This window comes from Macaca fascicularis, chromosome 1, assembly GCF_037993035.2.
Source record: "Macaca fascicularis isolate 582-1 chromosome 1, T2T-MFA8v1.1".
NCBI classification, from domain to species: Eukaryota; Metazoa; Chordata; class Mammalia; order Primates; family Cercopithecidae; genus Macaca; species Macaca fascicularis.
In genome coordinates this window covers 208,823,923-208,962,647 of record NC_088375.1, presented here as the reverse complement: position 1 = coordinate 208,962,647, position 138,725 = coordinate 208,823,923, and the positions used below count along the sequence as shown (strand labels likewise).

The 138,725-nt window shown below is 49.5% G+C and overlaps 5 protein-coding genes and 2 pseudogenes across 82 annotated transcripts; 5 read left to right on the top strand and 2 right to left on the bottom strand.

Annotated features, from left to right (window-relative positions):
- Positions 1-1,067: 1,067 nt before the first annotated feature.
- CNKSR1 (connector enhancer of kinase suppressor of Ras 1) lies at positions 1,068-14,082 on the top strand. Of its 25 annotated transcripts, none has more exons than XR_012424055.1 (22): positions 1,068-1,178; positions 4,050-4,207; positions 4,312-4,493; positions 5,448-5,532; positions 5,955-5,996; positions 6,069-6,173; positions 6,598-6,669; positions 6,783-6,842; positions 6,932-7,000; positions 7,312-7,413; positions 7,650-7,720; positions 7,793-7,866; positions 7,980-8,086; positions 8,164-8,191; positions 8,578-8,750; positions 10,961-11,116; positions 11,286-11,357; positions 12,437-12,510; positions 12,645-12,706; positions 12,801-12,900; positions 12,975-13,156; positions 13,473-14,081. XR_012424055.1 is itself a non-coding variant. In XM_045377390.3 (22 exons), exons 1-22 carry the CDS (start codon positions 1,127-1,129, stop codon positions 13,740-13,742), a joined length of 2,163 nt encoding a protein of 720 aa, XP_045233325.1. In that variant the 5' UTR covers positions 1,068-1,126; the 3' UTR covers positions 13,743-14,082. The 25 variants fall into 25 exon arrangements, 12 of the variants coding, with proteins under 12 accessions (XP_045233325.1, XP_045233323.1, XP_045233335.1 ...); XM_045377390.3 differs by having other exon boundaries at positions 6,120-6,173; positions 11,043-11,116; positions 13,473-14,082; XM_045377388.3 differs by having other exon boundaries at positions 11,043-11,116; positions 13,473-14,082.
- A 663-nt stretch (positions 14,083-14,745) lies between these two features.
- Positions 14,746-27,756, top strand: CATSPER4 (cation channel sperm associated 4). Its single transcript, XM_005544360.4, has 10 exons — positions 14,746-14,984; positions 15,433-15,576; positions 17,441-17,542; positions 21,881-21,978; positions 22,152-22,272; positions 22,481-22,614; positions 24,377-24,551; positions 25,636-25,847; positions 26,161-26,326; positions 27,281-27,756. The coding sequence occupies exons 1-10, from the start codon at positions 14,772-14,774 to the stop codon at positions 27,332-27,334; spliced, it is 1,419 nt and encodes a 472-aa protein (XP_005544417.1). The 5' UTR covers positions 14,746-14,771; the 3' UTR covers positions 27,335-27,756.
- Positions 27,757-47,556: 19,800 nt separating this feature from the next.
- CEP85 (centrosomal protein 85) lies at positions 47,557-97,780 on the top strand. 13 transcript variants are annotated; one of them, XM_074015760.1, is made up of 15 exons: positions 53,667-54,176; positions 56,921-57,024; positions 59,210-59,282; positions 63,502-63,654; positions 74,374-75,068; positions 76,786-76,919; positions 77,332-77,449; positions 79,117-79,302; positions 87,623-87,775; positions 88,595-88,749; positions 89,828-89,921; positions 90,739-90,789; positions 93,924-94,031; positions 95,513-95,738; positions 96,111-97,780. In XM_074015760.1, exons 3-15 carry the CDS (start codon positions 59,228-59,230, stop codon positions 96,266-96,268), a joined length of 2,286 nt encoding a protein of 761 aa, XP_073871861.1. In that variant the 5' UTR covers positions 53,667-54,176; positions 56,921-57,024; positions 59,210-59,227; the 3' UTR covers positions 96,269-97,780. The 13 variants fall into 13 exon arrangements, with proteins under 13 accessions (XP_073871856.1, XP_005544409.1, XP_065383182.1 ...); XM_045377261.3 differs by having other exon boundaries at positions 96,108-97,780; XM_074015755.1 differs by lacking the exons at positions 53,667-54,176; positions 56,921-57,024 and adding an exon at positions 47,557-47,696.
- On the top strand, positions 65,959-66,047 carry LOC123570674 (small nucleolar RNA U3; annotated as a pseudogene).
- Positions 82,728-83,231, bottom strand: LOC123569851 (small ribosomal subunit protein bS6m pseudogene; annotated as a pseudogene).
- On the bottom strand, positions 82,923-127,478 carry UBXN11 (UBX domain protein 11). 42 transcript variants are annotated; one of them, XM_045377296.3, is made up of 16 exons: positions 127,434-127,478; positions 122,625-122,749; positions 122,386-122,491; positions 120,967-120,995; positions 120,203-120,328; positions 116,245-116,357; positions 115,728-115,782; positions 115,219-115,295; positions 112,520-112,646; positions 104,682-104,896; positions 104,328-104,405; positions 103,239-103,359; positions 103,017-103,120; positions 101,740-101,813; positions 101,525-101,665; positions 101,236-101,445 (listed from the first exon to the last, which is right to left on the bottom strand). In XM_045377296.3, the coding sequence occupies exons 3-16, from the start codon at positions 122,454-122,456 to the stop codon at positions 101,253-101,255; spliced, it is 1,524 nt and encodes a 507-aa protein (XP_045233231.2). In that variant the 5' UTR covers positions 122,457-122,491; positions 122,625-122,749; positions 127,434-127,478; the 3' UTR covers positions 101,236-101,252. The 42 variants fall into 42 exon arrangements, 40 of the variants coding, with proteins under 40 accessions (XP_073871892.1, XP_073871896.1, XP_073871959.1 ...); XM_005544343.5 differs by having other exon boundaries at positions 116,257-116,357; positions 120,203-120,301; XR_012423986.1 differs by lacking the exons at positions 101,236-101,445; positions 101,525-101,665; positions 122,625-122,749 and adding exons at positions 82,923-83,506; positions 100,641-100,784 and having other exon boundaries at positions 116,257-116,357; positions 120,203-120,301.
- Positions 98,670-100,470, top strand: SH3BGRL3 (SH3 domain binding glutamate rich protein like 3). Its single transcript, XM_005544340.5, is given in 9 exon segments — positions 98,670-98,720; positions 98,723-98,764; positions 98,767-98,840; positions 98,842-98,859; positions 98,861-98,972; positions 98,975-99,073; positions 99,076-99,134; positions 99,715-99,882; positions 100,006-100,470. Coding segments are annotated over 9 exon segments (678 nt in total). The 5' UTR covers positions 98,670-98,680; the 3' UTR covers positions 100,072-100,470.
- Positions 127,479-138,725: the final 11,247 nt, after the last annotated feature.

The window sequence follows — 138,725 nt, the reverse complement described above, 5'->3', positions numbered from 1 at the left end:
CCACCACACCCAGCTAATTGTTGTATTTTTAGTAGAGATGGGGTTTCACCATGTTGGGCAGGCTGGTTTCCATCTCTTGACCTCATGATCCACCCGCCTTGGCCTCCCAAAGTGCTAGGATTACAGGCGTGAGCCACCGCGCCTGGCCAAATTTGTTTTTAAATATAGTTTTGATAATTATTCTCATTGTAATCCTAAGAATTTTGTTTTGTGCATTTGTTTATTCATTTATTTATAATATAGAGTTTTGCTCTGTTGTCCAGGCTGGAGTGCAGTGGCATGATCTTGGCTCACTGGAACCTCCACCTCCTGGGTTCCAGCGATTCTCCTGCCTCAGCCTCCTGAGTAGCTGGGATTATAGGCACCCACTATGCCCAGCTAATTTTTTGTATTTTTAGTAGAGATGGGGTTTCACCATGTTGGCCAGGCTGGTCTTGAACTCCTGACCTCAATTGATCCGTCCGCCTCGGCCTCCCAAGTCCTGGGATTACAGGCGTGAGCCACCACGCCCGGCCTGTTTTATGCCTTTATAAGCAGCTATTCTGAGAAAGCGTTCACAAGCCTCACCAGATGCCGGAGTCCATACTGCAAAATCAAAGGGAGGCTAAACACCCCAGTTCTAAAATGTTTTCAAGCTATTCAGATACTGTGCACACCTGCCCTTTGAAGTAAGGTCTATTATATCTCCTTTACAGACCCAGAAACGGAGGCGCAGAAGTTATGGTCAGCCCCAGGTCACACAGTTAACAAGAGCTGGCCTAGGCACCCAGGGACCTGGCACCCTAGCCTCCGTGCTTTGCTACTGAGCTTAGCACTCCTCTTGTGGCTTTTTCTTGAGGAGCCCAAGGGTCAGCGTCCCACCCAGCCATATGAGGCCAGTGGCACTGCCCCCTAGCTGGGGTGAGATGCCAGAGCCCTAGGATGCCTGAAAGGCTGGGCAGGAGGCGGATGGGCGTCGGCCAATGGCTGTCGCAGCGCCTCACCTGGCCGTCTGTGTGAGCCCAGGTATGCAGTAGGCTCCGCCCAGGACCCAGCCCGGCCCCTCCTCAGGCCTGGGCTCTGGGAGCGGAAATTCCGGCGCCAGCGGGGCAATACAGGAGCTGATGCGAGCCGGCAGCGCTGGGCCATGGAACCGGTAGAGACCTGGACCCCCGGAAAGGTGGCAACTTGGCTGAGAGGTGGGTGGGACCGGGGTAGAGTTGGGCTTGAAGGGGACTAGGTATGGGTCCCACCGGAAGAGGGAGGAGGGGAAAAGGAAAAAGAACCTGTGGACTGGGTGCGGTGGCTCACACCTGTAATCCCAGTACTTTGGGAGGCCAAGGTGGGTGGGTCACGTGAGGTCAGGAGTTCAAGACCAGCCTGGTCAACATGGTGAAACCCTGTCTCTACTAAAAATACAAAAATTATCTGGGGGTGGTGGCAGGTACCTGTGTAATCCCAACTACTTGGGAGTCTGAGGCAGGAAAATCGCTTGAACCCAGGAGGTGGAGGTTACAGTGAGCCGAGATTGCACCGCTGCACTCCAGCCTGGGTGACAGAGTGAGATTCATCCCCAAAAAAACACAAAAAACAAAATAACCTGCGGGCTCTATCAGTCAGTCAGTCAGTCAGTCAACAAGTATTTACAGAGTACCTACCATGTTCCAGGTACTGTGCTCGGCAGAGAGACAAATGAGATGACCCCGGGGGCCCCAAGGACCCAGAAGGGGGCCCCTCATTGTGGCAGCAGCCAAAGAGGCCTCTAGGGTGGTAATGGGGAGGCGGTGTCATGAAAACAGGAGGGAGGCCTGGCAGGCCCAGGCCTACTGTATCTTCTTTATCTTCCCTGGCCCCAGGGCCAGTGGGCTGTTGTTAAATCCATTTCTTAGAGTCAGAAACTGACGCACAGAGCCAGGAAGTGATTTGCTCAGTCTCTGGTGTCATTCTGCCCCCTCCACACCCTGAGCTCCTAGTGACAAAAGCAGAAGGCCTAGACTAGACTGAAGAGGTTGACACAGCCCCACCCTGGGGCTCCTATCCAAGGGGCAAGGTGCTGTCCAGGCTCAGCGAGCCCAGACAGATGGGAAGCAGCACACCCCACAGGCAGACTCAGAGAAGGGCCTCCTGACACGCAGTGCAGTGCAGCCAGGAGCAGGCAGTCAGGACACGCCTCCCAGAGCCGGGAGCTGGAGCGCACTAGACAGGCTCAGGAGGACCAGCCCAGGTAAGGGCAGGAATTCAGGGCTGGGTTCAGACTCCCAGGCTGGATTCCAGGCCCACCCCCACCACTTGCCAGCTCTGTGACCGTAGGTCTCAGTTTTTCTGCCCATCAAATGGGAAAGGCAACTCTGACCTCATAAAGTGGACAAAGTGAGACAATCATGACACAGCTCATTTGTAGCTCAATTCCTGGGGCTATTGTGAGGGCAGCAGCCGAATACAGTCACCATGCAGGAAGGAGGTGGCTCAGGGACCCATAGCCAGGGAGTGACAGGTTCATGAACTCCCAGTCCGGTGCTCTGAATGTGACACAGGGAACACACACACACCCCCCCCCCCCCAGTGAAGGAGCCTGGCTCAGGAGGGGAAGAATTCCTTTGAAGAGTGAGCAAGCTACTTAACCTCTGTGTCAGTTTTCCCATCTGTAAACAGGATAATGATAGTCTTTACCTCCTAGAAATGTAGTGAGAATCAAATGTGTTAATATGTGTAAAGCTCTTATAGCTTTGCATAGCACATAGTAAGCCCTTGATAGACACTTTTCTTATTTTTGAGTGTCTACCTTGTCCAGGCACAGGCTGGGGGTTAGAGACAAATGGTTATCTAAGGCCTGATCTTTGAAGAGCCTGTGATAAAATGGGAAAGACCGATGGTCAAGTGCAGGGGTTTGTGGAGGCTCGGGGGCAGTGGGAACAAGAGGAGAGCCCCCCACCCCACTCAGCCTGGGAAGTTATGGAAGTCTTTCTGGAGGAAGTTAGCTGAAAAAGGAAGTGAAGGAGCTAGAACAGCAACACCAGCAGGAGGAATAGCACTCTAAGGACCCTGAGGTAAAAGGGTATTCCAGGAGCTGCAAGGAATTAGCTCTGTGCATCTGAAGTGTTGAGTCTGGGGGGCTCTTCAGGATATGATGCTGGAAAGGGAGGTGGTAGCCTAATCATACAGGGCCTGTAGATCATGGTAAAGTCTGGCAATAATAATACGATGGCTATTATTGACTTGTCTCCCACGAACCAGACAATGGCCAAGGCCTTGACATATGTCGTGTCATTTAAAACACACATGATTAGAAGGTAGGTACTTTTATTATTCCCATGTTACAGGTGAGAAAACTGAGGCACAGAGCAGTGCTATTACTTGCTCAAGTGTTCACAGTGTCTCAGTGACTCCACGGCCTCTTGTTCTTATCCCCTATATTGTTAGTTCTCAAACTTAAGGGAGCATCATAATCACCTGCAGGATTCATTAAAATACAAACAGCTGGATGGGCGTCGTGGTTCACACCTGTAATTCCAGCACTTTGAGAGACTGAGGCAGTTGAATTGCTTGAGCCCAGGAGTTCGAGACTTGCCTGGGCAACATGGCGAAACCCCGTCTCTGCAAAAAATACAAAAATTAGTTGGGTGTGGTGGTGTGTGCCTGTAGTCCCAGTTACTCGGGAGGCTGAGGTGGGAGGATGGATTGAACCTAGGAGGTCAAGGCTGCAGTGAGCCATGATTGTGTCTCAAGCCCCTGTCTCAAAAAAAAAAAAAAAAAAAGATAAAGAAAAACTGCTGGGCCCCAACCTCAGAGTTTCTGATTCAGCAGGTGTGGTGTGAGGCCTGATAATTTGCATTTCTAACAAGTTGTCCGGTGAGGCTGCTGCTGCTGGTCTGGGGGCCACTTTTGAGAGCCCTATACTTTCCTGCTCCTCAACTCGGTGGCCTCATCTGTGAAATGGGCAGAACAGCCTGGGTGTCAGGGTTATCATTAGGGCTAGGCTAGAGGGAAAAGGGCTTTGCAGGCGTGAAGAACCAGCCCAAAAGGTCCTGACACCTCTGCTTCCCCCGAGCTGAGCCCTGCTCTCCCTCCAGGTCTTGACGACTCCCTGCAGGACTATCCCTTTGAGGACTGGCAGCTGCCTGGCAAGAACCTGCTCCAGCTCTGCCCCCGAAGCCTCGAGGCTCTGGCTGTGCGGTGTCTGGGACACCAGGAGCTCATCCTGGGCGGGGTGGAACAGCTCCAGGCCCTGGTGAGTGAATGCTGGTCACACTGGCTGCAGCTTCCACCAACCTGGGGGGTGCCGATGGGGGCTGGCTGCTGCCAGGGAGGTGACTTGCCCTCTCTTTGGCACAGAGCTCCAGGCTACAGACAGAGAACCTGAAGAGCCTGACAGAGGGGCTGCTGGGGGCAACCCGTGACTTCCAGAGCATAGTCCAAGGCCGCCTGGGGGACTGTGCCAAGACCCCTATTGATGTCCTCTGTGCAACTGTGGAGCTGGTGCATGAAGCCAACACCCTCCTCTTCTGGCTCAGCAGGTACCCAGGTTGGGGTGACGAGTGAGGGACTCTTGTCATCTTTGGCCTCCTCCAGGGTGTGGGAGAGAAAAACAGAGCTTGGCTCTTGTTCAGATATGGTGAGCCAGGTGTGGTGGCTTACGTCTGTAATCCCAGCACTTTGGGAGACCGAAGCAGGCAGATCACTTGAGGTCAGGAGTTTGAGACCAGCCTAGCCAACATGGTGAAACCCCGTCTTTACCAAAAATATTAAAAATTAGCCAGTTGTGGTGGTGCACACCTGTAATCCCAGCTACTCGGGAGGCTGAGGCAGGAGAATCACTTGAACCTGGGAGGTGCAGGTTCCAGTGAGCCAAGATCATGCCACTGTACTCCAGCCTGAGCAACAGAGTGAGACTCCATCTCAGAAAAAAAAAAAGATACAGCGGAGCAGGGCAAAGGGATTAGTCCATCTGTGCAGGGGCACTGGGATGCCTGGGTTCCCACCCCATCCTCCAGCTTGTAACAATCAGTCTCATCAACAACCACTGAATGGAGAGCCTCCCCAACCCTGTTCACTGGCTGCTGCTTGTCCTCAGACGCCACCTGCTTGAGGAAGCTTTCCCTGTTGTACACTCTCAAAGCTATACTATTAATAATAAATAATAACTTATTATTATAAACTCATTATCCAATGTTTCATGATACTCATTACAACTGAAGTTAAATTGATACTAATGTATGATGTCTTTAAAGTCTGTTTCCCCAGTGCCTAGAACAGGGGTTGGCATGTGGTAGGCACATGACAAATAAGTCCTCTGCTAATCCCTTTAGATGTCTCAATCATCTCCTTTACTCTAAACCAAAACCCATCAGAGCAGGTATTATCCCCAAGTCTCTGAGGTGAGTAATTGGTGAGTAATTGGCTCTGAGTGGTTAAGCATAGTCCCTTAACCACTGTGCCATTCTTCCCCTGTGCCATTCTTCCCCTGCCAGGTACCTCTTCTCCCACTTAAATGACTTCTCAGCATGCCAGGAGATCCGGGACTTGTTGGAGGAGCTGAGCCAGGTCTTGCATGAGGTAGGAGAACCAAGGGCCAGGCTTGGCCCATGCCCTAGAGACCAAGCTGGGCTAGAGCTTTTTATAACCTGTGAATCAGCCCAGGATCGGGTATGAGGCTTGAGACGAGCGAGAAAGGAGGAGAGGAGGTCCTGCAACTGGGTATGGGACGATGGGGCCTTTTGGGGTCTCCTAGCTGGTAGGGGAATTTTGACACTCAGGACAGGGTGGGAGGGCAGGGCACGTGTGGTGACTTCTGGGGGCCTGGTATCAGGGAAACGAGCCCTCTGGTTAAAACACTGAGGCCCTGTGGTTCTGGGCAGGGAGCCAGTATAGAGAAGGCAGGGAGGGACTGCAGGGAATCCCACCCTGCCCCCAGGAGAAGGCAGTCCCCCTATGGCCCTTGCTCAGGGGAGGCCCCCGCTCTCTCATTCTGCTTCCAGGATGGTCCAGCAGACGAGAAGGAGGGCACAGTCCTGAGGATCGTGAGTCTGTGGGGTGGGAAGGGAGTGGGGGTGGGGACGATTCAGGCTAGACAGCCCGCTCCCCTCCCCCAGTGCAGCCACGTGGCTGGGATCTGCCACAACATCCTGGTCTGCTGCCCCAAGGAGCTGCTGGAGCAGAGGGCCGTGCTCGAGCAGGTGCAGCTGGACAGTCCATTGGTGAGCCCTGCCCTCCCACCTCTCACTTCTGACCCCTTGGCAGCCTTGTCAGGGCCTGAAATAGGGTCCAGGATCCCTCAGAATCCCGTGCTGCCCTGGCGGGAAAGCCTTTTTTGTACAGATACTAAAATGGAGGCCCAGAGGATTGGCTAGGGTCTCCCATTGCTCCGCACCTCCCCAGTCCCCACACCACGTGGGTGTGGCCTCAGGTAGGGTGTTCCAGCCTTGGGATGGAGACAGGGCAGGGGCTCGGGGGTAGTTAGGAGAAAGGGAGAGGACGTGACCTTTCTTGATTTAATCTTTGACCAGTGGGGAAGACCAGAGCCCTATCCCTGCCCTATCCCTGCTTGTCCCTTTAGGAATGTTGCTAAGAAGCTGGTACCTCAGAAATCAGGGTCTCCAGTTTCCCTATTGTTCTTGGCAGAGGGGAAGTCAGAGGCCCAGAGGAGTAGCAAGTCCAAAGTCACACAGCAAGTCTGGGCAGGACCAGCTTGGGGTCAGCTCTTGCCACAGTTCCACCCACTGTAGAGTCCTGGTGTCTGGCAGGGGTCCTGCCTACTGGCCCTGTTGCCCCCCAGACCCCAGTGACTGCAGCCTCTGCCTCTGCAGGACCTGGAAATTCACACCACCAGCAATTGCCAGCACTTTGTGTCCCAAGTGGACACCCAGGTGAGAGCCCCACACCCTTTCCAGCCACCCACCCCTGAAGCCTCTCACCTGCAAACCAGGCCAACCTCAGGCCCCTTTCCCCACACCAGGTTCCCACTGACTCCCAACTGCAGATCCAACCTGGAGACGAGGTTGTCCAGATCAACGAGCAGGTGGTGGTGCGTGAGGAGAGGGATGTGGTAGGAGGTGAAGGGGTCACCAAGTGGAACCCAAGTCTGGTGGGTGGGGAGGCAACCAAGCGTTCTGACCAGGGTTGTGGGAGCTGCCTTCCAGGAGATGAGCCAGCTAAGTCTGGTGAGAGCATCCTCTGCAGAGCCCAGGTGACGGGACCCATGGAAGCTCCCAGGAGGCTGCATGAGGGGAGGCAGAGTGGGAGGTTGAGAGAGCGCCCCCAGCACGAGGGTGAGAGTTGGTGGTTGCTTCAGAGCCTCCTGCCCAGTTGATGCCAGCCAGTGTCTCTGTCCCCCAGGTTGGATGGCCCCATAAGAACATGGTAAGGGAGCTGCTGCGGGAGCCAGCCGGACTCAGCTTAGTGCTGAAGAAGATCCCGATACCGGAGACCCCCCCGCAGGTACCTTCCCCTGCCGCCCCCAAGCTGCCTTCAGATTCCCCCAACAGATACCTGCCCCCACCACCCCCACACCCGCCTTCAGACCCCCCCAACAGGCACCTTCCCCCACCACGCCCCCCCAGCTGCCTCCAGACCCCCCCACAGGTACCTGCCCCTGCTGCTCCCCTACCCCTGTTGTACCCCTAACCTGCTTTCAGACCCCTGTCTCCATTGCTTTGTTCCTGGTTGTTCCCCAGACGCCCCCTCAGGTCCTGGACTCCCCGCACCGGAGGAGCCCATCACTGTCTCTGGCCCCACTGTCTCCCAGGTAACAGGCTCTGTCCAGGTGTGTCTTGGTGGGGAGACCATGGGCTCATCTCATCCCCTTTGCCCTCCCCAGGGCCCCATCTGAAGACGTCTTTGCCTTCGACCTGTCTTCAAACCCCAGTCCCGGACCCAGCCCTGCCTGGACAGGTAGTCTCAAAGCCCCATGGATGCCCTGGACACGGCATCCAGATGCCCAGTTCTGACCCCAAGCCTGGGACTGGGCTCATAGGCTTTCCCTGTCTCTTCTCCCTCCCTGACAGACTCTGCCTCCCTTGGCCCTGAGCCCCTGCCCATCCCCCTGGAAACCCCAGCCATACTCCCAGCAGGGGTAGCAGGGACTCCAGGGCTCCCTGAATCCCCTGACAAGGTAAACTCAGGGGCTCAGCAAGGAGGTGGGTGGGTCTGGACCTGGATCCTTCTCTCACCCTTCTGATTTCCTTTCAGAGTCCTGTTGGTCGGAAGAAATCAAAAGGTATGATGTGCGCTGGACTAAGTGGGGGTCCCCCTGTCTGAGGAGCTGTTAAAAATCTTTATGTGCTGGGCAAGACCACCCCCATCCTTCCCACACAGCCTCTCCTGGAAACAGCTGTGTTTCTGGGGTCAGACAGAGCTGTGCTCCTAGTCTGGGCCTCTCACCAGCTCTGTGACTTTGAGCAAACAGGTTAGCCTCTAGTCTTCGGTTTGCTCATCTCTAAAACAAGAAGGGTCATCCCACCTCAGAGATGACACACGCAGCCTTCTGAGCAGAGTGTGGATTCAGAGATCTCACTTGGGGATGCTCGTGGAAGGCCAGGGAGCATGTTTAGCGGGGGTACCTTGCCAGCCCCTCACTGCCCAGCTTGTGCTGTGCTGCTACAGGCCTGGCGACCCGGCTGAGCCGCCGGCGGGTGTCATGCCGTCAGCTGGGCCGGCCGGACTGTGACGGCTGGCTCCTGTTGCGAAAGGCACCCGGTGGCTTCATGGGCCCGCGCTGGCGCCGCTGCTGGTTTGTGCTCAAGGGACACACGCTCTACTGGTACCGCCAGCCCCAGGTAAGACCTCCCACACACAAACAGGTAGGCAAGTGAGTCACCTCCAGGCCTCAATTCTCATCTCTGTTCAATCATCCATTCTTATTCCTGATGTTCCCATCTGTTAAATGGGGACTTTCTTCAGAGAGAAATGAGTTAATATATGTATAAAAGCAGTTTGGAAAAGGTATCACAGGAGGTATAGAGAAAAATCTTTTTTTTTTTTTTTTTTTGAGACAGAGTCTCGCTCTGTTGCCCAGGTTGGAGTGCAGTGGTGTGATCTCAGCTCACTGCAAGCTCCGCCTCCCGGGTTCATGCCATTCTCCTGCCTCAGCCTCCCAAGTAGCTGGGACTACAGAAGACCGCCACCACAGCCGGCTAATTTTTTGTATTTTAGTAGAGACAGGGTTTCACCATGTTAGCCAGGATGGTGTCCATCTCCTGACCTCGTGATCTGCTTGCCTCAGCCTCCCAAAGTGCTGGGATTACAGGTGTAAGCCACCACGCCCAGCCCCGAAAAATCTTTTTTTTTTTTTAAGAGATGGGGTCTTGCTATATTGCTCAGGCTTGTCTCAAACTCCTGGGCTCAAGCGTTCTGCCTGCTTCAGCCCCCCAGAGTGCTGGGATTACAGGTGTGAGCCACCACATCTGGCTGAAAAATCACTTCTATTCTGCCTACTTCTTATCCTTCTGATATTCTGTCCATCCCAATGATGGGTCATTCATTTACTCATTTATTCATTCAATATTCAGGTGCCTACTGTGAACCCAGCTCTAGGCTGGGCACTATGGACACACAGAAGAGCGGATGGTTTTTGCTTCTCCAGAACTTAGAGGCTATTAGGGGAGAGGGATGAATACGCATTCAAGGACAATGTAGGAACTGTGTACTAAGATAAAGGGAAAGCCCAAGGGATATGTGGGAGCACAACAGAGGTATCCAGTTCCTCCTGAGGAGTCCAGGTGCCCCCTGACAACGCAATACCTGGCAGTTAGTTGCATGGGAAGGGGAAAGAAAACCAGGAAGAGAAAGCAGCATTCAGAAAACTCAGGGGCATGAAGCAGTTTGTTTGTGTCTACTGAAGGAACAAATGCATGAGCAGGCTCTTCTTGTTTGGGTTTTTGGTTTTTGTGTTTGAAACAGAGTCTTGCGGCCGGGCGCGGTGGCTCAAGCCTGTAATCCCAGCACTTTGGGAGGCCGAGACGGGCGGATCATGAGGTCAGGAGATCGAGACCATCCTGGCTAACACGGTGAAACCCCATCTCTACTAAAAATACAAGAAAATTAGCCGGGCGAGGTGGCGGGCGCCTGTAGTCCCAGCTACTCGGGAGGCTGAGGCAGGAGAATGGCGTGAACCCGGGGGAGCGGAGCTTGCAGTGAGCCGAGATCGCGCCACTGCACTCCAGCCTGGGGCACAGAGCAAGACTCCGTGTCAAAAAAAAAAAAAAAAAAAAGAAACTGAGTCTTGCTTTGTCACCCAGGCTGGAGGGCAGTGGCATGATCTCAGCTCACTGCAGCCTCCGCCTCCCAGGTTCAAGTGATCCTCCTGCCTCAGCCTCCTGAGTAGCTGGGACTGTAAGCACATGCCGCCATGCCTAGCTAAGTTTTGTGTTGTTTTGTTTTGTTTTGTTTTGTTTGAGACGGAGTCTTATTCTGTTGCCCAGGCTGGAGTGCAGTGGTGCAGTCACGGCTCACTGCAACCTCTGCCTCCCAGGTTCAAGCGATTCTCCTGCCTCAGCCTCCCAAGTAGCTGGAATTACAGACACCTGCCACTACACCTGGCTAATTTTTTGTAGTTTTAGTGGAGATGGGGTTTCACCATGTTGGCCAGGCTGGTCTCGAACTCCTGACCTTGTGATCCTCCAGCCTCAGCCTCCCAAAGCAGTGGGATTACAGATGTGAGCCACTGCGCCCGGCCTAAGATTTTAATTTTTTGTAGAAATGGGCTTTTTTCCAAGGCTGGTCTCAAACTCCTAGGCTCAAATGGTCCTCCTGCCTTGGCCTCCCAAAGTGCTAGGATTACGGGCATGAGCCACCATGCCCAGCCTTCAGGCTGCTCTTTTTTTTTTTTTTGACTGTTTCTCTGATATCTTTGGCTCCCCTTTCCTGGCTTAGAGGCATCCTTTGGCCACACCTCCTACCCTGACCCCAGATTCCAGCCCTGAGCTCTAGAAACAGAGAGACTTGTTAGAGAGCCCAGGAGATGCCTTCTCCCCTCCACAACCCTCAGGAGACCGAGGGGTATCTAGGAGCTGACTGGGCCTTGAGAGTATTGGGGTTCCAACTTGACCCTCATGCTGTGATCCCCCCAGGATGAGAAGGCTGAGGGCCTCATCAATGTCTCCAACTATAGTCTGGAAAGTGGACATGATCAGAAGAAGAAATAGTTAAGTCTTGGGATATGATGGGCTGGGGGATGGAGACAGAAAGGGAGAGGAAGAGTGATGGGGTGGCAGTGGGAGGTGTGGCAAGTAGCTGGGGCGCCCAGAATCCAGCCTCTCTGGGCTCTGGGTGGGCACGCCCAGGCTGAGTGATGCTCCTCCACTCCTTGACAGTGTGTTTCAGCTCACCCATGATGTGTACAAACCTTTCATCTTCGCTGCTGATACCCTGACAGATCTGAGCATGTGAGTGCTGCCTCCCTTAGCCCCTACTCTCATATAATTCCCAACCTCTGTGAGCTTGGGAGCCTGGGCTCAGGAGCCTGGAGATGCAAAGTCCAGCTCTCTGAGAGTGGTTGGTCAAGGTACTCACTTCTCTCTCTCTCTCTTTTTTTTTTTTTTTTTTTTGAGACAGAGTCTCACTATGTCAGCCAGGCTGGAGTGTAGTGGCGCCATCTTGGCTCACTGCAACCTCTACCTCCTGGGTTCAAGTGATTCTCCTGCCTCAGCTTCCTAGGCAGCTGAGACTATAGGCGCCTACCACCACACCTGGCTAATTTTTGTATTTTTAGTAGAGACGGGGTTTCACTGTGTTGGCCAGGCTGCTCTTGAACTCCTGAACTTGTGATCCGCCCGCCTCGGCCTCCCAAAGTGCTGAGATTACAGATGTGAGCCACCGCGCCCGGCGTCTCTCTTTTTTTTAATTAAAAAGTTTTGGGGGCAGATGGGATTTGCTCTTTTGCCCTAGCTGGTCTCAAACACTTGGTCTTTTTTTTTTTTTTTTTTTTTTTTGAGACGGAGTCTTGCTCTGTAGCCCGGGCTGGAGTACAGTGGCCGGATCTCAGCTCACTGCAAGCTCCGCCTCCCGGGTTTATGCCATTCTCCTGCCTCAGCCTCCGGAGTAGCTGGGACTACAGGCGCCCGCCACCTCGCCCGGCTAGTTTTTTGTATTTTTAGTAGAGACGGGGTTTCACGGTGTTAGCCAGGATGGTCTCGATCTCCTGACCTCGTGATCCACCCGTCTCGGCCTCCTAAAGTGCTGGGATTACAGGCTTGAGCCACCGCGCCCGGCCAACACTTGGTCTTAAACAATCCTCCTGCCTCAGCTCCCCAAAGTGTTGGGGTGACAGACGTGAGTCACCGCACGCAGTCAGTACTCAGTTCTCTAAGCCCCAGTTTCATCATCTCTAAAATGGGTGACTAAGAGTTCATCCTTCTCAGAGTTGCTCTGAGAATCATCAGAAGATGATGTGAGTAAAAAGCCCCTAGCATACAAGAGGACCCCGGAGAATGGAAACCCCGTGAGACCTGCTTGCTCTCCGTAGGTGGGTGCGTCATCTCATTACCTGCATCTCCAAGTACCAGTCTCCGGGCCGGGTGCCCCCGCCTCGAGAGGAAGGTAGGTGTCTCACAGGGTTGAGTAGGAGGAGCCCTCACCTGAGCCTCTGCCTTTCCTGGGATAGGGGCTGGGAATTCAAATGCCCTAGGCCACTCCCTGGCCTCCCCAAAGCCCACTGCTCCTCCTCACCCCAGACTGCTACAGTGAGACCGAAGCAGAAGACCCAGACGATGAGGCTGGGTCCCACTCAGCCTCGGTGAGTAGGGGGCTGCCGGGTGTAGGAGGTGGGGATAAATAGCAGGGCATGGAGCTCAGACAGAGACCCTCTGTGCTTTCCACCCTGCCTGCAGCCCAGCCCTGCTCAAGCTGGGAGTCCCCTCCATGGAGACACATCACCTGCAGCCACCCCCACACAGCGCAGCCCACGGACCTCCTTTGGCTCTCTGACAGGTGCTGGGCTGGAGTTGGGAGCTGGGCTGGGAGCTGGGGTGGGCACATCCTCATCCTGCTCCTCCCTCCCACAGACAGCAGTGAAGAGGCACTGGAAGGAATGGTACAGGGGCTGAGGCAGGGTGGTGTGTCCCTCCTAGGCCGGCCACAGCCCCTAACCCAGGAACAGTGGCGGAGCTCTTTCATGCGGCGCAACCGAGACCCTCAGCTCAATGAGCGAGTGCACCGTGTACGGGCGCTACAGAGCACACTCAAGGTCAGCTGGGGACTCTGGGCACAGCAAGGGACTAAGCTCTGGGCTTCAGGCTTTGGTTTGCAGCTCTCACCTCCACCCTGGGCACCAGACTCCAGACTCAGCTCTGGACTCTGAGCTTAGCAGCTGACAATGGGCTCAGCTGTGGACTGGGCCAGGCTCTGGGTTCCGAGTGGGGATTTGAGTCTCACCTGGGCTCCTCGTGCCACGCTGGCCAGGTGCTGGCTTCTAGGCACCAGACTCCAGAGTGAAGTCTGGCCTCAGACTCTGCCCACGTCCCTGGGTGATCACGGTCCCTTAGCCCCTCCTCTCCACACAGGCAAAGCTGCAGGAGCTGCAGGTCCTAGAAGAAGTGCTGGGTGACCCTGAACTGACAGGAGAGAAGTTCCGCCAGTGGAAGGAGCAGAACCAGGAGCTGTACTCAGAGGGCCTGGGGGCCTGGGGAGTGGCACAGGCTGAAGGCAGCTCCCACATCTTGGCCTCTGACTCCAGAGAACATACCCCCAACTCCCTGTCCTCTGACCCTGAAGAGCACTCCCATCTCTGCCCTCTGACCTCAGAGAGCAACCTCCAACCTCCTGACCTCTGACCCTGGCCAGCACTCTACCTCCTGACCTTTGACCCGAGGGCCACCTCAACCCCAGCTTCTGACATGTCCAGGACAGAGCATCCCTGGATTCTGTTCAGGGTGGGAAGTAGTACTGCTAATCACGGTCTCACCCCGAGCTGACCCCTCTGCCTGCGCTTTGTGCCACCCTCTCTCTTGCCAAAGAAGAAACTCTCCCACCCCATCCTCCCATCTCTGGGCCACAGCCCTGCCCCTACAGTTCCTTGACAGTTCTCCCCCAAAACCAGGTCTGTACAGGTGTTCTTTGTTTTACATGAGGGCTACTTTCCAACCAAATACAGTCAATTTTTAAAAAAATGAGTCTACATGTATCTTTACTTCCATATTTGAATTGGAAATCTGCCCCCCGGTGGGGACTGGGGTGAGTGCTCTTGGCCAGAGAGGGGGTGGCAGACCCTTGGTACAGCCCGTTGATGTACATGCGAGTACCTGAGCTCCAAGCCTGCCAGGATGGTGGGTCCACCTCTCCCCAGCTCTTTGAAGGCTAATGGTGAGCTCCTACCCCATTCCCCAGGGGCACACAATGAGAAACTTTCACTTCATAGATGGGGAAATGCACTTTGCATGGAAAGATGGTGGGGACAGTCCTGGAGACTGGGCAGGTAGGACAGGGCAGCTGGTACAGAGGGGTGCAGGTTGAGGTCTGCCCTGGGAAGGCCCTGGGGAAAACACTTCTCCACTCCTCATTCCAGCCTCACCTCCACCTCCTGGATCCAAGGCAGGGACACGTCCCTATGACTCCATCCAGGCTGCACAGGAGATCTGACCTGCTCCCATCAGCCTCTGACTTCCAACCCCAGCCCAGCATCCCCAGACATCCTCTGTGGGATGCGGAGGAGGGACAATGGGAGGAGCTTCTCTCCTGGTTGGAATTCCTCAGTAGAATGCAGAAGGCTGGAGGTCACAGAGGCCTCTGTGATATAACCACAAGGGGGAGTGAGACCACTTGGAGTGAGGATTCTTTGAGGAGAAAGAAGAGACTGAGCAACCATGAAGGATAATGAAAAGGCCTGGTGGCAGCAGTGGACCTCCTACACAGGCCTCGTGGTTGGGGGCGGGACTCAGGAGGACCGTATGGGGTTTGGAAGGGGAGTAGCTGCACTGAGGGGCCGCCCCTCTCCCCTGCAGAGTGCCATTCACGAGTCCTACGGTCGGCCAGAGGAGCAGGTGCTCATCAACCGCCGGGACATCATGAACAAAGCGGTAAGGATAGCTCCCGCCCCACAGTGGCCCCTCCTGCAGCTGTGCTCATGGGCAGCAGACCCTCGTGGTAACTCTGCCCCCTCTCCCATCTAAACACCCCCAGAGGACCCTCCCTAGCACTGATGCCTGAGTGACTGCCCTTGATATGTTAGTAACTCTCTGGCAGTGCCCCCCATAGGAACCCTTATATAACGATCGTCTTCACTATCAGAGAGCCCAAAGAGATTCTCTGGCAATGACTTCCACAAAAATCCCCCAATAGTAACCCACTTTTAGTGGCCATTTAGATAGTGACCTCTACACTGATGTCTCCATTCCATGATCCACTCTCAGGTGACTTTCCCCCTCTAGAGTGGGCCCCAGGGACCCCCATTCTCTAAGAGCAAACCTCCAGGCAGAGGCTTCCTGTGGTGACACCTGCCTGAAGGAAGGTCCTGCCCTCTTCCAGGACACCTGGGACATGCAGGAGTACATCACTCGCATGTACATCAAGCAGCTGCTCCGACACCCCGCCTTCCAACTGCTGCTGGCCCTGCTGCTGGTGATCAACGCCATCACCATCGCTCTCCGCACCAACTCCTACCTGGACCAGGTGGGACGCCAGCATGACCTCTGCCCCACTAACCCTAATGGGGGCCCTGGGGCGAGAACTCTCCCAGCCTCAGGCTCCTTATCTGTCTATGATGGTTGGATTGGGTGCTCTTCAAGGGTCTGTCAGCTCTGACCTTCTAGGAATCTGGAGATCAAGGAATACTTCATGGTGGAGAGGGCTCTGCAGCCTGGCTTTGAGGAATGCATTGGATTTGTACAGGAAGGACAGGAGAAGAATGGTGTGAGGAGAGGGAGGCAAATGGGTGCCTTGTGGAGAAGGGGTATCCAATTCTAACCAGCACTTACTAAAGGACAATCACTCAGTGCCAGGTACTGACTGTGCAGACTGCCAGGGTCCCAGGGATAATAAGCACAACTGGGTCCTGTCTCAGACACATAGAAACTGTCATTACAAGTGCCCAAGTAGCACCCAGAGTACATGGAGGCTCAACGAAGGCACTCAAACCTAATCTGGGGGATCCGAGCTGGCTTCCTGGAGAAAGTGACACTGGAGTTGAGAGTAAAAAGTAGGATGTGATCTCAGTCACTACAACAAAGAAACAGAAAAAAAGAGCATGTAGGAGTTGGCCAGGCAAAGAGAGGTGGGGAGACTGTTTTGGGGAAAAACAGCATATGAGAGACTTCTCTGTGTCCAACTTGAAGTTCAGCGTGACTTATCCTTGATGTTTTAATTTCTTTTCTTTTTTTTTTTTTAGAGACAAGATCTCACTCTGTCACCCAGGCTGGTGTGCAGTGGCACCATCCTGGCTCAATGCAGCCTTGAACTCCTGGACTCAAGTGATCCTCCTCCCTCAGCCTTGCAAGTAGCTAGGACTACAGGCACGAGATACCACGCCTGGCTAATTAAAAACTTTTTTTGAGCCAGGAGCAGTGCTTCACACCTGTAATCCCAACACTTTGGCAGGCTGAAGTGGGTGGATCACCTGAGGTCAGGAGTTCAAGACCAGCCAGCCTGGCCAACACGGTGAAACCTCGTCTCTATTAAAAATACAAAACTTAGCTGGGCGTTGCAGTAGGTGCCTATAATCCCAGCTACTTGAGAGGCTGAGGCAGGAGAATCACTTGAACCCAGGAGGCGGAGTTTGCAGTGAGCTGAGATGTCACCAAAAAAAAAAAAAAAAAAAGAAAGAAAAGAAAGAGAGGAGACATGGTGACTTGGGACTGCTAGGTGGAGTCGGGCACTATGGGGGCTGTTAGTGGGGTTGCAGCCATAAGGAAGCTGAAGGAGGAGTTTCGAGATTGAGAGAAAGTGAATTGGGCTCTGGGCAGACCCCAGTCACCCATCTACCCATTCATCCATCCAGGGTGCACATCCTGGACCCATGAGTGGCAGGATACCCAGGAGTTTGGTTAGGCCTAACTTGGAGTATTTGGAGAGCTGGAATAGCAGGAGAGGTTAGGACAGATGGAGCTTGGTGTTCTCTACCCTCAGGGGCCAGGTCTTTTCCTCCCAATCCTGGAGGCTATTCTGCCTCTCCTACTTCCCTCTCCAAAATATCCCTATTCTAGAAGTTAGGGACAAAAGTCCGTAGTCAGACAACCATCTTTATCAACTAGCTGTGCACACACAGGCACCACTCTGATTCCACTTCTGTAAGATGGGAATAAAATCTACTTTGCAGGACAACAGTCATGGTAACATGAAGTGATATGTGATAGTCCCAGCACAGTGCCTGGCATGCACACGCAAAGTATGTTTTAAAGGAAGTGACAAAGATGCTGAGGACCAAGAGCAGTAGTGATACAGGCCTTCCCTCCCCTACATACATCCTCTCCCTGCCGGCTTGCCCAGGCCCTGCTCCACTGACCTCTCTGCCCCTCTTTTTTCTCTGTCTTCCATGTAGAAACACTATGAGTTCTTCTCTACCATAGATGACATTGTGCTGACCATCCTTATGTGTGAGGTTCTCCTCGGCTGGCTCAATGGCTTCTGGATTTTCTGGAAGGTGAGATCTAGAGCCCTTTGCCCATACTATTCCCTGGGGACTATACACCACCCAGTCTGCCCCTGTACTCCTGGCCCTACAAACTGAGGGTGTGAGTATGTGTATAAACAGAGTGTGTTAGTTCTGAGATGTGTATGATGTGGCAGAAAGTAACTGGTACTAGAAGTGCAGCCTGCCTGGGCTCCAATTCCAATCCCTGCTCCAGCTTTCCCCAGCTCTGTAGTCTTGGACAAACCTGACTTCCTTATCTGAGAAATGGGGCTGAGAGGATCTACCTTAATTTACAGAGGTCAGCAGGGATCAGCACATTTTTTCTGTAATGGGCCGGATAAAAAAAGATTTTAAGCTTCACAGCTGTACAGTCTCTGTTACAATGACTCACCTCTCCCATGGCAGCACAAAAGCAACCATGGACCGCACATAAATGAAGTGGGTATGGCTGTGTTCATGGACACCCAAATTGGAATTTCATGTAATTTTCACATGTTACAAAATCTGATTTTCCCTATTCACTTGCTTTACTCCTACTTACAGACTCGTTCAGATGTCTTCTCTTCCAGGATGTCTTCCTGTCTCTCCCAGGATAGGTTAGGCGCTACTTTGTGTCTCCATGATGCTATGCACTTATTATTACTATTTTTTTTTTCATGGAGTTAAAATTTGCTGTTTATCCATCTCCCTCAGAATAGTCTGTGAGCCCAACAGGGCAGGCATCCTATATTCTCAGGAACTGATCTGGGTATGGCACACAACAGGAGCTACATACTGAATGGATCTACGGGTGGATCTGCAGACAGGCAGGCTTGTATCTCCTTGTGCATGTGAAGGTGCAGACTCAGTACGAGAGGCCAGCAGGACTTGTGCTTATTGGGTCCCCAATACATTTAAGAACTTTTTTTTCCCATTAAATATAGTTTTCTTGTTGGCTGCAGTGGCTCATGCCTGTAATCCCAACACTTTGGGAGGCCGAGGTAAGAAGATCACTTGAGGCTAGGAGTTTGAGACAGACTGGCCAACATGGTGAAACCTCGTCTGTACTAAAAATACAAAAACTAGCTGGGCATCGTGGCGGGCGCCTGTAATCCCAGCTACTTAGAGGCCGAGGCAGGAGAACCGCTTGATCCCGGGAGGCGGAGGTTGCAATGAGCTGAGATTGCGCCACTGCACTCCAGTCTGGGCGACAGAGTGAGATTCTCTTTCCAAAAAAAGTTTTCTTTTTGAATATTTAATGCAGATACATGCTGGTAAAAACTATATTGAAAGGTACACATAGAATTATTGCTTCTCTCTTGTCCCCTCATCCCCTTTCTCCCACCACTATCATTTCTAGGTATTGTTTTTATATTTGTAGTCTCTTTTTTATTGTCTTCGTCCATTTAGTGTTGCTATAAAGGAATACCCAAGGTTGAATAACTTATAAAGAAAGGAGTTGTATTTGACTCTCAGTTCTGCAGGCTGTGTGAGAAGCATGGTGCCAACATCTGCTTCTGGTGAGGGCTTCAGGCTGCTTCCACTCATGACAGAAGGTGAAGCATGTGCAGATCACATGGTGAGAGAGGAAACAAAAGAGAGTGAGGGGAGATGCTGGGCTCTTTTTTTTTTTTTTTTTTTTTTTGAGACAGAGTCTTGCTCTGTCACCCAGGCTGGAGTGCAGTGACGCGATCTCGGCTCACTGCAAGCCCCACCTCCCCGGGTTCACACCATTCTCCTGCCTCAGCCTCCCAAGTAGCTGGAACTACAGGCGCCCACCACCATGCCTGGCTAATTTTTTGTATTTTTAGTAGAGATGAGGTTTCACCGTGTTAGTCAGGATGGTCTCAATCTCCTGACCTTGTGATCCGCCCTCCTCGGCCTCCCAAAGTACTGGGATTACAGGCATAAGCCACCACACCTGGCCCATGCCAGCCTCTTTTTAACAAGCAGCTTTTGAGGGAACTCACTCATTACCTTCAGGATGGCACCAAGCCATTCATGACCCAACCACCTCCCATTAGGTCCCACCTCTAACACTGAACATCAGATTTCAACATGAGATTTGGAGGGGATAAGCATTCAAACTATAGCATCCTCCCAGTATTTATTTTTACAATAATCAGCAAGTATGTATATACTCTCAATCTTCCCTTTCCTAACAGTAACATAGCATAAACATTATTCTGCACTTTACTTTTGTCACTGAATGGATCCTGACAATCTTTCTACATCAGTACATAGAGATCTTTCTCATTTTTCTTTCTTTTTTTTTTTTTTTTTTTTTTTCTGTAGAGATGAGGTCTTGCTATGTTTTCCAGGCTGGTCTCAAACTCTTGGCCTCAAGCGATCCTCTTCCACCAGCCTCTCAGAGCACCAGGATTACAGGCAAAGGTCACCATACCTGGCCTCATTTTTCTTTTTTGTAGCTACATAGTATTCTATTGATTTAATGGAATTTAACAGGCCATCATTTACCCAATCAGTCTTTTCTGATCATTGGACACATTGGTTTTCTTTACCTTTTTTTTTTTTTTTTTTGAGACAGAGTCTCACTCTTGTTGCCCAGGCTGGAGTACAATGACACTATTTAGGCTCACTGCAGCCTCAACCTCTTGGGCTTAAGTGATCCTCCCACCTCAGCCCTGCAAGTAGCTGGGACTACATGGGCACATGCCAACACCCCTGGCTAATTTATATATATATATATATATATATATATATTTTTTTTTTTTTTTTTTTTGAGACGGAGTCTCGCTTTGTCTCCCAGGCTGGAGTGCAGTGGAGTGATCTGGGCTCACTGCAAGCTCCGCCTCCTAGGTTCAGGCCATTCTCCTGCCTCAGCCTCTGAGTAGCTGGGACTGCAGGCACGCACCACCACAACTGGCTAATTTTTTTGTATTTTTAGTAGAGACGGGGTTTCACCGTGTTAGCCAGGATGGTCTCGATCTCCTGACCTCGTGATCCGCCCACCTCGGCCTCCCAAAGTGCTGGGATTACAGGCGTGAGCCACCGCGCCCGGCTAATTTTTATATTTTTTTGTAGAGACAGGGTTTCACCATGTTGTCCAGGCTGTCTGGAACTCCTGAGCTCAAGCAATCCTCCTGCCTCAGTCTCCCAAGGTGCTGGATTTACAGACTTGCACCACTGCACCTGGCATGTTGGTTATTCTCAACCTTATACAAATTGTCATTTTGTACCTCAACCAGAGTATCTGCGGATCAGATTTCTAGAAGTGTGATCCTTGTTCAGATTTTTCATACCTGTGAGTTTCCTCCTCCTCCCCACCTCATTCCTGTGTAAGTGCCTTATTGGACAAAGGGCTTGCAAACTGTGCCTCTCCTTCCTTCCTTCCTTCCTTCCTTCCTTCCTTCCTTCCTTCCTTCCTTCCTTCCTTCCTTCCTTCCTTCCTTCCTTTCTCTCTCTCTCTCTCTTTCTTCCTTCCTTCCTTCCTTCCCTTCCTCCCTCCTCTCTCTCTTTCTTTCTTTCTTTCTTTCTCTCTCTCTCTCTCTCTCTCTCTCTTTCTTTCTTTCTTTCTTTCTTTCTTTCCTTCTTTCTTTCTGTCTCTCTTTCTTTCTGTCTCTCTCTCTCTCTCTCTTTCTTTCTCTTTTTTCGATTATCGCCCTGTCACCCAGGCTGGAATGCAGTGGCGCGATCTTGGCTTGCTGCAACCTCTGCCTCCCAGGTTAAAGCAACTCTCCTGCCTCAGCCTCCCGAGTAGCTGGGACTATAGGCACGTGCCACCACGCCCAGATAATTTTTGTATTTTTTAGTAGAGATGGAATTTTACCATGTTGGCCAGGCTGGTCTCCAACTCCTGACATCGTGATCACCTGCCTCAGACTCCCAAAGTGCTGGGATTACAGGGATGAGCCACCGTGCCCGGCCCACCTGTCTTCCTTTCTCGTGCTGTGAGAGTTATCTCACCTCAGAACTGGCTACTGAAGCAGTATTCCTTATGTTTTTACTAGTATCCATTTTCATTTTATTATTAATTGTAGTGTGTGTCACCCAAAGACAGGAACAGCCAAGTGTTTTCAGGTTACCTAACTGTAGGGCAAGGCTGTTTTGCACATGCTTTAGCCAAGGCGGGCACTCAGCTTAGGGACCAGCTGTGTATCTGTAAGGGTCTTTGCTGTGTGTCTCTGAGACTGCATTTGGCTATTGACACATGTATGGGACAGAGAGTACACGTGTGTTTTGTGGCATGTTTGGGGGGCGGCAGGGTAACAGCAGTGGATGGCAGCTGACTGGCCCTGCTCTGAGAGGGACATTGAGCACTCATCCTTGGGATGTGGGGAGGGCAGACCTAGGATGCCCCCACAGGCTGGGCCTGACAGACCCCATTGGGACTGGCCTACTCCCCAGGACGGCTGGAACATCCTCAACTTCATTATCGTCTTTATCTTGCTCTTGCGGTTCTTCATTAATGAAATCAATATCCCCTCCATCAACTATACTCTCAGGTGAGCTGGGAGCTCTGGAGAAATAAGGGGAACCTATCTGGAACCCAGGAATGAGCTGGGGGGATAATGACCAGATGGAGATCAGCTTTGCCTCTCTGGGCAGCTGGTGGGGGTAATGAGGAGGGAGGGGGCTGGGAAGGGCCTAGGGGCACCCCTGAGAGGCTCTGCCACAGGGCGCTTCGTCTGGTGCATGTGTGCATGGCGGTGGAGCCCCTGGCCCGGATCATCCGCGTCATCCTGCAGTCGGTGCCTGACATGGCCAATATCATGGTCCTCATCCTCTTCTTCATGCTGGTCAGTGCCTGCCCCCGCACCCATCTGTTTCCCTTCCCTGAATCGGGCCCTTGGGTCATTGCGAATAGAGGGGTGTCTGGACGAGCAGAGAGGCCCGTGGGCCTGAATCCCTGTGATTTCCTTGGCAGCGTTCATTTGCATGACATTCGCATGTCCTATTTCCAGGTCCTTTGGTGAAGTCGGGGTGGGGCTCTGTTCTCTCTGACAGGTTTTTTCGGTGTTTGGGGTAACACTCTTTGGTGCATTCGTGCCCAAGCATTTCCGGAACATACAGGTTGCGCTGTACACCCTCTTCATCTGCATCACCCAGGATGGCTGGGTGGACATCTACAGTGACTTCCAGTGAGTGCCGGTGGGACTTCCAGTCTCAACCCACCTATGGGGCAGGGAAGCCGGTAGGGTGTAAGGGCTCTCCCTGAGAGTGGGAGCTCCAGGGACTGGGATGAGGATGGCCCAGTGGAAGCAGGAGTTCCCAGGTCTTTAAACAGAGGAAAAGGAAATACCTGGGCTTGTGGTACCTCAAGCCTTGTCGCCCTTGAATCTCCATACATTCAGAGTCCCATTCCGACCCTTTTGTGGGGACCTCAGCTAACCTCAGCTAACCAGCTGGGTCGTTGGCCTTGGATAGGGGAGCAGGTCTGTAGTTATGCCTCAGGTTACAGAGCAACCTCCCAGCCCACCTTGGAGCCCACCAAACTGCCTGAACTCCTGGGAACTTCAGGTCTCATTTTATTCATTCTTAAACCCATTGCCCACATTCATTTTTGTGTTCTGTTCTTTAGCTCTTTTCCATTAAGTCTAAGCCCTATTTGTTTCCAGTTTACTCCAGAAAGTGGGACCCCCCTTAACTGATTTCTTTTTATCTTCTACATGTGAGTATAGAAGCCCAGTAGATAAAGGGCTTCTACGGTCATTCTCCATTATGACATAGATAATGGATAAAAATCAGGCTGGCTGGGGCTGGGCGCGGTGGCTCACGCCTGTAATCCCAGCACTTTGGGAGGTCGAGGCGGGTGGATCATGAGGTCAGGAGATCGAAACCATCCTGGCTAACACGGCGAAACCTCGTCTCTACTAAAAATACATAAATTAGCCAGGCATGGTGGCGGGCACCTGTAGTCCCAGCTGCTCGGGAGGCTGAGGCAGGAGAATGGCATGAATCCAGGAGGCAGAGCTTGCAGTGAGCCCAGATCACTCCACTGCACTCCAGCCTGGGCAATAGAGCAAGACAGTCTAAAAAAAAAAAAAATCAGGCTGGCCGGACATGGTGGCTCATGCCTGTAATCCCAACACTTTGGGAGGCCAAGGTGGGCAGATCATGAGGTCAGGAGATCAAGACCATCCTGGTTAACACAGTGAAACCCCATCTCTACTAAAAATACAAAAACAAAGTGCAGTGGCTCACACCTGTAATCCCAGCACTTTGGGAGGCTGAGGCGGGTGGATCACAAGGTCAGGAGTTCAAGACCAGCCTGGCCAAAAAGGTGAACCCCATCTCTACTAAGTATACAAAAATTAGCCAGGCGGGGGGGCACCTGTAATCCCAGCTACTCAGGAGGCTGAGGCAAGAGAATTGCTTGAACCTGGGAGGTGGAGGTTGCAGTGAGCTGATATCGCACCACTGCACTCCAGCCTGGGTGACAGAGTGAGACTCCGTCTCAAAAAAAAAAAAATTAGCCGGGCGTGGTGGCAAGCACCTATAGTCCCAGCTACCTGGGAGGCTGAGGCGGGAGAACGGCGTGAACCCGGGAGGTGGAGCTTGCAGTGAGCCGAGATCGCGCCACTTCACTCCAGCCTGGGCAACAGAGCGAGACTCCGTCTCAAAAAAAAAAAAGGAGTGTAGCTAATAGATTTGATTATAGTGTTGATGTGCATGTCCCCACCTTGCAGGGTTGGTTAGAGAATCAGCCCACTGTCTGGCAGCACAGCAGGTGCTTAGTAGAGAGTGGCTATTGAGACAGGAGTAGGGAATGAGATCTGCACAACAGCAGTGACACAGGCAGAAGTCCTAGTAGGCCTTGGGATGATTTTCCCATTTCATAGATAAGGAAACTCAGGCTCGAAGGGCCAGGGAAATGATGGGGCCCCTGCCTGCCATCTGCAGGACAGAGAAGAGGGAATATGCAATGGAGATTGGGGGTGCCATCTACTTTACCATCTTCATCACCATCGGTGCCTTCATTGGCATCAACCTGTTCGTCATCGTGGTGACCACCAACCTGGAGCAAATGATGAAGGCAGAAGAGCAGGGACAACAGCAACGAATAACCTTTAGTGAGGTGCGTGGGATGGGGAGGGCAGAAGGGAGGAAAAGGGGTGTGTATGAGAGCAGACTTGAACATATGTGCATGTATGTGTGTGCTTGCATAATCAAGGGCCTGGAGAAAGCCAAGTTGGAGGCCTGGAGGCAGCAGCCCCCCATCTTGAGTGCCCACCCACCCACCAACTGGGGCTTCTGAGGGGTGTGGATTTTCTAGATGTTAGATTTCTATGGCAACTCAAAACTGAGCAGCTGGGTGACCTTGGGGCATTTACCCATCTAAGCCTCAATTTTTTTCTTCTGTAAAAAGGGAATAATAATAGTACTTAACTCATAGGGTTATTTTATGAGGGTTCATGGGTAAATGAACACTGCTTGGTGCATAGTAAGCACTCAATAAATGTTAGCTACCTTATTATTCATTCAGGGTAGTACTTCCATAAGGTTGGGGAAAGGAGTGGAGTACTTCTAAAAAAAGTGGAGTGCTGGAGGCCTGGGCTTGAGGGTAGGCAGAGCTTTATAAATTTGCTGAGTAGGGTTTATCAGGGTTGAAATCTGGGTCAGGGCTAAATTTTGACAAGGGGTGAGAACTTTTAAAGAAGTGGGGGAAGAGGCCGGGCGCGGTGGCTCAAGCCTGTAATCCCAGCACTTTGGGAGGCCGAGGCGTGCGGATCACAAGGTCAGGAGATCGAGACCACAGTGAAACCCCGTCTCTACTAAAAATACAAAAAATTAGCCGGGCGCGGTGGCGGGCGCCTGTAGTCCCAGCTACTCAGGAGGCTGAGGCAGGAGAATGGCGGGAACCCGGGAGGCGGAGCTTGCAGTGAGCCGAGATCGCGCCACTGCACTCCAGCCTGGGCGACAGAGTGAGACTCCGTCTCAAAAAAAAAAAAAAAAAAAAAAAAAAGAAGTGGGGGAAGGGCATGTGCATTTAAAGTTGGATTCCTCCAGCAAGGCAGTAAGGCTAAGACCAGTGAGAGCTGAAATGAGGGCCTTAGAACCCTGGGATCCTAAGAGACTCATCCTGAAGCCAAGCAGGAAAGGAGTGCCGGGGGTGCGCCTGCCTGAGCTGTCCTGACCCCTCTCCATCTCCCGATTCCCAGACAGGCGCAGAGGAAGAGGAGGAGAATGACCAGCTGCCACTGGTGCACTGTGTGGTCGCCCGCTCGGAGAAATCTCGTTTCCCCCAGGAACCCCTTGTGGGAGGCCCCCTGTCGAACCTCTCAGAAAACACGTGTGACAACTTTTGCTTGGTGCTTGAGGCAATACAGGAGAACCTGAGGCAGTACAAGGAGATCAGAGATGAACTCAACATGTAGGGGAGGGTACTGGGGGTGCCCCCAAGTCATGTGAGTCAAGGCTGGGTGGAGTGTCAGAGTCTTTTGGCCTCACACCCTCAACATTTTAGAAGGCAGACTCTGGGCCCTAGAGAGGTCCCCCACCCTATTGGTGGAGGAGCTGGAATCCAGACTCCGAGTTCCTCCCATCTCACACAAGGGCATAGCTCGGCCTGGGTCTCTGTCAGGGCTGTGTGGGAGAGCGAAGCGGGGGTGACGCCAGGGAAGAGGTGGGAGGGCTGCTTCCCTCCCCTGCAGCCTTCTGAAAGGCACTCACTGCTCCACCCCCAGGATTGTGGAGGAGGTGCGCGCAATCCGCTTCAACCAGGAGCAGGAGGCAGAGGTGATGCAAAGGCAGTCTTCCACGAGCGGGTCATTGGAGACTACGTCATCCAAGGACGTCCGCCAGATGTCTCAACACCGAGACTTGCTCAGTGCGCTCGTTAACATGGAAAAGGTGTGCCTTCCTTCACCTACCCAATCAGTACTCACCCTGACACTCCACCCAGGTGCAAATGCCCAGCCGGGCCTCTGGACCATTTGTCAAAGTTTCTGTCTATTCCAAGATCTGGTCCCCCTCACTACCACCACCCCACTTTTTTTTTTCTTCTTTTCTTTCTTTTTTTTTTTTTTTTTGAGATGGAATCTCACTCCATCGCCCAGGCTGGAATGCAGTGGCGTGATCTCAGTTCACTGCAATCTCTGCCGCCTGGGTTCAAGCGATTCTCCTGCCTCAGCCTCCCAAGTAGCTGGGATTACAGGCACCTGCCACGGCACCTGGCTAATTTTTGTAGTTTTAGTAGAGACAGGGTTTCACCATCTTGACCAGGCTGGTCTTGAACTCCTGACCTCATGATCCACCCTCCTCGGCCTCCCAAAGTGCTGGGATTACAGGCGTGAGCCACCGCGCCTGGCTGTCTGCTTCTTAAATTTCCACCTACCCCAACTGTCACTGCCTATCTGGTTAGGTTTTGTACTTTCTTTCTCGGAGTGGCTCCACCCTTCCAGCCAGTTTCATCTCTAGCACCTTCAAACCTACCCTTTCTTAGTGTGTGTGGCATGAGCCAGCTCAGTGCCTGCCTGGTGGCAGACACTTAGGCTGTAAGTATACTGTGGGCACAGGACCCCAGGATCCTATCTAAGGTGCATAAAACCAGCTGCCTCCAGAGCTCCTGGAGAGAAAAAGGCACATACCCATGGTACTTAGTTTCTTTTTCTACCCCGACACCATCTGCGTGGGATACACCCTGGGCTCCCAAACTCAGAGGGGATACTAGGTAGGCTCAAGTTAGACCTATGAAGAACTTCCTGGGAGGCCTGACTGAGGAAGCTGGTGAGACTGGAGGAGGTGAGTAAGGGAGTCTGCCATATCAGGGGAGGGGGATTAACAAGAAGACCTCTTGGTTTGCAGGTTCATGACTCTAGCTCACAAATACTCCTTAAAAAACGCAAGAACAGCCATTGAGAGGCCAGGATGGGAGCCAAGGGGCCTGCACACACACACCCAGCTGCTGCGTCTTCCTGTGTCCTTAGTGTGGCTTGGCAGAGCCTGGCCAGAGCCCATCCTCTCCCTTACACCTGGGCAGAGGCCAGGGGCTGTGAAGGTGGCAGCACCTGCAGGGCTGGTGCCTGTGAGCCCCAGGTCCAGAGGAGCCAGGACAGAGAAGGATGCTGGATGATGAGAGTGGGAACTCTAGCAGCAAGGATGAGCACAGAAGGGGGTGCTGGCCAACGCAGCCAGGATTTGACCTAAGGATGGGGATCCCTGGCCCCCTGCTCTTGCCCAGAGGTGGTGGGGGGCCTCAGTGGGCCCCAGCACCAAGAAGAGAAAGGCAAGGCCAGTGGGGCCAGACATCTGTGTGTTGACAATAAAGTTTTGTGTTGGAATCAATGTCTCTGACTGGTGGATCACCAACTCCTTGGGGTACTTGCCCGGGTCTGACAGGGAAGACAGATTTTGCCCCTCAAAATCCCATTTGTCTGGTGGGAGAGTCACAGACTGCCCTGAAGAGCCTCCAGTCTAATGGGAGGGAGAATTGCACCCCTAAAAATTTCTGACTTAATTGTAGAGATACAACCTTTGCCCTCAGGGTCCTAAGCTTTGCGGAGGAAAGTCTGGTCCTCATGGGAGGGAGCCCCTGTCTGATGAAGGAGATGGCCCTACCTGCTCTCTCCCTGTCTGAAGATGGAGACTGGTCCTCACTCTGGGGACCCCTTGTCTGATGGGATCACCAATGACCAAGTCACACAAGTACAGGCAGCTCCATCCCAGGGCAATGGAGAGTGACTGGTTAAAGTGTGGGACCTGGCAGCTTCCTGGAGGAGAGGAGGATTTTGTGGGTCAGGTGAATGAAGTCTGATAGGGAACTTAGGACCCGTGAAGCCTATTTGGGATCTTCATACTCAAGGCCTTTGAGAGCCTCAGCAGGTATGCAATCTGGGGACAGTCAGAAAACTGTGGCAATTATGGGCAATAGAAAGAGCTGCCTTAGAGGACAGGAAACCTGGGTTCTGGTCCTTCAGTGGGTCACTTGGCCTTGTTTTCCCCATCTGTGCAATTGGGAGAGGGTGAGATTGATCTCCATCTCTAAAATCAAACAATACCCTCTTATCCCAGGAAGTGGAAGACCAATGGGATCAGCTATGTCCCTGGGATGCAGGTGTGGGGGGATAACCTAGAAGGCCTGGACATCTGCCTGCTGTTCAGCGAAGCCTGACACTTAGGGGCCGTGGCGATATCCAACAGTTGGAATGGGAGTCCCCAGAGGTCCACTGATTGCAGCTGATGGGAAACCCTACCCCCCATCCTCCTCCCATCAGCATTGGTTCCAGCTCTGAAAAGCCACTCAGCAGGCAGATAAGAGGCAGCACCAGAGCCAGCAGTGCCTTACTGTCTTGGAGCCTTTAATCTATTCCCCTGTTCAAGCCAGGACTTCTTCCCGGCACCCTCCAGGACCATCAGCAGCACAGATAAGGGCACCCAGAGGCTTTTGCTGCTGCTGTTGCTACTTACTGGGGATGGCACCCTTAACCTGCCTGGTGAGTATCTACACAATCTTTACACCCATCCTTCTCTGGGGGCTCTCTCAGCCCCTCTTCTTGCTGGCCAGAGAGGGAAGAAGGTGGCAGATCAGATGGTGTCTTCAGGAGAAGCTAACAGTTTGAGCATGGCTATCCTTTACCCCTAATTGTCTGAAAGATTTGGAGCATCAGTGAGCTTAGAGGCAGAAGCATGGCAGGATGACCTCCATGGAGTTCCTGGCCTTGACCATCTATCTCTTCCAGGATGCTATTTTGTCCATCTACTCCCTTCATCTTGTTCGTTATCTCATTATCTCTGCCTTTGTCTTTCCCATCCTGGCCAACCTAATAGCCTGGAGTGTCAGCAGGCTAGTTCCTTCCCAAACTGGCCTGGAACTGAGGACCTAGGAAGTCATACTCCCTTCCCCTTCCCTACTGCAGCAAAGAGCAACTGCCACTCCCCATGCCTTACTGAGCCTGAGTAAGGAGTGCAGCCCTGGATTCTGAGCTCCTAGGACAGTATGGGGGAAGATATTGGGAGGTAGCTGGAAATTGTGGGTCTCATCACCCCTATGGTCTCACCTGATGGGTTTCCCATCAGCTACAATCAGTGGACCTCTGGGGACTCCTATGAATCCATAACTTTTACCAGGGATAGGAGCATCCTTGGCAAACTGTCCAGGAAGCAGACACCAATTCTGATGAGAGGAGCAGCAGGGGATAATCGTTCCCAATAGCAGGTCTACTCATTGAGTAGTTACTAGGTGCTAAGCACGGTGCTGAGTGCTTCACACACAGTATTTCATCCTCATGACCATCAGTGAAGTAGGCAGTACTGTCATCCCTGTTTCACAATTGAGGAAACTGAGGCTCAGAGACATGAAGTGATTTCTATATTCCCCCTGTCCCTGCGGGGGACTTATTCTCCATTACAAAACTGAGATGCTAACCCAGGTCTGACTCCAGAGCCCAGGTCACACTTCTCAAGGGAGCTTCTCTGGGCAGGAAACCTCAATATCAGAAAGATGTCAATCCACACTGAATCTATAATTGCAGGGCACCTCCAATCACAATTCCAACAGGTTGCTTGCAGAAATTGTTAAGCTGATCCTAACATATGTAAGGAAGAACAAAAGGCCAAGGATAGTCAAGATAATTTTTTTTTTTTCTTTTTTGAGATGGAGTTTTGTTCTTGTTGCCCAGGGTGGAGTGCAATGGCGCGATCTTGGCTCACTGCAATTTCCGCCTCCCAGGTTCAAGCAATTCTTCTGCCTCAGCCTCCCGAGTAGCTGGGAGCACAGGCATGTGCCACCGTGCCCAGCTAATTTTTTGTATTTAGTAGAGATGGGGTTGCACCATGTTGGTCAGGCTGGTCTCGAACTCCTGACCTCAAGTGATCCACCCACCTCGGCTTCCCAAAGTGCTGGGATTACAGGTGTGAGCCACCGTGCACGGCCTGTCAAGATAATTTTGAAGCCCGAGATGGGAGACTCACCTTACCAAATATTGAGGCTTACTATAAAGTAACAGTAAGATAATGTGGTATTGGTTGGGGGAAATATGGACTTTTCTATAAGGGGGCAGGGATAATTTATTAACTACATGGAAAAAACATAAAGTCAGATTCAGTGGAAACATCCCTCTCTGCAAATAAAAACTTGAGACCCCTATAGCAAGACATATAGGTTCAGTTCAAACTAGATCTTTGTTGCAAACGGACCCCACAGATGACTAGAGTTTAGAACGCTCCTCCACATTGAGCCAGGTCCTCATTATGCTGAAAGGAACATGAAGGCTGAGGGAGAGGTGAGATCTTCCCCAGCGTCACCCAGCAAGCCAGTAATAGAGCCAGGTCTAGAGCCTACGTCCCCCTACCCTTTCCAAGCATCCTTGCCAGTTCCCCTGCCCTGTTGCAATCCCTTAGCTCTGCACAGGGCTAGAAGAAAGTGGGTGTGGGACTGGGCAAGGTGGCTTATGCTTACAATCCCAGCACTTTTAGAGGCCAAGGCAGGAGGATTGCTTGAGGCCAGGAGTTTGAGAGCATTCTGGGTAACACAGTGAGACCTCATCTCTACAAAAAATAAAAACAAGACCGGGTGCAGTGGCTCACGCCTGCAATCCCAACACTTTGGGAGGCTGAGGGGGGCAGATCACGAGGTCAAAAGATCGAGACCATCCTGGCCAACATGGTGAAACCCCGTCTCTACTAAAAAATTTTTAAAAAATTAGTTGGGCATAGTGGCACGTACCTGTAGTCCCAGCTACTCAGGAGGCTGAGGCAGGACACTCTGTCTTCAAAAAAAAAAAAAGAAAAAAAGAGAGAAAAGAAAAAAATCAGCTGGGTGTGGTGGCATGCGCCTATAGTTCTAGCTACTCGGGAGGCGAAGGCGGGAGAATCACTTGAACCCAGGAGGTGGAGGTTGCAGTGAGCTGAGATTGTGCTACTGCACTCCAGCCTGGTGACAGAGTGAGACTCTGTCTTAAAAAAAAAAAAAAAAAAAAAATCAGGTGGGTGTGGTGGCGCATACCTGTAGCCCTGGCTACACAGGAGGCTAAGGCAGGAAAATTGCTTGAACCCAGGAGGCAGAGGCTGCAGTGAGCTGAGATCGCACCACTGTACTCCAGCCTGGTGACAGAGTGAGACTGTGTCTCAAATAAATAAATAAATAAATAATAAAAAGAAAAATGTTAGTCGAGTGTGGTGGTGCGCACCTGTAGTCCCAGCTACTCTGGAGGCTGAGGCAGGAGGATCACATGAGCCCAGGAGTTTGAGGCTGCAGTGAGCCATGATTGCACCACTGCACTCCAGCCTGAGCGACTGAGACCCTGTCTCTAAAAAAAAGTGAGGGTGTGGATGGTGCCAGAAAGGATCTGTCCCCACAGGGTTGGGGACAAGGGTTGGTGCATCTTCAGAATTAAGTGATGGGAAGGACAAAGAATGAGCCTGCTACTTGGCTGGGTCACTTCCAATTTTCTTTTTTTTTTTTTTTAGACTGAGTTTCACTCTTGTTGCCCAGGCTGGAGTGCAATGGCATGATCTTGGCTCACTGCAACTGCTGCCTCCCGGGTTCAAGCAATTTTCCTATCTCAGCCTTCCAAGTTGCTGGGATTACAGGTGTGTGTCACCACGCCTGTCTAATTTTGTGCTTTTTGTAAAGACGGGGTTTCATCATGTTGGTCAGGCTGGTCTCGAACTCCTGACCTCAGGTGATCCTCCCATCTCAGCCTCCCAAAATCCTGGGATTATAGGCGTGAACCACCATGCCTGGCCAGCCTCTGATTTTCTGAATTAGCCTTTTGAAAACTGCCAAGAGGCTGGACACAGTGGCTCACACCTATAATCCCAGCACTTTGGGAGGCTGAGGCGGGTGGATCATTTGAGGCCATGAGTTCGAGACCAGCCTGGCCAACATGGCAAAAACCCATCTCTACTAAAAACACAAAAATTAGCAGAGCATGGTGGCACGTGCCAGTTCTCCCAGCTACTTGGGAGGCTGAGGCAGAAGAATCACTTGAACCCAGGATGCGAAAGTTGCAGTGAGCCAAGATGATACCACTGCACTCCAGCCTGGGTGGCACAGTGAGGCTGAAAACAAAAAAAAAGAAAGAAAGAGAGAGAAAGAAAAAGAAGAAAGAAAAAGAAAGAAAGAAAGAAAGAAAGAAAGAAAGAAAGAAAGAAAGAAAGAAAGAAAGAAAGAAAGAGAAAGAAAGAGAGAGAAAGAGAGAAAGAAAGAAAGAAAACTGCCAAGGATGCAAAAACAGCACATCAGGTGATGGGCCTATTTCTGTGCATTACCCAGGGGAAAGAAGAAGATTTCCAAGGAATCCAGCTTGATATAATCGATTTGGGCTTTCTCTCTAGAGAGAGCAGCTGGCTCAGCCATGAGAATTAAGCTGTGGTTTTGTAAGGCAGTGCAGCGTAGTAGGGAAGGCATTGGGTTCTGGTGTTTGATGGACTTGGTTTCAAATGCAGTGGCACCACTTCCTGGCTGTGTGACCTTGGACAGATGTCTTCACCTGTCTGAGCCTCAGTTTCTTCATCTGATAAATGGAAATAATAATCCTTTTTTTCAGGTTGGTTGTAAGGATTTAATGTGCTTGTGCATTGGAGCAGCACCTTACCTGGGCAGGGTGACAGTTGAACAATATCAAAATGATCCTTGATGGCTATCTCACTCAGTGAAACACTTGGCTTGCAGTTAGGGATCATATTGTTAAAAAAAATTCATATCTTTAGGCTGGGCGCAGTGGCTCACCCCTGTAATCCCGGCACTTTGGGAGGCTGAGGCAAGCAAATCACTTGAAGTCAGGAGTTTGAGACCAGCCTGGGCAACATGGTAAAACCCTGTCTCTACTAAAAATACAAAAATTAGCCGGGCATAGTGGCTGATGTCTGTAGTCCCAGCTACTCAGGATGCTAAGGTAAGAGAGTGGCTTGAACCCATGAAGGGGAGTTCGCAGTGAGCCAAGATCACACCATTGCACTCCAGCCTGGGTGACAGAGCGAGACTGTCTCAAAAAAAGAAAAAATTGTATCTCTAAATACTAGAATCATATTCAATGCAGTAGGAAACTAATATCAGACAAGGTATCAAGAAATCAAATACCAACTGAGATAACAGATTTCTGTCTTTTACTGACTTTCACTGTCTAGAGTAGCCATTGAGTGGAATGAGACATAGTTGCCCGCACAAGTAAAATTCTCTCTGCCTGGTATACATCTGTTGAAATCTATTGGCATAAAGCTGGCACATAAATGTGAGCTGGTAAGATTTACATACGTATATAAATCAACACCCACTACCTTACATATAATAAACATTTATATATGTATATATAATATATATTTTTATGTATATATTATATATATATAATTTTATTTTAGAGACAGGGTCTCAATTCATCATCCAGGCTGGAGTGCAGTGGCACAATCAGAGCTCGCTATAACCTTAGATTCCTGGGCTTAATCTATCCTCTCGCCTCAGCTTCCCAAAGTGCTGAGATTACAGGCATGAGCCACTGTGCCCGACCTGATATTATTTTTAGGGAGTCTCCGAATAAGAATATTTGGCAAGTCATAATGTCTGAAAATAACTCTGGTTTGGTGGAAGGAATAGGTAGATTGCTTTCTCTTCTTTTAACTTTTTTTTTTTTTTTTTTTTGAGATGGAGTTTCGCTCTGTCACCCAGGCTGGAGCACGGTGGTATGATCTCAGCTCACTGCAACCTCTGCCTCCCAGATTCAAGTGATTCTCCTGCCTCAGCCTCCCAAGTAGCTGGGACTACAGGCATGTGCCACCATGCCTGGCTAATTTTTCCTTTTTTTTTTTTTTTTTTTTGAGACGGAGTCTCGCTCTGTTGCCCAGACTGGAGTGCAGTGGCCGGATCTCAGCTCACTGCAAGCTCTGCCTCCCGGGTTCACGCCATTCTCCTGCCTCAGCCTCCCAAGTAGCTGGGACTACAGGCGCCCGCCACCTCGCCCGGCTAGTTTTTTGTGTTTTTTTGTAGAGACGGGGTTTCACCGTGTTAGCCAGGATGGTCTCGATCTCCTGACCTCGTGATCCACCCGTCTCCGCCTCCCAAAGTGCTGAGATTACAGGCGTGAGCCACCGCGCCCGGCTTTTTTTTTTTTTTTTTTTTTTAGTAGAGGTGGGTTTTCATCATGTTGGCCAGGCTGATTCGAACTCCCGACCTTGTGATCCGCCCGTCTCGGCCTCCCAAAGTGCTGGGATTACAGGCGTGAACCACCACACCCGGACTCTTTTTTTTAATTTTTATTTTTCTCTACTTAGATGGGGTCTCACTATTTTGAGCAGGCTGGTCTCAAACTCCTGCCCTCAAGTATTCCTCCCATCTTGGTCTCCCAAAGTGCTGGGATTACAGGCATGAGTCACAATACCCAGCCTAGATTACCTTCTGTTTATTTGTTTTTTCACAGGCAGTGTTACAATCTAGGGAGCTGTGTCAGAAACAATACACTCCACAGAAGACTCTGCACCTGAGGAAATTATATTGTGTTCATCTACAACTTCAACTCTATTTAACAAAGGGAAAGACAACGTCTTTCCAGCTGTACTTAGCAGTTCACCAACCACTGACAAGACATCAACATCTGAGTCCCAGAAGCATACAACACCAGCTGCTCCTCCAACCTCTCCACAAACCAGCAGCTCTACTGGGTCCACTGAGCAGACAACTTCAATACAAGACACTCAGGAAGAGAAATTAAACACAACTATCGGCACAACCTCCAAGGGTACACTGCTGTCAAATTCCATGATGACTTCTACATTGAAGGACCAGGGAGGGACATCAAGAACCAAAGCTTTATCCAGCACAGCCACTTCAGTGGAGACCCCAAAACAGAATCAGGGAACTCCAGTTATAACTCCATCAGCATCAAACACCACAGTCAATGGGATACAATCATCAGTGTCCCCTGGCTCTCAGGAATCAGACACAATCACATCCTCAACAGCACTGAACACACCAGGCAGTGATGTTCAATTGTCCAGGTCTATGGCACCCACTGTCTCTGGGAAGTCAGCTGTAACTACATCCCCAACAGCAAAGAACACACCAGGCCATCATGTTCAATCATCTGGGTCCATGGCAACCACTGTCTCTGGGAAGTCAGCTATAACTACACGCCCAACAGCACTGAACAAAACCACTGGCATAAAAGAGTCTTCACCCATGACAGCCAGCGAAGTTATGCACACTACCTTGCTAAACGCAAACACTTTCAGGACAACTCTTCTTGGAACAACTACATCTGAGACTCAGGAAGGAAAAACTACAGCTGCATCCTCACCCCCAACAACCACCTCCACAATGAGCAAGTTGTCTGGGACGCATCATTAACACAGTCTCACAGACACCTTCCCATGTGGCAGAATCAACCTCCAGTGTTGCCACTACTATAATCCAGTTACATGAGATGACAGCTGCTCATTCCACAGGGCTTCTCCCCAGGTCCTGGGAAACAACAAAATCCTCTGCTATGACTGGGGCCAGCCAAACCTCCCCTAAACACACCCAGAGTAGTGGTCCCAGAGCTGAAGCTTGTGCTTTGGATGAGTATGCAGGTAGCAGGGGAGTTTGTGTGTGCCATGACAGCGACTACTTCCATGCTGGTAAGTCTAAGGAACTCATGTGAGTAAAACAAAGAAGAGGTGGGGGACCAGAGTGGACACCATAACTCTGTGAAGACCCAAATGGTCCAAAGGGTATGAGAGGGCCAGTGAAGTTTGGTAAGACGTTGGCATCTTCTGAGTCCATCTGGCTAGAGGCAATTTCTGGCAGGAAGACAGGCAGCTGGGCATATGGGATAGAGTGCACAATTTTTCAGCTCCAGCCCCCAGGACTCTAGCTACTGTCCAGAGACGAAACTTTCTTGGGGGAAGAAGCTTCACCAAAGACAAGAACTGTAGTCCCAGCGGAGGCCTGGAAGGCCAGGTGGGAAAACTAAGGCAAAAGTCTGAGTGTTGGGGCAAGTCAATGTGGCAGATATTACAGAAAGGCTGAGTTCACAGGGCCTCCGACAGGCACACAAACTCCCAGATCCATCCTCTGGCAGGCCTGAAGTTGGGTCTAGGACAGCAAAAAGGTGATAATATCCTCCAAATATGTTCTTCACGGTTGAAATAATTCTAACCTCTTCTTCCCCAAGCATTTAAATTTGACAAGTCTGGGCACAGTGGCTCATGCCTGTAATCCCAGCACTTTGGGAGGCTGAGGTGGGAGGATCACTTGGGGGTGGGAGCTCAAGACCAGCCTGGGCAACCTAGTGGGATCCCATCTCTACTTTTTTTTTTGAGACAGAGTGTCATTCTGTCACCAAGCTGGAGTGCAGTGGTGTAATCTTGGCTCACTGCAACCTCCAACTCCCTGGTTCAAGTGATTCTCCTGCCTTAGCCTCCCAAGTAGCTGGGATTACAGGCACGTGCCACCATGCCCAGCTAATTTTTGTATTTTTAGTAGAGATGGGATTTCACCATATTGGCCAGGATGGTCTCAATCTCTTGACCTTGTGATCCGCCCGCCTCAAGCCTCCCAAAGTGCTGAGATTACAGGCATGAGCCACTGCACCCGACCCCTGTCTCTATTTTTAATAAAATATAATAAAACATACTTAACAAAATTCTGCTTTTCCTAAAATGACTATTGTGTCTTTTTAAAAAAAATTTAAGTGCTTTAAAAAACATTTCTTAGGCATTCCTGCTTTGGTCTATTGGGTAATCCTGCCTTGGGATGAAGCTTTTGTTACATGCCAAATGAGCAGTGCTTAACTTATGGGTCATTGTTTTCCAAAATGTATTTCCTGGGACACCAGTGCTATGTGATTGCAATAGACATTTCACTTTAACAAAAAAGAGAAAAAGAAAAGATTCTATTGTCAAATACATTTGGGAAATGTCGGATTCAACAAAATTGTGTCTTGACTACAGAACTTTTCAGAGCCTTTAATATTCCTCTGTTTCCTGTGACTTCCTAGCAGCAGATTATAGCATGCATTTCCTAAGGTTATTTGTCCCTAGAATCCTCATTCTAAGGAATGTTCATGCAGCACCGTGGGATACCTATTGCAGAGCAGGGGAGCTAAGCAGGGCTGTACAAGGCAGAAGTTCAATCCAGGTGGTTTTTAGTCAAGCCCTGAGGCGGATGGTGGCCCATTAGAGGATTGTCACTCCCTCAACAGACTCTCTCAGTAAGACCAGGGTTATGTGCCAACTTGCACATGCTGCATGTGCCCCTCCACAGAAAATATGACATACATCATTGAGTTTTCACACACTGAGAATGAGACAGCTTTTCCTTTTGTGTTATTTCTTTCCCCCTGTGGGTAAGACCATGGGCTCTGCGAGATAGACTGGGTTTGAACTGGGTCTCATTTTCTTTTGCTAGGGATAAGACTGTATTTACCTACCAGCTATTATTAATATTATTTGGCACTTCGTATCACAATATACGATTGACTGCAATTGACTGCAACAGCAGAATGTTATGTGACTGACAAACTCCCCTCTCCTCTCAACAATACGTGTTGATGAATATAAAGCATCTGCTCTTTTTTGTTGTTGTTTTGTTTTGAGACAGAGTCTTGCTTTGTTGCCCAGGCTAGGGTGCAGTGGCGTGATCACAGATCACTGCAGCTTGGACCTGCTGGGTTCAAGCAATCATCTCACCTCAGCCACCTGAGTGTCTGCAACTACAGGTGCATGCCACCACATCCAGTTAATTTTTAAAAATTTTTGTAGAGATGGGGTCTCACTATGTTGCTCAGGATGGTCTTGAACTCCTGGGTTCAAGTGATCCTGCCACCTCAGGCTCCTAAAATGCTAGGATTACAGGCATGAACCACCGCGCCCAGCAGCATCTGCTCTTAAGTTACAGCTCATCCCTCTGACCAAACATGCCTGCCAAAAACAGTAAACTTTTAAAAAAGAAAGAAAATTACATTTAAATTCAAAGTAATAAAACAAGTCCAGAAGTGTTTTGCGTTGGTATTTCCATTATGTTTTACTTTTTATCATTATTATTTTGTTACTTTTAGGACAGGATCTTACTCTGTCACTTAGGCTGGAGTGTAGTGGCATGATTATAGCTCACTGTAGGCTCAAACTTCCTGGGCTCAAGTGGTCCTCCTGCCTCAGCCTCCCTAGTAGCGGGGACTACACCTGGCTAATTTTCTTTTTTCTGTTTGTTTGTAGGGACAAGGCTCTTGCTATTGCCCAGGCTGGTGTCGAATTCCTGACCTCAAGCAATCTTTCTGCCTGGGCCTTCCAAAGTACTGGGATTATAGGCATGAGCCACTGTGTCCATCCAGTTTTCCTTTTTTTGTTTTTGTTTTGTTTTTTTTGAGACAGGGTCTTGCTCTGTGGTCCAGGCTGGAGAGCAGTGGCACAATCACAGCTCACTGCAGTCTCGACCTCAGGGGCTCAAGCGATCCTGCCACCTCAGCCTTCTGAATAAGTGGGACTATAGGTACATGCCACCATGCCTGGCTAATTTTAATTTTTTTTTTTTTTTAGAAAGGGAATCTCCCCATGTTGCCTAGCCTGCCCTTTAACTCCTGGATGCAAGCGATCCTCCCGCCTTAGGTTCCCAAAGTTAACTTTACTTTTAAATTACTAATTTTTAAGCAGTTCATTCAAAATTCAATAGAAAGTATGAAGAAGGCAGATGCAAAAAGAGGGGAGGGTTAAGTATTAGCTTCTCATTCATCACTCAGATAGCACTGGTATTTGGCATGTATCAGTTAGGATACTTTGTGTTGCAAGTAGCAGAAACCCAACTCTAATTGGTTTGAGTGAAATAAATAAATGTTTTTTTAAAATTGAAAATATGAGCCTAACCAACATATGGAGACTCTGTCTCTACCAAAAATATAAAAATTAGCCAGTGTGATGGCACGCACCTGTAGTCCCAACTACTTGGAAGACAGGTGAGAGGATCACTTGAGCCTAGGACTTCCAGGCTGCAGTGAGCCAAGAGTATGCAACTGCACTTCAGCCTGGGTGACAGACAGACCCTTACTCAAAAGAAAAAAGAAGGAAAACATGAGGCTAGGCACAGTGTCTCACACCTGTAATCCCAGCACTTTGGGAGGCCAAGGTGGGTGGATTGCTTGATTCCAGGAATTTGAGACCAGCCTGAGCAACATGGCAAAACTCCATCTCTACAAAAAAATACAAAAATTAGCCAGGCAGCCGGGCGCGGTGGCTCAAGCCTGTAATCCCAGCACTTTGGGAGGCCGAGACGGGCGGATCACGAGGTCAGGAGATCAAGACCATCCTGGCTAACACGGTGAAACCCCGTCTCTACTACAAAATACAAAAAAACTAGCCAGGCGAGGTGGCGGGCGCCTGTAGTCCCAGCTACTCAGGAGGCTGAGGCAGGAGAATGGCGTGAACCCGGGAGGCGGAGCTTGCAGTGAGCTGAGATCCGGCCACTGCACTCCAGCCTGGGCGACAGAGCGAGACTCCATCTCAAAAAAAAAAAAAAAAAAAAAAAAAAATTAGCCAGGCATGGTGGCATGCCTGTAGTCCCAGCTACTCAGGAGGCTGAGATGGGAAGATCACTTGAGCCCAGGAGGTGGAGGTAGCAGTGAGCCGAGATTGCAGCATTGCACTCCAGCCTGGGTGACAGAGTGAGACCCATCTCCAAAAAAAAAAAAAAAAAAAGAAAAGAAAAAAGACAAGAATAAAGAAAAGAAAACATGAAACAAAATAAAACAAACTTTGTTGGCTCACGAAACTGGAAAGTCTGAAAGAGGACCTGCAGCCTCTGAAGCCCCTCCCTTCAGGCTCTCAAGCGTCCCCATCCTTCCCTCAGAGCTCTCTTTAATGAGTTTAGACTTCTCTAGACTGAGTCATTGACTCCAAGCAGTTTAGGCCCCTCGAAAAAACTGCAAGGCCTGGCTTCCAGATTAGAATAGGAGGAAAATGACAGAGAAAAAAACAAATTAATATCTCAAAAATAATCTTGCCAGACAAATAACAGAAATCAATTGGGCTAAAGAAAAACAGTGTTTCATGGAGGCCAAGGGCAGACTCCAGCCAGGTTCTCCAAGGACTGGAACTAGAACTGGGAATGTAGCAGGAACCAGGGGGCTGCTTCTCTCTCTGCTCAGTCTTGCTCCTCCCATTCCACACCTGCACCCACTCTGTCCCTCCCACCTCCCAGCCCACATGACAGAAGACCACCTCACCTCTCAAGCTTTATGCTGCCTCCTTTGAGGCCCAGTTCCTAATTCCTGGGAAAGAGATTCTGAGTGGATCAGCTAAGGCCAGGGACCAGTGTCCCACAGGGCAACAAATACGGCTGTGAGGAAGAGTCCTGGTTTTTTTGTTTTGTTTTGTTTTGAGATGGAGTCTCGTTTTGTCGCCCAGGCTGGAGTGCAGTGGCACAATCTCAGCTCACTGCAACCTCTGCCTCTGGGTTCAAGCGATTCTCTACCCTCAGCCTCCGGAGTAGCTGGGACTACAGGCACACGCCACCACATCCGGCTAAGTTTTGTATATGCAGTAGAGACCGGGTTTCACCATGTTGGCCAGGCTGGTCTCAAACTCCTGACCTCAGGTGATCGCCTGCCTCAGCCTCCCAAAGTGCTGGGATTACAGACATGAGCCACCATGCCTGGTGGAGAGTCCTTGGTTAAGGAAGTGTTTGAGAATTGGGCTAATATCCCAAAAACGTCTCCTCCCCCAACATTAGAACTTGAATCTCCTCCCATGGCATCATCCCAGGAGCCTCAGGAGTCCCCTGCCCTGGCTTTTGTCCTCCTGCAGAACCGTCCAGGGGTCAGTGAGCCTACACTGCCGGCCACGGAAAATCGAGGTGGTCCTGAGCAGCTATATCCTGCAGACTTGCTGCTGGATGCTGATGAAAGATGCCTTCTCAGGATGCTCCAGCATCAGCAAGATAGAACAGGGTCTCCGTGTCCAGATCTTCCTGTTACAGAATAAGGAGGGTGGCCGGGCGCAGTGGCTCACACCTGTAATCCCACCACTTTGGGAGGCCAAGGCGGGCAGATTACGAGGTCAGGAGATTGACACCATCCTGGCTAACACAGTGAAACCCCATGTCTACTAAAAATACAAAAAAAAAAAATTAGCCAGGCGTGGTGGCGGGTGCCTGTAGTCCCAGCTACTCGGGAGGCTGAGGCAGGAGAATGGCATGAACCCAGGAGGCAGAGCTTGCAGTGAGCCGAGATTGCGCCACTGCACTCCAGCCTGGGCAACAGAGCGAGACTCCATCTCAAAAAAAAAACAAAGATAGAGGGAGGGTACTTGTGGACTTCGCCTCTCTGTAAGCAAACTGGGAGAGGCCACCTGATGGTGGGAGGGGCCGGGAAAGGAGTGATTGGCCACCAGTTATTACTTTATTTCCATCTGACTAAGAAATTCTCTGGAACGGAGTCAAATCCCAGCCATCAGGGCCAGTCTTTTTGACAGAAAAGACTGTGTTGTCCCCCTTCAGACTGGGAACACCCTTGTGGGTGATACTACATTTGATGGATTGAGTTATTGGTTTCCAAACTATTGTCAGCCATGGAACCCTCTAAAATAATAATAATCACAGTCACAACCAATATTTATTAATTTCTTACCATGTGCCATGTGTCGTGGCCAAATACTTTTTTACAGGCATTATCTCACTAAATTTTCACGGTAATCCTGTGAGGTTCCCATTTTAAAGAGAGTAGTGGAAGGCCCAGTCATGTTGAGGGATTTTCCCAAATCACACAGCTAGCTATTACAGAGTAGTTTGTGCTCCCAACTGCTCACTGACGCTGCCACCTCGTTTCTTTGGGAGGGGTCTTACATAAAAGCCAAATATGAAAATAAATACGCCAAAGTAGAGCAGATCTGACTGAATGGGGGAGAGTGCCCTGCCAGGTCAGTTTCCTTCAACACATAGACTGGCTTCCACATCCCTTCAAGCAGGCGCCGGGGCTCCCCCCCAGGCTCAGTTTAACAAGCAGAGTTTGTCCTAAAGAGATGGTTTAGGCCGGGTGCAGTGGCTCACGCTTGTAATCCCAGCACTTTGGGAGGCCAAGGCGGGTAGACAATGAGGTCAGGAGTTCAAGACCAGCCTGGCTAATATGGTGAAACCCCGTCTCTACTAAAAATACAAAAATTAGCTGTGGGTGGTGGCAGGCACCTGCAGTCCCAGCTACTCGGGAGGCTGAGGCAGGATAATTGCTTGAACCCAGGAGGTGGAGGTTGCAGTGAGCCGAGACCACGCCATTGCACTCCAGCCTGGGTGACAGAGTGAGACTCTGTCTCAAAAAAAAAAAACCAAACAAAGAAAGATGGTTTAGTTCCTCCCAGTTGTCTGCCTTTGTCTCTGGTTCTGCCACCCAGGGATTCACGGGGTCTCTAGCTTAGCTTATGGAATAGAATCGGCAGTTTCAACATGGAAAGGCTAAGTCCATGGCTAGGCTCCCAGAACTCTCTCAGTATTTTGTTTTTTTGTTTGTTTTTTTTTGTTTTGTTTTTTTTTTTTTTTTGAGACGGAGTCTTGCTCTGTTGCCCAGGCTGGAGTGCAGTGGCGCAATCTTGGCTCACTGCAAGCTCCGCCTCCCAGGTTCACGCCATTCTCCTGCCTCAGCCTCCCGTGTAGCTGGGACTACAGGCGCCTGCCACCACGCCCAGCTAATTTTTTTTTTTATATTTTTAGTAGAGACAGGGTTTCACCGTGTTAGCCAGGATGGTCTCGATCTCCTGACCTCGTGATCCTCCCATCTCGGCCTCCCAAAGTGCTGGGATTACAGGCGTGAGCCACCGCGCCCAGCCTGTTTTTGTTTTTAAACAGAGTCTTGCACTGTTGCCCAGGCAGGAGTGCAATGGCATGATCTCAGCTCACTGCAACCTTCGCCTCCCAGGTTCAAGTGATTCCTTCTCCTGCCTCAGCCTCTCAAGTAGCTGGGTTTATGGGTGCCTGCCACCCCACCCAGCTAATTTTTTGTATTTTTAGTAGAGACAGGGTTTCACTATGTTGGCCAGGCTGGTCTTTAACTCCTGACCTCGTGATCCGCCCGCCTCGGCCTCCCAAAGTGCTGGAATTACAGGCACGAGCCACTGTGCCTGCCCTCTCTGTGTTCTTTTTAATAAACTGCTTTTTTATAATAACAAAACATATCTTTTTTTTTCGAGACAGAGTCTTGCTCTGTTGCCCAGGCTGGAGTGCAGTGGTGTGATCTCTGCTTACTGCAACATCTGCCTCCCGGGTTCAAGTGATTCTCGTGTGTCAGCCTCTGAAATAACTGGAATTACAGGCACGTGCCACCATGCTCTTGTTGCCCAGGCTGAAGTGCAATGGCGTGATCTCCACTCACTGCAACCTCTGCCTCCCAGATTCAAGCGATCCTCCTGTCTCAACCTCTTGAGTAGCTGGGATAACAGGCATGCACCACCAAGCCCAGGTAATTTTGTATTTTCAGTAGAGATGGAGTTTCTCCATGTTGGTCAGGCTGTTGTCTAACTCCTGACCTCAGGTGATCCACCCTCTTCAGCCTCACAAAGTGCTGGGATTATAGGCGTGAGCCACAGCGCCCGGCCTGGATAAGATTTTTAACCTTTCTAAGCCTGTTTGCTCTTCTGTATAATGGGATAACTCCCCTCAGAGAATTGTGGTCAAACCACAGTGCCTGGCATGCAGCCCATGTTCAGTAAACTTCAGCTACCAGTTGTTTTTTTATTTTTATTTTTTGAGACAGAGTCTTGCTCTGTCACCCGGGCTGGAGTGCAGTGGCACGACCTCTGATCACTCCAACCCCTGCCTCCCAGGTTGAAGTGATCCTCCTGCCTCAGCCTCCTGAATAGCTGGGATTATAGGCACCCGCCACCACGACCAGCTAATTTTTTGTATTTTTAGTAGAGACAGGGTTTCGTCATATTGGCCAGACTGGTCTGGAACTCCTGACCTCAGGTGACCCACCCGCCTCGGCCTCCCAAAGTGCTGGGATTACAGCCACCGTGCCCAGCAATCACTTTTATTCAAATAAACAACTTGCGGCCGGGAATCACTTGAACCGGAGAGGCGGCGGTTGCAGTGAGCCAAGATCGCACCACTGCACTCCAGCCTGGGCAACAAAGGGACTCTGTCTCAAAAAAATAAATAAATAAAATAAAATAAAATAAGTAAACAACTTGCAGCAAATGAGGGTGGGAGAAGGCATCTCCTCTGGAGATCTGAGAGTAATGGCAGCCTTCTTGTCCTTTCTAGACCAACAGCAGCCACGCCCTGTACTCTCTGGAGGTGCAGCTTCTGCAGGTTCTCCCTGGTTTCATCAGCAATGACTCCACAATGCTCAGCTTCAGCTGCAAGTACTCCCTGGTGGTGAATGTCAGCCAGACTCATCCCTACCAGGTATTCTCCTTCCCATAAGTTCTGCCTCGTCAGCTTCCACTCTGGCTGGGCCCTGGGAGCCTATCGAGTTCTCTACCTCTCTACCTCTAATCCAGGCACAAGAGTTAGCACCCTCAGGATGTTGCTCCCATATGCTCAAACAGAGGCACCTCTTAGATGGAAATTCAAAGCATTAGTGGAAGAAAAGAGATGCTTCTGGCTGGACTTGATGGTGTGTGCTTATAGTCTCAACTACTTGGGAGGCTGAGGTGGGGGGATTGCTTGAGCCTGGGAGGTTGAGGCTGCAGTGAGCCGTAGTCATGCCACTGCCCTCCAGCCTAGGCAACAGAGTGAGACTCTGTCTCAATTAAAAAAAAAAAAAAAAAAAAAAAAAGAGCTTCTGTGAAGGAATACATACAAGTTGTCTATGTAAATTCCTGTGGATGGCTTCAAGGGTCCTAGGTCTGGGGATCTATGAGGTGGTACCTCACTTTTTAGGCAGACCAGGAAGAAGGTAAGCAGGTTTGTTCCGCCCGCTCTTTATTCTCTATGGTTACCAGTGCTCAGTGACCTTCGGGAGGCAGAAGGTGTGGGTGAGTGTCTCTCCCTCTACGGTTTCATGATAAGGGTTTCACTTCTGTCCCTCTCCAGATATAGCACCATCCACGTTCCGGGCACTGGGGACACCATCATCATCTTGGGCATCTTTACAGACCTTCAGCTCTCAACTCTGCTTGAGAACAGAACAGTTCCTCTTGGCATGCCCCCCTACACGGTCCTCAAGGCCATAAGCAGTGATCCAGACCAATTTGCCCTGGTGGTCAGTGAGGTCTTTGCCAGCACCAACATCTCCAGGATAGGTGCTGTTAAGGTCACTTACCACTTTGTGAACAAGAGGTCAGGTCTGGTAACCTCCTGTGAGTGCCAGACCAACCCTTGGATTTGGCTTGTGCTGGGTGCTTTTATACACTTGAGCACAGATGCTGTCACTCTTCTTGGTATCCCTGGCATGCAAACGCTGGAAGAAAGTAAGTGCTGGGTGAATGTTTCTTGAATAATGCTATCATTCCCATTTTGAAGATAACTAAATTAAGGCTCAGAGATTAAAGCCTGCCCAAGATCTTGCAGCCACCAAATAACATGCATTTCTTTTATTCTTTGCTCAGTTACTGAGGGCCTACAATGATAAAACTAAAAAACAAAGACACAACATTTCAGAGTGCTATATATATGTTATATATTGGACATTCATAATATTTAGTAGCTAATAATATCTAATACTGACATAGCATTGACTCTACGCCAGACAGTTTGAATCACTTCACATATATTAACTCATTTAAGCCTCCAACACACTCTATGAGATAGTTATATTTTGTCACTCTGTTGCTCAGGCTGGAGTGAAGTGGCACGATCTCAGCTCACTACCACCTCTGCCTCCCAGGTTCAAGCAATTCTCCTGTCTTAGCCTCCGGAGTAGCTGGGACCACAGGCGCCGGCCACCATGCCTAGCTAATTTTTGTATTTTTAGTAGATATGGGGTTTCACCATATTGGCCAGGCTGGTCTCGAATCCTTGACCTCAGGTGATCCACCCGCCTCAGCCTCCCAAAGTGCTGGGATTACAGGCGTGAGTCACCGTGCCTGGCCAAGATAGCTATATTTTCATTCCCACTTTATAGAGAAACTGAGGCTCAGTTCACACAATAAGTTGCAGATCTTGCTAAGTGTTGGGAACACAGAGACAGTAAATCCAAGTTCTTCCTCAACATTCTTGGGAAAGAGTTGGGTCTCTGGGCTTTTAGGTCATATTTTAGTAACAAGGCTTCACAGAGCACAGGGAATCATTTATTACCTCATTTATTCCTCCAAACAACCCTATGAAGTATTATTTCCCCCACTTTACAGCTGAGAGAACAAGAGAGGACTCGGAGTTTAGGCGACTACACCTATGACACACCATCGGTCTCTAGTACAGGCTCTTAAACACACCACGGCTAAACCTGTCCCTCGCCTGTCATTCCTCCTTTGTCAGGAGGAAATAGAACCCAGTGATTAAGACTGTGGGCGGGCGCTGGGGCCAGCCTGCTCCCTGCAGAACCTTGGGCAACCCTCTTTGAATCTCAGTTTGAGCCTCAGTTTCCTCATCTTTAAAAAAGGGGTGGTGAGGGGCAAAAGTATTGTCTTCTTCACGGAATCTGTAAGGATGAAATGAAACAATCCATGTAAAGTTCTCAGCATGAGACCAGCATCTGCACCTATACACGTAAACGTGAAAAGTGGGCAACGGCGCTCGGTGCTCATCCATGGGCACCGCGGGCCCGTGACGCTGCCTCTCCCCCACAGCTGCCGCATCAGCAACCGGCCGCTCCAGGCCTGCGGGCCAACGGGGCCTTTCTGGAGGTGACCCTGGCCTTCAACCTGATCGGCTTCTCGACGAGCGATACGCTCTATCTGCACGGCCGAGTGACCCTGTGTGACACGCGGGCGAGACGCTCGTGCCAACCAGTGAGTGGGCAGCCCCAGGGCCTCCTGCGCAGTCGCCGCAGCCTTGCCTGCAAGGCAGTTCCTGCGGGGCAGGCTGGGTAGCCGGACTCCCAGCTGCGCCGTCCTCACGGAAGCGTCACGGAAGGCGGGGCCTGGGGGACTGCGGTGCTGGGAACTGGCAGGTCCTGCCATGGGCGGGGCTTGTGGAAGACGAGGCGGGATTTTGAAGACCTAGGTCTTGTGGATTGGTGAACTCACTTGGGGCGGGGAGAGAGGTGGGGCTACCCTGGGGTCTTGGGCAAAGTCCCCGCCTGGCCGGCTTCGCTACCTTTGTGCTTGAGTTGCCCGCAGGCCTGTAGTCAGAAGAACTCGCCTGGGAGGGATCGCTCCTGGGAGATCCGAACGCGGGAGGGTCTGGAGCGCGACGGCAGCTGGATAGTATTCGAGCCCATCCGAATAAGCGGTAACTGGATCATTTCTGGGGCCTCCCTGACTCCTCTTCCAGAGCCTCCTACCGACCTGTTCTGACACCCGCCACCAAGTCCCCTCCTTCCTTCATGCCCTCCACTCTTCCCTAAATGCAAATCTCCTCCCCGAGCCCATGTCCTCCTCGGCTTCTGCTCTCCTCACCGGGTCCTGGTCTCACTCAGTAAATTTCGAGTCTGAGCCTTCTCTGCCTGTCTCCTTCCATTCTTACCTTTCCTGTCACATCAGATTACTCTTCTCCCAGGCTGTCCCTCGTGCCAGCCTTTTTTTGGTAAATATTCCTTAATGATCTAGAAACAGTCTCTCCCTTCTTTCTGTTCCATAACGGTCCTTCAAAACTTCAACCCTCGCTGGGCGTGGTGGCTCACGCCTGTAATCCCAGCACTTTGGGAGGCCAAGGCGGGCGGATCACGAGGTTAGGATATCGAGACCATCCTGGCTAACACGGAGAAACCCTGTCTCTACTAAAAATTAAAATAAAAAAAAAATTAGCCGGGCGTGATGGCGGGCACCTGTAGTCCCAGCTACTCAGGAGGCTGAGGCAGTGAGCTGTGTTCCTGCCACTGTACTCCAGCCTGGGTGACAGTAAGACCTTTTCTAAAAAAAAAAAAAACAGCTAAATTTAACAGTCTTAATATTTCATTTGCAGGCTGGCCGGGCACGGTGGCTCATGCCTGTAATCCCAGCACTTTGGCAGTGTACACATTTATCTGCCCAAGGCGGGTGGATCACGAGGTCAGGAGATCGAGACCATTCTGGCTAACACGGTGAAACCCCGTCTCTACTAAAAACACAAAAAATTTGCCGAGCGTAGTGGTGGGCACCTGTAGTCCCAGCTACTTGGGAGGCTGAGGCAGGAGAATGGCAGGAACCTGGGAGGCAGAGGTTGCAGTGAGCTGAGATCTCGCCACTGCACTCCAGCCTGGGCGACACAGCAAGACTCTTGTCTCAAAAAAAAATTTTTTTTTCATTTGCAGGAACATTTTGTTGTCTTAAATGCCTTAACAGCTCCTGAAAAAAATCATGTCAAATGAACAATCCATATTATTTTTTCATGCACATCAAAGTCACACATTTATTAAATCAGCAATTACATTTTATTGTGAATTCATATTGACTTTATACATCTGTAGTAGACTGTTTAAACAGCCCTGCTATTGAAGGCATTAGCCCTTGCCATTATTTAAAATGTATCCTGGCTGGGCACTGTGGCTCACACTTGTAATCCCTGCATTTTGGGAGGCTGAGGTGGGTGGATCACCCGAGGTTAGGCATGCAAGCCCAGCCTGGCGGTAATAGTGAAATCCTCTCTACTAAAAATACAAAAATTAGCTGGGCGTGGTGGCAGGTGCCTGTAATCCCAGCTACTCAGGAGGCTGAGGCAAGAGAATCTCTTGAACCCAAGAAGTGGAGGTTTGCAGTGAGCCGAGATTGTGCCATTGCACTCCAGCCTGTGCAACAGAGCAAGACTCTGTCTCAAAAACAAATAGATAAAATATATCCTGAGGGAAGAAGGGAAGTAGAAAAAATATATACATATATATCTTGAAGGATAAGGACAAAATATTGACTCTGCTTAAATATCTCAAAAAGAAAATAAATGAAATAAAATTAAGTAAACAAGGAAGCTATTGCATTTAAACTAAATTAGTTGACCATGTTAAAGAAGCCTCAGTGCTCTGTAACAATAGATGCTTGTAAAATAATCCACCAGACAACACAGTGCATATGAAAGTGGTAACTCTAATTATATGATTGTAACAAAGTTGCAATTTATTTTATTTTATTTTATTTTTATTTTTTTTAGACGGAGTCTCGCTCTGTCTCCCAGGCTGGAGTGCAGTGGCCGGATCTCAGCTCACTGCAAGCTCCGCCTCCCAGGTTTACACCATTCTCCCGCCTCAGCCTCCTGAGTAGCTGGGACCACAGGCACTGGCCACCACACTCGGCTAGTTTTTTGTATTTTTTAGTAGATACGGGGTTTCACTGTGGTAGCCAGGATGGTCTCGATCTCCTTACCTTGTGATCCGCCCGTCTCAGCCTCCCAAAGTGCTGGGATTGCAATTTATTTTTTATTATACTGAGGTAGGTCACATCTGGCCTAACCCCGTCCCTTTTCAGTTATTAAGTCATAGTGTACTTGATATATTTTATTAAAATATTCAGTGATATGATTTGGCTGTGTCCCTACCCAAATCTCATCGTGTTCCCATAATCTCCATGTGTCATAGGAGGAAAGTGATGGGAGGTAATTTAATCATGGGGGCAGTTGCCCTCATGCTGGTCTCATGATGCTGGTCTCATGATAGTGAGTTTTCACAAGATCTGATGGTTTTATAAGGGGTTTTCCCCCATTTTGCTGGGCACTTCTCCTTGCTGCCACCATGTGAAGAAGGATGTGCTTGCTTCCCCTTCTGCCATGATTGTAAGTTTCCTGAGGCCTCCCCAGCCCTGTGGAACTGTGAATCAATTAAACCTCTTCCCTTTATAAATTACCTAGTCTTGGGTATGTCTTACCCAGTTAACATTAGTCTGTTCTCACACTGTGAGAACAGTTCGCAGTGTGAGAACAGACTAATACATCCAGCAAGTCTTTTAAAAACAATAATGTAACTGATGATTTAAGAATCTCATATTGGCCAGGCGCTCACATCTGTAATCCCAACACTTTGGGAGGCCAAGGCGGGCAGATCACAAGGTCAGGAATTAGAGACCAGCCTGGCCAACATGGTGAAACCCTGTCTCTATTAAAAATACAAAAATTAGCCAGGCATGGTGGCAGGTGCCTGTAGTCCCAGCTACCCAGGAGGCTGAGGCAGAAGAATCACTTGAACCCGGGAGGCAGAGGTTGCAGTGAGCTGAGATCACTCCACTGTACTCCAGCCTGGGCGACAAAGCAAGACTCCATCTTGAAAAAAAAAAAAAAAAAAAAAAAGAATATATCTAAAGAGGTTGGTCGTGAATATTCTCTGAAATTAGGACCAAAAGTCTCTGTTAAAATATAAATGAGCTGGGAGTGGTGGCACAGGTCTGTAGTCCGAGCAACTCTGGAGGTTGAACGGGAGGATAGCTTAAGCCCAGGAGTCTGAGCCCAGCCTAGGCAACATAAAGAGACCCCTTCTCAAATGCGTGTGTGTGTGTTCCTCCTTTGAAACAATTTTCCAGTCTGATTCTTCAAGCTCATATTAATGCAAATGGACAATGGACTTAATGGTTCCTTTTCCTGGGGACCAAGTTTGGGGAGGGAGGCAGGACTGATTCTTTACCCTTCAACCTGAACCCTGGTCATAGGCTGACCATTGCCTCCAACCCAGACCAAGCCCTGACCCTAGCCTCAGACTGTGCCATAACCCTGACTAGTATATTTGTATATATATATACATATGACAAGTCATTCACGTTTGAAAATTGGCAGTAGGGCTGGCTGTGGTGGCCCATGCCTGTAATCCCAGCATTTTGGGAGGCCAAGGCAGGTGGATCACCTGAGGTCAGGAGTTTGAGACCAGCCTGGTCAACATGGTGAAACCCTGTCTCTACTAAAAATACAAAAATTAGCCAGGTGTAGTGGTGGGTGCCTATAGTCCCAGCTACTCAGGAGGCTGAGACAGGAGAATTGCTTGAACCCAGGAGGCGGAGGTTGCAGTCAGCTGAGATCGTGCCACTACACTCCAGCCTGGGTGACAGAGCAAGACTGTCTCAAAACAAAACAAACAAACAAAAAAGAAAATTGGCAGTAGATAACAGAGTTACTTTTAAACTATAGATATCTATTAAAAAGAACTGTACAAATGTACTGTTTGCTATTTGTAAATTTAAATCTCAACACTTCCACTATGTTTCAGTCGGATTTCTCTTCTATCCTCTGTATCAGCAATTCACATCTTCCTAATTCTTCTCAGTCCTCTAGACGCCCCTGTTCCCTCCCTCCTCACATATGCCTTTCACAAAAGAAATGGAAGCCTTCAACGTTTTCTGACTTTCTTTTTTTTTTTTTTTTTTTTTTCAGAATCTTGCTCTGTTGCCCAGGCTGGAGTGCAGTGATCTTGGCTCACTGCAACCTCTCCTCCTGGATTCAAGAGATTCTCTTGACTCAGCTTCCCCAGTAGCTGGGATTACAGGCGCCCACCACCATACCTGGCTAATTTTTGCATTTTTAGTAGAGATGGGGTTTTATCATGTTGGCCACGGGCTGATTTCAAATTCCTGACCTCAGGTGATCCACCTGCCTTGGCCTCCCAAAGTGCTGAGATTACAGGCGTGAGCCACCGTGTCTGGCCAGGACTAACACTTTCTAGCTTTCTACCCATTAGTCCATAAATTTATTCATTTAGACACCCTGTCTTAACATTTTTTTTTTTTTTAGCCTTTACATTAACAGAGGCTTCTGGTCCTAATTTCATATCATACCCAGGTTCATTTTCATTATCCATTAAATCTGCTATTTTATGTCTCCTATATTTTTACCTTAAAATACTAAAAGAGAGCGCAGACGATACAACCTTGGGGCACATCCCTAGGGTCTTTCCTCCAGGGTGACTTTTATTCAGTAATGAACTCGCTTTGTCTGGCTCTTAAAGCTAAGAAATCATACAACTTTTTTTTTTCTCTCTAGAGATGGAGCCTCACTCTGTGACCAGGCTGGAGTACCGGGTCGCAATCTCGGCTCACTGCAACCTCCGACTCCCTGGTTCAAGCGATTCTCCTGCCTCAGCCTCCCAAGTAGCTGGGATTACAGGCACGCGCCAGCACGCCCAGCTAATTTTTGTATTTTTAATAGAGAGGAGGTTTCACCATGTTGGCCAGGATGGTCTCGATCTCCTGACCTCGTGATCCGCCCTCCTCTGTCTCCCAAAGTGCTGGGATTACAGGCGTGAGCCACCGCTCCCGGCTTCCTACACAACTTTTTAATATCTCTCCCTCCCAAGTCAGGTTTCTAGATACCCAAAATTTCACTATCCGAGATTCATTCCTTTGGCTGATGGTTCTGTTCTCACTTGAAACAATTCTCCTCTCTGACTCTTCAAGCGCCTATTAATGCAAATGAACTTAACGGTTCCTTTTCCTGGGGACCAAGTTTGGGGAGGGAGGTGGGACTGATCCTTTACCCTTCAACCTGAACCTTAGTCACAGGCTGGCCACTGCCTCCAACCCAGACCAAGCCTTGACCCTGACTAGTCAGTGACCCAGGCCACACCTTAACTCCTGGTCACAACCTGAACCCCTGCTTCAGGTGGGAGAACAGATAGACGCGCGTTGGAATGGAAGGAGGGTGAGGCAGGTTGAGTGGGATTCTCGTGTCCCCTCTCTCCGCCCCCGGGCCGCCACCTTCCCAACCTGCACAGGCCCAGCAGGCCCCTCCAGGTATAGGTGAGCAGGGCTCCACCTACAGGTAAAACGGGGCAAGGAGCAGAGAACAAGCCAAGTGGCTGCGTGGTCATGCGCAGAAAGATCTGTCCGGCTCTCAGAGCAGAGGGTAGTGTGCGGGGGCGGGATACCGACAAGGCTCGACTGCCGATTGGTCAGAAACGGACAGAAAGGGGCGGGAAGTCGGTGCGGTTCGATTCCCGATTGGCCACAGGCGGCAGAACGGGGTGGGGCCGAAGGACGCGCGTTCTGTGGCGCGCGGCCTGGCGGGCGTGTAACGGCCGTTAGAGGAGCTGAGGGAGGGAACCACCGCTCACCGAAGACGTGGTGGCTGCAGTCAGTCTTCCCGAGTAAGGAATTTCGCCGCCCGCTTTCAGGCCCGTGTAAGTTTTCCTCCCTCGGGAGCCCCAGTCCTAGTGGCCGACCTTGCCTCTGCTCCCATAGCTCCGGTGAAGCCTCAGAAGCTCGCGACCTGCCACCGTGAGGGGCAAGGGAGAGCGAAGCGCATGCGCCTCCGCCCCGAAGCGAGTGCCCCCGCACACGCCCTCTCGCGTCGCGTTCCCCTCGCTTACCCCGCTGCCTTGCTTTGCCCTCCGTGGTTCACCCCACAGCAGTCGCTTTATCTGCGTGCCAGGCCCTGTGCCGATAGCCAGGGATACAGCGGGCGGCGCATTCCTTGCCCTCGCGGAGCGCACAGCCCTGGGAGGGGAGTCGACGTTAAGCGGGGTAATCCCTCGGCGCGCAGTGAGGGTAGAGTGGAAAAATCTTACAAAGAGCACAAAATAGAAGGTGCGGATCTAGTCGGAGAGGTCAGGGAGCCCTCCCCGAGGAGGTGAAGTTTGGGCCGAGGTTGGAAGACTGTGTAGAGAATTAGGGTTGTGGGACGGAGAGCACTTGGCGGGGCCTTACCCCGGGACTTCTCGGCCGGGGCAATTTTGCTTCCCTGGGGACATTGGTCGATGTCTGGAAAAATTTTTGATAGTCACAGCTCCAGGGCTTGCTACTGGCATGTAGTGTGAAGAAGCCAGGGATGCTGCTCCACAGCCTACTGTGTATAGGAAGCCGCCAACAACAAAGAAAAATCCCCCAAAAGGTCAGTAGGGCGGAAGGTGAGGAACTTTCCTTCAGCAAGAAGGAGTTGGTGCTTTGGTTGAACTGAAAGTTGAGTGTGTTCAGGTTTATTTGCTCAACAATATATTCAACGCTTACTTCACCTCAGTTAATGAGAGCGATCCTTTACACCAGTATATTCCCAACACGTGGCTCAGAGCCAGGTGCATAGTAGGCACGCAGTAAATTTCGGTTGATGAATTGAACACTGGGTTAAGTAGGGGACGGTGGTGATACAAGGATGAAGCAGCTAGCCAGGTCTCATTTACTTGCCCTCAGACCTTGTCTGCTTTATAATGATCTGGTGGTTTTGTATGTCTCACGACTTTTGTTTGTAAAGGCAACTTCTTGTCGAGGATTTGGCTTCTCTTTCACAAGGTTTAATGAATGATCAAGGCGGTGAAAATAGTGTGATGGTGTGAGATTCTTCGTGTGTCTGTGTCAGCTGTCTGTGTGTCCCTTCAAATCCTCTCTTGTCTTGATGTGGTTCTCTTAACAGCTGCGAAGCGTGATGTTCCACACAGATTGTAATTCTTTTTTGAGACGGAGTTTTGCTCTTGTCGCCCAGGCTGGAGTGCCGTGGCGCGATCTCGGCGCACCGCAACCTCCGCCTCCCGGGTTCAAGCGATTCTCCTGCCTCAGCCTCCCAAGTAGCTGGGATTACAGGCATGCGCCACCATGCCCGGTTAATTTTGTATTTTTAGTAGAGACGGGCTTTCTCCATGTTGGTCAGGCTGGTCCCAAACTCCCGACCTCAGGTGATCCGCCCGTCTCGGCCTCCCGAAGTGCTGGGATTACAGGAGTGAGCCACCGCACCTGGCCACACTTAGATTGTAATTCTTATAGGGGAAAAATACTTAACGGCAGTCAAAATCTAATTCTTGGGTAGCAACTTGAGAAATAAAGCCTAGGTGATGACCAAGGACAAAGTGAAGAAATGCTATGAACTTTTGCTGCTAATATAATTGAGGCTTGCAGCTCTTGCTGTCTGAGGCAGAAACTCCAACTTGTGGTGCCATGCTTGATCCCTTTTTTTGTGTTTTGTCACATGTAGAATGCTGACTAGACTCCTGTAGCATTAGAGTACAGTCCTGGCTTTGAAGCCTCTTCCTAGCTGTATGACCTTCACTACTATAAACCTTTATTTTCTCATCCATAAATGAGGGTTGATGCCTCGTAGGGTTGATGTGAGCATGAAACGTGAGACATGATACCTGCAAAGTGTTGAGCACAGTGTTTGATAGGTAATAAGTGCAGAATGCATGTTAAATTTGTTGAATGAATGGCATTTCTGTAGTTTAAAGGGCTTTGAAGATGGAAACTAATCCTGGTGGGTGCTTTTTTTTTTTTTTCCCCCTCTGTCTGCCTCCATTCACTCCCTTTCTAAGCTTTGTAATTGGTTGTGTTACTTCTTGTACATTCATTTCTCTCATTTTTATCCCAGGAAATGTCCGTCTCCTTCAGTTGTCCCAAAAATTTCCACCAGTAGCTCATCTAATTCTGAACTTAAGAATGATTTATTTTGTATTGTTTTACTCCTTAAGGGGTTTCTTTCTTTCTTTTTTTCTTTTTGAGGTATTTGTTGTCAATGAGGGTCAGACTCTGTAAAATATTTGAAGAGATTTATTCTGAGCCAAATATGGGTGACCAATGGCCCCTGACACAGCCCTCACGTGATCCTGATAACGTGTGCCCTGGTTATAAACATTTTAGGGAGACATGAGACATCAATCAAATACATGTAAGATTTACATTGATCCGGAAGGGTAAGACAGCTGTTAGGGGGTAGGGGCTTCCAGGTCATAGGTAGATTTCAAAATTTTCTGATTGGCAGTTGGTTGAAAGTTATTATCAATAGAAAGGAATGTCTGGGTTAAGGAATCCTGGGGATCAAGGTTTTATTATGCAGATGAAGCCTCCAAATAGCAGGCTTTAGAGAGAATAGATTGTAAATGTTTCTTACAGACATCTGTGTTAATGTTAATGCTTTTCCTGAATTCCAGAAGGGAGGAGGGTATAATGAGGGGTGTAGGACTCCACCACCACTACCGCCTTCATGGCCTTAACAGGTTTTTCAGCTTAACTTTGGAATGTCCTTAGCCAAGGGGAGGGGTCCATTCAGATGGTTGGGGGTGCCTTAGAATTTTATTTTTGATTTATATCACGTACCATAAAATTTAATTTTATGTGTGTGCAATTCAGAGGTTTTTAATATATTGGCAAGGTTGTGCAGTCAGTCACCACTATCTAATCTCAGAACATTTTGATCACCCTGAGAAGAAACCCGATATCCATTAGCAGTCACTTCCTATTCTCCTACCCTCCCTCCTCTCAGTCCCTTGCAGTCACTATCTGTGTCTCTCTGGATTTGCCTATTCTGACATTTCATGTAAATAGGATCAAGCCTTTTGTTTGACTTCTTTGACTGTGCATGTCTTCAGTGTTCATCCATGTTGTCACATGTATCAGTACTTCCTTTTATTGCTGAGTAATATTCTGGTTTTTGGATATACCATGTTTTATGTATCCATTCATTGCTGATGGACATTTGTGTTGTTTCCACTTTTTGGCTATTGTAAATAATGCTGCTATGAACATTCTTATTGAAGCTTTTGTGTAAACCTATGTTTTCATTTCTCTTGGGTATATACTTCAGTGTGGAATTGCTGAGTCATAGGGTAACTGGGAGTTCTTCTGTCACCATATTTTCAACTTGTCTGAATTTAGAAACGTCTTAGAATCCAGTGGGCCTACCGTTTTGTCATCCTTTAAAGAAAGGAGTGAATAAAAGGATTTTGATATTGACAAGAAAGGAAATCACTAGTAAGGAGGTAATCTAATCCTTCTATATCATCATCTAACTCACAGAATCATACTTGCCATAAACTAAAGCTTTTATTACTGAACAAAGCTTCCCTCACCCAGTATGTGAAGAACTGGGATTCTGAGGATGATACCCTTTGTCTGTTGTAAATGCAGTGGATTAATAAGGGTTTGGGTTGTTGTTACTGAGAGAATACTATAGAGGTCACTAAAGTACGTTAGAGAAATAGTACCATATGGTCTTCTTTTTTCTACAGAGTGATTTTCACCTCTGAGAGTTATGTTCTGTGAGTTGTCCCAAACTCTTTTCTTTTTTTTTTTTTTTTGGTGAGGGAGTCTTGCTCTGTCATCCAGGCTGGAGTGCAATGGTGCGATCTTGGCTGGTCTTGGCTCACTGCAACCTCCGCCTCCCAGGTCCAAGCGATTCTCCTGCCTCAGCCTCCCGAGTAGCTGGGATTACAGGCACCTGCCACCACGCTCGGCTATTTTTTGTGTTTTTAGTAGAGACGAGGTTTCACCATGTTGGCCAGGCTGGTCTCGAACTCCTGACCTCAGGTGGTCTGCCTGCCTCGGCCTCCCAAAGTGCTGGGATTACAGGCGTGAGCCACTGAGCCTGGCTGAATTGTCCCAAACTCTTTTGGGGCTTTTATAAATTTAGAGTTTCTGAATTTATACTCCTTGATCTTCCATGGGTGTACAGTGCCACTTTTGCTGATGTAAATTGCCAAGTAATAACAGCACTTAGTATGTGTCAGGCACTGTTGTAAGTTAATTATAAATGAATTAACATGAATTAGGTTGTGTCGTTATCCTCCTTTTTATATGAATAAACTGAGGAACAGAGATACTAAGAAATTTGCCCAAGGTTACGTGGTTAATAAATTGGTAACTTAATGTTTAGTGGGTTCAAGTGTATTTGTTTAGACTTCAAATCTGCTTCTGCTGAATTCTTGGCACCTACCCCTAGTGTACTGTAAATATAAGTATTTTAAGGAGTGAGAACATGGGACGAGAGCTTCATGTTCCTAGCTCAGGATTGCGGTTCTACTTATGATCAAGAGTTCTTTCCATCTTTATACAGCGTATGACCGACTTTAATTACTGGAAGAATTGAGGAATTTGTTTTATGTTAATCATAATTGAGGCTGTAATACTTCACTGTTGGTTTAGTTCTTTAGTTCTTTTTTTTTTTTTTTTTTTTGTTTTTTGAGACGGAGTCTCGCTCTGTCGCCCAGGCTGGAGTGCAGTGGCGTGATCTCGGCTCACTGCAAGCTCCGCCTCCTGGGTTTACACCATTCTCCTGCCTCAGCCTCCTGAGTAGCTGGGACTACAGGCGCCCGCCACCGCGCCCGGCTAATTTTTTGTATTTTTAGTAGAGACGGGGTTTCACCGTGGTCTCGATCTCCTGACCTTGTGATCCGCCCGCCTCGGCCTCCCAAAGTGCTGGGATTACAGGCGTGAGCCACCGCGCCCGGCCAGTTCTTTAGTTCTTTATCCACCTCATCCTGTCATCATGTCCCCATGGCTGAGAAGATTCATGGTAAAGTTTGTTAATTAAAAGTAATATTTTTAAATTTTGTAAAAATCAGAAGGGTTCTAGGACCATATGGAGTCTGCATTGGTAATCTCTGGTTCTAGGTTTTCTGTACTGGATTTAGGAAGAGATAAGTAGAGTGGAGTATTGAGATTTACTTTGTCTTTAAAAATATCGTTAGAAGTAAAATACATAAAAACATATTTACTCCTAAATATCCTTAGGAGTAAAACATTTAGAATACTTGAATATTCTTTTTTATTTTCTTGAGATGGAGTCTTGCTCAGTTGCCCAGGCTGGAGTGCAGTGGTGTGATCTTGGCTCACTGAAACCTCTGCCTCCTGGGTTCAAGCAATCCTCCTGCCTCAACCTCCCAATAGCTGGGATTACAGATGTGTGCCACCACGCCTGGCCAATTTTTGTGTTTTTAGTTGAGATGGGGTTTCACCATGTTGGTCAGGCTGGTCTTGAACTCCTGACCTCAGGTGATCGGCCCGCCTTGGCCTCCCAAAGTGCTGGGATTACAGGCGTGAGCCACTGTGCCTGGCCAAATACTTGAATATTCTATATGGTTTTGACAGTTTCAGTTGAATGGGAACCAACTTGCAGGGAATCAAAGATACTGCAGAGAACTGACTGGTTATTCCTTCATTCTACAGTTGGCTCAGATAACTGTGATGGCCATGCAGGAGAAATATCCAACTGAGGGGATCTCTCACATCACTTCACCAAGTGAGTAGTCAAAAGTTTTCTGGGTTAGATTCTGACCTTTGTTCTGTTTTTTCATATTCCTTAAGGTAAATATTGAACAAACAAGCATTCACTGAAATGCTGGTGCTAAAAGAACAAAAATAACATGCAGCTTCATAGAATATAAAAACAGGTCTCTGAGGGAACAATTATTTATCTCTTGTCCTACATGGCTTTCAACAGGACCACGTGGTTGGGAGAGGACGACACATAAAGGATTGGAACAGAATGACTTTGGAACATAGTTCCATTTGAAATCAGAAAAACACAGCATAAATTACTGTGTTCTATGTTGTCTTTGTCCTCCGGGTGGGTCAGTCATCTGCTAGCCCACAAAGATTGAAATTCTGCTTGGATGCCAACAGATTCTGTTGTGTTGTTACTAGAAACTCAGAAATTTAACTTTAGAGTGGATTAACAAGATTTTTAAACTTCAGTAAATATATTAAATATCTATAGTCCTTAAGTATCCATGGCAGATTGGTTCCAAGAACTCCTGCAGATACCAAAATCCACAGATAACTCGAGTCTCTGATATAAAATGGTGTGGTATTTGCATATAACCTATGTATATCCTACTGTTTACCTTAAACCGTCTCTAGATTACTTGTAATGCCCAATGCAATGTAAATGCTATGTAAATAGTTATACTGTATTGTTTGGGGAATAAGAAGAAAAACAAGTCTATGCACATTTAGTAAGATGCCATTAAAAAAAATTGGTTGAATTCACACTCGTAGAAACCGTGAATATGGCCGGGCGCTGTGGCTCACACCTATAATTCCAGCACTTTGGGAGCCCAAGGCGGGTGGATCACCTGAGGTCAGGAGTTCGAGACCAGCCTGGCCAACATGGTGAAACCCCGTGTCTACTAAAAATACAAAAATTAGTAGGGTGCAGTGGCACGTGCCTGTAATCCCACCTACTTGGGAGGCTGAGGCAGGAGATTCACTTGAACCTGGGAAGCGGAGGTTGAGGCGAGCTGAGATCGGGCCACTGCACTCCAGCCTGGGCAACAGAGCGAGACTGTGTCTCAAAAAAATAGGAAAAAAAAGAAACCACGGATACGGAGAGCTGACTGTATATTAAACACGTAAATATATGTATACACTGTGCAGGCATGTTAAGTAGATAATACATATTTCAAATAAGTAGTATTTTAGAAAAATGACTTGTTGAATTCTGGGGTATTGGTAAAGAAGAGGGCACATTTAATTCAACTTAAGGTATGTTTTATTTAACTTAAAAATCTCACAGTGCCTTCCTCAGCATAGATATTCAGTAAATGTTTGGTGTATTCTCTTAGGCATGCTGCCTTGCATATAGTAGGCACCATTATAAGCATTAGTTGAATCAATTCAAGATTCATTCAGCTTTTTTTTTTTTTTTTTTCGAGACGGAATCTCGCTCTGTCACCCTGACTGGAGTGCAGTGGCACGATCTCGGCTCACTGCAAGTTCTGCCTCCCGGGTTCATGCCATTCTCCTGCCTCAGCCTCCCACGTAGCTGGGACTACAGGCGCCCGCCACCACACCCATCTTATTTTTTGTATTTTTTAGTAGAGATGGGTTATCACCATGTTAGCCAGGTGGTCTCAATTTCCTGACCTTATGATCCGCCCGCCTCAACCTTCCAAAGTGCTGGGATTACAGGCATGAGCCACTGTGCCCGGCCTCAGCAAATATTTTTTAAACACCTGCTTATGTGCTTGCACATTCTCTGAGATTTGTACAGTTTCTATGACAATTATGTATATAATGGAAGTTTTTGGAACATTCCCTTTCCTAACAAAGCTTTCTGATGGTTTTTTTCTCTCTTCAGTAGTATCTCATTCAGATTAATAAAGGTCTTAATAATTGATAAGGATGCTACTGATAGGACATGCACTATAACACAAAAAATTTCAGCTTTTTTTTTTTTGGAGACAGAATCTTGCTCTGTGGCCCAGGCTGGAGTGCAGTGGCATAATCTCAGCTCACTGCAACCTCCGTCTCCTGGGTTTAAGTGATTCTTGTGCCTCAACCTTCCAAGTAGCTGGGATTACAGGCATGCACCACCACGCCTGGCTAATTTTTTTGTATTTTAGTAGATACGGGGTTTCACCATGTGCCCAGGCTGGTCTCCAACTCCTGAGCTCAGGTAATCTGCTTGCCCTGGCCTCCCAAAGTGCCAGGATTACAGGCATGACCACGGTACCCGGCCAACTTCAGCATTTGAACTTCAATTTTGAAATAAGTGTAAACCTCTATAAATATATCAAAATATGTTTTTAACAAATAACTCTTTGGAGTTAGAGTATGGAGTAAGTGGATGGAAAAATGGTAACGATGAAGAGTGGAAGATTAGTAGTAGTAACAGGGAGCAGTTTCCAGTAGGAAGTCAGGAAGGTGGTAATAGAGGCCCTCAATCTTAACTGTTTCAAAAAGACTGGCAAATTTTACACTGACTAGAGAGAGAAAGCTGTGTAGACTCACCAGAAGGTCAGATTTCTTTGCTTTGGGTTAGAATTACACCAACTTAGTATAGTAGCATTGGCTAATCTCATGCTGCTCAGAAACTCTGACTGTTGCCTGTGTCTTCTATAACAATTACAGATTATTGAGTATATAAAGATTCTTTCAAATGAGGCAGTCACTGTGATCCAAAGAATAGAAGTATTTGGGGAAAGTCAGGTTGCCTTCAGTAGAAAGCCAAGGTAAGGGTAGCAAAAAAGGAGCAAAAGTGGAAGAAAATAGGTTAAAAAAATGGGAGAAGCACTAAACTTGGAAGAAAGGAATAAAGTAATTTGTGTCTAAATATCATTTGCCTTCCACTAGATCAGAGAGTCTGTAGAACCGTATTTTCTGATGTCAGCTGTCACACTTTAGGTTAAATGGAGGATAAGTAGCTGCCGTTAGTTTTTTTGTTTATTTGTTTACATGGATTACCAGATACACCTTAGGAAAATTATAGTGGTTTTTAAAAAATAAATTTAAGTCTTTGCTAGAATGTTAGTGAATCAAGTATTTATTGAACACTTCCTACCTACCTCCCCTCAAACAGCATATTTTAAATCAAATCAATCTCACCGGTCTTTTTGTCTTAACCTGCTCAGCAGTTTTAGTGATTTCTTCACATAGCTCTCAAGATAAAACCCTAGGCTCTTCAGATTGACTTTCAAAACTCACCTTGATCTCCATAGGATTCACCTATTGAGGGTACCCTGGTTCAGTGACACAATGATATTCTTTTCTTTTTTTGGGGGATGAGGGGAACGGAGTTTCGCTCTTGTTGCCTAGGCTGGAGTGCAATGGCGCGATCTTGGCTCACTGCAACCTCGAAGCAATGATTTTCAACTGGGAACTGGACTGCTTGTTGCTTGGTTGAGGGTTGCTGCTGGCATTTAGTGAGTGGGAACCAGGGATGCTAAACCATTCTGTAATGTATAGACTACACATTGAAGAATGGTCATCCCCAGAATGCCAAAAGCACCATTGAGAAACTGTAAGAGGAAAGAATGTGGGTTTTGGAATCAGAAAGAACTGGGTTCAAATATCAGCCCTCCCCTCTGTAAAATAGGGGTGGTAATACTTTTCAGTAAGTAGGTAGGCAAGATTATGTTTGTAAGGTGCTGTGTCTTTACAGGTTTCAATAAATGGCCACTGCTATTAAATATGATTGTTTTCTGTTCCAGTACTCCTGGATTCTTGGTGGGTCTTACTTATTACCATCTTTGAATATTCTCACTTCTCATATTATTTCCACTTAAAATTAACTAGCTCAGGCTGGGCCCGCTGGCTCACACCTGTAATCCCAGCACTTTGGGAGGCCGAGGAGGGTGAATTATGAGGTCAGGAGTTCAAGACCAGCCTGGCCAAGATGGTAAAACCCCGTCTCTACTAAAAATACAAAAATTAACTGGGCGTGGTGGCAGGCACTTGTAATCCCAGCTACTCGGGAGGCTGAGGCAGAGAATTGCTTGAACCCAGGAAGCGGAGGTTGCCGTGAGTTGCACACCACTGCACTCTAGCCTGGGCAACAGAGCAGACTCCGTCTCCAAAAAAAAAAAAAACTAGGTCGGAGCAGCTGAAATAGGCACAGAAGAGAGAAAGGGGTAGATTGCTGCTATTCTCTCATGGTTTATGTGATTTTGTAAAAAAACGATCTAATGGGGTTACATCAGCTCGTTCACAGTAAAGGTGGGAAATGCCTCTTGTTTCAGGTTCCAATGTGATTCAGAAGGGCAGTTCCCTGGGGACTGAATGGCAGACCCCAGTTATCTCGGAGCCCTTTCGGAGCCGCTTCAGCCGCTGTTCAAGTGTAGCCGACAGTGGGGACACAGCCATTGGTACATCATGCTCAGATATTGCAGAGGGTAAGTCTGTATTAATTATTTGATTACCAATATGTATTGTCATTTTCAGATTTCATTTTGGGTATATTGGCATTTCCAGATTGTGTTATTTCCAGAATGTTCATAATGTCGGTCCATTCAAGGAGTCTGTCTTCTTTCCCTGTGCTTCTCACATCTGGTCCCTTTATCTAAATTTCCATTTTTTATCTTATCTGAAACAACTTTGTTGGGGGACGGGAGGACGGGATCTCACTCTGTCACCCAGATTGGAGTGCACTGGCGTGATCATGGCTCACTGCAGCCTCCCAGGCTGAGGTGATCCTCCCCACCTCAGCCTCCTGGGTAGCTGAGACTGCAGGTATGCACCACCATGCTTCACTAATTTTTTGTGTGTTTTTATAGAGATGGGGTTTCGCCGTGTTGCCCAGGCTGGTCTGGACTCCCAGACTCAAGAGAACCATCTGCCTCAGCCTCCCAAAGTGTTGAGATTACAGGCATGAGCCCCTGTGCCTAGCCTTTGAAACAACTTTCTAATAGGTTAATTGACCTCAAGTCTTTCCCTCTGCTGCCAGATTATTTTTGCTAAAAGCCTAATTTCATAGTTTCCTGTAAATCTTCAATAACTCCTGTTGCTTGGGAGATGAAATTCAGAGCCTTCAGTTCTGTGATCGTCCCTATGCCACCCACTCAAACATATTTCCTGCTGTCACCAGGTCTGAATGTACAGTCCTGTTTTTTGTTTTGTTTCTACTAATTTGTTGAGATGGTCTCGCTCTGTCACCAAGGCTAGAGTGCAGTAGTGCCATCATGCTCACTGCAGCCTTAAACTCCTAGGCTCCTGAGTAGCAGGGACTACCAGCATGGTGCCACTACACCCAGCTATGTTTTTTATTTATTTATTTATTTTAATTTATTTTTTATTTTTTGTAGAATTGAGGTCTTGCTATATTGTTCAAACTATTTGCCTGAAACAATCCTATTGCCTCAGCCTCCCAAAGTGCTGAGTGAGTGCAGGGATTACAGGCTAGAGCCACCATACGCAGCTGGTTTTGGGTTTCTGATACCCGGGCTCTTTTTTTCCTTCTTTAATCTGGGCCCATGTGTGCGATGCCTGCCTCCTCTTGCCTTTCCTAGCTATGCTGATCTTACTATTCAAGATCCAGCAAATATCCCACAGGCTTTTCCTATCCCTTACACTCATTAGTCATATCATTCTCCTTACATTCTTGTGTCTTTATTATCTCTGCCACTTGTTTTTGCACTTAAGTATTGCCAGTTAATACTTTATGAGGGCATTTTGTTTTTCCATTTAGATTGGTGAGTTCTAGAAGGCAGAGAACCTAATGATAATAATTAACTACTGTTGATTGTATGCTTTGTGATAGATACTATAAATTTTTTCTATATTATTTCACTAAAGCCCTTAAGAACCCTATAATATGTCTTATTTCCATTTTACGGATGAGAAGGCTGAATTTCAAAGTGATTGAATGAGTTTCTTAAAGTCACAAAACTAGTCACTTCAATAATCATGTGTTGTAATTTTAAAACATCTACTCCACAGCCACTAGGATGGCTATACTCCAAAAGATGATAATAATCCCAACTACTTGGGAGGCTGAGGCAGGAGGATCACTTGAGTCCAGGAGTTTGGAGACTAGCCTGGGCAACATAGTGAGACCCCATCTCAAAAAAAAAAAAAGGTAAGTTCAATCACCTTGTTACACAGGTTGTGTGTGTGACTCTGTTTTTTATTCCTTTAGGGAAATAAAGGTTAAACATAGGTTATTCCTGACCTGATAGTTCTGCTCCTAGATATAAATGAATACACAAGTTTTTGTATGGACTTATACATAAATGTTGGTAGCAGCATTATTCATGATAGTCAAAAGTAGAAATAATCCAAAACCCACAACTGATGAATGAATGAATAAAATATCCATATAATACAGTAGAATATTATTCAGCAATAAAAAGAAATGAAATACTGGTATGTGTGCTACCTTAAAAACATATACTGGCCAGGCGTGGCAGCTGATGTCTGTAATCCTGGCACTTTGGGAGGCCAAGGTGGGTGGATTGCCTGAGCTCAGGAGTTCGAGACCAGCCTGGGCAACACAGTGAAACCCCATCTCTACTAAAATACAAAAAATTAGCTGGGCATGGTTATGTGTGTCTGTAATCTATTTGGGAGGCTGAGACAGGAGAATCACTTGAACCGGGGAGGCGGAGGTTGTAGTGAGCTGAGATTGTGCCATTGCACTCCAGCCTGGGCAACAGAGTGAGACTCTGTCTCAAAAAATAATAATAATAATAACATATACTAAGACTATATTTTCAGGGATCATTTCTGTAGTATGTTACTAGAGAAGTTTTTCTGAATGTGTAGAGCACCGGTAAGAAAAAGAAAATGAAAATAAAATGAAATAACCATTATATATGAAGTAAAAAAAAAAAAGCCAGACACAAAAGGCTGTATATTGCATGATTCCATCTATATCAGGGGTCCCCAACCCCTGGGCCTAGGACCAGTACTAGTCTGGCCTGTTAGGAACAACACAGCAGGAGGTGAGCAGCAGGTCGAGCATTACCGCCTGAGCTCCATCTCCTGTCAAATCAGTGGTGGGACTAAATTCTCATAGGAGCACGAATGCTATTGTGAACTATGCATTTGAGGGATCTAGATTGCATGCTCCTTATGAGAATCTAATGCCTAAAGTCCAGAATAGGTAAACGTACAGAAACACAAAGTAGATTAATGGTTTTCTAGGGCTTCAGAGGCTGGTGGAAACATAGCATGACTGCCAAAGGGTAAGAAGTTTTCTTTTTGGAGTGATGAAAATGTTGTAAGATTGATTGTAGTGATTACACAATTCCATTGATATACTAAAACCCATTGAATCGTACACCTCAAGTGAGCAAATTGTATGATATATGAATTGTATTTCAATAAAGGTTTTTGGTTTTTGTTTTTCTTAAATAGGTATGAGCTGAGAGGAGTAAATTTAAAAATGAAAAGAAAAAAAAAGCCAGGGACAGTGGTCAGTACCTGTAGTCCCAGCTGCTCCCAAGGCTGAGGTGGGAAAATCACTTGAGCCCAGGAGTTGAGTACAGTCTGGGCAACATAGTGAGATCTTGTCTCCAAATAAAAGAGGGGGTAGTGGGGACCACATCTACTATTACTGGTTCCTAGACATCTAGCATTAATTTTAGTTTTTGTTTGTTTGTTTTATAGAGATAGGGTCTCTTTTTGTCACCCAGGCTGGAGTGCAATGACGTGATCATAAGCTCATTGCAGCCTTGAACTCCTGGGCTTAAGCGATCTTTCCACCTAAACCTTCTGAGTAGCTGGTACTACAAGCATGTACCATCACACTCAGCCAGTTTTGTTTGTTTGTTTTGTTTTGTGGAAACGGGTTCTCACCATCTTGCCCAGGCTGGTTCTTGAAGTTCTGGGCTCAAGCAGTCCTCCTGCCCTGGCCTTCCAAAGTGCTGGGATTATAGGTGTGAGCCACTGCACCCAGCCCTTAGCATTAATTTTAATAGTTTGACAACTATATGTATAGTGGGGACTGTGCTCAGTAAATACTGAGTAGAATTGAATCAGATTTTGAGGTACACGGGACTTCAAAAATCACCTCTGCTCATTTTGATTGGTGAATAACAAAAATTCCCAAGGAGTTAAGTAACTTGCCTAACATCATACAGCTGGTTATCAGATTCTGGTCTTCTGACTGTGTAATAGTCTATCAATTGTGTAATCAAAAGTCTTCTGTTAATTTAATTTTCACTTGTTAAGGTTTTGTCTGCATGTGCAGTCATGGGACCTTTTTATTTTTATTAAATAATAGATATTTTTAAAATCAATAGTCTAGATTTTTCCCGTTGAAATAACCAGCTGTATTTAATTCAGTTACACTGCTACACAGATTGTATGTGTGACTCTCTTTTTTATTCTTTTGGGAACATATTTTGTATTTCTAGTGCATTCTTTTAAAATTGTAATAGTCCTCTTGAGATAGGGACCAAAGATAATGGTCTAGAAGTTTTTTGTTTTTTGTTTTTTTTTTGTATTATTATTACTAGTTTTCCGAGACAGTCACTCTGTCGCCCAGGCTGGAGTGCAGCGGCACAATCTCAGTCACCGTAACCTCTGCCTCCTGGGATCAAGCGATTTTCCTGCCTCAGCCTCCCGAGTAGCTGCAATTACAGGCGCGCCACCACGCCTGGCTAATGTTTGTATTTTTCGTAGAGACGGGGTTTCACCATGTTGGCCAGTCTGGTCTTGAACTCTTGACCTCGTGATCCACCTGCCTCGGCCTCCCAAAGTGCTGGGATTACAGGCGTGAGCCACCACACCCGGCCCTAGATGTTTTTTTAAACTGCTGTGTTTGTTAAATACCATGATCCTAATCTTAACTCTTTTTGTGTGTTTGTTTTGAGATGGAGTGTCACTCTGTCACCCAGGCTGGTGTGCAGTGGCGTGATCTTGGCTCACTGCAACCTCCACCTCTTGGGTTCAAGCGATTCTTCTGCCTCAGCCTCCTGAGTAGTTGGGATTACAGGCACGTGCCACCACACCCGGCTAATTTTTATATTTTTAGTAAAGATTGGGTTTCACCATGTTGGCCAGACTGGTCTTGAACTCCTGACCTCAGCTGATCCACCCACCTTGGCTTCTCAAAGCGCTGGGATTATAGGCGTGAGCCACGCTCTTGGCCTCTAATCTTAACTCTTAGACTTTGTTTTCATGAATCTAGCTTGCAGTCTAGTTGACAAGAACCCCTGTGACTGGTATACAGTATAGTTCATTGTTGCATCTTTAAGTTGAATAGGCATGCTTTTGATTCCACCCTTCACTAAGGTGTTTTACCTTGGAAGATTCTAGAGGGACAGAGTAGAGGTGGGTACTGAAGAGTTCAGAATGCTTTCAGTTCTTTGCAAAAGACTGAAATAGTCACTGGCGTAATTCAGGCTACTGAATCACTTCAGGTGTAGACTGAAGTGACTGAGATTTGGTAATAGCTGAATCTACCCTTACTGTGCAAGGAAGGTTGCTAAAAAAATGAGTTGTTTTTTAGGGTGGGGAGGGGGCAGAAAATGTGGTTAAGTAGAGGAGAGATTTAGAACTGTATTCTTAAAATGGCAAAACCCCAATGTTTTGGGGAACTGTAGATTTCTGTAAATAAAAATCACATATCCCATGCACTGTATTTTTTAAAGATATGGGTCTTGCTATGTTGCCTACACTGGAGTGCAATGATTGTTCACAGGTACTATCATAGTGTACTATAGCCATAAATTCGAGAGGGCTCAAGTAATCCTCCTGAGTTAGACTACTGAGTAGCTGGGCCTACAGAAGTGCATCACCTGCCTGGTTCCCATACACTAAATTTTGAATGCCTTTGAAAATCGTAGAAGATAGAGGTCCCTTTGAAAATGAGTGTTGCTATTTCATTTCAAAATATTCTGGCCGGGCGCAGTGGCTCACGCCTGTAATCCCGGCACTTTGGGAGGCCGAGGCGGGTGGATCCATGAGGTCAGGAGATCAAGACCATCCTGGCTAATGTGGTGAAACCCCATCTCTACTAAAATACAAAAAAAAAAATTAGCCGGGTGTGGTGGTGGGCGCCTGTAGTCCCAGCTTCTCAGGAGGCTGAGGCAGGAGAATGGCATGAACCCAGGAGGCGGAGCTTGCAGTGAGCCGAGATCACACCATTGCACTCCAGCCTGGGTGACAGAGCAAGACTCCGTCTCAAAAAAAAAAAAGAAAAATTCTAAACCACAAACCAGACTTACCGTGTAACTCAGAGGTCTCCAACTTTTGGCCCGTGAACCAGTACCAGTCCATGCATATTAGGAACCAGGCCACACGGCTGGAGGTGAGCAGCAGGTGAGCAAGCGTTACTGCCTCAGCCTGTGCCTCCTGTCAGATCAGTGGTGACATTAGATTCTCATAGAAGAACAAACCCTATTGTGAACTGTGCATGTGAGGGATCTAGGTTGCTCAGTCCTTATGAGAATCTAATACCTGATGATCTGAGGTGGAACAGTTTGATCCTGAAACCATCCCGCCCACCATCATCTGTGGAAAAATTGTGTTCCACAAAACCATTCCCTGGTACCAAAAAGGTTGGGGACCGCTGGTGTAACTTTATATTTTATAGCACAGTTAGTCTGAATCAGGCAGTTTCCTTAATATAAATAGATAAACCCAATAGATAAGTTAAAAATGTGGACAAGGACCTCACCTTAATTTTCTAAGATGTCCATTTATCATCTATAAAAAATTAGGAAAGCCATATTCTTCTAGGTCAGTTGGTACTTTTCTTCTTGGCTTTGGTTTTGACATTATTTTGGGGTTATCTTAGTCTGTTTTCTGTTACTATAAGAGAATACCTGAGACAGTGTAACTTATACAGAAAAGATGTTTATTTTGCCCATGGTTCTGGAGAGTGGGAAGTCCAAAGGCATAGTGGCAGCATCTGGCGAAGGCTTTTGTACTGTATCACAACATGGTGGAAAGCAGAGACCACAAGAGTGAGCCAAGCTTGCCTTTTTTTCTTTTTGAGGTAGAGTCTTATTTCTGTCACTCAGGCTGGAGTGCAGTGGCGGGGTCTTGGCTCACTGCAGCTTCCGCCTCCCAGGTTCAAATGATTCTCCTGCCTCAGCCTCCTGAGTAGCTGGGATTACAGGCACCCGCCATCACGCCCAGCTAATTTTTGTATTTTTAGTAGAGATGGTGTTTCACCATGTTAGCCAGGCTGGTCTTGAACTCCTGACCTCAAATGATCCGCTTGCCTCTGCCTCCCAAAGTGCTAGGATTACAGGCGTAAGCCACCGTGCCAAACCCAAGCTTGCTTTTTTTTTTTTTTTTTTTTGAGATGGAGTTTAGCTCTTGTTGCCCAGGCTGGAGGGCAATGGTAGGATCTCGGCTCACTGCAACCTCTGCCTCCCGGGTTCAAGCAATTCTCCTGCCTCAGCCTCCCAAGAAGCTGAGATTCCAGGCATGTGTCACCACACCCAGCTAATTTTGTATTTTTAGTAGAGATGGGGTTTCTCCATGTTGATCAGACTGGTCTCAAACTCCTGACCTCAGGTGATCCGCCCGCCTCAGCCTCCCAAAGTGCTGGGATTACAGGCATGAGCCACCTTGCCTGGCCCCAAGCTTGCTTTTATAACAACCCACTGCTTTGAGAACTAACTCACTTCTGCTAATCTATTATGAAGCTTCTACCCTCATGACCCAGTCACCTCTTAGAGACCCCCACCTCTTAATACTGTTACATTGGCAATTAAGTTTCTAACACATGAACTTTTAGGGGATAGACACTTTCAAACCATAGCAGAGGGTGTGGACTCAGAACTGAATTTGGTGAATCTAGAGAGAGTGGTGCTATGGATGGAGAATGGAAGGAGGTATTGCAGAGTTCATGGTAGCAACCCCTCATGTGCTACAACCTCACAGTCTTCTGTTTTGTAATTACACTATGGGAGCAGCAACCCTTGATAAGAACTGATACTATGTGCTTTTATGGAGAATTTAAAACATTGCTTATGGTTAAGCACGGTGGCTCATCCCTGTAATTCCAGCACTTTGGAAGGCTGAGACAGGTGGATCACTTGAGGTTAGGAGTTCAAGACCAGCCTGGCCAACATGGTGAAACCCCATCTACTAAAATACAAAAATTAGCCAGGCATGTTGGTGGGTTCCTGTAATCCCAGCTACTCAGGAGGCTGAGGCAGAAGAGTCGCTTGAACCCGGGAGGCAGAGGTTGTGGTGAGCCAAGATTGTGCCACTGTACTCCAGCCTGGACGACAGAGTGGGTGAGACCCCGTCTCAAAAAAGAAAAAATTGGGCCAGGCGCAGTGGCTCACGCCTGTAATCCCAGCACTTTGGGAGGCTGAGGCGGGTGGATCACCTGAGGTTGGGAGTTCAAGACCAGCCTGACCAGCATGGAGAAGCCCTGTCTCTACTGAAAATACAAAATTAGCCAGGCGTGGTGGAGCATGCCTTTAATCCCAGCTACTCAGGAGGCTGAGGCAGGAGAATCGCTTGAACCTAGGAGGCGGAGGTTGCAGTGGGCCGAGATCGTGCCATTGCACTCCAGCCTGGGCAACGGGCGAAACTCTGTCTCAAAAAAAAAAAAGAAAAAATTGTATTGCTTACTAGTCTTTGAAGTCTTTATCACTACCAGTCTGCCTTAACTTTGTGTACTAGTCCTATATTTAAGTTGTGAGACGTCAGAAACTGGGTCCTTTAACTGAGAAATTTCTTTTTTGGTGTCCTGAGAGACTAATGCATGTTGTCAGAACTTATTCAGGTTTTTGTTTTGTTATGTGTGTGTGTGTGTTTTTAGTGTGGCCTTTTATGTATCCCCAAAATCATCTTGAGCATAGGAAATTAGACACTATGCATATAGTATAAGGCTTGCACATCTTTTTTTAAAGTATTTATTCCTCCCGTCTAACTGAAATGTTTTACCCTTTGCTTAGCATCTCTCGATTCCTCCTGCTCCCGAGCTTCTAGTAACCACAATTATTCTCTGTTTCTATGTGTCGAGGTTTTTTTAGCTTCCACATACAAATAAGAACGTGCAGTATTTGTCATTTTGTGCCTGGCTTATTTCTCTTAGTGTCCTCCAGGTTCATCCATGTTGTTGCAAGTGACATAAATTACATCTTTTATAAGGCTGGTATTCCATTGTGTCTATATACTGCATTTTCCTTATCTGTTCATCGGTTGATTCTATAACTTGGCTATTGTGAATAATTACTCAGAAAACATGGGATTGTATATATCTCTTTGACATACTAATTTCATATTCTTTGGATATATACCCAGAAGTGGATTGCTGGATCATATGGTAACTATTTTTAGTTTTTTGGTTTTTTTGAGGGACCTACGTACTCCATTGTTTTCCACAATGACTGTGTTGTTACATTCCCACCAACTGTGTACCAGAGTTCCCTTTCCTCTACATCCTCTCCAAACTTGTCTTTCATCTCTTTTTTTTTTTTTTTGAGATGGAATCTCGCTCTGTCGCCCTGGCTGGAGTGCAGTGGTGCCATCCCGGCTCATTGCAACCTCCACCTCCCGGATTCAAGTGATTCTCCTGCCTCAGCCTCTGGAATAACTGGGACCACAGGCGCGTGCCACCACGCCCAGCTAATATTTTGTATTTTTAGTAGAGATGGGGTTTCACCGTGTTAGCCAGGATAGTTTCGATTTCCTGACCTCAAGATCCCCCCTCCTCAGCCTCCCAAAGTGCGTCCAGCCTCATCTTTTTGATAATAGCCATTCTGACAGGTGTGAGGTGGCTTGCCCATATTTTTAAAGAGTTGCTTAAGGCCGGGCATGGTGGCTCACACCTATAATCCTAGCACTTTGGGAGGCTAAGGTGGGTGGATCGCTTGAGCCCATGAGTTCGAGACCAGTCTGGGCAACATGGCGAAACCCCATCTCTACTAAAAATAAAAAAACTGAGGTGGGACACCTGAGCCGGGGGAGGTTGAGGCTTCAGTGAACTGTGATCACGCCACTGTGCTCCAGCCTGGATGACAGAGTGAGACCCCATCTCAAAATAAAAAAAAAGGTTGTTTAATGAGAAGATAGTAGCTGATCTTATACTCACGTAATTCTGGGAACAATTGTGGTATTTGTTGTTATCTGCGTGTGCTCTGTGTTGGTTGGTGGGGAGAAAAAAAAGAGAAACAAGTTGGTAGTCGCTCTTCTCCATCGTAGATATGCTTGATTTGGGAACAAGTACTGAATATAGTTGAAAAGAAAAGAAATTAGTATTCCTTGTTTCCTTATTTAGTTTTCTGCCTGCTGAAAGCAATAAGTATGTTACCTCATATTCTTCCTTTATTGTTTGCTTGGAGTAGTCCCCCTCAGAGTAGTACTTGAAAGTTGGAAATAGGTAGAAATGTGAACCTTCTGCAGTAGGGCTAATCAAGGGTTGTCTCCCAAGACCATGCAGGAGCCATAGGAAACATGAATGCAGTCTGAAGGAAAAGTTAAAAAAAAAACAAAACCACAGTTGGGTACACACAAGGGGCCAAGTGAAAGGCAAAATATAAAATAGAGGATTTCAGTGTGTACCCAATTGAGAGTGCTCACTGTGCTAGAGTGAAACCTGAGAGTTACTAAGAATAACTTCACACATCCAGGCAGTCAGGTCTGGGGTATGGGAGAGAGAACAGAATCCTGCCTCAGATGCCATACTCCATGCCCTGCATACTGAGCAAGACTGTCTAGTTCGCTTCGTTCTTCAGATAGTTTGGACTCGTTGCTCACCTTCCTGGGGGAGCTTTTGGAGGTCGCAGAAGATTCTGGCGACTCTTGGAAAGGATATTTTTATTAGATTTGATTATAGCTGAGAGTTGTCCAGCTTCCAGAAGAGTAGGACCTAACTCATTTTCCTTAAGTAAGTAACTTTTTTTAAAGTTCAGTTTTCAGCTTTGTCTGACTGACAAGATTTTTTTTATTCCGGTACAAAGGACTAAGTTAAAAGTGAAGCCATTATTGCCTTTTGTTGGTTTACCTTGTGAATGGCATTTGAGATCCTGGAAAATGCATCTCCCAGTTTGGTTGCCGTGTCTTTCTGCCTGATACTTTTGATGACGGTGCTCTCTCTGCTTGGTCTCAGGACAGGCAGAGAGTTTCTGGCATAGCATTCAAACTCAAGAAAGCTTGCTGCTTCAATTTTTACTTATGGAAGACTATTCTCTCCGCAGATTTTTGCAGCTCAAGTAGCAGTCCTCCTTTCCAGCCCATCAAAAGCCATGTAACCATTCCAACAGCCCATGTGATGCCTTCTACTTTAGGGACCTCTCCTGCCAAGCCAAATTCTACACCTGTTGGACCCTCTTCCTCCAAACTCCCTTTGTCAGGGTTGGCTGAAAGTGTGGGAATGACAAGAAATGGAGACCTCGGTGCAATGAAACTTTCTCCGGGCCTATCTAGAGATCTCGTGTATCTCTCTGGTGCTCCTGGAGAAAATGGAATTGAGCAGTCCTGGTTTCCAGCAGTGGGCCATGAAAGACAAGAAGAGGCAAGGAAGTTTGATATTCCTAGCATGGACTCTACCCTCAATCAGTCGGCAATGATGGAGACACTTTATTCAGATCCTCACCACCGAGTCCGCTTCCACAACCCAAGAACCAGCACAAGCAAGGAGTTGTACAAAGTGTTGCCTGAGGCCAAGAAGGCACCGGGCAGCGGGGCAGTGTTTGAGCGGAATGGGCCACATTCTAATAGTAGTGGGGTCCTCCCTTTGGGACTCCAGCCTGCTCCCGGGCTCTCCAAGCCTCTGCCCTCTCAGGTGTGGCAGCCGAGTCCTGACACTTGGCATCCCCGAGAGCAATCTTGTGAACTCAGCACTTGTCGGCAGCAGCTGGAATTGATCCGTTTACAGATGGAGCAAATGCAGGTAGAGGTCCATCTTTCCTTGGTTTTCTAGGTTCTGTACGTTCTTAGAATTATAATAGCTTTTGTCCTTTGAATTTTGGCTTTAAAGAAAATAGCTGTAAAAAGAAGGAAGATGTTTGTAGACAGGAAATACAGGCTTGTGAGCTGTTGGCCATTGAATCTGTTTGGTGGTCAAATTAAGCACCAGCTAGGGTCTCCAAAATAGCAAAAGGTTACAAAGGAAAATTTAAAAGGTATTTATACGAGTCACTAGGCTACAGAATTTTATTTAATCTTCATAGTGTACTAACGAGGTAGATGTAGAAACTTACCAGGTTCTTAGACTACATAATCTGTCCAGGGTCATAGAGCTGGTGATTGGTAGAGCTAGGGTTTAAAAACCATCTTTGAGGCCAGGTGCAGTGACTCATGCCTTTAATCCCAGCACTTTGGGCCAAGGCGGGCAGGAGTTCGAGACCAACCTGGCCAGCAGAGTGAAACCCTGCCTCTACTAAAAATGTAAAAATTAGCCAGGTGTGGTGGCATGCACCTATAGTCCCAACTACTCGGGAGGCTGAGGCGGGAGAATTGCTTGAACTTGGGAGGTGGAGGTTTCAGTGAGCCAAGACCACTCCATTGCACTCCAGCGTGGATGACAGTGAGACTCTGTCTCAATAAATAAATAAATAAATATGAAAACCTTCTTTGAGCCCCTGTGTTCTATCACTTTCGTATTTTCTTTTTTCTTTTTTTTTTTTTTGAGATGGAGTCTCGAGTGCTGGAGGCTGGAGTGCAGTGGCGTGATCTCGGCTCACTGCAACCTCCACCTCCCAGGGGGGGTCAAGTGATTATCCTGCCTCAACCTCCTGAGTAGCTGAAACTACAGGTGCGTGCCACCACACCTGGGTGGTTTCTGTATTTTTAGTAGAAACAGAGTTTCACCATGCTGGCCAGCCTGGTCTCAAACTCCTGACCTTGTGATCTGTCCGCCTCGGCCTCCCAAAGTGCTGGGGGGTGGGGGGTGAGCTACTGCACCTGGCCTGTATTTTCTTTTTTCTTTTCTTTTCTTTTCTTTTTTTGTGTGTGTATGTGTTTTTTTTCTGGAGACAGAGTCTTGCTCTGTCTCCCGGTGGCATGATTTCGGCTCACTGCAACCTCCACCTCCCAGATTCAAGCAATTTTCCTGCCTCAGCCTCCTGAGTAGCTGAGAACCACAGGCGCATGCCGCCACGCCGGCTAATTTTTTGTATTTTTTAGTGGAGGCAGGGTTTCACCCTGTTGCCCAGGCTGGTTTAGAACTCCTGAGCTCAGGGAGTCTGCCCGCCTTGGCCTCCCAAAGTGCTGGGATTACAGGCGTGAGCCACCACGCCCAGCATATTTTCTTTTAAAAAATCCTTATGCTGCTGAAGAGTGGGAAGGAAGGGAGCAGACATATTCCCCTTCCTTGGTTGGTGAGGACATCCTAGCTCCTGGTTTGCCTCTGTTGCTAGATAATAAAAGATAACTGACCTTTTCTTAGAAACTAGAGCCTTTTTGAACAGGGAGTGTTCAGTTGGCAGAAGCCTTCCTGGCAGGTTCTTTCCAGTCATGCCTCAGAGCTAAAATTATTTCATAAACATTGGGCCTCATCAGGCTGAGCCAAGTTGGGCCTTGACTACAGACCCAGCTGATTACTGCTCAGGTGTTTTCAGGCATGTGTGGGTCAAGATCAAGCTCATCTGGGCCTACTTGCCTTTCAGCTTCAGAACGGAGCCATCTGCCACCATCCTGCTGCTTTTGCTCCTTCACTGCCCATCTTAGAGCCAGCACAGTGGATCAGCATCTTGAACAGTAATGAACACCTTCTGAAGGAAAAAGAGCTTCTCATTGATAAGTAAGAGGGAAAGGGGTACCACAGAGCCAGACTACTCTCCCAGGCCCCACTGAAGACACCTAATGGAGTCTTCCCAAGGGCAAAACATTCCTCCTCTGTTTAGGCCCATGTCTTGCCTCACGGTGGAGGCAGTTTGATAAGCAGCCTAGTTATATATATAGCTAGTGTAATAGGCCAGTTATGTATTTCTTTAGGGCTCTAGGGAATGCCTGAAGGGGGTAGCCAGTTCATTGCCTCTGATCTTTTCCTCATTTCCCCTCAGTTATCTTTCTCATTTGTTGTTCTTCCTTCAGAAAATAGTGATATCCAGAATCTAAGAACTTGCTTACATAATAGGGATTATACTTAGTAGGGGCTTATATTGCGAGGGGTTAGCATCAGGACCTTGACCTGATTCTACCGGCTTGTGCAGGCAGAGGAAACACATCTCTCAGCTGGAGCAGAAAGTGCGAGAGAGCGAACTGCAAGTCCACAGTGCCCTCTTGGGCCGCCCTGCCCCATTTGGTGATGTCTGCTTGCTGAGGCTACAGGTAAGTATTGGCAATCAAGATGGCATTCTGTTTGTCATAACTCAGTGTCTTCCCTATGCTTGGCACCATTAGGTATCCAGGAGATACAAAAGAGATCAAGTGATGTAAGTGTCCCTGCCCTCAAAGAGTAAACATACTAATTATAAAGCACCCTTTATCATGCCCTAGTGGTGGCAGAAAAGGCTAAGAACCAGGTGAAAGTCCAGATGCCTGGGTGTCAAGACATACTTGGGAGAAAGGTAGATAGTAAAGTCCTAGAGTTGAGTGATGTTATGAGAAGTCTTAATCTTCTAGCCCTGGCCAAAAGGAGAGAGAGGCAAACGTAATGCGGGATTTAGAGCCATTCTTTCTTTTTTTTTTTCCTCCCTGCTCTGTCACCCAGGCTGGAGTGCAGTGGCACAATCTCGGCTCACTGCAACCTCCGTCTTCCTGGTTCAAGCGATTCTCCTGCCTCAGTCTCCCAAGTAGCTAGGATTACAGGCGCCTGCCACCATGCCTGGCTAATTTTTATGTTTTTAGTAGAGATGGGGTTTCGCCATATTGGCCAGGCTGGTCTCGAAATCCTGACCTCGTGATCCGCCTACCTAAGCCTCCCAAAGTGCTGGGATTACAAGCGTGAGCCATTGCACCCGGCCATTCTCATTTTTATCCTCCATATCTAGGAGCAGCTAAAGAAGATAATATTCTCACTGAGATCAGTGGTTGTGGGGGTTGAGAGCTTGAAAAGCCTGCTTTGTTGACCAAGCTTCTGCAGTTTGGGCATTTGAATGTTGGGTATTTGACAGGTTATAGCACTGGCTTTGCTACCTAATTAAGGCAGTATCCTGTCTCATAGAATCAGAATGTTAACAGTGGGAAGTGCCTTAAATAAAATCTAGTTAATTCTTCAAATTTACTGATGAAAGAATTGAAGGCCGGGCGCGGTGGCTCAAGCCTGTAATCCCAGCACTTTGGGAGGCCGAGACGGGCGGATCACGAGGTCAGGAGATCGAGACCATCCTGGCTAACACGGTGAAACCCCGTCTCTACTAAAAAAATACAAAAAACTAGCCGAGCGAGGTGGCTGGCGCCTGTAGTCCCAGCTACTCGGGAGGCTGAGGCAGGAGAATAGCGTAAACCCGGGAGGCGGAGCTTGCAGTGAGCTGAGATCCGGCCACTGCACTCCAGTCTGGGCGACAGAGCGAGACTCCGTCTCAGAAAAAAAAAAAAAAAAAAAAAAAAGAAGCCCGAGAAAGAGGAAGACCTTGCCTGAGATCACGTAGAGAATGAGTGGAGGGAAGCCAGGCTTTAAGCCCAGGTCTTTTGATGTCTTGTCTTGGGTTCCTTCCAGTATACAGTGGCTTAGGTGCTTTAAGGCAGTGATTCTCAAATGTGAGTGTGCATCAGAATCCCTGGAGCGCTTGTTAAAACACAGATTATTGGGACCCATCCCTATAGTTTCTGATTTGGTGGGCCTAGGAGTTAGGCTTAAGAAATTGCATTGCACATTGCTAACAAATTACAGCAATAGGTAAGGCTGATGCTGTTAACCCTAAGACCCAGTTGAGAACCACTTCTTAAAGAAATTATTGGAGAAAAATGATATTTGACCATGAAGTATGCTGGGAATAAAGTACATGAGACTATAAGGGTAGAGAACAGTTACATATTGAGAATCTTTCTGGCAGGAATTGCAGCGAGAAAACACTTTCTTACGTGCACAGTTTGCACAGAAGACAGAAGCCTTGAGCAGAGAAAAGATTGACCTTGAAAAGAAACTCTCTGCTTCTGAAGTTGAAGTCCAGCTCATCAGAGAGTCGCTCAAAGTGGCGTTGCAGAAGCATTCTGAGGAAGTGAAGAAACAGGAAGAAAGGGTGAGCTGAATAGCTGATAGCCCTAATTCACAAAGGAATTGGCAGTCAGCTGTCTACTCTAAAGCCTAAGCTGTTTCTGGCCCCCATTCCTGAACTAAGAGGAGACAGTTGGGTGAGATCCTCCACGGACTTCTCACACAGAATCATCACGGATCTCCTTTTTGCTAGAAATGGAACTCTCCTCCCTCCCTCATTTTTGCTTCATCTCCACAAAACCACAACAGTCAGGGAAAGTTGTATGATCCCTCACTGTCCCAGGTTGTGCTGTGCAGTGTACCACCAGCTGGTCTGGGTAGAAAACCAACTTGAGTACTCACACCAGATGGCACTGTTGCAAGATATTTAAATACCTGTGGTGTATTTATATCATTCAGTCTGGTTTCTCACCCTTTCTAAAAAGTAGAGAAAAATTCCATGTGCGCCAGGCATGGTGGCTTACACCTGTAATCCCAGCACTTTGGGAGGCCAAAATGGGTGGATCACTTGAGTTTGGGTGTTCGAGACCAGCCTGGCGAACATGGCGAAACCTCATCTCTACTAAAAATACAAAAATTAGCCGAGTGTGGTGGCTAGCGCCTGTAATCTCAGCTACTCGGGAGGCTGAAGCAGGAGAATAGCTTGAACCCAGGAGGTGGAGGTTGCAGTGAATCAGGATCACGCCATCACGCTGTTGCACTCCAGTCTGGGTAATAGAGCAAGACTCAGGGGGAAAAAAAAAAAATTCCATGTGCACAGCTAGTTTGGGTGTTTTTTTTGTTTGTTTGTTTTTTTTGCCAGTACTCTTAAAATTGCCTTAGGTTTAAAGTTCTTTGGTTTTGTTGTTATCTCCTAATTCATGGCTTGCTTTAAAGCATGTGTTTTTGGGGAACCAGTTTAGTAATGTTAAGTTCTGGACCACTTAAAACAACTAGAGCAATACTTCTCAAACTTCAGTGTTTCAGAATCACTTGGGGATCTTGTTAAAAATGTACATCAGATTCAGTAGTTCTAGGAGGGGGCCTGAGATCCTGCATTTTTTTTTTTTTTTTGACATGGAGTTTCACTCTGGCACCCGGGCTGGAGTGCAGTGGTGCAATCTCAACTCACTGCAACCTCAGCCTCCTGGGTTCAAGCGATTCTCCTGTTTCAGCCTCCCAAGTAGTTGGGATTATAGGCGCCTGCTACCACACCCAGCTAATTTTTGTAATTTTAGTGGAGATGAGGTTTCACCATGTTGGCCAGGCCAGTCCTGAACTCCTGACCTCAGGTGATCCACCTACCTCAGCCTCCCAAAGTGCTGGGATTACAGATGTGATCCACTGCACCCAACTGGATTCTGCATTTCTGACAAGCTCCCAGGTGATGCTGATGTTATTGGTACTGGAAGGACTTAAGAGGGTTTGTTAAAAAAGAAAATTTAAAGTTGAGTTAGGCTGGGCACTGTGGCTTATGCTTGTAATCCCTGCACTTTGGGAGGCTTAGATGGGCAGATCATCTGAGGTTGGGAGTTCGAGACCAGCCTGACAAACATGGAGAAAAACCCGTCTCTACTAAAAATACAAAATTAGCTGGGCGTGGTGGCACATGCCTATAATCCCAGCTACTCAGGAGGCTGAAGCAGGAGAATCAATTTAACCCGGGAGGCAGAGGTTGCAGTGAGCCGAGATTGCTCCATTGCACCCCAGCCTGGACAGCAAGAGCAAAACTCCGTCTCAAAAAAATAAAATAAAGTTGAGTTAGTGAGTTTAAAAATAATAATAATTTACATATCTAAGTTAAGTAATTAAATACCAGTAGATTTATAATAAAATTAGTAGTTCTAAAAACAAATGAAAAAATAAAAAATTTAATAGTTCTGGCCAGACTCAGTGGCTCATACCTATAATTCCAGCACTTTGGGAGACTGTGGCAAGAGGATTGCTTGAGCTCAGGAGTTAAGACAAGTCTGAGGCCAGGCGCGGTGGCTCAAGCCTGTAATCCCAGCACTTTGGGAGGCCGAGACGGGCAGATCACGAGGTCAGGAGATCAAGACTATCCTGGCTAACACGGTGAAACCCCATCTCTACTAAAAATACAAAAAATTAGCCGGGCGAGGTGGCGGGCACCTGTGGTCCCAGCTACTCGGGAGGCTGACGCAGGAGAATGGTGTAAACCTGGGAGGCAGAGCTTGCAGTGAGCTGAGATCCGGCCACGGCACTCCAGCCTGGGTGATAGAGCGAGACTCTGTCTCCAAAAAAAAAAAAAAGACAAGTCTGGACAACATAGTGAGACTCCTTCTCTTAAAAAAAAAAAAAAAAATTTTTTTTTTCCCCTAAAATCAGGTTTATTACTCAGAGCAAAATTTGCCCATATAATACATTGCTCTTCAATTTTTATTTCTACGTGGTTATGCAGTCTGAATGACTAGTTTACAATCCCAGGTGGTATTACAAGTTTTGTTTTTGCTGGCCGGACACGGTGGCTCACACCTGTAATCCCAGCATATTGGGAGGCCAAGGCATGTGAATCACTTGAGGTCAGGAGTTTGAGACTAGTCTGGCCAACATGGTGAAACCATGTCTCTACTAAAAAAAAAAAAAAAAAAACGAAAAACAATACAACAGTGGCCGGGCACGATGGCTCACACCTGTAATCCCAACACTTTGGGAGGCTGAGGTGGGCAGATCACAAGGCGCAAGGTCAGGAGATTGAGACCATCCTGGCCAACATAGTGAAACCCCATCTCTACTAAAAATACAAAAAATTAGCTGGGTGTGGTGGCACACGCCTATAGTCCCAGCTACTTGGGAGGCTGAGGCAGGAGAATCGCTTGAACCCGGGAGGCGGAGGTTGCAGTGACCCAAGATCACGCCACTGTACTTCCAGCCTGGCGACAGAGCAAGACTGCGTCTCAAAAAAAAAAAGCTGGATGTGGTAGTGGGTGCCTGTAACCTCAGCTGCTTAGGAGGCTGGGACAAGAGAGTCGCTTGAACCCGGGAGGTAGATGTTGCAGTGAGCCGAGATCACACCACTGCTCTCCAGTCTGGGCAACAGAGTGAGATTCTGTCTCAAAAAAAAAGGCGGGGGGCGGAGGGTGTGACTGTTGGAAGGGGAAAAGTCCTCGCTGACAAAGAAATGACACTAATGAAAACAAAATCAAGAATGATCCACTGGTGCCAGAGATGTTAGAGAAGCTTGTCAGTGAGCAGTTCCCTACTTCTTGCAGCAAAGGGGAGTATGGGCTAAAAATACTTTAGAAAAATCAAACAGCACCTGCAACACACTCTTAAATAAAGGCCAGGCTTGCAAACTATTCTTTCTTATCCATGCTGCTCAAATGTGAAGGAATTCTATATAAGGCTAAAGTCTAGTGAATCTTCTCACTTCAATTTCCACCTCTCTGGCTCAAGACATTCTTGTGACTTAGCCTCCCAAGTAGCTGGAATGATAGGCGCATGCCACCACGCTGGGCTAAATTTTGTACTTTTAATAGAGACAGGGTTTCACTATTGTTGGCCAGGCTGGTCTTGAACTCCTGGCCTCAGGTGATTCACCCACCTTGGCCTCCCAAAGTGCTGGGATTACAGATGTGAGCCACTGCATCTGGCCCTCACTGCTGCTGCTTCGTGGAATATAGTTTTTCATCAAGTGAGACTAGGACAATCTCTTCATATTCTTTTAGTTCCTGGGATGTTTCACAATACTCTGTCTAATCACATCTGCATCTCTAGACAAGTGCTCCATCATGCTTTCAACAGTTGTGGTTGGTGCATAAAAATTCACCAAGAAATACCCGCCTCTGCTGTGCTGTTGACAGAGATCTTATAAGGAAGTGCTCATTCGCCCAGGTTTTCCAAGTCCCTCACTATTGCTCCTCTGTTCATCAGGGCTTGTATCATACATTTCAAAGTAGCAGAAGTCTCTGGCTGCGGCATGGCTGTCAAGATTAAAGCCAGCTTATAGTCAGGCATTCCCGGAGGCTCGGTGGGCGGCTCGGAACTGGGCTGGTTCCCAGGAAGGGAAGGAGCAGGATGGCAGGGACCTGGAAGTGGCTGGGTTGAGTGTCTGCCGAGTGGCGAAAGCTACAAAAAAATTTTTTAAAATTAGCCAGGTGTGGTGGTGCCACCTGTAGTCCCAGCTATTCAGGAGGCTGAGGTGGGAGAATCACTGGAGCCCAAAAGGTCAAGGCTGCAGTAAGCCATGATCTCACAGTTACACTGCAGTCTGGGTAACAGCAAGACACTGTCTGAAAAAAAAAAAAGAAAAAAAAAAGATTAGTAGTTCTGTACCCCAGCACAACCCCACAGTTATATCTATCTAGAGCTCTCCTCTTTCCTCTGACATATATAAGTTGACCTTGGAACAATACGTTTAAGCTGCACAGTTCCACTTGTACGTGTATTTTTTTTTCAACCAAACGCAGATAAAAAATCACATATTCAAGAGATGCAAAACCAGAGTGTATGGAGGGCCGACATATATGCGGTTTCTACAGGACCAACTATGGGACTCAAGTATGAGCAGATTTTGATATACACAGGTGGTCCTGGAACCAGTCCCCCATGTATGCCAAGGGACAGCTGTATTTCTGAATAGTATGCTTTTCCTGCACTTTTTTTCTTCAATGAATTTTAGACATCTGTTTTTGTTTCATGGGAACAGTATCTCCCCAACAACATTGATTGTAATTGTTTTGGATGTTTATATCTGTTTATAATATTTCTTGTTTCCTTAAGGTCCTTTTTTCTGTTTTTGGTGTCTTTCATGTTAGAGGCTTGGTGATCATTGAATAGACGGATATTCGTATTTAAGAAGGAAGCAGGCTGGGTGCGGTGGCTCACGCCTGTAATCCCAGCACTTTGGGAGGCCAAGGTGGGCGGATCACCTGAGGTCAGGAATTTGAGACCAGCCTGGCCAACATGGCGAAATCCTGTCTTTTTTTTTTTTTTTTTTTGAGACGGAGTCTCACGCTGTTGCCCAGGCTGGAGTGCAGTGGCGCGATCTCGGCTCACTGCAAGCTCCGCCTCCCGGGTTCCCGCCATTCTCCTGCCTCAGCCTCCTGAGTAGCTGGGACTACAGGCGCCCGCCACCGCGCCCGGCTAATTTTTTGTATTTTTAGTAGAGACGGGGTTTCACTGTGGTCTCGATCTCCTGACCTTGTGATCCGCCCGCCTCGGCCTCCCAAAGTGCTGGGATTACAGGCTTGAGCCACCGCGCCTGGCCGAAATCCTGTCTTTACTAAAAATGCAAAAATTGGCTGGGCTTGGTGGTGGGTGTCTGTAATCCCAGCTACTCGGGAGACTGAGGCAGGAGAATCGCTTGAACCCGGGAGGTGGAGATTGCAGTGAGCTGAGATCGCGCCACCGCACTCCAGCCTTGGTGATGAGAGTGAGACTCCAAAAAAATAAAAAGGAAGCATTTAAAAGCTGGATGAAAGCTGTGGGTTCATGGTGGTTACCTGTTGGACTTCAGTGTAGGATCAGACTTAGGCTACCCTTTTCACTTGGGAACGCTCAAATGTCAGTATCTGGATGTCTTCTCTCACTCTCTCTAGGGAAGAATCTTCAACCTGCTCTCTGGTGGAGAGGCTAGAGGCAGGAATGCTTTTTAGCCTTTGGATTCTCGGTGTTGAGATTGGGCTTAGAGTCCCCATAGTTCTAGACATGGAATTTTTTTTTTTTTTTTTTTTTTTTGTGGAGACACAGTCTTGCTGGAGACTGTGGAGTGGGTGGAGTGCAGTGCCATGATTTAGGCTCACTGCTGCCTCCGCCTCCCGGGTTCAAACTATTGTCTCTCATGCCTCAGCCACCTGAGTAGCTGGGATTACAGGCATGTACCACCACGCCTGGCTGTTTTTTTTGTTTCCGAGACAGAGCTCTATTGTCCGGGCTGGAGTGCAGTGGCCTGATCTCGGCTACTACAGCCTCCGTCTCCTGGGTTCAAGCGGTTCTCCTGCCTCAGCCTCCTGAGTAGCTGGGATTACAGGCACCCACCACCTCGCCCGGCTAATTTTTGTATTTTTAGTAGAGACAGGATTTTGCCATGTTTCTCAGGCTGGTCTCAAACTCCTGACCTCAGGTGATCCGCCCGCCTTGACTTCCCAAAGTGCTAGGATTATTACAGGCTTGAGCCACTGCACCGGCCTAATTTTTGTACTTTTTATAGAGATGGAGTTTTACCATTTTGGCCAGGCTGGTCTTGAGCTCCTGACCTCAACTAATCCTCCCACCTCAGCCTCCCAAAGTGCTGGGATTACAGGTGTGAACCACCATACCCGGCCATATACATAGATTTTTACTTGTTTTCAACCCAATACTTCATCCTCTCTGCTGTGACTTGGTACTCTTGAGTCGGGAATCTCTCTCATTGATTTCTTCGGAGAATAGTCTGCTGATGGGGAAACCCAGGGTGGGGCTGATATCTAGCTAACTTGTATATAGATTTCTAGGGAATTCCCCTGTTTTTCAGATCTGTGGTTGATACTTGCCTCCATCTTGAGCTGGTACTTCAGAGGCTCTTGGGAGTTGGGAGGAGCAGATTTTCTTCCCTGTTGTCTGTAACTCCCACTACAGATTGTAACTTTTCTGCCCCATGTCGTTTATCTCCCCTGTTCACTTTCACCTTTTAAAAACGTTAAAATCTTTCATAAGCTGGGCATGGTGGCTCACTCCTGTTAATCCTGGTACTTTGGGAGGCCAAGGCAGAAGAATTGCTTGAGCCCAGTTCAAGAACAGCCTGGGCAACATGGCGAGACTCCATCTCTATAAAAAAATTTTAAGTCAGGCTCGGTGGCTCACGCCTGTAATCCCAGCACTTTGGGAGACCGAGGTAGGCGGATCACGTCAGGTCAGGAGTTCAAGACCAGCCTGGCCAACATGGTGAAACCCTGTCTCTACCAATAATACAAAAAATTAGCTGGGCGTGGTGGTGGACGCCTGTAACCCCAGCTGCTTGGGAGGCTGAGGCAGGAGAATCGCTTGAACTCGGGAGGTGGAGGTTGCAGTGAGTCGAGATCGCGCCACTGCACTCCAGCCTGGGCAACAAGAACGAAACTCCGTCTCAAAAAAAAAAATTTTTTTTTTTTTTAAATATTTGCTGGGCGTGGTGGTACATGCTTGTAGTCTAAGCCACTCGGGAGGCTGAGGTGGGAGCATCACTTGAGCCCAGGAGATCAAGGCTGCAGTGGGCTTGAGGTCAGGGGTTCAAGACCAGCCTGGCCAACATAGTGAAATCCAATCCCATTTTTAGTACAGTATTATTCTGTACTAAAAATAGAATAATTAGCTGGGCGTGGTGGCGGGTACCTGTAATCCCAGCTACTCAGGAAGCTGAGTCAGGAGAATGACTTGAACCTGGGAGGCGGAGGTTGCAGTGAGCCAAGATCGTGCCACTGCACTCCAGCCTGGGTGACAAGAGCGAAACTCTGTCTCAAAAAAAAGGGGGTGAGGGGGTGGGATACAATTCAGGACCAGCCAAATGAAGAGAGACATAGGGTGAGGTCCAGGAGCATCCTGAGAGCAGAGCTTCCATGCCCTCTCCTTGTGTGGAATAAGAGCATGTAAACACAGCACATTTATGTGTTTACCTACCAGGAAGCTCCAGTGAGCTTCTGTGTCCAGAGTTTTTAGTTGGAGTTTCATTTATGTAGGCATGATGAAACTCAATCACCCATCCCTCTCCCTTCCCCATAGTAGATTAGGTTCAAAGCAGTTGGTTTTTCTGGTGATCTGCATCCATTCTGAGTCATAGTATTGGCATAAATTTACTCATGATGGGTTCTGACCCACTCCTGTCCAATTCAGGAAATTCCAAGGGCTTAGAGGTTACCTCCCAGGAACCAGGTACAGAGACCAGACAAATTCTGTATTTCACAACAGAAATGCTGCCAGTTTTTAAAAACTGCCCTAGAAGCCTTTCTCTGTCCTTGATTTGAAAGTTCATTAATTCTTTAGTTTTATACTCAAATCCTAAATGGCAAAATTTATTTAGCTTCCTGCCTTCATTGCAGTAGAACAACATTCACAACCTCAAGGGTTGCTTCAAAAAAAGTTGATGTGGCTGGGTGTGGTGGCTCATGCCTGTAATCCCACCACTTTGGAGGCCAAGTTGGGTGAATGGCTTGAGGCCAGGAGTTGGAGACCAGCCTGAAAAACATGGCAAAACCCTGTCTCTACAAAAAATAGAAAAATTAGCCTGCCGTGGTAGCATGTGCCTGTAGTCCCAGCTACTCCAGGGGCTGAGGTAGGAGGATCACTTGAGCCTGGGAGGTGGAGGCTGCAGTCAGCTGAGATCACACCACTGCACTCCAGCAGGGTCATAGTGGAGTGAAGGGTAGAGACAAACTTGACATTTCTTCTTCTAGGTCAAAGGTCGCGATAAACATATAAATAATTTGAAAAAGAAATGTCAGAAGGAATCAGAGCAGAACCGGGAGAAGCAGCAGCGTATTGAGACCTTGGAGCGCTACCTGGCTGACCTGCCCACCCTGGAAGACCATCAGAAGCAGAGCCAGCAGGTAGCAGCAATGTCTTGGCATGCCTGGGGTGATCAGGGAGTGGCCAGGCAGGGGAACTTTTTCATCATCTGCTGTATGCAGTTATCCTGTGACTTCCTGAAAGGATAATCCCAAAGCAGTCATGTCCAGATTCACATTTGTCAGATTTGTAACCAGACTGCAAATTTTTGAGGTACCCAGAGTCTTCCTTATGTTAAATATAGTGAACCCCAAGTTTCTCTTCAAAGAATCAGTATGTTCAGCTCTCTTACTCTTTATTTTAAAGTTGAACTTCCAGGTTCTCTTCGCCCTCTTGCTTCTAGTTTCATTAAACAACCTTTTCCACCAGTTTTAATCAGTAGTTCACATCTGTTCCCCTGGTCACCTGCTCCGTCCTGACTCATCCCGGTCACCTGCTTTGACCTGAGTCTCCCCGGTCACCTGCTCTGACCTAAGTCACCTTTAGTTACTTGTTCCTAACTGTCCTTCCCACCAAACTACTCACCGCCCCGCCCACTCTGGCTCATACACCTGCTCTCTTTAAAATAGCCAATCAGAATTAGCTTAGACTGTGTGGTTCAACCCTAGCCAATAGGGGAACAACATAGCAGTAAGGACGACCTGCTTCAGGAATAAGAACTCCTTCCCTTCCCCTGTCCAGTTGTGCTTTTGCCATTGTTCCATCTGCGAGGAGCACCCTTTCTGCAGAAAGTAAAAATTGCCTTGCTGGGGAAATTAAATGTATGTTTGAGTGCTATTTCTTTGCGACACCAAGGAACAAACATTTTGCATTTCTAACACTTGACTTATTTGACCTAAATGTGGGATCCTGTTTCTCAGCTTAAGGATTCTGAGTTGAAGAGCACAGAGCTGCAGGAGAAAGTGACTGAGCTGGAGAGTTTGCTGGAGGAGACCCAGGCAATCTGCAGAGACAGGGAGACTCAACTGGAAAGCCTGAGGCAGAGAGAAGCAGAATTTTCCTCTGCTGGACATAGGTAAATAACCCTGTGGGATTGAGAGGAATGGAGAGAGTTTTTTGTCATAGCCATCCTGCTTACTTACCTGTGTGACTTTGGGTGATTTGGGAAAATCATTTTACTTCTCTTGAGCTTTGTTTTCTTTGGACTGTGAATAATAAGGAAGCAGCTTTTATATCTTTGGCATGGAGTAGGGATGCAGTGGGGGCTTATCTTCATAGCCTTTGTAAGGATCTAACCCCGTGTCTGGCACATAATTCTTAGTATGTGTGTGTTGAATAAATGAAAGCACTTTATAAACTGGGAAATGAGGTATCTGTATACTTTCAAAAGTGGGTACTGGTGGTAAGAACTGAGAGTTATCCACAGTTCGAGCCATGTAGTTAATAAAGGCTACCAGGAGCATCTGTTTCTCCTCAGCCCTAGGGATTGTTCTCCATTGCCATGACAGGTTCTGAGAACAAACAAGATGCCATAATGTACTCTCAGGGTGTCTTGGGAATCTCCTCCATATTAATAGCAGTTTCTGTGTTTCAACAGCCTCTTGGACCAATTCCAGTTTCTAATGGGATAGATTGGATTTCTCATGCCATATTTAACCACAGTGTCCCTGTTGTTTATCTCAGCAGTTGGGCTTTGCTATAAGTAATTGTAGGGACCCACTGGAGGAAACCATTGGTCAGAGTCAGAAGTGGGGTTAGAGGACAAAGTTGGCTTTGCGCCAGACTGTGTGTGCCAAGAAAACAGCTTTTGCATTTTCTGAACTTCCTACAATGTACATGTATGACTTACAATCTAAATACATGTGATAAATATGTATTTTTAAAATATCAAAACAAAATATACAAGAGCCTTGGGCAGGTAGAGAATTGGTGTCACATTGTATAGATTCTGGCCCCTAGGGAAGAGAATTAACATACACTGAGCAGCTTTTGTGTGGCACCCCTTATATTACAACAGACCTAAGTATTATCCCCAGCTACCACTTGGAGGGGACTAAATGTCTTGCCTCAAAATGTTCAATAAATAGCAGAACCAAGAATCAAAGCCACTTGTCTCTAACTTCAGAGTTCTTGAAGGGGCCACTGTCTTTCAGCCTGCAAGATAAACAGTCTGTGGAGGAGACCAGTGGAGAAGGTCCAGAAGTGGAAATGGAGTCCTGGCAGAAGCAATACGATTCGCTCCAAAAGGTGACTGAGGATGTCCAGGCTGTAACGGAGGGTAGGCTGGGAGGAAAGAGAAGATTGTGTATTGGGAGGCAGACATGAATTCTTGGCTTTGGGCTATCTAGGATTTGTTACCAAGAGCTTTTCTTTCTTTTCTGAGAAGTCACCCTGTATAGTAATTTGTATTTAGAATGTCATCCTTATAACAGGCAAACTTGACTCACGTAGAATACAGGCAAAAGTAAGAGGAGGGGTGATATGCCTCTGAATGTCTAGATTAGATGACCCAAAATGGTACTGTAAAGTTTGGTGTACTTTCATGGCTCAGGCCCATACAGAACCCTGAATTGATTCAGAGAACACCTGCAGTCTTTAAAAGACAAGAAACCAGGCCTGTTTAGGGTCCCTTCTTGGATAATCAGTATGACCAAAGCTGTAAATAACAACCACCATAATAGCGCTAGAAATGGCAACCTTCATTAAACTGAATTTTTAGCCATGTCCTTGTACCAAAGAACAAGAGTTTGCACTGGCTATATATAAAGTTGATTCCACTGGCCTGCAGTTATTAGGGTGAGAGTTCCCTTTCCCCAGTAGTGGTCATGGGTCCACACTACATTCCTGTATAAACCTTTGTGATTGGAGCACAGTACTGTGAAGCTAGTTAGCCAGGATTAGGAGTCTGGTTTATATTTCTGTAGGTAGAGTTCACTAATCTGTATCCTGGTCTCGCTGTTAATGGTCTAATAGCCAGACCACATGTCCTAGTGCAGCCCTGTTGCCCTCTGACCTCACTGTCAGCCTTGTGCTGGCAGCCTTCCTTGATAACTTTGCCTTTCAGATTGTGGAGAAGCAGCAACAGAAGATGGATCAGTTGCGCTCACAAGTACAGGTGAGCAGGAATCCTTGGGACATGGTGGGCAGAACTTAATGATGGAATCTCTAGAATTTAGCCAATATTTATTTTGTTCTCTGCTATGCAGGTTGCTCAGTGTTAGGGATACAAGAAGAATGAGACCCCAGTCAGTGCTTCCGAGCCTTGCTGAGAGGACACAAATATAGTAGGGAGTTTCAGCACAGTACTGTGAGAGCAGTGCCCACAGTATCCTGGGGGAGCACAGGAGAGTCAGTGGGAGGAATGGAGGTAAAAGAGAGGTTTCTGGAGATCCTGAACCTAGAAGGATGAGGAGTTAGCCAGGCAAAGAAGAGGAGGTGGATAGGATGTGTTGGATTCCAGATAGGAGGAACAGCATGAGTGGGAACATGGAGACATGAAACAGCATAGTTTAAACGTGGTGCTGCAAGCAGTTTGATACTGCTGAAGTATTCACTTTAAGTTGGCAAGTGGAGACCTGGGCATTCCAGGCTATGGGAGGGCATTTTCTATCAACTAAGTTAGTTTTTTTTATTTTTTATTTTTTGAGACGGAGTCTCGCTCTTGTCGCCCAGGCTCGAGTGCTATGGTGCAATCTTGGCTCACTGCAACCTCTGCCTCCCGGGTTCAAGCAGTTCCCCTGCCTCAGCCTCCCAAGTAGCTGGGATTACAGGTGCCCGCCATCATTTCCATCTAATTTTTGTATTTTTTTGTAGAGACGAGGTTTCACCACGTTGGCTAGGCTGCTCTCGAACTCCTGACTTCAGGTGATCTACCCGCCTCGGCCTCCCAAAGTGCTGGGATTACAGGCATGAGTCACCATGCCCAGTCTATGACAGCATTTAATTGGGATATGATGTGGTCAGGTTTGCAACTCAGGCTCAAGTGTGGAAGATTCGCATCCTGGAGAGAGGGAAGGTCCAGGGGACTGTTGGAGAAATTCTTGTGAGAGATGATGAGGGAACCTGGCATAAGGCAGCATAGCAGCAGGGAGATGTGAGGGGATAGATTTTTTTTTTTTTTTTTTTTTTTTTTTTGAGACAGAGTCTCGCTCTGTAGCCCAGGCTGGAGTGCAGTGGCCGGATCTCAGCTCACTGCAAGCTCTGCCTCCGGGGTCCACGCCATTCTCCTGCCTCAGCCTCTGGAGTAGCTGGGACTACAGGCGCCCACCACCTCGCCCGGCTAGTTTCTTTTGTATTTTTTAGTAGAGACGGGGTTTCACCGTGTTAGCCAGGATGGTCTTGATCTCCTGACCTCGTGATCCGCCCATCTTGGCCTCCCAAGGTGCTGGGATTACAGGCTTGCGCCACCGCGCCCGGCCCCCGAGGGGATAGATTTAAGTGACTTTAGGAGGTAACATCAAGTGGAATCAGTGACTGACAAGATGTAAGGGTTGAAGAACAGGGAAGAATCAAAGATGACTCCAGGTTTCTATTTTGGGCCAGAGTGGGAGTGTTTTTAACTGGGTTCTCCAAGAAATCTTGGGTAAAGCAGGTTCACTCAGTATCTCTTTGGACTCTAAAAGTTTTCACACCAAAACACCTGAAATGCACTTATTTTGAGGGAATAAATGGAGGCTGCAGCCTTGCCTTTGCCATTATGTGGATTGGGCTACGTCTATCTGGTTCACCTCTTTCAAGTCCTGTAAGGAGGTAGTCAAGCCTGGCAAGCATTTTAATATATACCCATTTAAAATCCCAGGTTTTTAGTAGAGTTTTTAATGGATCTCAAATTAAGTTTCCTAGAACCCTTGGGGTTCTACAAAGTTTGGAAAGGCCTGACATTTTAAATGGCACATTTACCTATGATAAGACTACTTAAGCAAATTAAAATATCAGGTGAGGCTGGGCACGGTGGCTCACGCCTCTAATCCCAGCGCTTTGGGAGGCCGAGGTGGGCAGCTCATGAGGTCAGGAGATTGAAACCATCCTGGCTAACAAGGTGAAACCCCATCTCTACTAGAATACAAAAAATTAATTGGGCGTGGTGTCACGCACCTGTAGTCCCAGCTACTCGGGAGGCTGAGGCAGGAGAATTGCTTGAACCTGGGAGGCAGAGGTTGCAGTGAGCTGAGATCACGCCACTGTACTCCAGCCTGGGCGACAGAGCAAGACTATATATATTATATATATATATATATATATATCAGGTGAATTTGTTGGAATTAGATGGATTCATCGTCACTTTGGATATTTCATGATCACGGGGTGTTTTCCTTGGCAGTTATATTTTTTTATTGATATAAAATGAGAAATATAAAAAAATTGCACACTTCAAATCAGTTTCAAAATTTGAGGAAAAATTGAATGAATGGAATGAGGCAGAAGTTTAAAAGCTTAAATATTTCCCTTCCCCTGACCCCTCCTACACACACGAACACACTTACACAGAACTCACTAGATTAGGCACCTGTGAGTATGCTCTCCTACCCCTTTCCATGTCTCTGAACAGCATTTAATAGACAGTATTGTCAAGAGCACTTGACTGTTAACTCCTAAAAGACAGGAACTGTTGGTGTTCTCCTCAGTGCCTGTCACAGTAAGCGCTCAGTAAATACTGAACTCAGCTGAATAGCACATTCCCTGCCCTCAAGAAAGTTTGTGTTTGAGTGGAGTGAAGGATCATGTGCATAGCCAACTAGAATATTAAGCAGATGTACTTGTAAGCCATGATGGATATGATAGCAAGGTAGGATTAGGATTAATTGGACCTGATTTGCAGATTGAAGAAAGCTCAGGTGGGCCTTGGAGGTTTCCTGGAGGTAACAGCAGAAGAGCAGCTTGAACAAAGGAAAAGGGAAGTGAGCAGAAGCATTGACGCTGCAGCCTTCAGGGATGAGGGCCAGTCATTCATTATGGCAGTGTAGAGGCTGGCCATGTGGAGGGTGGAAAGAGATATGGCTAGAAAAGTAGGTAGGAGCTACCGTGGCCTTGAATGCCCTGCTAAGAAGCTGACCTCTATTTGGTATGTGGTCAAGGGCTATAGGAGGGTTTAAATGGGAGGTCACAAATCAGGACTGTTGTAAAATGATTTCTTAGCAGGAATGTGTAGGTAGGGTGAGTCTTCACTATATAGTCCAAGCCAGCGGTGATATTGTTGGAACCAGACTTGTTACTCCTGTGTTCCCTCAACATCTTGGCTGTGTGATTCAGAGCCTAGAGCAGGAAGTGGCTCAAGAAGAAGGAACAAGCCAGGCCCTGAGAGAGGAGGCCCAACGAAGGGATTCAGCCCTGCAGCAGCTGCGCACAGCCGTGAAGGAGGTGAGTAGCATTAGTCAGACCTCTTGGTTCTGCCTCTACAAACCCGATTTCTTTGTATGCCCTCCCCATCTCTACTCCAATAGGGACCTCAGTGTTTGAAAGGGAAAGGTCCCTACTGAGCTTTGGGGGCAGAGGAAAGGTGCATTGCATCATCCTTTATATTACAGACCCTAAGCCTGTTTTAGCATGTCCATAATTATTACCTAGGAATGCTTTTTTTTTTCTTTCTTTTTTTTTTTTTTTTTTGGAGACAGTCTTGCTCTGTTGCCAGGCTAGAGTACAGTGGCACAATCTCGGCTCACTGCAACCTCCACCTCCCGAGTTCAAGCGATTCCCATCTCAGCCTCCTGAGTAGCTGGGACTACAGGCACGAGCCACCGTGCCCGGCTAATTTTTTGTATTTTAGTTGAGACGGGGTTTCACCACGTTGGCCAGGATGGTCTCCATCCCCTGACCTCGTGATTCGCCCACCTCAGCCTCCCAAAGTGCTGGGATTACAGGTGTGAGCCACTGCGCCAGGCCCAGGAATGCTTTTTGATGGGGAAAGTCATTCTCTCTTCCTTTGTCTTCTTGAAGCCGCAGGTTTCTGGGGTTGGGGAGTGGAGAGTTCGAGAAGACTGAGGATTTGGTGGCCTTCATGCACTAAACAGAGCTGTCAGCAGGGGGCAATCAAGTTCACTGACTGGCCTAGTACCTAGGAAGGAACCTCCTTTAGCTAGGATTGTCACATGGCCCAGTGTGGGTGGAGGGCCTGGGACTGAAGGAGGGACTCTATTCAGACTGTATAAAAACACAGTCAAGGTAGGAAGGGAAGGGAAGTGGATTAAGCTGTCAGGAAGAGAGGGAAACAGACAGACATACATGAATAGATGGTTTTTGTAATAAAGTCTGACTCCACTGAGGTGAGAGTTTGAAAAGGCAGGACTCGTTCCAGGGCTGGATCCTCCAGGTCCCAGCTTCTCCAGCCCCTCACCTAGTGGCTACTAGCTGTCGTACTGTCTTTCTTACTGTCTTTATTCCTTTGACACAACTGTGATCAGGCTGGCTGTTGGCCACTTTTGTCAGGGTGGCAGGGAGAGATTGAAACCAGTGTCTCCTCAGATTTCACGGTTCACGGTAAACCTTCTCTAATAGCCTGGCTAACAGAGTTGGCTGAGGGACTGACTTGAGATAGAGTTCCTAGGGGCGGGAGCATCTTCTCTGGTTCTTGAACAGAAACTTGGATGCTGATGATTCAGAACCAGTTGAGGGTTGGCTTCCTCTCTAGTGCTAGAGCCCTGTGGGCCCAGCCTACCCACAGGAAGAATCAGGCCTGATATTGATAGTGGGGGAAGTGCTAAAGCCTGTTGGCAGGGGTAGGGTTGGGGAAGGGGGGACACTGCCTATGACTCACCCATTCCTTCCACACCCACACATACATGCATAGATACTCTTCCTCTCCCTGGGCCTGAGTTAATGTGCTTACCCATCTGTCTGCTCAGCTTTCAGTGCAAAACCAGGACTTGATTGAGAAGAATCTGACACTCCAGGAACACCTGCGCCAGGCCCAACCAGGGTCTCCACCTTCACCAGACACAGCCCAGCTGGCACTTGAGCTGTACCAGGAGTTGGCTAGTTGCCTTCAAGATCTGCAGGCTGTCTGTAGCATTGTGACCCAGAGGGCCCAGGGCCATGATCCCAATCTCTCCCTGCTCCTAGGCATTCACTGTGAGTCCTCAGACCAGTCTGGGGCCCAGGAAGGAGGGGCCTTCTTTCTCTTCTCTCTCCCATCCCACTTTCCCATATTCTTACAGTAATATGTAGACAGAGTACATAGGCCTGGCCACTGCCCTCTGGACATTTATTTGTTTCGCAAAGTAGGTGTTCATAAATCTGTTTTTGGAAACAACCTATGGGGTACTTGCATGCAGGACAAACTAAAAGCAGGCCTTCAGCAGCAAATTAACCCACTGTCCCCAGATGCTTTTTTTAAAGTGTATGTCCCAAGACTGTGAGTTCAAGATACTGCCTATCCATACTGTGCCCTCCACATGAAAGTGTCTTGCAACTAACATTCTCTTGAAATGTTCTCCCCAGCAGCACAGCACCCAGAGACTCAGCTAGATTTGCAGAAGCCAGATGTGATCAAGAGGAAACTAGAGGAGGTTCAACAGCTGCGTCGTGACATTGAGGACTTAAGGACCACCATGTCAGACAGATATGCCCAGGACATGGGAGAAAACTGTGTCACACAGTGAGGAATTCTGGGGGATTCCCCCAGGGAGGATCTGGGCTGCTGAGAGACTAGTCCAGCAGGTTTCTGCCCTGACATTCTCTTGTCTGCTGTTCCCAGAGAGAAGTGTCAGAAGGGGAGGGGAGAGCCTGCATCTGGAGGCCAAGGGCTTAGGGAACTGTCCTACCCCACACTGGCATGTTGGATTATGTTTGTCCTGCTAATTCACTCTCAACGGTGAGTTACTAATTAACTTTTGGCAGGTACAACAGATGAGTCCTCACAAACTGTTCCCAGCCCTAGGCTGACATCAGAGACGAACAGGCTGTTCACCTTTCTTCATCCAATGGGATGGATCCCTGTTAATTCCCACTTCACACCTTGGTCCTGCTGATTAGAGAGCTCATCAGAGGGGCCTGGAAAGGCCGAGCGAGTACTAGTAACAATGGCCATTTAAGAATTCTCAGGCCCCATGTTCCAGCTTTCCTGGGAACACTGAGCTGGCTTTCTGGGTTTTCTCATGCCTGGTCTCACTGCTTCTTCCTCAGGGCTCTTCTTGTCCCAGAAGCCTCAGGGTAGTGTGTTGGTTAGCACATAACTACTAGGATTGGGGCCCTAGGGATTATAGCCGGGACTCTAATCTGCCTACCATGCCATTTAACAAGAGATCCCACTCTCCAGCTGCCTTGTGTCCCTAGGGCCCTGGCCATGTGTTTAGCACAGCCCCTTTCTCCTTTGTTCTCAGGCCTTCCAGGTAGCCCCCTTCCTGGACTTAAGAGTGCAAACTCTTCTCTGTGGTTCTAGCCTTGGGTAGAATTATATCCCAAAGACCACAGCGCAACTGTCAAGCTGCTTACCCCCTCACCGAGGGCTACAGCCTGTGCCCAGCCCTTTAATTTGTGCCTCTCTTGTATTGGGGGTGGTGGGGATTATTCCTCTCCCTTTCCTGCTCTGGCCTCCTTGAAAGTTCAGAGTACCCAGTATAAGTCAGCTTTAAAGTACAGCTTTTAATGTTTCCTGGGTTGTTTCTCTGGGGCTTTAGGGAGGGCCCTTTGCCCTCTGGTTTTTCTTGCCTCCTGGTTTAGGGAGCATCTCACACTTGTTAGTGTCTGGTTGGTGGGCCAGCCATGCCTCATCTAGATCTGGAGCCAGGCCAGGCAGGGGCCATGTGTGGGCCAGTCAGCCACTACAAGATTTTTGCTAAGCTTTGGGCTGTTGGCAGCATCTTGGACCTCATGCCTGAGCCTGAATGAGGCTCTTTCTTAAGTGTTTTTACAAGTTTGTGTTTTATTTATGGAGTGACTTATCCCTTCCATTCAGAGCAGCCCCACCCAGCCAGCCCTTCAGCCTCTGGGCTCCTGCCTCTTAAAGGCAGAGCCGTCTGGTTGGTCTCCACCCTGTGCATTGGGAGCCCAGCCACCATGCTCACGGGTATTTTTCCTCATAAAGTTTATAACCAGTTATTTATATGAATCTTTGTTATGTCAACTTGTTTGTATTGCCTATTTTGATTATAAAATAAAATATCTTAACAGACTCCTCAGTTTTCCATACCCTTCCATTACCACCACCACGCTATTCTACCCCTCACTTTGGTTTGTTAGAGCCAAAGTCTGGGTTTTCAGCCAGGTCCCCCAGGTAGCAGCATGGAGGAACCTTTGTCAGGTCCAGCCTCCTATCCCTCTCTCTGCCAGTTCTGCTCCTCTGTCGTTCTGTAGGACCAGATCTCTTCCCACTCACTTTCTGTTGGGCAAACTTTCCCTGAGTCACAGCAGAAGTTTGTCACTGGAAAGTTTCAGCAGTCCTCGCAGGAAGTTGGCAGCCTCTGGGTTGCTGTGAGGAAGTGGCTTTACCCGAGCAAGGGTTGTCTTTCTGGGCTGTTACCTGCCTGAGCCTTGGACCAGGGGGACATCTGAGAAGCATTATGTTGAATGCCAGATAGCTAGGTTTCCAAAATTGGGTTGGTTGCTGGAGTCTGTCCCCTCAACTCCTGAATTGCTGGGAGGAGTAGCAGTTTGGGGCATGCATGCATGGAGCTGGGGTTGAGCTTGGACCACCCCAAGACCAGGGGTGGATCTTAGGTCAGCTTGACCCTAGGGTCTCAAGAATCCTGACACCACCCTCTACCGCCACACCTCCCAGCTGTCAGCCTTGGTCTCCATCTGGTTCCTTGGGGGTGTGGCCTCTGCATCCTGCCACCACCCTTGTCTAAACCTTCCCACCTGAGTGGAGAGGAACTTGGGGGGGGGAAATGTAAGCATGGGCTCTTCCTATCCCCTAGGGTTAGTGGTGTGTTGGCGGGGGAGAGGGGGGTTTCCTTGGAGCAAGGTACCTTAATATGAGAACTTTGGGTCTGAAAGCAGCTCAAGCCTTCCAAAGCCCCAAGCTGCCCTGTACTATTTAGGGCACCTCCTCCTGGAGACAGCGGCTCTGGTAGATGGGAAGTTGGATGCACCAAACCTGTGTGCGGTTGGAGAGGCGGCTTCTGCCAGACCCTCTCCCGGGCCTTTCCTGCCACCCAGCTCCTCCCCAGGCACACTGAGCTCCAGATCAGGGAAGGGCCGAAAAGGACGAGCAGGGCAGCCACAGAAGGGGCGGCCCTGCGTGGGACGGGTCCCTCTGCGCGCCTGGTCACCCAGGGGGAAGGGAAGGGGCCTCCGGCGCGCGGGGCGGTGTCGCGCAGGCCCCGCCCCGCCTGCCCGCGCCGCCCATTGGTCCCGAGCGCGATGACTTGCGGGCGGAGCAGGAAGGAAACCGCTCCCGAGCACGGCGGCGGCGTCGTCTCCCGGCAGTGCAGCTGCCACTACTGCCGCTCTCTGCCCGCCAGCCCGTCTACCCCCAGCATGAGCGGCCTGCGCGTCTACAGCACGTCGGTCACCGGCTCCCGCGAAGTAAGTGTGCGCCCGGACTGGCGCTGGAGGGGGGAGAGCTCAGGGCTGTGTCCCAGTGTTTTGGACTCTGGCGCCCGGGACCCGCCCCCACGACGGGGACGGGGTGGGGGAGTGCGTCGGCGAGGTGCTGGGCACTGTCTCCCGGATCCGGTCCCGAGGCCCCATCCTGAGCGTCTTCATCGGGCATCCTGGGTCCTTTGCAGCTGCAGCATGAACTTCCCGTGCCCATCCCCCATCAACCCCACATCCATTCTCTGCACTCCCACTACCAGGCTGACCCTGACCACGACGGCAGCCTGCTCTTCCGGGGCCTGGGGGGCTTGCCCTGCCCTCCCCACCCTGAGCCTGATCCCACTTCCCTTCACTCTGACCCCCTCCCCGTAGTTGATCCCTCTTTTCATCCTGCACCACCTCAAGCCTGACTCATCCTCCCAACTCCTAGAGGCCAGAACCCTCCCCTAGTGTGGAGGGGGGTCGGGGGGACAAAAGCTCCTGGTCACAGCCTCTCTCACCCTGCCCAGCATTCCCCCCATAAATCCTCCAGCCTATCCAATAACCCCTACCCACCCTCTGTCCCCAGATCAAGTCCCAGCAGAGCGAGGTGACCCGAATCCTGGATGGGAAGCGCATCCAATACCAGCTAGTGGACATCTCCCAGGACAACGCCCTGAGGGATGAGATGCGCGCCTTGGCGGGCAACCCCAAGGCCACCCCACCCCAGATTGTCAACGGGGACCAGTACTGTGGGGTATGGGGGGGGACTCGGGGGTGGGGGGAGTGTTGGAAGAGGGCTCTGGCCAGGGTCAGATCTGCCACAAAGCACTTGGGCCTCCTGCATTCAGGTGACCACCCCTTGCCTCCCCTTCCCCAGGACTATGAGCTCTTCGTGGAGGCCGTGGAACAAAACACGCTGCAGGAGTTCCTGAAGCTGGCCTGAGTCAAGCCTGTCCAGAGTTCCCCTGCTGGACTCCATCACCACACTCCCCCAAGCCTTCACCTGGCCATGAAGGACCTTTTGAACAACTCCCTGTCATTCCTATCCTAACCTTAGAGTCCCTCCCGCAATCCAGGCCACTTCTCCTCCCTCCTCTCTAAATGTAGTCCCCTCTTCTCCATCCAAAGGCAACATTCCTTACCCATTAGTCTCAGAAATTGTCTTAAGCAACAGCCCCAAATGCTGGCTGCCCCCAGCCAAGCATTGGGGCCGCCATCCTGCCTGGCACTGGCTGATGGGCACCTCTATTGGTTCCATCAGCCAGAGCTCTGCCAAAGGCCCCGCAGTCCCTCTCCCAGGAGGACCCTAGAGACAATTAAATGATGTCCTGTTCCATTGGCACTGTGTCTGGTTGGTTGTGGCCTGGGCTTCCTGGGTCCCTGCCCTGGGCAAGGTTGGTAGTTGTGACTGTGCTGAGACTGTGCTCTGTGGGAAGGGTGGCTGAGCTGTTCTCATGGGACTGTCACCTCTGTGTTAGTGCATGTGTTTGGATATGTCTGGTACACACATACCTGTATGGATCAGTGGTTTCTGGAGAAGTCTGGGTGGGTCACCCTCCAGTTCACATGCATGTGGTGTCCATATCACGCTTGTTTGTGCCTTGGTGTGTACTGCACATTTGCATGCCTGTCAGTGAGTGTGGCCATCCCATGCACCTGTGTTGGAGCACAATGGCTAAGTATGAGTGTGTCATGGGAGGTGGGTACCCAGCTGCAGTTCTGCTAGTTTGGGGGCATGGGTCCAGTGGCAAAATGGCTTTGTGCAGTGTTGAGGTGTCCCCACAAGTTGGTGGGTCTGTGCCTGTGCCCAGGTATCTGCTGGCTGCACACTACACAGTGAGGCTCTGCTGTCCCAGCTGAGAATGTAAACCCAGCTGGGGCCAGCTCCTTCCCCCCACTGCATCCCTCCCTTCACAGGATCCACTTAGCCCTTCTTGGGAGAAAGAGGAACCTAGAAGACAAAGACCCAGCAGCCAGGCCCGCCAGCTGGGGCTCAAGTTACCAAGGGGCGGGTCGGCACCGCCCCCTCCCTGGACCAGCTGGTCCCAGGCCTTTCCTACGTGCCTGGCAAGATGGCCCACCCCTGAGAGCCTGGCGGAGCAGCGGGTTGAGGGGGCGGGCGCTTTATTGGGGGCTGGGACTGGGGCCGGGACCGGGACTAGGACTGAAGTTCGGGCTGGAATTTGGGGCTCGGCGTGCCCGCAGCAGCAGTGCTGCTTTGGGCACGAGGCCTGCAGCCTGCAGCGTGAGTGCATCGTCCTGGTAGAGGGTGGGTGGGAATGTGCTGAAGATCTCAAAGGCAGAGGCATCCATGGCCCTGGGGACCAGGCAGAGCAGATCAGGCTGGGCAGTGAGGCCAGAGCCCCTCTGTGGTCCCAGCCCTGCCCTGTGCCCACCTGGCCTGCGCTAGCAGGGCTCGCACATCCCCAATGGTGTTATCAGGCTGCATCATCAGTAGGAAGGACTGTTCCCCATTCTCAGACTTGATGCGCAGCATGGAGAGCGGGGGTGCTGGCGTGTTGGGCGACTCCTGGCTCCTGCACAGCCCAGAGGCCATCAGCGCTCGGTGACCCAATGCCCCCAGGCCCTCACCTCCTTGTCCTGCCCTCACCTCTCTCGCTCAGCGGCCAAGGTGGGCGTCTCCACCACAATCTCCTGGATCCGGGCAGGCAATGGGCAGCAGTTCTGGAAGGTATCAATGGAGGGTGGACAGAGCCCTAGGCCCCATTTGAGTCATTCCCACAATCCTTAAAGGGACACATCCTTGACCAGGGACAGATGAGACCAGTGAGCAAAGCAGGAGGGGGTGTTCTGTATAAACCAAGGCCAGAGGAGAGGCAATGGAAGGGGAAGGAGGTTCTGGGAGGCAGCCCCATGGTTCCCCCCCAGGTAACCCCCGGTTTCGGTCTAATGGAGACAGAAACCCACACAGATGATGATCAGGCTGGAAGCCCACCCCAGCCTGGGGTCAGGGAAGGCTTCCCTCGGAAAATGACAACTGAGCTGTGACTGAAGGATAAGTGGGAGTCCTTAGAAATGGAATGGGTGCAGGGATATTCCAGACAGCATCAACAGAGATCCTGGGGTCAGGGAAAGCTTCCTAGAGGTGGTGACACATTTGGGCAACTGCCAGCATTATGTGTGGCTGAAGCTGGGGCTCAATTGGACTGGAAGGAATAGGTTGGTGTGAGGAGGGGCCTGGCAATATAGGACGGGCCTTGAGTGCCAGCATAAGGAACATGGCTTTATCTCAAGAACCACTGGAAGATATCAACAGGGAAGGCAGCCTGGAGGATGGTCAGCAGGGGCAGGAGTGGCAGTGGGAGGCAGCTGTCTGGGAGAGATACTCTGGACCCTAGACTAGGGTGGTGGGTGGTGGGAATCAGGAGAAGGGATGCATCTGGGAGAAGTTCTGGGGGTGGACAGACCAGACAGGACTTAGCAATGTGTGGGTGAGGGAGGCAGAGGAGGCCTGAGAAACTAAGGTTTGGTGCCTTTCACATGTGGACACCTAGGAAGAGAAGCAGGATAGGGGGCGAGGAGACAGAATGATGAGGGCTAAGGAGAATCTGAGGCAACCACGAAGGGAGTACCCAGTACTGAGCTGGATATTTTGGCCTAGACCTTGATGGGGTGGCCTGGGCCTTGGGCTCACCCCTGGCCTGGACTGACTTTAGTCCTCTTACAGCCAACCCACCTGCTTTCTAGGGCCCAGCCAGTGCCCTCACCAGCCTCACAGTTTCCAGGAGACAGTGGAGCAACAGCTCTGAGGGACTCATTAGGTGCCTCAAACTTGAGCCTCCAGATAAGACACTGTTCTGGCAGGCTGGACCAGGGCTGGTGCTAAAGTTCCCCCAAGAGGGCTGGGGGAGTTAGGGTTGGCCTCACCTGCAAGGTGTCCCTGATGGGGCCCCGGATGTCAATCACCTCGCCTTGCCGGATCACAAACTTGGGGAGCCTGTTCAGAAATTTCTCAGCAGTCATCCTGGAGCCTGCAGGGACAGCATTGGGAACCGGGGCCCAGGAAGGACTATGAGTGGTGATGGAGCCCCCCTGGAGTTTGTTCTGCAGTCCCCCGGCCCCCTGCCTCAACCTGGAGGCCAAACTCACCTGGGTGCTCCTCCGCCCTGTCCCAGGCCTTGTGCATCCGCTGCCGGCCCACCACACGGCCCTCGCCTGGAAAGGGGTCCAGCCCGTCCTCCAGGTAGACCTGATTGCGCAAGTCACTCACCTGGCAAGAAAGAAGGGTGACAGCAGTGGGCCCAGCTCTTCAGTCCTTGGCCCCACTTTTAGCCCTATCTGCCTAAACACAGGCCAAGGGTATGGTCTAATGCAACCCTCATTTTACATATGAGGAAAACCAGGCCTCAGGAGAGCCACAGTTCATACTGCTGTCATCTTCCTCAGCCCTGCTGCTCCTGCAAGCACCCCATCCAGGCCAGCTGAAGCTGCAGTACTGACACCCTCCTTGGAGACCCCCTCTCAGGAGCCTACCATGAAGGCAGAGTGTGAGGGGGTCAGGAGAGGACGAAGCCCCTGCTTTTTTCCAGTCTGCAGCACAAACTGCATCATCGTACATGGAACCTCACTTGCCTCATCAAGGCTCCGAGGCCCCCATTGTGGCACAAATGCCTTAAACACCCCCAGTCATGACTCATGCTGTTTCCTGAGCCCTGGTGACACATGCTGCCTCCCTGACACGCCCTCAGTGCGGCACTAACCCACCACCCTCTGGAACACGCAGCCTCACGGGCTCCGGTGGTGGCACCTACCCATGGGCCAGCTCTACCTTATGTCCTTGAGTCCCAACATCTGTCCCCTCTGTTTTGCATGTGGCTCACAGCACTGCCTCCCACCCTACCCAGATAGCTTCAGGAGACTTGGGGGATAGCCGGGTCACTTCTGCAGGGACCCCAGGTTGTCAAGGTGTCCTGAAAGTTGGGGAGGACTGGGAGGCAGTGGCCCTGCAGCCGAGGCTGTCTCCAGGGTGCCAGCAGAGGGCGCTGCCTGCTGCTCTGTTTCGGTCCTCCCTGCTCCCTTCCCAGCCCAGCTTCAGGCTTATCCTCCTGGAGGGCATCAAACTGGGGTCCCCCAGGGGGCACAGTGGCTTTCCCTCAGAATGGGAGGTGCCTGGGGAGGCTGTGTATCCTCACAGCCTCCAAAATCCCCAAAGGTGTGGTTTGAGGAGCAGCTCATCACCTTAAAGGGGACCCCATTGGGGTACAGTCGCTGGAGCTCTGAGGGAAAGAAGCCATCCAATATGTCTCGGAGGCAGCGCTGCAAGGGGAGAGGAAAAGTGAGCGGGTGGCCTGGGCCTTGGACCCACCCTGCCCTGCCACTAGTCTGGATGGCAGGCCCTAGATCCAGGGTCACCCAGTGCTGCACTCTGGAAGCTGAGTCCCAGGCCTTGGGGAAGGGGCATCTGCAAGTCGTGTGTGGGCCTGGGTGCCCCATGGAGGGCAGGCTGGACCTGGGGTGAACTGACTCCATCATCCCCAACTAACAGTGGGCAGCAGGGGCATTAGAACACCAACCCCCCAACACCGCTCCTACCTGTGTGGAGGGATCGTAGAAGGGTTGGAAGGGCCCGTCGAACATCATGATGCCATTCCGGTAGAGCTTCAGTGGGATGGGCTCAAGGGTACGCAGCCGTGCCCCGCCGGGCACTGGTGTCACCTGGGTGTCACCCTCTACCACCAGCTCACTAAGATCCTGCAGGCTGGCCAGCAGCCTGTCAAAGTCCACCTCAGGGGGTGCCAATGAGTCCCCTGGCAAAGAGGACAGACACCTATGAGCCGCCTCCTGGCTGCCGTGTCCCTAGCAGCCCTAGTCTCTGTGGCTCCCTCCCAGGCTGGGCAGTGGTCTTAGTGTCTCCTCAACTGACTCCCTGGGGAAAAGGAAGGACAACACTAGATAGTAACAGCAGCTATCTTCCTAAGAGCCAGCTTGGAACACGTACCCTGTCCATGTTTGCTACTGTGCCCAACTCCACCTTGCACACATGGTCCTTATGCCAACCCTGAGGCTTGAGGCAGGGGTATTTTTATTTATTTGAGAGAGTTTCACTCTTGTTGCCCAGACTGGAGTGCAATGGCACAATCTTGGATCACCGCAACCTCCCCTCCTGGGTTCAAGTGATTCTCCTGTCTCAGCCTCCCAAGTAGCTGGGATTACATGTGCATGCCACCACACCCGGCTAATTTTTGTATTTTTAGTAGAGATGGGGTTTCATCATATTGGTCAGGCTGGTCTGGAACTCCTGACCTCAGGTGATCAGCCCGCCTCAGCCTCCCACAGTGCTGGGATTACAGGCATGAGCCACCACGCCAGGCTGATGCAGGGGTTATTTAGCTCCATTTTACACATGAGGAAACAGGCCCACTGAGATGAAAAATGACTTGTCCCAAGCCAATTGGTGAGAGGAGGAACTGGGAAGGGAGTCGGGGCTGCCTCTCAAGTCTGTTTCCCCCACCCATCTCAGGAGAGGGAGGTCAGAAGAGGGACAGACGGCTCTTAGGGAGGATGTAGGGACAGCTGCTGGCCAGAACAGATATGGAACAGACCGTAGGTTGTGCAACTATTTCTGGGTCACAGACCCCTTTGAGAAGCTGACAAAGCTCTGTCCTCCTCTTCTGAAAAATGTGTGGCACATACAGCTGTGCACTGGCTTCGGGGGAGAATATGGAGTGGTGGGGCCAGCCATGACGGATAACAGAGCAGAAAAGTGGAGGACAGGTAGACGCTGGCTGGGGACAGACCAGGGGCCTGTTCTGTCATCTTTGATGGGACCTGGTCCCCAAGTAAGTCATCTGTTCGGGTGTGCCCTACAACACACCAGTAACTTTCGGGGCCTCGGAGAGGCTGTTTTTCACAGGACAGGCAGGCTGCGGCAGGATGTGGGTCAGGGCTCTGGGGACCCAATTCCTTTCCTCTCAGTGGTGCAGTGGCTGTACCAGGGAGGTGCAGATGTGCTTCCTGTTGCTTTTGCAGCAGGTGAAATGGTAGGCCCCAGCTGGCCTTCTCCTCTCCCCTACACTTCCTACCCCTGAAGGGGCTATACCTGCCCCCACCTCCTCCTGGGGTTCCCCCACAGTCCCTGAGATGCCCTGGAAAAACTCACCTAACAGAATGATACCAAGACATGATTTTAACAACTACTTTAAATACAAATAGGCAAACCTAAAAACAATAGCAGAATAGGTAATCTCATACAATGCCTGCCTCAACCCTCTTTTTTTTTTTTTTTTTTTCTGAGACAGGGTCTCCCTCTGTCACCCAAGCTGGAGTGCAGCGGCACGGTGATGACTCACTGCAACCGCGACCTTCCAGGTTCAACTGATCCTCCCACCTCGGCCTCCCAAGTAGCTGGGACCACAGGCAGCATCACCACACTCTGCTAATTAAAAAAAAAAAAAAATTTAAGAGACGGGGTCTCGCTGTGTTGCCAGGGCTCTGTCTTCTTTATAGATGGGGAAAGTGAGGCCCAGAAAGGTCAGATGACATGGCCTGATCAGACCAGACAGAGCCAGGAAGAGCACCAAATACACCAACTCCTAATTCAGTGTTCCTGTCACCTCCCAGGGCCAGGGGTTTTTCAGGCTGATGAACATGGGTGGTCGACATGGGATGGGGCCAGACCAGGGAGGATGCCGAGAAACGACAAAAGGGAAGAGAGAAGCTTGCCAAGAAAACAGCCCTGGCTTAAAGAAGTAAAAGCAGGTGGGCTAGTCAGATGCTGGATAGCACAGAGTGGAGAGAAGACCAGGGGCCAGGAAGAAGGAACTACAGCTCTGGGCAAACCAGCACTGACAGAATGAGACAGGAAGAGCTACCACAGCAGGGCCTTGTGAAGTCAGTGAGCCCCACCACCACCCCACAAGGGTTCAACTGAGGCCTGACCCATGGATGGAGAGAGGTGCAGTTGGGGATTCACACAGCAGGAGGAAGGTCAGAGGGCAAGTCCCAGGTCTGCCCTGAGCTAGCAGCAGAACTCAAATGGAAAGGCACTTCCTTTCTGAGCCACAGCTGTCCTTTCTGTGCAATGGGGAGATGATATGAACCCTGTGCTGCCTGCAAGATCCAGCTGGTGAACCTATCTAAATGATGGCCCTGTGCCAAATGCCAGGAGGCAGGCATCACTGTTCCTGTTTTACAGATAAGGAAATTGGGCCTTGTGAGGTGTCACACCCCAGATCATGCAGCTTGCAGGGCCCAAGTGACTCAGCCTCAGTGCTCAGTGATCTCATAAGCTGCCTCTCAATACTGGTTCTTGGGAGGCTGCTTACTGGGGTCCCTTTTCCAAGGAGGGTGGCAACGCTGGGAGATCACTTCTGAGGCCTCGTCCAACTTTGAGAGCCCACAAGCGTATTAAAATGAGGAGAAGGGAGGTCAAGTCCAAGCTCTTTGGCCCAACTCCCAAGACCCTTACTTAGCACCCAGCCTCCCCAGCCTCTCCTCAACATGCCCCCCGCCTTGCGCTCTGGTGGGCACTGCAGGGCACTTCTGAGCTCTGTAACCCTGGGCCTCTATGGGCCTCAGCTTCCTCTTCTGTACAATGAGGACAATAAAAGTTGCCACACTTCACAGGGCTGCTGTGAGGCTTGGAGGAAGTGTTTGGCAGATGGTGGCTGTTGTTGTCCCTAGCACCGCCTACTCATCGCTGGGCTCAAACTGTGCCTACTCACCCCCACCTCCTCCAAGAAGCCTTGCTAGGAGCCCCCCCACCTGCCTCGAGGCTGCATGCCTAGAGCCCTTGCGCCCACTCCCTTGGCCCTCGTCACAGGCTGCTGCTTTCTGCTTGCTTGTTTGCCTTCCAGCCATGCTGGGTACCCCTTGAGCTCAGGAGCATTGAGCCCTGGGCCTGGCCCAGAGTGACTGGGCCACTAGAAGCAGGGCTGGATCCTGCTGTCTAGCAATGTCTGAGCACCCGTGCTCTGCTAGACCCTGCCAATCATGGTGATGCCCACGCCCAGGGTCCTGCCATCCTCAGGCTCAGACTCAAGTGAAGAAGACAGGGCGGCAAACGGTGACAATGGCATGTGTAAGTATCACTGTGGGGGCTGTGGAGCCCAGAAGAGGGCCAGACCCTGCCATGCTCAGTGGCAAGGTGGCAGTCCCTCACTGCACAAGTGCCCATGGCACCCGGCAGCTCATGCAGTGCCACCCTCCATGTGCCTGCCCTTGACCCTCAGGCAAAGACAGCTGCAACGGGAAGTAGAACCGCTATTACCACACACCTGCAAGCCGAGCCCCGCTCTGGGGACTTTACTACAGTCACTCGGCTCTGCAGAGGAGCCAGTGCAGGAAACGAGGCCCTGCGGGTCTGGCCACTGCCAGAGCACTCAACCAGCCTGTGGCCTGGCAGGACCTGAACTCAGGTCCCGCACCACCCTGTCCCCACCTCATCCTGTGCAGATAATTGTCCCAATGTGCTCTGATCATCCAAGCCTGGGCACACGGGCATCACAGTCAATCACATGCAGCTACACACACCTTGCCCATGTGCCAAGCACTGCGACATGCATGACAACAGCGAGGTGACAGTGGCTGTCAGAGTTTATTACCACATCCATTCCGTGGCCCTAGAAGCCCATCAGCACGACTGGGGAGGAAATGAACTCAGAGGGCGTCAGCAATCTGCCCATCTGGGGTCTGACCCGACCTGAACCCTGCCTCAGCCAGAGCCTTGAGCCCCTTCCCTCAAGCAGAACCCTCCTCAGAGCAGCAGCACAGCCCACACAGGGCAGGCGGAGTTTGCTGGCAGAGGCTGGATTTGCCCTGAGCTTCAGAGGAGAGGGAAGCAAGCAAGGCGCTCTGTGGGGACAGAGCAGGAGCAAAGGCTGGAGTTAGAAGGGCAGGTGGGGAGGGGTCAAGCCGGTGGCTACGGGGATTGAAGGGCAGGCCTAGGGGCGAGTCATGCAGGCTGTGGAGTCAGAGGGTCTCCAACCCAGACTCAGGAGTGTGGGGCTTGAGAGGAAGGAGGGAGGCGTGCGGGGTGCTGGCAGGGAGAGGTGGAGGCATGGAGGGAGGCAGGGACTGCCTGGGGTAGGGGAAGTGGGGATCTCAGAGGGGGATGAGAGGGTGAGGATTCTCAGGGGAACAGGGAAGAAGTGAGGAGCTCAGAGATGCAGAGGGTTGGAGTGGGGGGAGTGAGAACCTCAGAGCTGACCAGAGCTCTCAGCCCCAAGGCCCAACACCTGGCCCCAGTGGCGTGTGACCGGACTGTCCCTTTCATGTCTCCGCAGACCCTGAAGCACCTGGCACAGCATCCTCTGTGACGCTGGCAGAGAGAGGGGAGAGTGAGCGATCCAGCCTGAGGCCAAGCCCCTTAATGGCCCCACCAGCCCTCCTCCCTAAGAGTCTCAGGCTCCAGAAAGTTTGATCATCCCCCTGGCTCGGTACAGACGGCCCTGGCTCACCCTCCATGGGCCTCCACCCCAGCGCCCGTAGGAGCCTCTCCAACAGAGGGAGAGCAGAGCAATCAGCCGAGCATCAGGCCAGCGGGGGCCGGGCTGTGAGCCTGAGGCTCCTGGGCAGGAGCAGGTTGGCACCTGGGGAGAGAGGAATGGGGACGCAGGAGAGAGAGATGTCCCAGGAACAGAAGCTGCTAGCGATGAAAAACGTCATTCATCTGGCAGAAAGCGCTGAATCAAGGCCCCTCCCATGCTGAAAAAATTTAAAAAGCAAAAGAAGGAAGAGAACGCACAGAGGGGCCACATGTGTGGCCAGGGCCTCCAAGATGGAGGGCAGGGTTTTTCACAAGTTATTTTGACTGGAGGCACTCAGCGCACAACCAACCAAACAGGGCAGAGTAGGAATCCACAGAGCCGGGTCCAGAAACCGGTCATCTGGAAAGGAGCACGGAGGTCCCCCTGGCCAGGAGGAAGGCTGCCCTGCAACAAGATGGCAGGCCTACCTGAAGCCTGTGTCCAGCCTGCCAGGCAGGGTCTAGGGTGCGGCACTTGTCAGCCTCTGGCCTAGACCCAGGATAGACATTTTTAGAGCACCTGCAGCCACCTGATAGGGCCTTACCTCTCACTCATGCCAGGGGTCCCTCGAGAACTCCCCCCACGACACCCCTATGATGTGCAGCATCACAGGGGCCGCACAGCCCCCAGCTTTGCTGTGTCCCAAATGGACTCGGCATCTTTCCCACAGCTGTGCTCCCTCGGGTCATCCCTGACTGCTCCAGTCCTCTCCCTCACGTAAAGACACCAAGGCCACGGATTCTACCTAAATCTCTCTGCCCATCCCTTCTCACCATCCCCACCCTCAAGCTGGGCATCATCTCATCTTCTGCCTCAGTGACCAACTGTCTTCCAGTGGGCTGTCAGCCTTAAGTCTTGCCCCTCTTCCCTGAATAATGAGTCCACAGACTCCTTAAGTGCCTCCCTTTACCCATCTGTGAAATGGAGTAACTCCTGGCCCCTGTCAAGGCTATGAAGATGCTGGCATGGCACAGTGGCTCACAACTGTAATCCCAGCACTTTGGGAGGCTGAGGCAGGAGGATCACTGGCATCCAGGAGTTCAAGACCAACCTTGGGAACGTAGCGAGACCTCGTCTCTACAAAAAATAAAGAAAATCAGCTGGGTGTGGTGGCACATGCCTGCAGTCCCAGCTACTCAGACAGCTGAGGTGGGAGGATCACTTGAGCCCAGGAGGTTGAGGCTGCAGTGAGCCATGATTGTGCCACTATACTCAGCCTAGGCAAAAGTGAGATCCTGCCTCAAAAAAAAAAAAAGAGAGAAAGAAAAAGAAAAAAAAAAAGAAAATGCTTTGAAAGCTAGCTGCAAATGGCTGGGCGCGGTGGCTCACGCCTGTAATCCCAGCACTTTGGGAGGCTGAGGCGGGAAGACCACGAGCTCAGGAGTTCAAGACTAGCCTGACCAACATGGTGAAACGCTGTCTCTACTAAAAATACAAAAATTAGCCGGGTGTGGTGGTGGGTGCCTGTAATCCCAGCTACTCAGGAGGATCGCTTGAACCCAGGAAGCAGAGGTTGCAGTGAGCTGAAATTGTGCCACTGCACTCCAGCCTGGGCAACAGGGCGAGAATCCATCTCAAAAAAAAAAAGAAACAAAAGAAAAGAAAGCTGCAAATGGCACAAAAATGGGAAGTGATGTTTTTTTCAGAACAAGCAGTGAGGGCGTTGCACCCTGAGATTTGGGGGGATCTGGCCAGAGCCCAGGCCTAAACAGGAGGCAGGATTCTCATGTTTGGAGTCTGGGTTTTTACCTAACAGGAAACAGGAAACCAAAAAGGTGCCATCATCTTCCACATGGGCCCCGTGGAAGCTGTGCTCCTGTGACCACCCCTGCCCTCAGACTTTGGAAACAACAATGGCTGCGAGCGAGGCCAGAGCTAGGCACTCTGCGTTTAACTCATTTGCTCCTGGTAACTCCCAGGGAAGGAAAACACTCCTGTTTTGTTGATGAAGTGAATAGAGGTCACCTGCCCAAGTCACACCAGGGATACGAGGTGGGATCAAGTTGAGGGCGCAGGCGTGCCTGACTCTAGAGCCTGGAGAATCAACTTTTGGGTGACAATTCCCATTCTTTGAAGAGAATGGGCCTGGTTTTCAGAAATGGCCAGTTCTATGGACCCAAATCTGTGGGTCTACAGGAGGGGACTGTGGGAGGAATCCCTCTAGATATTAGCAGTCAAGTTAAAAATAAGACATAGTAGGCCGGGCGTGGTGGCTCTAGCCTATAATCCCAGCACTTTGGGAGGCCGGCAGATCAAGACGTCAGGAGTTAGAGACCAGCCTGGCCAACATGGTGAAACCCCGTCTCTACTAAAAATACAAAAATTAGCTGGGTGTGTTGGCGCACACCTGTAATCCTAGCTACTCAGGAGGTTGAGGCAGAAGAATTGCTTGAACCTGGGAGGCAGAGGTTGCAGTGAGCCAAGATCGTGCCACTGCACTCCAGTCTGGGTGACAGAGCGAGACTCCATCTCAAAAAAAAAAAAAGACACAGTGGGGCCCACAGAACCAGGTGGGTTCCAAGGGCCATAAGTGAACCTGGAGAGGGAGGCCAAGCCTGAGAATTTGGGAGCAGCTTCCGGAACAGAAGGATTGCTTTTTTTTAAAACAGCAACAGCTTCTAGAGTGGCATTTTGTAGACTATGTAACCAGAGGCAAATGAGGTCTCTGACAGATGAGCGAGAGCAGAGTGGGGACCGGGGAGAAGCAGGCCAGCAGGTTAAGTGGTCAGTGATGGAGGCTGAGGCCACTCCCGCATTGTGTCAGGTGCAAGGTGTGGGCTCTCAGGGCGACTCAAGTCAGGGGCCCAGGTATGAATGAGATGAGCCTCTGGGGAGCTGCCGGCCAGCAGCAAACTCGTGGAGAATTCCTTTTGAAGAGGGCCTGGGACAGATACCCTGCTCTACCTGGCTTCCAGAACTTCTTGGCTGTCATCCAGTCCCTCTCGCCATCCTCTGATACTGTCTTGTTCTCTGAGTCCTCCTGGTCCATGGGCTCGCCCACCCACTGCAGGCCATAGTCACTGAGGAACCGCTGTGAGAAAGAAGCAGGAGACGCAGGGGCACCGTCAGCTCAGCCCCATCCCAGGGAAAGAGCGTCGTCCCAAAGCCCAGCCTCAGTCTGCAGGCGATGGGGCCCTCAGAGCTGACCCAACAGAGGGATGAGTGGGGGGATCTTGCCACTTCCTGGCTGTGACCTTGGAAAGCTGCTTCAGCCCCTAGAGCCTGAGATGACTCCTCTAATAAAATGGAGATGACAGTTCCTGCCACCTAAGCTTGTGAGGAGGGCTCAAGTAAGCTCACGCCCGCCAGTGCCCGGCCCACGCGAGGGCTTGGTAAGGTCGGCCTCCTTGCTGCAGGAACCATGTGGCCTGGCCCAAGTGTGAGGAGGAGGCAGGGCTGAGGGATGTGAACCATGTGCCAGCCTCCCTAGGGCTTGGCCACATGTCCCCTCTGCCACAGGAAACTTCTGGACTGTCTACACATCCACACCCCCACTTCTTTTCTCAAGCCACTCTAACCTGGCTCCATCGCCACACCTCTCTGAAACTGCTCAAGGTGCTGCCACCACCAACCTACCCGCTGCCAAGCGCACGGGCACGTTTCTGTCTTTATCTTTCACCATCTGCTAGTTTTCCTCCCATCTCCCGGGCTGTTCCTTTCCAGATTCCTTCATCATTTCCCCTTCCTATCCAACACCAACTCGTGAGGGCCCAGCTCCATCCACACGCTCTCCCAAACATATACAACAGAACCCAAATTTGTATTTATGCAGATTTCACCCAAGCTCCAGACTCACATTTCCAACCGTCTACACTTGGATGTCTAATGATCATGGCTCCCAACCCCCTTTCAGACCTCTCCCCGCGCCAGGTTTTCCTGTCTCTGGAAATGGCACCCCCTCCACCTGAGAATCCTCTGTGGCCCATTCCTCCAGGATGACCCGCAAGGCCTGTGGTGTCCCCTCCAATGCAGCCTGGAACCCATCTGCTGGGCTCCATCTGCTGCCACCACCCTAGTTCAAGCCACCGTCATCTTTCTCCTGGACAATCCAGGGGCGGCGCCTGCCTTCCCCTGTCCTCTCCTCACCCGCACCACCCACCCCCACATAGCAGGGTGGTCTTTTCGTCACGCCACCTCTCAAACTGAAGCCTTCCAATGGCTTCCCATTTTTTTCAGGACAGGATCCAGTCAGCACCACGGGCGGCTCCAATGTGATGAGGGCCCTACGACCTCTTCTCTCTTCCCGTTCTTCTCCTTCCTCCACACAGCCACCGACCACAAGCCAAGTTATGTGGTGGGAAGTGGCACCTTTCCCCTCTAAACCTGGATCCTCTTACCCCACCCCCTCCTCATTCACCAGACATCATGCCCAATGTCACCCCCACAGGTGGTCCCCCAACTTGCGTCTGTGGTATCACCCATTTCATCAAGTCACAGCACTCTCTGTACTTCTGTACCTGTGTATTCATTTGTTCCCCTCCCCACAGACTGGCAGCCTCATGCAGGCAGGGACCATGTCTGTCTTGGTCATGTTCTGCCCCAGGCCTGCCCCAGGCAGATCCTCCAGACGAGGCTGTTAAATGAATGATGTGGTAACTGTGTGGCTGAGATGCCTGCAAGGGCAGTCATGCCCCTGCCCCGAGGCTCTGGCACAGCCCTCACCGCCTGTGGCTACTGCTCCGGGACAAGCCCAGGTATGAACAGCCTGGAGAGGGAAGGGCTCTCAGCTGCACCGGGAGGTTTGCTGCCAAGGTTTTAAATTAGATTGGGACTTTGGAATCCAATTCTGCGTGGAGAGGGAGAGAGGCTGAATCCCAGGAAGAACTTCTGGCAGGGCCCATGCGTGCCTGGGACCCTTCCCTGTGCCTGGTGTCCCTCTAGTTCCCTTGCTGTTTGAATGGCTATGTGAGTGGGGGAAAGAAAGGTGACTGGGGTCACTGAGTCCCCAGTGAGCAGAAGTCACAGCCAGAGGCAGCAAATTGCTTCAATTCAGTGCTAGGTCCTGGGTGCACAGTGACAAACAGGAGGATACTGCTTCCTCCTTCGTGGAGTTCAGAATCCCACAAGGGAAGAGGATGAGGCACTGAGAAAGCATGGGATGGAAAACCCGCCTAGGAGGCCCGGGGGATATGACTGAGGCCAGTAGAACTGGCCTGGGGGAGGTGGGGAAACACTTCAGTAGAGGGAACAGCAATAGCACCGCCCAACGCCCTGAGTTGGGAAGCAGCTCCATGTGGTCAAAGACCTGGAGGAAGGGCCTCGTGGCTGGAGGGGAGAGTGGTTCAAGATAACATGAAGAGGCACGCAGAGGCCGCGGCGAGGACTGTGCAATTCAGTCCAGTGGGAGCCATGAGGTCTGCTAAGCAGGGGAGAGGCATGTTCAGAGGGCCCAAAAGCAGGGCTGTGCCCCAACCCCAGACATCTCCCTGGCTCTTTAAATTCTGGGCCAGTCCTGGGTAGGGAAATGCAGGGCAGGGTCCCTGGCTGGGATGTGATGAGGAGAGGCTCAGAGAGGTGGGCTCTGACCGAGTTCCTAAGGAGCATGCCATGCAGAGCTGGGGACTGCTGGCTGCCCACATCCCCTGGGGCCGCACCTCTCTCACCTCCATCTCCCTGACCTGCCGCTGCAGCTGCACACACAACGTCTCGAGTTCCTCCTGCCGCTGCAGGGCTGCCTCAGCTTCAGGGAAAGACAGGGACAGGCTTCAGCTGCTCCAGCAAGACACTGCCAGGTCACCTCTGCCCTGAGGGTCATCTGAAGAAGCTGTTCTGGGGATCCCCCAAGAACTGCCTCTTGGCTCCCCACCTCTCTGGCCTCTCCCCTGACCCTGTGGCTGTGCCTTGATGGGCTCTAGGAGGCTGCCACTCCCCTCAGAGCCTCCTGTCCTCCACACTTCAGATGGGACTCAGTCCCATGTAGGAGGGCACGGAGTGACTCCAGCACCGTCCTGGATATGTTGCAGCCCCTCTGTGGGCTCAGCTGTCCAGACCCCACCAAGCAGTCAGCTTGATGCTCTTGATGCCAGAAGCCATTGTCCAAGCTTCCAGGAGCCCCAGGCCCAGGGGAGGTGCCTCACTGGGGGCGCAGGTCAGCCCTCCAAGAACCTCCTACCTGGGTGTGGCTGGAGGGTCTGCACCAGGTCCTCCAGGGCTGCTATCTTCCGATCCTATAGCGTAAGGCACAGGGTGAGCACAGGGCCTGTGGTTCCCAGAGCCCTGCCTAAACTCCAGAGCTTTGCCTACGTTGGACACTGGGGAACAGCAAGCCCCGGCCACCCTTTGGCACGGCCACTTGTCCTGGACCTCACATAACCCTTGCAGTTCCTCTGAGGTGGGGAGAGGCACGGCCCACACCTGAGGACCCCCGCATCTGAGGGTGCCGCGCTCTGCTCAGCAGTCCGCTGTGTCACCCAGTCCAGGGTCTACTGGGTCCTGCTCAGCTGAGGGGAGGAACCCCCAGCCTCTCAGCTCAGGTCACAGGGACCTAGATCAGGTCCAGGCCACACCTGGTCCTCAAACTGGGCAGGTCAGTCGGGGAGATGGTTCTAGAATCACCCGCCCTAGTCCAACTCCTGGCCTCCCCAGTCCAGTCCCTCCACCTCTCAGACTGGCCCCTGGCCCTCTCCCACCTGGGGCCCCACCTTGGACAGGATCTCATCAGTCTGGGCCTTCACCTGCTGCTCCAGGTCCCACAACTTCCTCGTCATGGAGGCCATCAGCTCCGAGTCATGGGATGCAGGGACTGCCAAGCACATAAAGTCTTTAGAGGCCAAGACCTAGAGCTGAGGATGAGTTGTCAGGGTGGAAGGAGGAGGACAGGGGTCCCAGGAATGGAAATGAAGGTACTGACAGCAGCTCCCACTGGCATCATAGGAACTGTTCTAAACCCTTCATGTAGATCAACCCCTGCAATCCTTGAAACACACCCAGGAGGTAAATGAACTGTTTAGGAAAGTGAGACACAGAGAGATCGAATAATTTGTCCAACATATACAAGGACGTGGTGTAACATATGGGCCACATCATCCTGAAGCATTGCCAAAAATTTCACCCTCAATCTAATAAAACCTCCAAATCTAGTGTCCAGTGGTAGGCAAAATGGCAGATAGAGGAGTGAGGCAACTACCCCACAGGCAAACTGCCAGATAAAGTCAGAATGCAGGGCATTGTAGAAAACAGTAGCCAGGGCCGGGCACGCGGTGGCTCATGCCTATAATCCCAGCACTTTGGGAGGCCAAGGCGGGAGGATCACCTGAGGTCAAGAGTTCAAGACCAGCCTGACCAACATGGAGAAACCCCGTCTCTACTAAAAAGTACAAAATTAGCCGGGCATGGTAACACATGCCTTGTAATCCCAGCTACTCGGGAGGCTGAGGCAGGAGAATCACTTGAACCTGGGAGGCGGAAGTTGCGGTGAGCCGAGATCACACCATTGCATTTCAGCTGGGCAACAAGAGCAAAACTGCCTCAAAAAAAAAAGAAAGAAAGAAAGAAAGAAAAGAAAAGAAAAAAAGAAAACAGTAGCCAGGACTCTTCAAAATGTCCATGTCACTTTTAATCTTTGTGTTTTTTTAAGAGATGCAGTCTTGCTCTGTTGCCCAGGCTGGAGTGCAGTAGTGCAATCACAGCTCACTGCAGCCTCGGCCTCCTGGGATCAAGTGATCCTCCCAAGTCAGCCTCCTGAGTAGCTGGGACTGCAGGCATGTGCCACCACACTCAAGAACATAATTGTTGAATCCAGATGGAGAACGTATGGTATTCGCTATATTATTATTTCAACTTTCCTGTATGCTTAAAATATTTTCAAAATAAAAAGTTTTACATCTGTGTAGTATGGGAAATAAAAGTTTTTATTAAAAAAGTATGAGAATGGGCCGGGTGCAGTGGCTCACGGCTGTAATCCCAGCACTTTGGGAGGCTGAGGCAGGTGGATCACTTGAAGTCAGGAGTCCAAAACCAGCCTGGCCAACATGGTGAAACTCTGTCTCTACTAAAAATACAAAAATCAGCCGGGCGTGGTGGCAGATGCCTGTCATCCCAGTTACTTGAGAATCACTTGAACCAAGGAGGCGGACGTTGCAGTGAGCCAAGATCGCACCACTGCACTCCAGCCTGGGTAACAGAGTGAGAGACTCTGTCTCAAAAAAAGAAAAAAAAAGTATGAAAACAGAAAAAAAGAAACATACAGGAAGAAGCAGGCCTTTTCCTTTTCTTCCCCTAGATACTGTCCTTTCTATGTATGAAACAGGAACCGCAGCCATCATCCTACAACCACATGAGGCTGCCGTGTCAAGGCAGGTTCAGTGAAAAGATGGAGAAACCTGAGCCCCCGATGATGTCTCTGAGTCACTGAATTAACACCCCTGGAGCTGCCTCTTTAGGACGTCTTTGCATGTGGAATAACAAAACTTCCTTAATGTTCTTGTTGGTTGAGGAAGGGTTTTCTTTGACTTATAGTTAAATGCATCTTAATTGACAAAGAAACATTTGGGAACTGTCTACACACGGAGTGCAGGTGAGCTCACTGGGGCACAGTGGACACAGAGGAGAGTCCAGGCCAGCGGAACAGCACATTGAAAAGCTGAGGGCCCGGGTGCGGTGGCTCGCCCCCGTAATCCCAGCACTTTGGGAGGCCAAGGCGGGCAGTCACTTGAGACCAGGAGTTCGAGACCAGCCTGGGCAACATAGCAAAACCCTGTCTCTACTAAAAATACAAAAATGAGCCAGGCATGGTCAGGCATGGTGGTGTGTGCCTATAGTCCTGGCTACTTGAGAGGCTGAAGTGGGAGGACTGCTTGAGCCTGGCAGGTCGAGGCTGCAATAAGTACTGATTTGCACCACTGCACTCCAGCCTGGGCAACAGAGCAAGACGGTCTCAAAAACAAAACAAAACAAAAGGCCGGGCGCGGTGGCTCAAGCCTGTAATCCCAGCACTTTGGGAAGCCGAGACGGGAGGATCACGAGGTCAGGAGATCGAGAGACGATCCCGGCTAACACGGTGAAACCCCGTCTCTACTAAAAAATACAAAAAAATAGCCGGGCGAGGTGGCGGGCGCCTGTAGTCCCAGCTACTTGGGAGGCTGAGGCAGGAGAATGGCGTAAACCCGGGAGGTGGAGCTTGCAGTGAGCTGAGATCCGGCCACTGCACTCCAGCCTGGGTGACAGAGCAAGACTCCGTCTCAAAAAAAAAAAAAAAAAAAAAAAACTGAAGGAAAAAAGGAGGTGGTAATGATAGCTAAGAGGCAGAGCCTAGAAGCAGACGGCAATGGGAGGCAGCAGCTTGGTGCCTAAGAGCTTGGTGGAGGTACTGAGAAGGAAGGAGCAGTGGACAGTAGAGGACGCTGCTGGCTGAAAAGTAAAATAAGACAGGCAAGTCCTCATCTACCTTGGTAAGGACAGATATTGACTGGGAGTGGGAGAGGAGGGGATGACAGGGGAAAGCAGGGAGAGGACACCTGGAGCTTTTTCAAAGAGAGAACCTGGTTGCCATGGTTACTACTGAAAGTGACCTGGCTGGGTACAGTGGCTCATGCCTGTAATCCCGGCACTTTGGGAGGCTGAGGCAGGAGGACTGATTGCGCCTGGGAGGCTGAGGTTGCAGTGAGCTGTGATCACACCACTGCACTCCAGCCTGGATGACAGAGCAAAACCCTGTCTCAAAAAAAAAATAAAATAAAAAAGAAAGTTGACCCTAGTCAGGGTATAGGAGATCCTGGCTTTGTGATGAATTGGCTGCAGGACCTTAGGCCAGGCTCTTCCTGTCTCCTTTTCCACCTCAATCCCCTCTGCCGGTAAAATGGAGGGGGCCTGGTGGAGGATCATCAGGCCCTTCCCTGTGGCTGGCCTCCTTATGGGCAGCCACCACGCTGAGGACCCCATGTAACAAGCACTGGCCAGGGGCCTTCCACCGAGGAGCATCTCATCGAATCCTCCCAACACGCTGCCCTCGCTGTTCCCATGCCCACTTCACAGAGGAGGCCCCAAGAGACAGAGAGATGCAAAGTTGCTTGCTCAAGATACTACAGCTAGTGAGCTAGTGGAAAGTTCTAACCTCATCCCCAGCATCCCCAGATCCCGCCCAGCACTCTGCACAGCTCATCCCTGCCTGCCCATGTCTCCCCTTTTCTCGGACTTGCTAAATCCCCTCTCTGGGAAGCCACCCTGATCAGCTTCATCCCACTTTAGGTGCCTCCATGAGCTCAGCATTGCCACAGCCCTCTGCCAAGCTAAGTGGACTGTCCAGGCAACTTTGCGCCTTGCCAGAGCCCTGCAGAAGCAGGAGGCTGAGCTCTACCCTCAGGCTCTTTATCCCTCTCTGACCCTGAATCCTGAGCCCACTGATATCATACCTGGCAACTACAGCCACAGCCTGGCCTGGGGCTGGGGCTGGGCCAGGCCTCCTGAGCTAAGGGTGGGGCTTGTGTGGCTTTACGCAAAGCCAGGGCCCTGCCACCGTCAGCCAGGAGTGGGAGCAGCTTCCTCAGACCAAACAGGCGAGAGGAAGGGCCATGCCTCCCCAGGCCTTGCTCTTTCTCTGGGGCCCCCTCCTGCAGCCAGGACCCAGACCCTTCGGGCCTCTGCTCTCACCTTGCCGACTCACAGGGGCACCTATGCCGCCATAGCAGGAAGGGACTGAGATCTTTTCTTCTGAGCCACGCCCATCACTCAACATGTCCACCTCATCTTCTGCAGACAGGGATGCCCAGGTCACTGCTTTGGGGCCGAGGCCCAGAGGAAACTCACGCCCTGGGCCCTGGCCAGTGTGACGCAGCCTATGCAGTATGCCCCAGGGAGTTTGAGGAGAGAGAATTCACAAGGCTGGGGAGCAAGGACCCAACCAGAATGGGGCTGTTCTTGTAGTTCTTCCAGTTCTGCTCCCAGAGGGACCTGCATAGCCAATGCCAATGCTATGGTGGGGTGTTGGGGGGTGGGGATCCAAAGGCCTGAGCTACAGGAGTCAGGGTGGCAATGTGTGCACAGGCCTCTTGGGAGAAACGGCTGTCATGCTGGAAGAGGCTGGAGGGGGAAGGTGGACTGGGATCCCGACCCCTGGGCTGGGTAATCTCTTGGCCCCCACGTGGTTTCTAGGCACACACTGGCCAGTCCCACAGTGGGTCAAGGGGTTCGAATGTGAGTGGCAACAACTGTGCCAAGGGTATGGGGCCTCCTAATCTGAGAGCTTCCAGGAGGGAAGCCCAGCCCTCAGAGAGGACAGTGTGGGAGCTGCAGATAACACAATGTAGGCCGCTGCTCCAGCTGACAAGGGCCTTGTGATTTCTCTCCATTGGCCCAACTGTAGGAGGTGCGAGCACATGAGAGGCGAAGAGGGCATGAGGGCAGGGCACACTTACCATCCCCGTAGATGCGGATTCCTCGCCTCCTGGAAACCCAGGCAGGAGGAAGGAAGAAATATAAGTTAGGGCCCCTGGAATGATACCAGGGATAAGGCTCTGGGCACCGGACTTCAGTCAAAACTCAAAGAGATGGAAGCGGGGCCTCTACCTCCTGAGGACTTCCAGCCCCAAATCCCAGCCCCAGCCTGGGGTGAGACAAGGGACAGGCTTCAACATGACTCACTTTGCCCAGTGGAGAAGGATGGGGAAGGGGTGAAGAGCAGAGTCTTAGTGGGAAGACTACAAGACTTGCAAAGCCCACGAGTTCAGCCCCAGCTCTGCTCTGCAAAGGCTGTGAGGCCTGTTGCTTAACCTCTCTGAATCTTCTAGGCCTTAGAATGACTCAAAGTGGGGCCAGGCGCAGTGGCTCACACCTAGAGTGCTGGTAATCCCAGCACTTTGGGAGGCCGAGGTGGGCAGATCACGAGATCAGGAGATCGAGACCATCCTGGCTAACACAGTGAGACTCGTCTCTACTAAAAATACAAAAAATTAGCCAGGCGTTGGGGCACGCACCTGTAGTCCCAGCTACTGAGGCTGAAGTAGGAGAATCGCTTGAACCTGGGAGGCAGAGGATGCAGTGAGCTGAGATCATGCCACTGCAATCCACAGCCTGGGCAACAGAGCGAGACATGCTCTCAAAAAAAAAAAAAAAAAGGCCGGGCGCGGTGGCTCAAGCCTGTAATCCCAGCACTTTGGGAGGCCGAGACGGGTGGATCATGAGGTCAGGAGATCGAGACCATCCTGGCTAACACAGTGAAACCCCGTCTCTACTAAAAAATACAAAAAACTAGCTGAGCGAGGTGACAGGCGCCTGTAGTCCCAGCTACTTGGGAGGCTGAGGCAGGAGAATGGCATAAACCCGGGAGGCGGAGCTTGCAGTGAGCTGAGATCTGGCCACTGCACTCCAGCCTGGGCGACTGAGCGAGACTCCGTCTCAAAAAAAAAAAAAAAAAAAAAAAAAAGACTCAAAGTGGTATTCCGAAAAGCAAGAAGGAAGAGAGGTAAAAAATGTTTTGAAAACATGAAAGTGCAAGACAGATGTAAAAGATTCCCTTTACTGAGAACCCCAAACAGGGCCTGGCCCAGGATACGTCCATACACCATCTGTGTTTGCAGAATTAATCAATGAACAGTGAATGAACAGATGGGATGCCAAGCCACTCCTCCAGGGCCCATACCTTATTAAAAGCACAACCCAGTTTATGCTCAGATCCAAAGCTGGGCACCCCAGAAGAAGGTATAAAGAAAAAGACAGTGGTCAGAGAAGGCTATGTGGCCCTTATTTGTATTCCCCAAGACACTAGGAGTCATTGTCCTCTGGCCATGGAAGGATGGAAGGCAGGGACAGAAAGACCCCTGAGGCTGGCTCCTTACCCAGGATTCACAGGCTCCGAGGGCAGGGGCACTTTCCGGGTCTTGCTAAGGGAGGCCAAAGGTGAGCTCATAGTTCTACTTCTAGAATCCAGCTGTCAGGAACTCCCTAGAGGAATGCAGGAAGTCAGCCCTTGGGGACAGAGGGGATGGACTCAGGGCTTCAATCCCAGGGGGTAGTCTGAAGTTTCCACATCCCTGGCTACTCTTCCTAATGGGAAGCACTGTCTAGGCTGCAGTACCTTTTGCCGCTTCCACTGTCCCCACAGAGGTTTCTGGAAGTTTCTGTTATCTGCCTGCTCCTCTGGGTATACGGCTCTCTGCTCTGAACTGTGAGACCTTTGGCCTGGTGGTTCTTGGGAAAGGACTGTGAGGGTGGATGGGATGCAGAAATGAGTCAGAAGCCTGGAACTTTCCCAAACTTAGAGTCTGAAAATGCTACCACCCAGGAGGCTGTCCGTCCATTAGCCAGCTGGGTGACACAAAGCCCAAGTGTCTCCTTCCCTTCCACCAGAAACCTGGTGCCACTACCAACATCTCAGAGCCAGAGAGGGCAACCCACAGGCAGGATTCAATCAAGACACAGTCTATGTGGGCCGGGCTCGGTGACTCACGCCTGTAATCCCAGCACTTTGGGAGGCCGAGGTGGGTGGATTGCCTGAGATCAGTGGTTTGAGACCAGCCTGTCCAACATGGTGAAATCCCATCTCTACTAAAAATACAAAAATTAATTGGGCGTGGTGGCATGCACCTGTAGTCTCAGCTACCTGGGAGGCTGAGGCACGAGAATCGCTTGAACCCAGGAGGTGGGGAGGTTGCAATGAGACGAGACTGCGCCATTGCACTCCAACCCGGGCAACAAGAGCGAAACTCCATCTCAAAAAAAAAAAAAAAAAGACACAGTCCAGGTGACGCCAAGGTTAAGATGCCAGGTTTTGCCACTCACTGGAGTAACCCATCCTCAGTTTCTTTTAGTATAAAATGGGGGTAACAGTACTGGCACAGGCAGTGTTCTGAGCAGATTCAGAGGTAACAGAGGTCTAGCCCAGCGCCAAGCTCAAAGCACTGAAAAATGTGAGTTGGGGCTGCTGCTGTTTTTGCTGTTGCTGCCACAGGAGGCACTCCTACATGTTAGTTTCCTTTCATTCCCTCTTCCTTCTGGAAAGAGGAGTGCACCTGAGGGACATAATCGAAGGCTACTACTCTATTCAGTAAATGACCTTAGGTGATCCACCCGCCTCGGCCTCGGGGGCCTCCCAAAATGCTGGGATTACAGGCATGAGCCACCGCACCTGGCCTGGATCAAATTTTTTAGGACAAATCCAAGCAAGCTCCACTTTGAAAATGTCTGGTTCTGGCCTCAGCCCTACTTCTGAAGCCAGTCAGCAAGGGAATCCATGCTGCCTGGAGGCAGCCTCCAATGCCTTCACTGCAGAGTTTGAGAATCATGACCTGCCCCTTCCTTGGAAGGAGCCCTCCTCAAGGATCAGGCCCAGAGTTTCTTCACCCCCACCCTGCCCCAGCCCCCTGCCCTTCTGGGCAGCCTCATGGGTTGTATGGCCAAGTCTGAGAGCCCCTCATGGCTCCCTTCATTAGTTCCCATGTGCTCCAGAGAGATCTTCTTAAAACATAAAGCAGGCCGGGAGTGGTGGCTCATGCCTATAATTCCAGCATTTCTCACCTAGGGAAAAAAATTCAAAATTCTGGCCAGGCGTGGTGGCTCACGCCTGTAATCCCAGCACTTTGGGAGGCGGAGGAGGGTGGATCATCTGAGGTCAAGAGTTCAAGACCAGCCTGACCAACATGGCGAAACCTCATCTCTACTAAAAATACAAAAACTAGCCGGGCATGGTGGGGGGCACCTGTAATCCCGGCTACTCAGGAGGCTGAGGCAGGAGAATCGCTTCAACCCAGGAGGCGAAGGTTGCAGTGAGCAGAGATTGCGCCACTGCACTCCAGCCTGGGTGACAGAGCAAGACTCCATCTCAAAAAAAAGTTCATAATTCCTTGATATAGGTGACCTGGTCCCTGCTTATGTCTCCTGACCTCATCTCCCATCTTGCCGCCTCCCACACTTGAGCCACCGGAACTGCTAGCAATATCTCAAATGCACTTGTATCCCGCCTGCCTCGACCTCAACCCCCCCACTCCCAGAATGGTCTCCCCACCCCTACCTGCACCCTTCCCTTGGCCAGCTAACTCTTCAGTTTGTTTTTCACTTATATTTTAGCTTTTTATTTGAAAGTTATTATAGATTCACAGGAAATTAGGAAAATAGTACAGAAAGATCCTTTGTATCCTCTACCCAGCTCCCCTCAACACATTTTTTTGTTTTGTTTTTTGAGATGGAGTTTCGCTCTGTCACCCAGGCTGGAGTGTAGTGGCGCGATCTCAGCTCACTGCAACCTCTGCCTCCTGGGTCCAAGTGATTCTCCTGCCTCAGTCTCCCAAGTAGCTGGGATTACAGGTGTATGCTACCACACCCAGCTAATTTTGTATTTTTAGTAGAGACAGGGTTTCACTATGTTGGCCAGGCTGGTCTCAAATGCTTGACCTCGTGAATCCACATACCTTGGCCTCCCATAGTGTTGGGATTACAGGCATGAGCCACTGTGCCCAGCCAATAGTTAGATTTTATATAACTACAGTATGATATTAAAATCAGGAATTAGGCCGGGCGCGGTGGCTCACGCCTGTAATCCCAGCACTTTGGGAGGCCGAGGCGGGCGGATCACAAGGTCAGGAGATCGAGACCACGGTGAAACCCCGTCTCTACTAAAAATACAAAAAATTAGCCGGGCGCGGTGGCGGGCGCCTGTAGTCCCAGCTACTCAGGAGGCTGAGTCAGGAGAATGGCGTGAACCCCGGAGGCGGAGCTTGCAGTGAGCCAAGATCGCGCCACTGCACTCCAGCCTGGGGGACAGAGCGAGACTCCGTCTCAAAAAAAAAATAATAAAATAAAATAAAATCAGGAATTGACATTTTTTCTACAGTTTGTATGTATAGTTCTATGCTGTTTGATCACATGGGTAGATTAAATCACATAGGTCAAGTTACATGGGTAACTACCACTGCAATCAAAATATAGAACTATTCTAGCCCCACCAAGATCTTCCGCATGGCCCTCTTTATAGTCACACCCATCCTGCACCCCTCCCCCAGCCCTAACCACTGGCAACCAGTACGTTATTTTCCATCTCTAATTTTCTTTTTATTTTCTTTCCTTTTTTCTTTTTTTTTTTTTTTTTTTTTTTTTTGAGACGGAGTCTCGCTCTGTTGCCCAGGCTGGAGTGCAGTGGCCGAATATCAGCTCACTGCAAGCTCCACCTCCTGGGTTTATGCCATTCTCCTGCCTCAGCCTCCCGAGTAGCTGGGACTATAGGCGCCTGCCACCTCGCCCGGCTATTTTTTTGTATTTTTTAGTAGAGACGGGGTTTCATCGTGTTAGCCAGGATGGTCTCGATCTCCTGACCTCGTGATCCTCCCGTCTCGGCCTCCCAAAGTGCTGGGATTACAGGCTTGAGCCACCGCGCCCGGCCTCTTTTTTTTTTTTTTTTTTGAGACAGAGTTTTGCTCTTGTTGCCCAGGCTGGAGTGCAATGGCGCGATCTCGGCTCACTGCAACCTCTGCCTCCCAGGTTCAAGCAATTCTCCTACCTCAGCCTCCCAAAGTGCTAGGATTACCGGCGTGAGCCACCGCGCCCGGCCCATCTCTATATTACTTCAAAAAAGTTACATAAATGTAATTATACAGTATGCAACCTTTTTCATAAAACAGCTTTGAGACATAATTCACATATTTCACCTTATTACAGTGTAAATTTAAGTTTTTAGTATATTCACAGAGCTGTACTACCATCACCACAATTTTAGAACATTTTCATCAGCCTAAAAAGACCTTGTACCCTCTAGCAGTCACCACTTACTCTCCAGCCCCCACCCCTTTTCCCAGCCAGTCTTAGGCAACCACAAATCTACTTTCTGTTCTATAGACTTGCCCATACTGCACATTTCATATAAATGGAATATATACTAAAATATACTAAAAACGATTGAAATTTACACTTTAAAGGAGTGAAGTATGTAGTACGTGAATTATATCGCAATAAAGCTGTCACAGGGGGAAAAACAAAAGACAAAAAACTCCTAAACCAAATTCAACATCTTCGTCAAACTCACTTCCTCCCCTTCCCCCTTCTTAATGGGACTCCATCACCCAACCACAGCATTTTTCTCTCCTTCCTTCCCTCTTACGCCATCTTTCCTCTTACACCAAACCCTGCAGGTTAAACTGTCTCACACATAGCTGCCCCTTTCCATGCCCACTGTCAGCTATCCTAGTGGAACTCACTGCCCATTCTGGGAGCTGTCACGTGGCCCCCAACTGACTTCCCTACTTCCAGTGTCACTCCAGTCCAATCCAACACATTGTCTCCAGGTTAATCTTCTCCCAGATTACAGGGGACCCTGAGGGCAAAGGCTGCATTTCCCCTTCCGTTTGGGGGGACTCCTGAGGGCAGGGGCGTGTCTCTTCCTCCTTCAGATTAGGGAGCCCTGAGGACAGAGTCGTCTACCTCCTTCACTTTGGGGCTTCCAAGGGCAGGACTGTGACTACCCCTCAGGCCAAAAGCTCCTTAACGCAGAGTTGTCACCCACTTCAGATCTGGCTGAGAGCAAAGCTGTGTACCATGCCTCTACATCTCTGGGACCAAACTCAGTGCTGTGGTTGACTCACAACATTCTTCTTCACACCTCCTCGGCCTAGCCGTCATCCCCAGGGCCCAGAGCTCTGGCGGGGACACGGTCCGGCCCGCAGCCAGCCGTCACTCCCTAATGCCCCCAGGACGCGTTTAGGGAGAGACGTCTATCACGACCTAACCCAGCCCTGGAAGCCGTGTCGCCTCCTTCCCCCTCCACGAGTAATCATGGTAAGCAGGGTCCCGAACCCCTCCTGTGGGAGCCGCGGAGCTCGCAGGCCCACGGGGCTCTAGGGGCTCGGGCTCCAGCCTGCGAGAGGACTCTAGGGGCAGAAAAGTCTTGGGCCAGACTCACCACGCAGGGCCGCTAGCCGTCCCGCGGCGCCGCCATCTTGTTGTCACGCGGTTTCCTAGGCGACCAGGACCCGTGCACTTCTCATTGGCTAGTTTGAGGGAGGCCTGAGCAACCTGCAGACAGCGAAGGTGGATACAGTCGCCTATGCTCGGATTCTATTGGCCCAAAGAGTCGGCATTCTTCGCGGGCGAATCCCAGAATGCACCGCTCTGAGCGGGCTCCAGGTCCGGGGATGGGGGAGTTCGTTCATACCCACAGGTGCAGGAAGGAGGAACCTGGGATTAGGTTGCTGAAACTGCTGGAAGCCTCTGAACCTGAATGTGTGATCCCGACAGTGCCGCTATTTTGCTAAATTGATCTTGGGGGGAATTATCCCTCTTAGCTTATTTCCCCATATGATCAGTGTTGTAACACGAAGTACTATAATACTTAGCGGAGGCTGCTTTGAGGATGGATTGCAATGATGCAACTACTTAATAAATGTTTCTTAAATCTGAGTTTCTGTGATAATTCCTTGTCCAGATTGGCGCCCGGAAGGGAGGCCCAAATTCTATTTCCCTTGCGTAAAAGTTGGGTAAGACAATTTCCCCTCCCTGAGCCTCATCTGTAAAATTGTTGGATTAGACTCAGTCACCAAAGCAGCTAAAGGCAGTTAAGAGCACGAACTCTGGAATTAGGAGTCCTGGCTCCTGACTGTGTGTTCTTGGACACTTTATACACCTTAGTTTTTACATCTGTAAAACAGTGATAATACTCACCCCCACTGGGTTGCCGTGAGGATTAAATAAGATATTGCAAAGTACACGATTTTAAAGGGGAAAGCCGAGACAAACAAAAACACCTGTAGAGAGCACTTTTTCAAAAACGTTTCCTGCTGTTAATCATCATCATCATCTCTCCACCCTTTCAGCTGTGATGGTCTGGCAGTTTATGAGTTCTGATCTCAGGCACTCACTTCTTGGTGCCCAGGTTCAAAAGCCCTTTCTCTGAACAACACAGAGTGCTTTTTTTTTTTTTTTTTTTTTCCATTTGACTTTCTAGCCTACCACATTGTCAGGGAAGGGTAGACTCTGCTCACTGCAACATCCGCCTCCCAGGCTCAAGCCATCCTCCCATCGCAGCCACCAGTGTAGCTGGGACTACAGGTGCGCACAACAATGCCCAGCTAGTTTTTGTATTTTTTTTTTTTTTTTTTTTTTTTTTGTAGAGACGGGGTTTCGCCATGTTGCCCAGGCTGGTCTCAAACTCCTGAGCTCAAGCGATCCACCCATCTCTGCCTCCCAAAGTGGACGGCATTCTTTGTATGCAAATTGGAAGCTAAAGAAAGCTACCACTACTGAGTGCCTTCCAAGTCAAATGGTAACATGAAATTTACAGATGAGGGCCCGGCACAGTGGCTCACGCCTGTAATCCCAGCATTTTGGGAGGCTGAGGCAGGCGGATCATCTGAGGTCGGGAGTTCAAGACCAGCCTGACCAACATGGAGAAACCCCGTCTCTACTAAAAATACAAAATTAGTCAGCCATGGTGGCTCATGCCTGTAATCCCAGCTACTCAGGAAGGCTGAGGCAGGAGAATCGCTTGAACCCAGGAGGTGGAGGTTGCGTTGAGCTGAGATCACCCCATTGCACTCCAGCCTGGGCAACAAGAGCGAAACTCCGTCTCAAAAAAAAAAAAAAAGAAAAGAAAAGAAAGAAAGAAAAAGAAAAAAGAAACCTACAAATGAGAAAACTGAAGCTCAGGGTAGTACAGTGGCTTGCATAAGATTATAAAGGCAGGAAGCAGAAGTGGATTCAAACCCAGAACGGTCAGCCTCAAGACTCCATGCTCTTCCTAGAAACTTTCACTCTGGTAAACAAGGCAGGCATAGATAAGCTGACGAAGCAGGTAGTACAGACCTACTGCCAAGGGAGTAGTCTGGGCAGAAAGTGTGACTGGAGAGTGGAGGTAGGAGGAGCTCTCTTGTTGCTGAGCTGCTCCCAGAAAGTTTTCTCAGGTTTTAGGTATATGAAGATGAGAAAGACTGAGATCATGCTGGGGCCAAGTGTTTTTTGGGGTTGGACCCATGGTCAGGGAGAGTAACAACTTCATGCTGTCACCTTGCTCTGGGAGATAAGCAAGCGTGGGAAGCAGGAGCTCTGGCCTCATGAGCCCTGCTGTGCTCTGCCCTCTGATTCGTGCCTCAGCAAGAACCAGATCATGAGTGGCTTACCCAGGCACCAGGATTTACCCCATCCCTTCTTCCCACCCAGGGCCTGGCTGGAGATTCCGCAGCAGGCAGACACTCAGCAAACATCTAGTTCCTGGAAGGAAAATGGGAGCCCTCTAACCTGGCAGGCCAGTTGTTTTTGTTTGTTTGTTTGTTTGTTTTTGAGACACAGTCTTGCTCTGTCACCAGGCTGGAGTACAGTGGCACGATCTCGGCTCGGCATAACCTCCACCTCCCTGGTCCAAGAGATTCTCCAGCCTCAGCCTCCAGAGTAGCTGGCACTACAGGCACGCGCCACCACGCCCAGCTAATTTTTTTGTATTTTTAGTAGAGACGGGGTTTCACGATGTTGTCCAGGATGGTCTCCATCTCCTGACCTCGTTATCCGCCCACCTCAGCCTCCCAAAGTGCTGGGATTGCAGGCATGAGCCACTGCGCCCGGCCCCAAGTCGAGTGATTTTTTTTTTCTTTTTCAAGACAGAGTCTCACTCTGTCACCAAGCTGGAGTACAGTGGCGTGACCTCAGCTCACTGCAATCTCCGACTCTCCGGTTCACACCATTCTCCTTCCTCAGCCTCTGAGTAGCTGGGATTATAGGCACATGCCACCACCCCCAGCTGATTTTTGCATTTTTAGTAGAGATGGGGTTTCACTTTGTTGGCCAGGATGGTCTCGATCTCCTGACCTCGTGAACCACCCGCCTCAGCCTCCCAAAGTGCTGGGATTACAGGCGTGAGCCACCACGCCCTGCTCGTTTGATTTTTTTTTTTTAAATAACATTTATTGGGGAAGTCACAGCCTTATTATAAAAACATACACTTTCACTGGAGAAACTTGGAAAATAATAATAGCTATCATTTGTTGAGGATACATTGCACTGTGAATCAGCATAACTTAACAACTCTATGAGGCTGGGCTCTGTCGCTTAATAGCTGGCTGTTCCTGCTCAAGATACTTCATCTACCAGTCTCAGTGTCCACACCTGTAAAGTAGAGATACTAATAGAATCTACCTCCTAGGATTATTGTACAAATTAAATTTCCCATAATGGGGCGCCGGCCTCAGCATGAGTGGGGACAACACTGAAAAAACTATATACACTATTTTAAAAATTCCTATAATGTTGTTGCATTATTGCTTCTGAAAAGGTGTTTTTCTTTTCTTTCTTTGCTCATTTATTTATTTTTAGAGACAGGCTGTATGTTGCCCAGGCTGAATTTGAACTCCTGAGCTCAAGGGATCCTCCTGATCCTACTTGAGGCCTCTCAGCCTCCCAAGTAGCTGAGACTATACCCTCTCGCCACTGTGCCCAGCTCAAAAAGGAGTTTTTGACTGGGCACAGTGTTTCACACCTGTAATCCCAACATTTTGGGAGGCTGAGGTGGGTTGATCACCTGAGGTCAGGAGTTTGAGACCAGCCTGGCCAAAATGATGAAACCCTGTCTTTACTAAAAAATACAAAAACTAAGCCAGGAGCAGTGGCTCATGCGTGTAATCCCAGCACTTTGGGAGGCTAAGGTGGGTGGGTCACCTAAGGTCAGGAGTTTGAGACCAGCCTGGCCAACATGGTGAAACCCCGTCTCTACTAAAAATACAAAAATCAGCCAGGTGTGGTGGCATGTGCTTATAATCCCAGCTACTTTGGAGGCTAAAGCAGGAGAATCGCTTGAACCTGGCAGTTGGAGGTTGCAGTGAGCCGAGGTCGCGCCACTGCACTCCAGACTGGGCAATAAGAGCAAGACTCCATCTCAAAAAAAGAAAAAATAAATAAATAAATTAGCAGAGCACGGTGGTGGACGCCTGTAATCCCAGCTACTTGGGAGGCTAAGGCAGGAGAATTGCTTGAACCTGGGAGGTGGAGGTTGCAGTGAGCCAAGATTGCACCACTGCACTCCAGCCTAGGCGACAGAGCCAGACTCTGTCTTTTTTAAAAAAAAAAAAAAGGAGGTGTTTTTCAGAAACAAAATTATAAAAGAAACCAAGAGTCTAAGCTCATCTGATTTTTTTTTTTTTTTTTGACCTATATTTCTCTTCCTACATCTTAGAAGGTCTGGAAATCTCTGAGGTCTCCAGGCTCACAAGACTTGAGTATTGTGAGGGCCTTGGAGATCCATCCAACCACTTCCAAGCTGGAAAAATTCCCTCTGGACTTCCGAGATGGGGTTGCCCAGCCTCATCGTGATCACATCCAATGGTGGATATTCACTGTCTGATGATGGTACAAGGGTCCTGGCCTGGGAGGAGGGAGGTCCTGAACAAGGCTCTTTCTGGACCTGTTTCCCCACCTGCAGGGTGAGGAAGTAGACCCCAGCTCTGGGGCTAGATGGCTCTGGAAGTCTCTATTATTATTATTAATTTTTTTTTGAGATGGAGTCTCACTGTGTTGCCCAGGCTGGAGTGCAGTGACGTGATCTCAGCTCACTGCAACCTCTACCTCCTGGGTTCAAGCGATTCTCTGCCTCAGCCTCCCGAGTAGCTGGGATTACAGGTGCCCACCACCATGCCCAGCTAATTTTTTTGTATTTTTTAGTAAAGATGGGGTTTCACCATGTTGGCCAGGCTGGTCTTGAACTCCTGACCTCATGATCCACCTGCCTCAGCCTCCCAAAGTGCTGGGATTATAGGCGTGAGCCACCGCGCCCGGCAGAAGTCTATTTTTTTTTTTTTTTTTTTTGAGATGGATTTTCACACTTGTTACAAAGGTTGGAGTGCAGTGGCACGATCTCAGCTCACTGCAAACTCTGACTCCCGGGTTCAAGCGATTCTCCCACCTCAGCCTCCCGAGTAGCTAAGATTACAGGCACGTGCCACCATGCCCAGCTAATTTTTTGTATTTTTAGTAGATACGGGGTTTCACCATGTTGGTCAGGCTGGTCTCGAACTCCTGACCTCATGATCCGCCCACCTCGGCCTCCCAAAGCGTTGTGATTACAGGTGTGACCCACCGCACCTGGCCAGAAGTCTCTATTCTTGAAAGCAGACAGAGTCTGCTTTGCTTTTAGGTCATTTCCTGAAAGACCCTTATCAGTTATGACCCCTCTGAGGTTAAAGAGTTTATTGAGTTCTACCAGCTCAGGAAGTAAGAGGTAAATAATGAGGAGAAAGAGTTCCTCCAAGTCTCTTTAGCAGAATACAAATCTAGCTATCTCTTCCACCTTCCCCCTTCTCCACCCACATCACCACCACCTTAGACGAAGCCCTCATCATCTACAGCTTAGCTGGATATTTAGAGCCCTCCTATTTTGGGTTTGGCCTTTCTCATGTTCCCGAAACCGTCATGTTCTTCCCTACGTTCTGGCCTCTCCTTCCAATGAGAATATCCTCTCTTGCCTTTTCCATTTGGGAAAATTCCCACTCCATCCTTCAACAAGTTCAAATGTCCCCTCCCCGATGAAATCATCTCTGGTTCATCCCCACTCCCCTGCAAGCAGAACCACACTCTACACTCCACTCTCTGAAAGTCCTGCTGCAATTATAGCATTTCCTTTTTTTGAGACAAAATCTCTTTCTGTCACCCAGGCTGGAGTGCAATGGCGGGATCTCAGTTCACTGCAATCTCTGCCTCTGGGTTCAAGTGATTCTCCTGTCTCAGCCTCCAAGTAGCTGGGATTATAGGCGTGCACAACCACGCTTGACTAATTTTTGTATTTTTAGTAGAGTTGCGGTTTCACCAAGTTAGCCAGGCTGGTCTCGAACTCCTGAGCTCAGGTGATCTGCCCACCTCGGCCTTCCAAAGTGCTGGGATTACAGGCATGAACCACCACGCTTGGCCCATTATAGCATTTCTTATTCAGTTTTGTGATTTTCGTATGAGTGTCCCTGCTAAACTATAAATTCCTCAGGGGAAAGGACTCTCATTCATCTTGCCTGACACACAGTAGGTGTCAATAAATTAATTAAAAGAGTGAATGAGGCCAGAACACAGTGGCTCATGCCTGTAATCCCAGCACTTTGGGAGGCCGAGGTGGCAGATCACCTGAGGTCGGGAGTTTGAGACCAGCCTGGTCAACATGGAGAAACCCTGTCTCTACTAAAAATACAAAAAATTAGCTGGGCATGGTGGCATGCACCTGTAATCCCAGCTACTCAGGACGTTGAGGCAGGAGAATTGCTTGAACCCAGGAGGTGGAGGTTGCGGTGAGCCGAGATCGCACCATTGCACTCCAGCCTGGGCAACAAAAGTGAAACTCCATCTCAAAAAAAAAAAAAAAAAAAAAAGAGTGAATGAGCAAAAGACTGAATGGATAGGTGGGTGGATGGATAGCTGAATGAATGGGTGGATGAAGATTCACCTTGGATGCTGTATGATGCTACTGAATCCCAGCCCCGTCTCAGTGAGGATGAAAAATTCTGGGTGGATCACACTGTGATGTGTGCTGGAACTCTCTTCTCCTTCCTCCCTTCCTGCTGTATTCCATTATCTCATTGATGAAGGACATTTGGAGAACCTGGCCTATGTGAGACTGTGCTAGGCCCCAAGGACAGCCATCAAAAGACACTGTGGAACTGGGATGGGATGGTGATCTAAGGCGCTTTGCATGCCTGGACTCCTTTTGTTCTGCAGGTCTTAGCACACACATTTCCTCTGAGTGGTCTTTCCTGACCGCTGACCTAGAATATATCCTCCCCACGTTTCACTTCTTCTTCTCCCATTACCCCTTTGACTTCCTCATGCCATTTGTGAAAATCTGAAATTACCATTGTTTTTATTCGTCTTCCCCCACTGAAATATCAGCTGCATAATAGCAGGGACCACGTCTTTATGTTCACTGCTGTATTCCCAGTGCCTAGTTCAGTACCTGGCACACAGCAGGCACCCAATAAACACATTCTGCTGTAATAATATTTTCTTGGCCGGGCGCGGTGGCTCAAGCCTGTAATCCCAGCACTTTGGGAGGCCGAGACGGGCGGATCACGAGGTCAGGAGATCGAGACCATCCTGGCTAACACGGTGAAACCCCGTCTCTACTAAAAATACAAAAAAAAAAAAACTTAGCCGGGCGCGGTGGCGGGCGCCTGTAGTCCCAGCTACTCGGGAGGCTGAGGCAGGAGAATGGCGTGAACCCGGGAGGCGGAGCTTGCAGTGAGCTGAGATCCGGCCACTGCACTCCAGCCTGGGCGACAGAGCAAGACTCCGTCTCAAAAAAAAAAAAAAAAATAATAATAATAATATTTTCTTATGATCTTTACTTCACTTCACTAATTTTCTCTTCAGCTGGCCCAATCTGATGTTAAACCTACCCACTGAGTTCCTAATTTTTATTACCGTATTTTTCAGTTCTAGAATTTCCATTTGGTTCTTTACTATAATTTCTAGTTCTCAATCTTGTCCAGTCTCAATCTTATCCTGCTGCTCAGAGGGCAGAAAAGGAAAATGTCTTTGAGTAAAGCATAGTTATTTGAAAATTTGATTGATTATTCCATTATCTGGGTCTTTTGTATAACTTTCTATTATCTGTTTCTGCTTTTGGGTCATGTTGTCTTCAGTTTCTTTGAGGGTTGGGCTGTTGTTTCCTGTTTACTCTCACTTCTCATGGTGGTCCAACCCAAAGCCTAGGTGGGGGGAGTTTGTCAGGGCTCCCCTTTCTTAGAGGATCTAGAACTACAGTTTTTCTCTCATACATTTGTAAGTATGTGAAGATGAGAAAGCTTGGCTCAGTTTCTCAGCTCTCTCCTCTGCAAGTGGCAAATACTTTTAGGAGAAAAGCAGCTCCAAATAAAGGGCTTGCTTCTCTCAGCCCCTTATTTCTTTTCTGCATCGGTAACTTTTCAGTACTGACTCTACTGTTGCTCCATAGTAAATATTTACTGGATGAATAAATGCAGGACTACTAGGCTCGAGGGTGGGAACAGATCTAGACACATTACACACACTCATTCTTCCAGCAGTCCCTGACACCTACTCTGTGCCATGTTCTGTGCTGTGCTGAATAAGAGAAGTGACAAAACCTAGTCCCAACCCACAAGGGACAGACCATATTCTTGGTAGTCACGATCTTTAGAACAGCGGTCAACAGAAAGGGCCCTTCGAACATTTAGGAACTCTGAGTTTCCTAGGGAAAGCAGAAAGTTTCCCTGGGGAAGGGGCTTCTAAGCTAAATATTGAAGAATAAAGAAGAGTTTGCAGTCTGGGCAACATAGCAAAACTCCATCCCCTAGCACCCCAAAAATTAGCTGGGCATGGTGACATGCACCTGTAGTCCCAGCTACTTAGGAGAATGAGGCGGGAGGATTGCTTGAGCCCAGGAGTTCGAGGTTACAGTGAGCTATGATTGCACCACTTGTACTCCAGCCTGGGTGACAACGGCAAGAACCTGTCTCGACAGGAAAAAAAAAAGTTTGCCAGGTAAAATAATTGGAGAAGGGCTTTCCTTGCACAGGAAATACACGGACTGTAAAAGATACTCCTCAGAGTGTCTGGAGGTGAAAATGAAGCTTCTGAGGTTTGCAAGAAAATGTTTCCAAATGAGAGTCTGGCATTTAATATCCTTGCAGGCATCTCCAGCACGGGAAACTATAACACAGCTGGCCCCAGGCTCGTCCTGTCTGGCTCCCTCTTTGTAAGAGGGGAGCAGATTGCACAGTGTGATGGAGCTCATTTTCAGCAGAGTAATCTCAGACTTCAACATGGGTATCCTGTCTCCTGTGCTGGTGCCCTTCTGGCACGGGACACTTCCCTAGCTCTCATGAACCCTACAATCACTTACCCCCACAGGCACACCAAAGGCAGTTGAGAACTTGAGTCAAGGGTGAGGAGAGACCTCTGGGTGAAAAGGGCAGGGATGGGGAAAGAGGTTGATGGGTGGCTGGGGGCCCCTCCCTCTCCACTTCCTGGCTTTCTCTCATCAGCTTTGACTCTCAGTTCTTCTTTTCTTTCACCTTTTTTTTTTTTTTTTTTTTTTGAGATTGAGTTTTTCTCTTGTCGCTCAGGCTAGAGTGCAATGGCGCCATCTCGGCTCACTGCAACCTCCTTCTCTTAGGTTCAAGGGATTCTCCTGCCTCAGCCTCCTAAGTAGTTGGGATTGCAGGCATGCGCCAGCACACCTGGCTAATTTTTGTATTTTTAGTAGAGACGGGGTTTCACCATGTTGGCCAGGCTGGTCTTCAACTCCTGACCTCAGGTGATCCACCCACCTCAGCCGGCCCTTTTTTTTTTTTTGAGACAGGGTCTTGCTCTCTCACCCAGGCTGGAGTGCAGTGGCACAATCATGGCTGGACCTCCCAGGCACAAGCAATCCTCCTGCCTCAACCCCCAAGTAGCGGAGGCTATAGGTTTGTGCCACTATGCCCAGCAATTTTTTTTTTTTTTTTTTTTTTTGAGACGGAGTCTCGCTCTGTCGCCCAGGCTGGAGTGCAGTGGCCGGATCTCAGCTCACTGCAAGCTCCGCCTCCCGGGTTCACGCCATTCTCCTGCCTCAGCCTCCCTAGTAGCTGGGACTACAGGCGCCCGCCACCTCACCCGGCTAGTTTTTTTGTAGTTTTAGTAGAGACGGGGTTTCACTGTGTTCACCAGGATGGTCTCGATCTCCTGACCTCGTGATCCACCCGTCTCGGCCTCCCAAAGTGCTGGGATTACAGGCTTGAGCCACCGCGCCCGGCCATTTTTTTTTTTTTTTTTTTTTTTTTTTTTTTTTTTTTTAAGAGATGGGGCCTCTGTATGTTCCCCGGGTGGTCTCAGACTCCTGTGCTCAAGTTATCTGCCTGCCTCAGCCTCCCAAAGTGCTAGGATTACAGGCATAGCCCCCATGCCCGGCCTCAGCCAGATCTTCCCTGGGCTTGCAACATAAGGCCCAAAACAATAGAATAGAAGTGAGGGGAGTTTTCCCTTTACTACCAACCACGTGAATGAGGCCTAAAGTGAACTAAGGAAGGGAGAGTGGGCCAGAGCCAGGGCTGTGGTCACCAACTCCTGGAGTCTGGAGGGAGTTGGTGTAGGGGAGGAGGCGGGAGTGGCAGAGAATCAAGACTTAATGGGTGAATTCTAGGGCAGCCCCAGAGGTTACGTACGTGGCTGTGGCTTCAGACAGACCTGGATTCAAGGTCAAATGAGACTGGCTCCACCATTTACGATCTTAGCAAGTCACTTAACATCTAAGCCTCAGTTTTTTCACCAGTCAAATGGGGATAAACATAACACCTGCTGCAGGGCACCACAGAGGGAATCAAGTGAGGGAATGCATAAAGCATGGAGCACTGTCCAGGCCAGCTTTGGGATTCCTCTCATCCGCCCACCCCTCCCTGGGCCCTCACAGCCACTCCCTCACCCCAGTCCCCTTCCACCACAGCTTAGTCACCCGCTTGTCCCTTCCCTCACTCCCCTCACTCATCCTCAGCTAATACAAACAACCCATCTGCTTGCTACTTTCTCTACCCAAACCACAAAATGCTAGGTCTTGACTGGGCGCGGTGGCTCATGCCTGTAATCCCAGCACTTTGGGAGGCTGAGGCAGGCGGATCACTTGAGGTCAGGCATTTGAGACCAGCCTAGCCAACATGGTGAAACCCCGTCTCCACACACACACACACACAAATACAAAAAAGTAGCCAGGCGTGGTGGCACACACCTGCAGTCCCAGCGATTCAGGAAGCTAAGGCAGGATAATTGCTTGAATCGAGGAGGTGGAGGTTGCAGTAAGCCGAGATCGTGCCACTGCACAGAGCAAAACTCTGTCTAAAAGCAACAACAACAACAACAAAAACCCCAACAACAACAACAACAAAACAAAACGCAAGGTCTTAAACTTCAGAAATAATCTATTTCAGTCTTCCCAGTTCCTTGAAATGAGGAACTGAGGCCTAGAGAGAGAAAGCCCAACTAAAACCAGGCTTCCCGATTCCTCATCTCCAGCACTTTCACAGAACTCTACCATCCCCTCTACAATCTAAATATTTCCCAAGCTTTCATTCAGAACCTGCAGCCCATCTACAACCTTCCCTTGAAACCTAAATCTATCCCAGCCTTTCTCCTTGAGCTCCTATACCCTGCCCCTATCTTCTTTAAGCAACAAACTCATTTATGACTATTTGCTATGTGCTGGCTCTTTTAAAATTGGTTATTATTACATGTAATCCGGCAGTTCTTT

Excerpts from the sequence above, each read along its gene's own strand:
- CNKSR1 (XM_045377388.3), top strand. The coding sequence starts at position 1,127 with ATGGAACCGGTAGAGACCTGGACCCCCGGAAAGGTGGCAACTTGGCTG. Across the intron at positions 1,179-4,049 it reads GGTGGCAACTTGGCTGAGAG|GTCTTGACGACTCCCTGCAG; the intron begins GTGGGTGGGACC and ends CTCTCCCTCCAG. Across the intron at positions 4,494-5,447 it reads CTCCTCTTCTGGCTCAGCAG|GTACCTCTTCTCCCACTTAA; the intron begins GTACCCAGGTTG and ends TTCCCCTGCCAG.
- CATSPER4 (XM_005544360.4), top strand. The coding sequence starts at position 14,772 with ATGAAGGATAATGAAAAGGCCTGGTGGCAGCAGTGGACCTCCTACACA. Across the intron at positions 24,552-25,635 it reads AACGAATAACCTTTAGTGAG|ACAGGCGCAGAGGAAGAGGA; the intron begins GTGCGTGGGATG and ends CCCGATTCCCAG. Across the intron at positions 25,848-26,160 it reads ATCAGAGATGAACTCAACAT|GATTGTGGAGGAGGTGCGCG; the intron begins GTAGGGGAGGGT and ends CTCCACCCCCAG.
- CEP85 (XM_005544354.5), top strand. The coding sequence starts at position 54,114 with ATGCTGCTCCACAGCCTACTGTGTATAGGAAGCCGCCAACAACAAAGA. Across the intron at positions 75,069-76,785 it reads TACAGATGGAGCAAATGCAG|CTTCAGAACGGAGCCATCTG; the intron begins GTAGAGGTCCAT and ends CTTGCCTTTCAG. Across the intron at positions 88,750-89,827 it reads TTTTCCTCTGCTGGACATAG|CCTGCAAGATAAACAGTCTG; the intron begins GTAAATAACCCT and ends ACTGTCTTTCAG.
- UBXN11 (XM_045377296.3), bottom strand. The coding sequence starts at position 122,456 with ATGAGCTCACCTTTGGCCTCCCTTAGCAAGACCCGGAAAGTGCCCCTG. Across the intron at positions 120,996-122,385 it reads TCGGAGCCTGTGAATCCTGG|GAGGCGAGGAATCCGCATCT; the intron begins GTAAGGAGCCAG and ends CTGGGTTTCCAG. Across the intron at positions 115,296-115,727 it reads GACCCTCCAGCCACACCCAG|CTGAGGCAGCCCTGCAGCGG; the intron begins GTAGGAGGTTCT and ends CTTTCCCTGAAG.